The 138,476-nt window shown below is 41.9% G+C and overlaps 1 protein-coding gene across 1 annotated transcript; it reads left to right on the top strand.

Moving 5' to 3' along the window:
- The first annotated feature begins 10,542 nt into the window (after positions 1–10,542).
- Positions 10,543–111,624, top strand: HTR2A (5-hydroxytryptamine receptor 2A). Its single transcript, XM_075532908.1, has 3 exons — positions 10,543–11,721; positions 15,157–15,357; positions 110,147–111,624. The coding sequence occupies exons 1-3, from the start codon at positions 11,325–11,327 to the stop codon at positions 110,944–110,946; spliced, it is 1,398 nt and encodes a 465-aa protein (XP_075389023.1). The 5' UTR covers positions 10,543–11,324; the 3' UTR covers positions 110,947–111,624.
- The last annotated feature ends 26,852 nt before the right edge of the window (positions 111,625–138,476 follow it).

Raw genomic sequence — 138,476 nt, forward strand, 5'->3', positions numbered from 1 at the left:
TATGAAAATAATAATAATTTACCCTTTTTGAAGGGGTCATGAGGGTGAGAGGGTGGGGGAGGGGAGGAGGAAAAGAAGAAATGGTACCAAGGGCTCAAGTAGAAAGAAAATGTCTTGAAAATTACGACGACAACATATATACAAATGTGCTTGATTCAATTGATGAATGGATTGTTATTAGAGCTGTAATAAAATTGTGTGTGTGTGTGTGTGTGTGTGTGTGTGTGTGTGTGTGTGTGTGAATAATCTAGGAAAAGGACTGGCAGGAATTGAGATTATGGAGATCGTGAATTTAAGTTTTTGTACAACTGAGGATAGCATGATGGGAACAGATGATTGAGGAGGTTTGGAGGACAAGATTATCGGAAGATCGGAGGTCAGGGAATTATGAGTGCAGGCTATTAGGAGAATTGTTTACATGAGTGTAAAATGCAGAAAACCAAACTCATTGCCATCTAGTTGATTCTGATTCATGGTGCCCTAATAGGACAGAGTAAAAGTGTCTCTGGGTTTCTGAGATGGTAACTCATTACAGGAGTAGAAAGCATCATCTTTTTTCCAAGGGACGGCTGGTGGTTTCAAACTGCTGAGCTTTCGGTTATCCACTCAATGTATAGCCACTATACCAGTAGGGACACACACACAAGTATGTAAATACCATAAAGGAAAGAGGAGGACCATTAGAGGGAGAAGCAACGCTTTAGATATGAAAATCTTCCTGAAGGATCAACCTGGATTTTTAAGATGACTGTAACAAGGAGATCAAGTATGGTGACAGAAGCTCAGGCCGTAGGCTTCTGGCACAGAGGAAAACTCATCTGAAACAATCATAAGCATCAGAGATCAAAAGTACCCACCCACATTGCGGTCAGCCGACAGATGGATTGAAGGAACTAAAATAGCTATTAGTTTAGAGATTCAGTATCCTTTCAAGAGAGCGCTTATGAGACTGTTATGAGAATAACAAAGAACAAGATGACCTTACAGTTAGCCGCCCAGAAAGTAACCACTATGCCACCAGGGATCCGGCTGGAGAATTCACTGGTATTAACCTAGGGGAAGAGGAAAAAAGAAGTCCTTAGTGGGAGAAGAAAAATCTCCTGGGGAGAGTTGGGAGGCCTGATAAGTAGCTTCAATTGTTGAACACAAAAATTGATGGTCTGAAATGTAAATCCCCACCTAATTCACAATTTAAAATATTTCATAAAGTATGCCCTGCAATTAAGAGTCTGGAGGGGAGAAAAATAAATGTAAACAAATTTCTTTACTGCAGATTTCTCACAACCTTTATATGCTAATAAGCACTGAACAGTTCTCAAAGGAAATGATAGGATGGAGAATGCTCCCAATTAAATTGCTTAAGGAACATTATTTTGTCTCACATATATTAGTAACTGTAAGACACAAATGTTTCAAAAAGGCTACAAAAACATTCAAGCCTTTTATGAATACCACTGAAGCCATGTTGGTTAAATCTCCAACATCTATTATTAAGCAATTACTTCTTCTGAACCCTACAGAATAAACTAGTCATTGCTATAGAAGGTGCAAGGATCCTGGGTGGCAGACTAAGTGCCTGATTTCTAACTGAAAGTTTGGTGGTTCAAAGCTACCAGAGGCTCTCCGAGTGAAAGCTAGGGTGGTCATTTTCTTAAAGATTGTTGCTGTTGAGTGTTCTCAAGTTGGTTCTGATTCGTAGCAACCCTGACTTTGTACAACAGAGCAAACGCTGCCTGATCCTGTGCCATTCTCAGAACATTTGCGACATAAGAACCCAGCTTTGCAGCCAGTGAGTCAACCCATCTCATTGAGAGTCTTCCTCTTTTTCCCTGACCCTCTACTTTACCGTGCATGGAGTGCTTTTCTGGGCCCTATTCTCCCTTGATAACCTTCTCTCAGGAACTTCAGACAAAGCGTCACCACCCAGGCTTCTAAGCAGTATTCTGGCTGTACTACTTCCGAATCAATTTGTTTGTTCTTCTGGTAGTTCATGGTGTATTAGTGTTCTCCACCAGCACGATAAATCAAAGGCAACAATTCTGATTTTGATCTTCATATGCATTATCCAGCGTTCACGTGCATATGAGACAATTGAAAATACATGCCACGGGGCAAATGTACCTTAGTGCTCAAAGTGACACGCTTGCTTTTTAACACTGGGAGCATATTTGCTGAAGGTAATATGTCATTTGATTTATTGACTTCTGCTTCTATGAGTATTCATCATGGATTCAAATAATATGAAATCCTTGAGGATTTCAATATGTTCTCCACTTATGGTGACATTGCATAGTTGTCCAGTTGTGAGGACTTGGGTTTTTCTGTTTTCTATTGAGGCTTAATCCACACTGAAGACGGAAATCTTTGGGCTTCAGCAGTGAGTGCTTCAAGTTCTGTTTAGTTTCAGCAAGAAAGATTGTTTTCATATTGCAGGTTGTTAATGAACCTTCCTCCAATTCTGATGCCTTGGTCTTCCCATGTGCCAGCTTCTCAGATCAGTTTCAAAGCACACAATGAAAGGACACAACCCTAATGCAACCCTAATTACAGAGTGAAAATGTTGAGGCAGCTCTATTTTGCCTTTCGGGTCACAATGAGCCAGACTAGACTCAATGGCAGCAGTTATAGAAGGTCTCAGTAAAGGTTGAAAAGATTGATCCAAAATGTTAGATTCCATTTTGGAGTTGTCAACTTTACACTCCTTCTGACCATAATTAGAGAAACAATCATCTATTAAGGGTTTATGGTCACAATGAGCCAGACTAGACTCAATGGCAGCAGTCATAGAAGGTCTCAGTAAAGGTTGAAAAGATTGATCCAAAATGTTAAATTGAATTTTGGAGTTGTCAACTTTACATTCCTTCTGACCATAATTAGACAGAGAAACAATCATCTGTTAAAGGTTTATGGAAAGGACGTATTTGTCACTGCAAGTGAGGCTATTCTGATTCCTAAATCGACATACACACAATATCCATCTCACTGTTACCTGTGTAAGGTCATTAACTCCTCTAGAGTTGATCTTGTTGTTCGATAGCATGGAGTCCTAGAGGCCTTAGATGCCTAAGCAACAAAATGCTGCCTCGTCCGCACCATCCTCACAATCACTGCTGGAGCTACTGTGTCAATCCTTTCTAGAAGGGTCTTTTTATTTTTCCCTGGCCCCTTACTTGACTAAGAATAATTCCCATCTCCAGGACAGGAGGACCTTGTCCTGGCGATATATGGTCTAAAGCAGTAGTGAGATAGCCTCACTTCTAAGGAGCGTTTTGACTGTTCTCCTGGCTGTCCGCTGTACAGTCAATATCCTTCACCACAATCCAAATGCGTGAGCCTTCCTTCCGCCTTCTTTTTTCACTGCCCAGCTTTCACATGCCTATCAGGCAATTCAAAATACCATGGCTTGGCTCAGGTGCACCTCATTCATCCAGTGATTTCTTTGCCTTTTACCAGAGGAGATACCCAGGAATTAAACAATAATTTGGAAAAGAGACCATAAGTTGAGATCGCACCAAATAGGCTGAGACAGAGATTTGTGTATAAGCACTGTATTGTTTATGGATCAACATCTGTCGAAAATGGTGAGCACTAGAATTAGACAGAGTGAGGGGGTAACTATCACGCACCCACACCAAGTACTTCAGCAGAGCCCGTGAAGAATTTGGGGCTCCTCGGAGATGCCCAGATTTGAAGCACAAGCTTCACACCCTCCCATCAGTCGTTTTGCAGGCTGACTTCCCAGTGAACGGGTGTTAGCTATGATACAGGCTAATTTTCAGTGGGAGAATACGCTGAGAGCCATCGGCCACCCATACTCACAGCAGAAGGTGAAATGAGCTCCTCAGTCCTGAAGGGGAATCTGGACAGCACACGACTGCATTCACTAATAAATGCCCCGCAAACATCTAGCTATCCGACCTATGAGGAAGCATCCTTCCAGATCTAATGCTTATGCCAGTCTAGGAAAGCCCTGTTTTATGCTTGGATTTAGCCCGTATTGCTTTGTGCATAACAAAATGCTCACAAAACTGAAATAAAAGTTGAGAATAATGTTGGCTGCTTAGTGACAAATTTATTTCTGCAACAGGTACCATGTAACAAAAAGTCACTGACTGGCTTTACATGCATGTAAGTTTTGCTGTCCTTCAAAAACCTCATATCATTGTGAATGAGGGGGAGTGCTGGGGGCAGGGGGAGACCCAAAGCCCATTTGTAGACATCCCCTTACAAAAGGGTCACGGGGAGCAGACACTCCAGTCAGGGTTCAGTGTAGCACTGGTGAAACATACAACTTTCCTCTAGTTCCTAAATGCTTTCCCTCTCCTCCCCCCCCCCCCACCCATTATCATGATCCCAATTCAACTTTATAAATCTGGCTAGACCAGAGGATGTACACTGGTACAGATAGGAACTGAAAACATAGGGAATCCAGGGCGGATGATCCCTTCAGGACCAGTGGTGAGAGTGGCGATACTGGGAGGGTGGGGTGGAAAATGGGAACCGATTACAAGGATCTACATATAACCTCCTCCCTGAGGGACGGACAACAGAAAAGTGGGTGAAGGGAGGCGTCGGACAGGGCAAGATATGACAAAATTATAATTTATAAAATATCAAGGGTTCATGAGGGAGGGGGAACAGGGAAAGAGGCGGGGGGGAATGAGGAGCTGATGCCAGGGGCTTAAGTGGAGAGCAAACGCTTTGAGAATGATGAGGGCAATGACTGTACAAATGTGCTTTACACGATTGATGTATGTATGGATTGTGATAAGAGTTGTATGAGCCCCTAGTAAAATGATATTTTTAAGATGTTTTGCTATTCTTCATGGAGGATGCTCGCCTAAGGACGTCACACCTCTCAGAACTATAACAGAGAAATCCTTAAGACAATATCATGAGACACGGTGTGGGAACTGCGCCTGACCTGACCCCACCACGCGGAGGCAAAGCGCTGGGGATTGCAGCGGAACAGCATGGAACAGAGCAGCAAGGTCCCCAGGGAATGCTGAAAGTGGACTTTGGGGCCAGGGCGTGGTCCCCCAACAGACTGGACTGGAAAACGCTCCTAAAGGCCAGCAAACAACCCTTGAACTAACTACAAGCTTTTCTTTCCTGATGTGTTTTGTTTTGTTCTTTGTCAGTAGTTTATTGTTGTTGTTTTGTTGTCTGGTTGTATGCTGATGCTTTGTTTTCCTCTGTCTTGTTTTTGTGCATGTTATTATCTCCACAGGTCTGTCTGAATAAGAAAGACTGGATGAACTATCTGGAGGAAATAAAATGGGACCTACAGTTCCGGGGGGACTTAGGATAGGGGGAGGTGGGTGTGGTGGTAAGGAAGTGGTGTTAATAAACCCAGGGACAAGGGAACAACATGGGACCCAAATTGGTGGGGGGTGGTGGCGGTGGCAGGCCTAGTAGGGAATGATCAAAGGTAAGGTTACATAAAGAAGAGGTATAGCTGTAACCCAGGTGAGGACAGAGCATGATAGTGGGGCAGGAGGACAGTCAAGGGAAATAGAGGAAAGAGCTAGGAGGCAAAGGGCATTTATAGAGGACTAGACAAAGACATGTACATGCAAATATATATGAGGATGGGGAAATAGATCTATGTGTCTATATTAATAGGTTTAGTATTAAGGTGGCGGAAGGACCTTGGGTCAAGCACTCCCTTAATGCATGAATACTTTCTGCTATTAAATTGGCATTCTATGATGCTCACCCTCCGGACACAACTGCTGAAGCCAAAGCAGGTGAACAAGTAAATGTGGTGAAGAAAGCTGATGCTGCCCGGCTACCAAAAGATATAGTGTCTGGGGTCTTAAAGACTTGAAGATAAACAAGCGGCCATCCAGCTCAGAAGCAACAAAGCCTACATGAGAGAACACACCAGCCTTTGTGATCATGTGGTTCCGAAGGGATCAGTTATCAGGCATCAAAAAAACAAAAAAAATCCTATCATTGGGTGCACACCTCCATGATACAAATGCTGAGGACAAACGGGTGCATAAGCAAATGTGGTGAAGAAAGCTGATGGTGCCCGGCTATCAAAAGAGATAGTGTCTGGGGTCTTAAAGGCTTGAAGGTAAACAAGCAGCCATCTAGCTCAGAAGCAACAAAGCCCACATGGAAGAAGCACACCAGCCTGTGCGATCACGAGGTGTCAAAGGGATCAGGTGTAAGGCATCATTAGAAAAAAAAAAGTCTTACCATAGTGAATGAAGGGGGAAGTGCAGAGTGAAGACCCAAAGCCCATTTGTTGGCCTCTGGAGACCCCCTCACAGAGGGGCCTAGGGGAGCTGATGAGTCAGTCAGGGTGCAATGTAGCACCGATGAAGAATACAGATTTCCTCCAGTTCCTAAATGCTTCCTCCCCCCCTCCCAACAACCATGATCCGAATTCTATCTTGCAAGTCTGGATAGGCCAGAGGATGTACACACTGGTACGATAGGAGCTGAAAACATAGGGAATCCAGGGCAGATGATGCCTTCAGGACCAGTGGTGAGAGTGGCAATACGGGGAGGGTGGGGTAGAAAATGGGAACCGATTACAAGGATCGACATGTGACCTCCTCCCTGGGGGATGGACAACAGAAAAGGGGGTAAAGGGAGACGTCGGACAGGGAAAGATATGACAAAATAATAATTTACAAATTATAAAGGGCTCATGAGGGAGGCGTGAGCAGGGAGGGATGGGAAAAAAGAAGACTTGATGCAAAGGGCTTTAGTGGAGAGCAAATGCTTTGAAAATGATGAGAGCAAAGAATGTACAGATGTGCTTTATACAATTGATGTATGTATGGATTGTGATAAGAGTTGTATAAGTCCCTAATAAAATGTTTTAAATATATATATCACTATGAAAAAGCTTTAGAGCTTTTCCACAAATTTATTTTTCCTTTTGTCCCCTTTTCAGAAAAGAAAACAAAAATTACTCAACACCCTACTGCCAATTAAACACTTTTGTACTGTAGCCCATAATCTAGGATAAAGTCTAGGTATCTGTGTTTGCAGTCCTCTGGATCCTTCCAGCAGCCCCCAGGTGGCAGTATCGCCCACTTTGGGAAACTGCTTTACAGTTACTCAAACACGGTAGTTCTATTTTATTTTTAAATCACATTTATTTAATAAAATTCACTGCCTATCCCATTAGACTAAAAGAGTTAGAGGTGTTGGGCTTTTTCAAGCTCCTGCTTCTTCATGTATACCCGACCACGCATACATATATTCTTTTAAAACACATCTACTGGGGCTCTTCCATGGTGAGACACCATGCTTGGGACTAGAGGTGGAGAGAGCCTAAGAAGCTTATCTTCTAATAAAGGAAGCAGACATATAAACAGGTCATTTAAATCACTCATTCAGCAAACACGTAAGCACCAACTATGTTCTAGCCTGTGAACAAAGGAGACACATAACCCACTGCTAGTGAGTCAGTCCATGCAAGCTCAAAGCTATTCTTGGTGGGGTCTCCAAGACTGTAAATCTTTTTCCCCCCAAATTTTATTAGCACATAATTCACATACTATACAAGTCAGTAGTTCAATCACATCAAGAATTGTACAATCATCATCACAATCAGTTGTCGAATATTTTCTTCATTCTTGTGCTCACCATTATTAGCGCTTCCATTTCCCCCAACCTCCCTGCCATACCGCCAACAAACCATCTAGCTAGTTCAGTGGTTCTCACCCTGTGGGTCGCGACCTCTTTGGGGTCCGAACGACTCTTTCACAGGGGTCGCCCGATTCATAACAGTAGCAAAATTACAGTTATGAAGTACCAACAAAATCATTTATGATTAGGGGGGGTCACCACAACATGAGGAACTGTATGAAAGGGTCGCAGCATTAAGAAGGTTGAGAACCACTGATGTAGTTACTGTCTCTATAGATTTGTCTATCCTGGATTTCATATACAGAAAAACATTTAAAAAACAGACTAACAAGAATAACAAGATTAAACCTCAATAGAAGAGAAAGCAGAAAATATTAAAAAGCAGAGCAAAAGGGAGATCAAACAGTAATGTACTACATTTTGACCTCAGTCTGCCACAATCGACTTGGCAATGCTGTTTGGTAAAAGGATTATTCACCCCCTGACTATGGTCAGAGAGGATTCAGCAGAGGCTTCATCCATGTGGGGACCCTGCAAATGGATCTGGGGCTTCCACGGTCACCCATACTCACTGTGAACTAGGTGTTCACAACTTAAGCTCTGATGCTACTCCCTCCTTTGTATTTGGATTATCTTACTTACGATCTTTGGATCACATAAGCCTGTGTACTTCTTCCATATGGATTTAGTTGATGCCTGCTTGCTTGAAAACAAGCCTTTCAGACCCCAGGTTCTATGCTTTCTGATAGCCAGCCATCATCTAGTTTCTTCACCACACTTTGCTTCGATGATTCCTTCATGAGATTGATCATCAAGCAGGGCTATGTCATAAGAACTAATTGCTCTTAGATTGGAGCTAGAATTAAGTGCAAGCCCAAAATTCATCCCTACACCTATGTTTTATATATTGGAGATGGTAAATCTGTATGAGAGCAGACAGCCTCATTTTACTCCTGCAGGGCAGCTGGTAGATTTGAACCACCAACCTTGCAGCTAGCAGCCCAATGCTTAACCCATAGCAAGACAAACACAGTCCTTGCTTTGTGGGCTTATGTGCAATGGGATATATATTAAAACAGATGACTGCAGCGAGCTCTATAGTCTTAGCCTCCCTGGAGGAAAGAGGTCAGGGCACACAGAAAACTCAGTGATAGTAAGCTGGAAAACACTATCAAAAACAAAAATCATCTTCACTGTGTGCTTAAAAGGGTCTGGGCTAACAAATGGATTTATTTCATTTGTCGAATCAATCTTACAAGATAAGCATTAACAACATGATCATCTCCTTTTTACATATGAGAGCATTCAAGCAACAAGAGATTATTGTAAGTTCCTTCATCAAGGCCACCTAGGTGGCAAGTGGAGGGCCTAGGGTTCACAGACTAGATAGCACTGGACCTGAACCTCAGATACTGAGTAGGAATCCGGCTGGACACTTAAGAGGGAGGCAAGATACACACCAGGCAGAGCATGTGCTATCTGTGACCTGTGGGACCAGAGGGATTTGAGACACAGAGGTCGGTCTGGAAACTAGTCACAACGGGCCTGAGACAAAAAGGAAGTCCTGACGAAGGCCCAGCTGTTTGAAGAGCTGAGGATTCCATTAACCAAAAGAGTGGATAGAGGTAAGTCCTGAGAGGAGTCGCTGGTGCCAAATCGTGAAGACGTTTGACTGCAAGCGGAAAGGTCCGGGGATCCTGTGCAACCAGAAGCACCTCGTAAGAAAGGCCTGCCAATCTGCAGCTGAATGGCCTTGGAATCCCGATCCCCAGACACACACCAGGGACTGACTTGGGGGTGAACACTAACTGGTGAGCAGGCAGTGAGAGATCTCCTAAGTGGCAGAGGGGAGGGTCCCCGGCTCTCTAATTCTGGAACTGATGAAATAATCCACTGTGACGGTTCAGATTTGGCCTGCCTTAGCGTGCTGAAGATAAGGAAATGGTCAAACTTGCCTGCGAGGCTTCGGGGAATGGAAAGAGTTGGACAAGATGAGGATGATGGAACCGCCCAGAGAACACCAACTATTTAAAAAAACATCTAGGCTCGCGTCTGTAATAATCAAAGATTTCCAGGGCACTTTCCTGGGAAACCTACCTGGAAAGGGGCTTCCTTCTCAAATAAGGCAGATGGTCCTTACTTCAAAAGGGTCTCTGGAAAAATAACAAAGCATTTTCATTACTTCCGGGTGACATATTGCTCTGAAATAAAACAGGCTAATTGAATAGGATATGTGTGTTCAGTGATACGCTTCCCCCAAAAAAGCAGTAACAATCGATAGGCGTGATCGCCAAAGATTGCTTGGCTGTTCTGAACCTCCCCTTCAAGATGTCAGTGATTCTGCTTTGTTCATAAACACTGAGCTCAGTTGGAAACTCCTAGCCCCTTTTATGTTACCTCCCCGCCCTTCCCCCTCTAAGACGTCCCTGCAGGGGTGAATGGGGTGGAGGGGGGGAGGCTTGCCAGCCTTATCAAGACACTGCACCCAAAGGTTGTTTCCCCGGCTTCTCTCTTTGAGAAAGAAGAGAAACTTCCTCATGAGAACATGTGGCAAACAGGGGGCAGATGCTCTTTGGTCCAGCCTCCGGGGTTGCTGCCGCCTTCCAAAGTCTGACACACAGACAGGGGGAGGTCCGGGACGTGAAACTGCAGGCAGCGAGCCAGTCCACTCCGGGGGAAACCAGGAGTCCCGCGGTGCCCTCGCGAAGGTGTGACTCGGAGGAAGGGCGGCTGGGGACCTATCGCTCCAGGCAAGCGGCCCCGCAGGGGACAGCGGCAGCCCTGCGCGGCCCGGGGCTGCGGGCACCGACCTCCTAGGGCTGAGACTGGCTCCCCGCCCGGTGCCGATCGGGAAGGCAGCAGGACAGACGGCAAATGGCGATGGCTTTGCGCTGGGAGAGGAGGCTCTGCGGCAGCTGAATGAGCGCGAGCCATGCAGCAGCGCGCGCGTGACGCGCGGACCCTCCGCGCCCATGTCACTTCTCCCGTGGGGCTCCGTGCGATTCATCTCTGCCTGGAAGTCAGCCTCGAACAAGATGCGATCGTTTCCATTGGACTTTTCCTTGCGGAAAGTTGTCTGCTAAGAATCGCTGGGGGCGTTTGGAGGTGCTGTTGTGTTTTGTTTTCAAACCTTTCTTTTTCCAAGCAACGTAATACAAGCCGAAATTCCTGAGAGCCGCGGGGACCATTCGGCTCACACAGACTGAGCGCTGTCACCCAAAGTGCACCCATTGCTGTGGGATGAACGCCGGGTGCATGCTAAATTGGGGTGTCTTCCCATGAAAAGGCGACTGCCCTGCCGCTTTGAGCGCTCGCTCTTTCCGTGCCGCCGGGGTTACATTTCTTGGAGCCGGATCGCCAACGGACGGACGAGAAAGAGCTGAAAGAGACGCTTGGTAGTTACCAAACTTGCCTCTGTTTGGGGGCCGGGCTCAGGCTCTTCTTGAACGTTCAAAACTCTGCAGTTTCTATGTCAAAAGTTCCTTCCGCTCTGCTCACCTCGCTCGGGAGGACGCCCCGAGCCAACCGCGCGGGGGTCTCTGCGGACCCGTGTGAGAGCCGGTCCACGTGGAGAAAGAACTTCGCTGTCAGAATGAGAGCGAGAGTCGGCCCCGGGAACCAGAGCGCGGGGACTTAGACATGAGTGGCGATCGGGGCTCAGACTCCCTCCCCTTCTCCAGACTCCATCAGTGACAAGCGCCGACCGAGATATGGAGAGGCTGTGTGAAGAAAATGCTTCCATGAGCTCCACTCTGAACTCCTTCCACCAACTCAATGCTGACACAAGACTCTACGGTAGCAATTTTAACTCGGGAGAAGTGTTTAACTGGACGGTGGACTCTGAAAACCGAACCAACCTTTCCTGTGCAGGCTGCCTCTCGCCACCATGTTACTCCTTACTTCGTGGCCAGGAAAAAAACTGGTCGGCCTTGCTGACAGCTGTAGTGATTGTTCTCACCATCGCTGGGAACATACTCGTCATCATGGCAGTGTCCCTGGAGAAAAAGCTGCAGAACGCCACCAACTACTTCCTGATGTCACTTGCCATCGCCGATATGCTGCTGGGCTTCCTGGTGATGCCCGTGTCCATGTTAACCATCCTGTACGGTGAGTGGCATTAGTCCCCCAGCTCTTTCCACGCCAGCAGTGACTGACTGCCTGTGCATGACTTTAGCCCATCGGGCAGGCAGGGGACGGGCTGTAACTAGAAGGTTTTGTTAGAGACCTTTACTTCTTTAAGCTGCTTCCTGAAATTTGACTCTTACAGTGGGATTTCATGGCTAGAAAAATTACCTGCAGGCAATGTATTCTCAGCGACCATTGGAAGGTTTTGTGATTTAAAGAAGAGGCATTTTTGGTAGAGAGGGAGTTATAAAGTCTGAGGCTTTAAAACATGTACACCTGATGCAGATGTGATCCTAGGGAGTTCCCCAGTGTAGTCCCAAAGCAATAGCTTACCTGGCATTTGAAATCATCTTGACTTCCCCTCCATTATTACTCCCAGGCAAACATTCCAGCTTCCAGGCAAAACTGTTTTATCTTTGTCACACAGTTTTCAGCACTTCTAATGGAGTGATAAAACCTTCCCAATTACTGTGAAGCGTTTGCAAAGAGAAGACCATTTGACGCAATGAGTTTAATGTGAAAATATGCACTGTCCATTAGAATAAATTAAATATTCTACTTTTAATTGTTCTCTGAGAAGCTAATTTGGAAATATGCCTTTGAATTATACCCTCGACTCTTTAAAAATGCATATGCATAAACTCATCCCATCTGGTTTGGAGGAGGATGGAAAACACACGGAAAGAGATTAATCTTGCTTTCTTCTCAACAGAATCTGAAGCAGTCAACCCTCTCAGCAAGTCAGCAAACACTGGGACAGCTTCAGGGGGAACAGCACGTGATAGTCTTTCCATATTCTGCGCCTTACTGCCAGACTTTTCCTTTAAAAAGAGAGTGCTGATATTGCAGGCAGAGGCAGGTAAAGGGAGCCCTCTTCCAGAGTGGTTTTCTGAAGGAGTCTTAGGGACTGAAACGTGTCCACCCAAAGCTGCAAGTGTGAAGGAGGGAGGAGGTGAGCGCGACAGGGAGAGGCCGCCCCTTGGCACAGGATCAGTAACGCCCTTGGGAAGGCCAGGCCCAGCTTGACCCCTCCAGTGGCCCGCATTTGATGAGTGATTTCATTCACCAAAGGCCTGTGCTTTCCCAGACATTGGGAGGTGGCTCTGACCCACCCCCCCACCCCAAACCCTGAACCCCTTGGAGGCAGACCCAGCCGGCGGCGGGAAATGGAAATCCGAGCGGAGCCAGGCAGGTCCGGGAACCAAAACCCCGCATGCCAGGCGGGGCGACACGCCCCCTCCCACCCCCACCCCCATCCGCCCCGGACCAGCCGCGTGGTCGGCGAAGGGTGGCTGAGATGCGAGCGCGGCTCCCAGCGCAGCACCTGCGCCCGGCGTGCGAGCGCCCCCTCGCGGCCGCCGGCCGCCCCGACGCGGGTGCACGGCGGGCCCCGCCCCTCGAGGAGGGTCTGCCCGAGAGGAAGTGCCCCGCCCGCCGCGGAAACCCAGACTGGGGGCGGGGCTTCTTCGCTGCAGAGAGAGCCCCCCTGGGGCCAAGATCAGTTCTGAACAGGCGGGACGCGGCTTCCCTTTGGGCGCTGCAAAGGAAAAGGCTCTCGTTTTAGCTCAAGTTCTTGGCACAGACTCAAGAGTGGGAGGCTGAGGGGATGCCCTGCCCTGGAAATGTCCAAACGCTCCTGGAGGCAGTCGGCATGTAGAGCGCAATTGTTCATTATCGTTTCCGTTCTTTTTTCCACAATCTTCTTGAAGACCCCTCTTATCTAGCAGTATTACTAATTAGATACGGATTAAGGTTTCTTTAAGGCTAATTGCACTTGCCAAAACTAATTGAGGTTTATATAAACGTTTGCCCATTTGAGCCCCCCTGCCAACATAAATTTTGTGTCCTGCCTATGTTAAGACTATCTTCTTCATGAACAAGTGACCCCTACAGTGGTTCTCACACTGGAGTGGCATGGGGAGCTTTGAAAGACCTTGGTGTCCTCAGTTTACCTCCTCATAGCCTCCCGAGTTTCATAGCGACCTCAAAGAACAGCTCTGCTTTAAAGAGGACAGGCTTTAAACAAGAGGCCACATCTCCCCTCCCCCCCCCCCACCAGGACCTGATTGGGGGCTCAAATAGGTTCGCTTAGCAGCAGAGCTCTTTAACCATTGAACAACCTAGGATCCATCCCAACGCGCGTCTAGACACTGGGTTTCCATTGGCCTGGGGGTTAATGTAGTTGCTGAAAGCTTGACCACTGATTCTTAGGGAGCCTGGGTCTGGAAGCAGCAGGCGCACCTGGGGATTTAAAAATGCGCACGCTCTGGGCCACCCCAGACCTCCTAGACCCAGCCTGGAAGTCCTTTTTACCAGAAGCCCTCCAGCTAATTAGAAAGCTTGCTCAAGTAGGAGACCCATTGCCCAGAAATGATAGCATTCTGCTCTTCTTCAAGGCTCTGTTCACGTTTTTCCCACATCCCTGGCATCTGAGTTGAACTGGAAAGCATTATGAGATAATCTTCCTTTTTTCATTTTTCAGACATAGAGCTGTGTTTTCTATCTGGATTAGTTCATCCTTCATTCTGTTTATGGAGAGGCCACACATCTATTGAGAGTGCACAGTGTGCCTTCAGTAGGTGAAGCTGAGCAGTGATAATAGGAGGTGGAGAAATATATATGAATAAGCAAAATTTAAGAGGTGCTTCAATGGAGGAGCTCAAAACACATCCCAATTTCTGACCTAATCCTTTTGTTTGTTTGTTTGTTTGTTTTTTAATGAAGGTAGACTTTGCTAGGCAGGTAAGAGAGAGGAATGCTTAAGTGGTAACATTCTGTGTTAAAGCCACCACAAGGACGGAATTTCAGCCTCTCGACACATTCCCACCTTCCCCAGCTCAAGGACTTCCTATGTGTGCAGAGTTAGACTTCTTAGGGGTTCTCAAGATTGTGTCCTTTCAGAGACCGATCCCCAAGCCTTGCTTTCAACGTACCTCTGGGTGGGTTTAAACTGCTAACCTTGTGGAAAGTCTCAAAAACTCACTGCCATTGAGTAGACTCTGACTCGTAGTGACTGTACAGGGCAGAGTGTAATGGCCCCCGTGGGTTTCTGAGACTGTAACTCTTTACAGGAGTAGAAAGGCTCATCTTTCTCCTACAAAGGGACTGGTGGTTTCAAACTGCTAACCTTGCAATCAGTGGCCCAACAAGTGACCCACTACGCCACCAGGGCTGGTCCACAGTTAATTGATTGCACACTCAAGGCTGCCAGGAGTCAGTACTGACTGCATGGCAATAACTTTGGTTTGGGTTTTTAACCTTCATCACCCAGTGCAATCTTAGTGTCGTTCAGTGGAGTGGTTACTCGGCTGTTGTTCAAACTTTGAAAACATCTGTGACCTACTGCCACCTGCACAAGATAGAAACAGCTGTCGGAGGATATGAGCTCCACCCTGACGTAAACCTTCTGCCTAGCAGGGTACCAGTGGCCTCTGCCAAGCAAGCTCTGCGCAGTCTGGATCTACCTGGATGTGCTCTTCTCCACGGCCTCTATCATGCACCTGTGTGCCATCTCGCTGGACCGCTATGTGGCCATCCAGAACCCCATCCATCACAGCCGTTTCAACTCCAGAACAAAAGCCTTTCTGAAAATAATTGCCGTTTGGACCATATCAGTAGGTGAGTCAGAACCCTATTTCTGAGTTTTATTTGAAATGAGTTTCTTACTTTCCACGGACACGTGTTCTTCTATGTGTCGTGTTAACTCCTGACATCCAAACCACACCTTTTCCTCACTCATCAGCTATTTTTTACCTGACGTTTCACATTTGCAATTACAGTTTTAAGAATTTTCTAGCGTAGCTCCTTTGTGCATTCGTAGTATATGGCTGGCAGTAACCAATGCCGAGGTGTGACATGAGGGGCATTGTGCAGTGAAGGGTAAGGCGATTGTGTGACCTTGGCTGGGCTGTGATTCTCAGTGGTTTGAAGGGTATGTCCTGATGTCAGTTGGCAGGTCTCTATGTCCTGGCCTTCCATTGTGTGGAAGTCTGATGTCCTGGCCTTCCATTTTGTGATCTAATGTGGTCCTCCTCCATTATTGCTTAATACCAATTTTCACAAAATACTCTGGCCTTTGGAATCAAATCAGGTCAGTAAGTGAATAGGTGACTAGTGTTTGGGGTTTTTTGCGAGCTATATTACACTGTAGTAGTTACCAGATTCTCTTGAGGAAAGAAAATGTGCTTATGTCACTGGCTTACAGCATTTCTACAGCTTCACACAAAAGAGAATGCATAGACTTCTCTGCTCAGGGAGTCACGACTCTGACTCAGCGACCCTGCTGGACAAAGTCCAATGGCCCCTGGAGGTTTCAGAGGCTGTCAATCTTTGGGGGAGCAGAAAGCCTCCTCTTTGTCCTGTGAAGTTGGTGATGAGTTTGAACTGCTGACCGTGTGGCCCAATGTATAACCCAGGATACCACCAGCACTCCTTTATATACACACCAACAGAGACCAAATTCTGGAGAATGTTTCCATAGTTACTGCCTAGGGCAGTGGTTCTCAACCTTCCTAACGCCGCGACCCTTTAATACAGTCCCTCGTGTTGTAGTGAGCCCCAACTATAAAATTGTTTTCATTGATACTTCATCACTGTCATTTTGCTACTGTTGTCAATCGGGCCACCCCTGTGAAAGGGTCGTTCAACCCCCCAAAGGGGTCTCCGCCCACAGGTCGAGAATTGCCGATCTAGGGCATTTTGCTCATTTTCTGCTTCTGAACTATGTACTTTACATTCTGGGTTCTCTCATGGAGTCCAGCCTTTTGAAAGCATAAGGTCTGTGGTCAGTATGAGGGTGGACCAGTCCCCCTCCATGCAGTTCCGACTCCTAGCAACCCCATGTGTGTTAGAACATAGCGGTGCCCCACAGGATCTTCAAGGGCTGGCATGTCAGAATAGACCCTTGGGGCTTTCTGCCAAGACACATCAGAGCGGGCTCACAGCCCAGTAGTTCAGCTAAGACCCCGTGCATTAAGCATCGGCCCTGCTCGGAGGATGCTGTTGCTAGGTGTCCGGTGTCATCAAGTTGGCTCTGGCACATGGCACCCTTCTATAGGATCTTACAGATAATCCAACACAGGGCTGCCCTGTGGTTTTCTGGCAGCTAATAGTTCCTAAAGGTTTGTCCAAAGTAGCTTTTCTGTGGTTGCATCTACGGGGCAATCTGGTTGGTTGCTTGGTTGCTTGGTTGCTTGGTTGCTTGGTTGCTTGGTTGCTTGGTTTCTTTAACACGAACTTAGTCATTTTTCTCACAGCCCTGTTAGTGTTGTTGTTCAGCCTGCTGAACTGATCATGATGCACGGCCGTCCTGGGTGATATCGGAGAACCTCCCCCAGGGGTGTCTAGGCTGTGGTCTTCGTAGGCACAGATCACTGGGTGGGCAGGTTCAAACTGCCCACCGGAAGGTCAGCTGCCAAGCGCTTCACTGGTGCACCACCAGGGCTCCTTCTCATGGTCCTGTCAACTCCTGGGCCATGGCCCTGTCAACTCCTACAGACTCAGATGCCAGGCCTCCCGGGCCAGAAGAACCAAGACCAAGTGAGGCTAGAGCAGGGTGGGAGAGTTTGCTCAGGGTGAGGCACATCAGCCAGCTCAGGACCTCGGCAGCCCTTCCTTCTGTGAGGACACCACACGCCAGAGGATTTCGAGCCAGTTGTGTTGGAGGGATTTCCCACATTTACTTCTGGCTGTTATTGATATTCTGTCACCCGCTCAACATCATGGAAATCCTTGGTGGTGGAAGAAAGGGGGCAGCTTACCCACGCAGCTCAGTCAATTGCCCCTGTCACCTCAGCAGGTCTGCTTTGTAAACAAAGATTCCCTAAAAGGTGTTTAAAAGTTGCAGAGCAATGCAGCTAGAAATACTGCATCGGCTTCAACTCAGATGGGAGCCACTAACAGCTGGCATGAGCGACTATAGGATTTGATGACATGCTTAGAATCAGGCGTCTTTTAGTCTACCCGCAGCTTGGTAATAAGAATAATCCAAGGGAATAAATACAAATACAATATGGAAGTGTCTTGCCTTGTTTAAATTCCTATCATTTGCTTTGTTACTGAACCTATAAACTGAACAGTAGATAGACCTATTTGGCAGATTGAGGAAACGGAGGTTGAAAAAAGTATTTGAGGAGCTAACAAGGAACAGAGCAGTTTCGTTTTATTATGATGAGCCTACACACAAATTACTCATTTGTGATTTTCAAGTTTTGAAAAGCATCTGCTCAATGTCCTACTTTGACCTTCACATTGCAGCTTGAGAATGGAACAGAAAAGTTGTGTGCTGGTTTGCTTTTTTTTCCTTAGTTGGTAGACCAGGGAACTGGGCATCGTTTGGGGGATTTGCTGGGTTTCATCTTCCATCAGCAGCAGGACCGGGACTGTAACTCAGAGCAGCAAGCCCGGCTCTTCCTAGCCGAGGGAACCACCTCCTTTCAAAATCACTTGTGCCTCAAGAAAATGCTTATGCCTGGTCAACCTGGTCAACCGAGAGGCAGCAAATAGATGGCCCTCAATCGCAGCTGTGCAAATGAACTCCTAGAGAGCATTCTGATTTTCTTGGTCCTTGGTGAGGTCGTAAGGTGCGGCCCGGGTTCCCTATGATTGGCAAAAGAAGACCAAGGATAATACATATGAAAAAACCAATCCGTTGGCAGATATACTCTAGGCATGCCCCGTACACCAGCCTGTCGGTAAGACATTGTATACCGCCTTTGCCATCAAGTCAATTCCAACTCAGGACAACCCACACTGACAAAGGCTAAGTGCTCCATGAGGTTTCCTTGGACATGAGATTAACAGAGCACGTTGTTCTGTTGCAGTACCTTGGGTTTGAATCACCGACTTCAAGGTTAGACGTCACACTCCAACAGTGTGTGCCACCTGGGGACATTTCATCCAGTGCCCTGGTAACACAGCTAAGTGCCTGGGCTCTCAACGGAAAGATTGGAGACTTTAACTCCTCTCCAAAGGCCTAAGATGAAGCACTTGACTGTTATAATGCCCCACCTTGTGGGGGTTGTTAGGTTGAGTCAACTCTGGTCCATAGTGACCCCAAACAGCACCAAAGGAAACACTGCCCAGTCCTGTACCCTCCTCAGAATTGCTGTTGTGCAGACGCCCATTGGTGTAGTCACTGGGTCAATGCACAGCATCACTGGACCTCCTCTTTTCCCACAATCCTCTACTCTGCCAAGCATGATGTCCTTTTCCAGGAACGAGGCTCTCCTAAAAATGTTCCCCAAGTATGTGGTTGAGCAGGTAGCTGTCTTCCAAATTCCTGGTGCATAGACATACGTGTCCTTCTAGCGCTGTATCAGTTGGTTAAAATATTTCAACTGCTATTGCACCAATTCCTGTCTTGTTTGCTTAGAACAAAATGATTTTTGTTAAACAAATAAGATGAAGTCTTATCACCCTCACTTATAAGGAGCATTCTGGCTGTACATTCCCCAAGAAAGACGTTTTGTGCTCCTGGCAGCCCATCGGACTTTCAATATTCTTTGCCAACGCCATATTTCTGATGCATCAATTCGTCTGTAGTCTTCTTTATTGATTGTCCCACTTCTTGCAAACATCTGAACCAACTGAAGACAGCACAGCTTAGATCAGGCAACTTAGCCCTCCAAGTAACACCTTTGCTCTCAGACACTTTAAATAGATCCCGCGCAGCAGATTTCCCCAACGCAATGCCATTTAATTTCTCAACTGCTGCTTTCTTGTGCAGTGGTTGTAGGCCCAAGCAAAACGAAGCCTTTGACAACCTTGATCTGTCCTCGGGCTGCTGTCTGTTGATCTAGTTTGTGATGATTGGGTTTTCTTTACATTGGGTTGTAATCCATACTCAAGGCTCCAGTCCTTGATCTTCATCAGTCCATTCTTCAAGTTCTCCTCACATCAATAAGCAAGGTTGTGTTAACTGAATATCCAAAGTTCTTAGTAGGCTTTCCTCCAATCCTGTTGCCATGTACTTCTTCAGAAAGCTCAGCATCTCATATTATTTGCTCAGAATACACACTGAATAGGTACAGTAAAAGGACACACGCCTTTCCTGATTTTATATCTGTAGCACTCCCTTGTTCTGTTCAAGCATCTGCTTCTATATACAGGTTCAGCATGTGCTCTGGAATTCCCATTCTTCTCAGCATTGTCCATAGTTTGTTATGATTCACCCAATTGAATGCCTTTGCACGGTCAATTAAACACAAGAAGACATCTTTCTGATGTTTGCTGGCTTCAGCCAAGAGCCATCTGACATCAACAATGATATTCCTCATTGTGAATTTAGTTTGAATTTCTGGCAGCTCCCTGTTGATGTACTGCTACAACAATTCTTTAATGAACTCCAGTAAGATTTTACTTTCCTATGTTATTAATGATTTTGTTTAATAATTTCCACATGACGTATTCACTGGGTACAATATGGATATTTCCAGTTGGTTAACCAGGTAGCTGTCTTCCAAATAGCTTGGCATAGACCAGTGTGTTTTTAGTGCTGTATCGGTTGGTTAAAATATTTCAACTGATATTGAATCAATTCCTAGACTTGTTTTTTGTTAATATCTTCAGTAAAGCTTAGATTTCTTCCCTCGGTATTATTGGTCTTGCTCATACGCTACTTCTAAAACAGTTGAATGCTCACCAATTCTTTTTAGTATGATGACCCCATGTATTCCTTCTCTTGTCTTGTTGTAATTAGTTTTATTGAGCTATAAGCAGCACATCATACAATTCAATAGTTCAATCATATTAAGAAGGGTTGTATAATAATCACCACAATTAACTTTGGAACATGGTCTTCCTTCTCGGACCCGTTTGTGTTGACTTGCCATTTCCCCCACTCTCTCTTTTCATGCCCCCGGGTAATTATTATATTTGTTACTGTCTTCAAACATCTTGGCTTCTCTCTACAGAAAAACACACAAATGACAAACAAGGACAAAGAACAGAAAAGAGAAGGAGGAGAGGGATGAGGAAGAAAACCCAGCAACAGTGATCATATAAAACAGTGACAGACCTCAATCTAAAGAGAAGCAAATGAAATTAGGCGTTTAGGATAAATTGAAATGAGTCCAAAGCAAGATTCATTATCTTTTGATGCTTCCTGTATCATTCAATTTTTTTGCCCATAAAATCTCCATATTTAAGATTGAGGCTTGAAATTTTATATACCGTTCTTTCAGCTTGAGATATGTTTTTCCCTCTTGGTTTACTAACTCCAGGTCTTTTCACACTTCATTATAATTCTTAATCTTCTTAAGCTCCCTTGAAGTTTTCTGTTCAGCTCCTTTGTTTTATCATTTTTTCCATTTCCGTGAGCTACCCTTTGTTCAAGAGGAAGCCTCCAGGTCTCTTTTGATATCCTGTTTGATCTTTTCTTTCTGTTTTTATATTTTAATTACCTTTAACTTTCTTCATGGATGATATTCTTGATGTCCTCCCACAGCTCATCAGGTCTTCTGTCATTAGTGTTCAATGCCTCAAACCTATTATTGAGCTTTTCTCTAATTCAGGTGGGAGATACTCAAGGTCGTATTTTTGCTCCCATGAATTTCTTTTAAGTTTCATCCATCTAAACTTGCATATGAGCAATTAAGAGTTTGTTTTACAGTTGACCCCTGGCCTTATTTTGAATGATGACATTGAGCTTCCCCATAGATGTAGTCAATTTGATTCCTGTGTGTTGCACCTGGTCCCCATGTATTCTTAGTTAGCTAAGTGCCATTGAGTCTGATCTGACTCATAGTGACCTTATGCACAGCAGTTTATTTTGTTGGACAAAGGTATTGCAGTGTTGAAGTCATCGATCTCTTATATGATCTCCAGTTTTATTTCAATCACCAAGACAATATTTTCCAACTATATTCAGTTTGATATTTTAATCATTAGCAATCACCGATGCATATTGATTGGATGTTTGATCAGTTTCAGACTGAAGAAGATGGTAGGGTTCCTCGGTTTCTTCCTCGTTGGCTTTAGTGGTATGCATACATTTAGATCATAGCTGCACTACCTGGACTTCCCTATGGTTGAATAGGTATCAGCCTATCACCAACAGCCTTACACATCAAAACAGATCTTGAAAAGCTCTTTTTGATAGTACATGCTATGCTGGCCCTCTTGAGTTTGTCATGCCTGGCATAGCACGTCATATTATTTTCTAACTCAAAATGACCAATATAGCATACTAATAGCTAGGATATGTTTCATTTAATTTTTTGACATCTTCTAATTTTCCTTGATTCATACTTCACATTCCATGTTCCAAGCATTGATATATACTTGCAACTGCTTCTTCTTATTTTGAGTAGTGCCTTCGGCAAATGAAGGTCCCAAAGCTTAGTTCCATCCGCATGAAGATGACCTCCTCTTTGAAGAGGCAACTCTTTCCCAGGTTGTATTGTGAGTGCCATCCAACATAAAGGGTCGATCCTTCAGCACCATATCAGATAATATCCCACTGCTATTCTTAAGATTTTCAGGGGCTTATTAATCAGAAGCGGACTGCCTATTCCTTCCTAGTCTGTTCTGAGTCTAGAAGCTCATTGAAATGCATTCACCATGGGTGACCAATAGTATTGAAATACTGGTGGCATCACGTCTAGCAAACGGCAACATGCAAACCACCACAGTATGACAAACGGGCAGGCAAGGAGTGCTTGCTCTTATTGGGTACCCTGAAGTCACTGCTGCCTCATAGTGACCCTATATACGGCAGAACAGAGCACTGCCCGTCCTGCCTCATGCTCACAATGGCCTCTGTGTCTGTGCGCCTACTACAGATCCAGCAGCAGGCCAAGTGTTTGACCGAAGCTGCTACAGACATGTAAGCTTACAGGGGATGCATTGCTCATCACCAAGATTCACCCAGGTCAGTCAGTCCTGCTCCAAATCTCATGCCCTTTTTACTACGTTACCTGCCCAATAAGACATCCGCCTCCCTGATCTTCTGGTTGTCAACCAGGAGACTGGCAGATAAGAATGTCTGTGGATGGGTTAGGCAGGTGTTCTCATTCATGCAATGGGCTAAGAGACTTTCATTGAGCACTGTCTTTGTTGTCTAGTGCTGCTGCAGGAGAACTACCACAGGGATTGATTTTCTTCCCATTTGGCAAGTTCACAGTCTGTATTCAGGGTGCCGCCTCCAGTGAAAGACTCTCTTTCTGAGGGCTCTGGGTGAAGGTGTTCAAATCTCTTCAGTTTCCGTTTCCTGGTTCCTTCTTCACAGCATGGCAGTAGCTATCTTCTCTCCTCTTTGCTTGCTTGCCTGGGTGCCTGCTCAGTTGGTTTGTTCCTATCTCAGGAGAGATTTACTTAAGATGCATTCAATACTAATACTGCCCAATATAACCTTAATTAGAACTATAACCATTGGTAGGGAGGATAGAACTTATAACATATATTTTGAGCAAACACAATTCACTCCATAACAATGATCTACTATGTTTTGGGCACCGAATATACACGGATAAATAAGATCAAATATTTATTCAATGATCTCACAAGGAATGTAAGAAAATATAAGAAAAACGAAACATATACAGCCTCATCCCCCACCCTACCTAAAAAAGAAGACGGGATTGCGGTGGGTGCTTTCATAGTGCACGCAGTGGTGTCACGCGGGAAGGTCCTCTCTGGTCACAGAGAACTTTTTCTTAGAAGTAGTTTCACTCCAATCTTGTTTTTTTGTGATGACTGATTTGAGAAAACAACATGCAGCTGTGAAATTTTGTTTCCTGCTCTGGAAAAATGCAGCAGAAATTGTTGTGATGGTGAATGCGGCCTTATAAGGACAACACTGTGGGGACACTCGAGTGTGCAAGTGGTTTTCTCATTTCAAAAAGGTGAAATGTCAATAATGACAAACCTCTTTCTGGACATCGTCAATTCCCCAAACAGACGCAAATGTTGGCTCAAAATGCATTTGGAATTTACTCCCCCACATCAGACTGTTAATCATGCTTTCTGAAGGTTCTGGAAAGATTGCATAACAATGTGCAACCAAAACAAAGACCTGATTTGTGGCCGGCAGGGGACTGGTTTTGCCACCACAACAATGCACCTGCTCCTGTAGCCATCTCAGTGTGCCAGTTTTAGGCCAAAAAAAACCCAGCATGCCTCTCTTGCTCCAATATCTGACTTCGCTCCACGCATCTTCTTTTTGCTTCACCAAATGAAGAGGAACATGAAAGGACAGCAAAATTCAATGACGTGGAAGAGGTGAAGAAAACAGCAAGGGCGGTGCTGTCAGTCATCCAGATGAGTCTGAAAAGTGTTTTCAAGAATGGAATCACAGATTTGAGAAAAAAAAACATTAAGTGTAATGGAGGGTGCTGGAAGGTAATAAGGCTGTTTTCAAATCACAGCTTTGAAAAAAATCTGATGTATTTTCAGTACTTCCTCATAGAGCTAGCTCTCTACCAGAAGTCTCAGTGGTCTGTGGCAGGGAATAAATATAAAAAAGAAAAATTTAATTCTAAATAAATAACTGAAAAAACTTAGTATAAAGATAAGAGTAGGGGTCCACACATACATGTATGGGTTTTTGCCAATCAGCTGTGCTTAACTATGGTTCTGCTTCCAGTGGGTGGAGTCAAACAAGTTCTCCCAGTGTCATTAGGGGGCTTCCAAAGTAATATATGTTTTGTGTTACGGGGAAAAAAGAAATTTTAGGTAAGATCTAATATCCATTTTTTTAAAACATTTTATTAGGGACTCATACAACTCTTATCACAATCCATACATATACATACATCAATTGTGTAAAGCACATCTGTACATTCTTTGCCCTCATCATTTCCAAAGCATTTGCTCTCCACTTAAGTCCCTGGCATCAGCTCCTCTTTTTTCCGCTCCCTCCCCTCTCCCCCTCCCTCATCACACCTTGATAATTTATAAATTATTATTTTGTTATATCTTGTCCTATTTAACAAAATTCAAATGGACGTCTTCTCAAGTCATGGAAACTTTGCAAAAAAAAAAATGTTAGTATTGAGAAGGATATGTCAAAAATAATAGCTTCCCATTTTGTTGTTTTTGCTTTAAAAAAAGTTTCTCTAATTTTGTAACAATACTTTTTTTTAAACTTACCCTAATATTCTCCTGAAGTTCCTTTGAGTGTTACTATTTCCACTGCTATTTTGTCAGTGGGTTTGGGGTTTTTTTGTTTGTATTTTAATTTAGACTTAAGTACAACTGAAATTATTTTTAATATGGTCTTACTTGTTTTATGCTGCCAATCAGTAAAGTATTTTTGTCATCTATTGATATTATAAGTGCATTCCCTTTAGTTGCCTGATATATTCCATCAAAATATTGAACTGCCCTGCAATCCTGGGAAAAATCCATAAATGAAAATTTGGATGATTTTGTTGGTTGGTATTAGTTGGTTCATTGTTCCTAAGTTTCTTTTGCTAACTTCATTAACTGAATTTGGGAGGTTCTAGGTTTTCCCCATGACCTAAAATGTCTATGCCCCTGCATGGCATAAATCCTTCAACTACTAACATACAGGTTGGAGGGACGACCCACCTCGCGGTGCTGCTGTTAGAGAGCCCTGGCCATGAAACCCCTGAGGGAACTCCTGGATGACAAATCGAACAGCTGTACATGGGAGTAGACTCCGGGACAATGGATATGGTCTTTCCCTGTGGACCGGAGCGAGTTGATTTCAGGGGAGGGGAAATGATATGCTCTTGTAAGGCAATGTATACCTCAATTCTAAATTTCTCTCTTTCTGGTAACTTTGTACCTTAAATTACATATACAAACTCTTCACTGGTTATTAAGCAGTCTACACTCTCTTGTTCTCTGTTTAATAGCAGCAGACAATTTTCGATCATTGTCTCTTCTATGGATTGTTTTATTATTATTTAATGTTTAACTTTATCTCCCATGATGCTTCATGCCTTAAACTCTACTTCATCTGGTATTAGTATAATTTTCATTTGGTTACCAGTTTTCATTTGGTTACCAGTTTCAGAAGAAATCTTATTTCATCCAATTATTTGAAAATTTCTGTGACTTTATGCCTAACTTGTGTGCTTCTACTATGAGAGTTCTGGAACTGCTAGTTTGGTGCAGATGCTTCTGAAAGTGCCCCCCATGATTTCCTGAGGACCATGAAGATCAGACTAAGGTTTTTTTGATGTCACAATTTTGGGGTTGATGGTGGAAATACATGGTTCAGAATTCAAATACTGTCATTTTCTATTTCTAGGTGTTACAGCATGGGTAACTAAGTCTATGTTCTGCACTGGATCTGTAGAGGGTGTAATACTATAAACAAATAGGTTGTTTCAAAGGTTAATGTACAGCTTCCGCTATATATCCAGCAGCAGATCCAAGATTTCCCAGGGCCGCAGTGTTAATGGCACAACATAAGCTAATTAAAAAATAAAATTACAAAATCTTTCCAATGCTACTTCCCTAAACAAAAGATAGAGTTCATATTATGTTTATTCCTAGACAGTCAATTTTATTAATCAAATGACATTTGGAAGGGGGGGCGGAGAATGAAAATCCACCTTTCATTACTTTGATTGGTGACTGCTGATTATTAGGACATGAAGTTCTATTCCCATAAAGAGTTACTGTCTTCGAAACCCCAAGGGACAATTCAACCCTGTCCTCTACAGTCAGTGGGAGTCCAAGCAGCGTGATGTCAGACAGAGAGAGAGAGACTGACTGACTGATGTTACTCACATTAGTGACAGTACAGACTGGGCACCCACCTGTAGCCACCACCGTTCTTTCTAGCATAGTCACCGCCAGGTCTTCTTTTCCATCTCCTTAAAATCATCAGATAGAATGGTCAGTGTGTAAAAATTAACTTTGCATCAAGCTGGAAATGTCTACCTCCACTAGCCGCTTTGCAGCATGGTGTTATTTCCTCATAATATAGCTGCTTCGTACTCTTCCTGTGCATTTGTGGATCATGCGCATAACTAAGGCGTCCTTCAAAATAAAACAACTCACTGTCATCGGTTGACACTGACTCACATGATGCAATGGGGCAGACTAGAACGGCCCCTGTGCAGTTCCAAGATTGTAACTCTCTACAGGAGTAGAAAGCCTCCTCTTTCTCCCGCTCCAGTTTCTCCCAATCCAGTTTTGTTTTATAATTGGAATATTTGGTCCATTGAAATTTAATGTAATTATAGTTGTTTTTAGTTTAAGCTTACGCTATTAGAATTTTTCTCTTTGTATTTCATTTCCTCTACATTCTTGCCTTCCTTTGGAATAATTACAAACTAATTATTACACAAGGAGGGGATGAGCCAGCCAGGGTGCAGTATAGCACCGACAAGACATACAACTTTCCTCTAGTTCTTTAATGCTTCACACACACACACACACACACACACACACTCACACACACACACTATCATGACCCCAATTCTACCTTAGAAATCCGGCTAGACCAGAGCATGTACACTGGTACAAATAAGAGCCCTCAACACAGGGAATCCAGGACAGATAAATCCCGCAGGAACAATAATGGGAGTGGCGATACCAGGAGGGTAGAGGGAAGGTGGGGGGAGAAAGGTGGACCTGAACACAATGATAGATGGGGATGAGAACAGAAACGTGGGTGAAGGGAAGAGATAGTGGTTGGTGTAAGATATAAAAATAATAATAATTTATAAATTATCAAGGATTCATGATGGAGGATGGGAAAAAGTGACGGGCTGATACCAAGGACTCAAGTAGAAAGGAAATGTTTTGAAAAGGATGATGACAACATATGTACATATGTGCTTGATATAATGGATGTATGGATTGTTATAAGAGCTGTAAGAGCCCCCAATAAAATGATTTTTAAAACAATTATTATTCACCATTCCTATATGTCAGCTTATTCATTTTTAGTAGATCTTAGTGCTTACAACATATACTTTTGATCGAATATATTATGAATTATTATTTTGCCACTTAGTTTTACCTATGTCTAATATAAATTACTATTTTTTAGCCCCCAAACTTTAGAATACTTTAACTCCCTTTACCACTTCCTTTCTGTTGTCTTTTGGTAATTGATTTCACTTTGCTATTTTATCTATCTTTGTAGACCCATAAGACATCGTTATAAGTGGTCTAGCTACTTACTATATTTATTTTCCACCTATTAATGTTTTCTATTGTTTATTCCTTCTCAATTTAGATGATTTAGCCTGGACTCATATTTCTTACCTTGAAGAACTTCTTTAGCATATCATTTCATTTTCTCCTATTCTTTATTATTCTAAATATTTTTATTCTTTTAATTTTTTTAAATTTGTATATTGGGATTATGTATTAGTCTGAGTACTTTAGAGATGCAAATCCACGGAAACTCATGTGTAAGAGAGGGTTTTATATAAGGTTAAGTGCACATCAAGAAAACATCCCAACCCAATGCTTCCCAAGCCCACAAGTCCAACATTAAGCCATATGTCCGACACTAATCTACAAAGTCCTCCTGCATCTCACAAAACACACACTATAATGCCGACTGCAGGAGGAAAGTCGAATCAGTAAACATGTAAATATTTCAGCGCTGGCAGAGGACTCCACATGGCTGCTCTAGCACCCAGGGCTGCATCGGGGTAGGTCCATGTGGCTTCTCCTTGGGAGTGTCTTGCAGGAAGTGAGCCTTGCCAGCTGAAGCAGGCAACTGGCTAAGGCAGCTGCACCCTGGTCCGACCATCAGAAAGCAAGAGATGAAGAACTAGAAAGGTGAGGCTCACCGAGCCATTTATCCCTCCATCCTTCAATCAACCCCACGTGTGTTTATTGACCAGTTGGCCCAATAAATTAACAACCTATTAAAAATAAAATTCAGAATGATATCCATGTTTAAGTGTACTATTCCCTGATTTTCAGGATATTCATACTCCTATGCAGCTATCACCAAATTACATTTATCCAGAGAAAAAGAAACCACGCAACTATTAAGCAGTCACTCCCTATTTGTCTTCACTCTGCATATACATTTTGTGTTAGGACTAGAATTCAAGGTGGACAGTGTTTTTTTCTCCAGCACTTTCCAGAGGGCCTTCCCAAGTGTCTGGCTTCTATGATTGTTTGTTTCTTTGATTTAGTGTTTGTTTGTTTTTGGAGAACTTAGCTGAGTGTCGCATTGTGGTTTCCAGGAAAGTAATGGCCTTCTGCCACCATCTTTTGCTGACTTCAGGAATTTTCATATTTTAACCACTTGTTTTTACCTTCATGAAGTAGGTGTTGAAATCTGGATTTGTGGCTTGATGTCTTTTGTCAATTTGAAAAAAATATGTGGCCAGTATCTGTCTAAATATTGATGATCCTCTTCTCTCTTTCTCTTCCCTTTCCTTCTGGGTCTCTGTTGGCCCCATCGAACATTGCTCATCCTTTTTCTGACTGTTTCCTCCATTTCCACATTTCATGGCACCTTTGTCTTCCTGCTTCAGTCTGCACATTCTCTACTGATGTTTCTTCTAGCTCACCAATCTTTTCATCACCTATTTCTACTCTCTTAGTAAACCCATGTGTTAAAGTCTTAATTGGCGGTACCATATTTTTGTTCAAGTATTTCCATGTGTTTTTGATGCACACCAGTCTCTAGAATGATTTTCATATAGTCAAATATGTTCTTAAATATTATTCACAGGATTCTGGATATGTTGGTTACCTGGTGATTTCTATTATCTAGGGGTGGTTTTTTTCTTCTTTTTACTTGGCATGATAGTTGGTGTGTTTGGTAAATATTAATTTAATACTGACCACTGTATAAAAAACAGTGTGAACGTTAATACTGATCTTTCTCCAGATACGTTTTAATGTGACTTTAGCCCCTAGTTTTAAATGATATAGGTCCTAATATTCTAATCAAGAACTAATGAGGTATTAGACTTAGTTTTTATAAAGACCAGCCTGTTTATAATTTACATTTAGAGTAGATTCCCTCTTGGTCCCAGCTGGAAGCCTGAGGTGTTCACCTGAGCCTTTTTGTTGTGAGGAACTTGAATTATAAGTCTCACTCTGCATCTCTAGAAAACCACTAAAGATGATAAAGGATAACAAGTTCACAGAATTGGCCTTAACTTTTCTTTCCCTTTCCTAGACTCCAGAATCTTGGTCCCTCAAAACCAAGCTCCAAATGCTGAGCTCCCCAGCCATTAGACAGAATCTGGACCTTGAATTCTTGTATTTGATACTAATCACATCAGTCTCCACTCTTTCTGTTTTCATTTCCTTATATTACATTTCTCATATTTTCATTTTAATGTCATTTCTAATTCATAGATGGATTTTTTTTCATTTGGCAATCTTGCCATCTGATATGGAAACTCAGACTCTATTTGCTGTGAAAATTGATAAAATTTTATTTTATGTTTACAATATAGTTATATATTTGGGCTACTGACTGCAAGGTCAGCAGTTCAAGACTACCAGTCACTCTGCACGAAAGAGATGAGGCTTCTACTCCCATAAGAGTTACAATTTCAGAAACACACAAGGGGCAGTTCTACTCGGTCCTATAAGGTTGCTGAGTCAACATTGACTTGATGGCAGTGTCTTTTGGTTTTTATATGATATTGACCTACCAATCCAGTTTGAAAGAATCTATTCTATAGGGGGAAATTACATGTAAGGTCTTTAAAGCAATGAATTTTTGGAATGGCAGAAGAGTTGGATGATAACATAATGGTTTGATACATTATTTTATGTAAACTTCAAAATATTTTTAAGCTTTAAGAATTTTGGGGAGCAGGGCAGGAGAGGAAAAAATGAGGAGCAGATACCAAGGGCTCAAGTAGAAAGCAAATGTTTTGAGAATGATGATGGCAACAAATGTGCTCGACACAATGGATGGATGTATGGATTATGATAAGAATTGCATGAGTCCCCAATAAAATGATTTTTTAAAGAATTTTGAACTAGGGTTATTTGGTATTCAGTCAGAGAGATGTGCATGATGTTAAATGTAAAAATACAAGTTTCAGGGTGATATGCATGGTCTAAACCCATTCTGGCAAAATAATAACATTAATGATAATGATACTATTACTCATAGCTGGAGGTATATATGTGAAAGCATATATAAAGGTGTTGAAAGACTTCATACTTATTAAGAAGATGGGATTAGAGAGAATAGCAGGACTGTTATTTTCTTTCTTTCATATTTCTATATAGTATCTGTGGTGATGGTATTGTATCACTCTTAGGTTGCATCCAAAACACAATGAGTGTATGATTTCTAGGCAGGCTCTGGTGATGAGAGTGGGAAATAGAGGGAGTAAAGGAAGCAAAGGCAAGATACATTCTTGGAAATGGATTGTATTTAATAAGCTGTCACAGTGTTTTAATTAGGACTATCTAAAGAAACAAAGCTAATGACATATATAGATATAGATATTCATTGTAATTTATTTTCTTATGGGCATTTTGAAACCTCCTCGGGTGTGTGTGTGTGTGTGTGTGTGTGTGTGTGTGTGTGTGTGTGTCTCACAGACAGAGAATAAAGATTCATTTGAAGGGACTGACTTACACAACTGTAGGACAAATTCAACATTCATAGGTGTGTTAGTCCAGGTGGACTAGAGAAACAAATCCAGAGACACTCATATGTATATAAGAAAGAGTTTTATATAAAGAGTAATTGTATATTAAGAAAATACCCATCCCTGTCCAGATCAAGTCCATAAGTCCAATATTAGTCCAAATGTCTGATACCAGTCTATAAATTCCTCTTCAGACTCATGAAACACATGCAATGATGCAGAATGCAGGGAGATCACAGGCCAGTGGGTGAAAAGTCTTGTGGATCCTGCGGTGGTGGAAGCATCTTAGTGCTGACGTGAATCTCCACGTGGTTCCTCCAGCTCCAGGGCCCTGCCTCCATCAGCAAAGTTCCATGTGGCTGGCTTGTCAACAGGAATGTCTCCCAGAGAGAATGTATAGCTGAGAATGTGTGCTGCCTCCAGGGAGGAAGATGGGAATTCTCAGAATCTTCAGAAGGCCTAGCCCACACAGAGGCCTCATTGGCTATGACTTTATCGACAGGTTAGACTCCACCCCTTCCTGAAGGTGACAGATCATGTAACTGCCACAATGGGTCAGGCGACAACCTAGAAACTCTTGGTGACTCATGGGCTGGCTTAGCAAGTCCAAAATCCATCATTCAGGCTGCAGAAAGGGTGCAGAGAAGAGAGAAAAAGAGTACTTTTTTCATGTAGTCTCCAGACAAAGCACACTCTAGGCTGCTCACAGCCTGCCGGCGGGACAGCTGACTTCTCTCTGCATGTAGTCACAGCTGTAGGAAGCATGCTCTTATCAACTGGGAGGAAGGGGGCGCTTTCTACTCAACAGTTACTGTCTGCAAAGCACACAGGCAGCACTGTCCTGCCCTACAAGATCTCTCTGAGTCGGCATCAACTTGGTGGCCAGGAGTGGGTGAGGGTGAGTAGCTGTCCCAAGTGCCCATAGAATGTGGCACATTCTCCACAGTAAAGGAGACAGTTGTTGGTTTGGCCTGCCTAGTGGATTATGAATATCTGTTTATTTGTTCACCATTGTTCCTGGAAGCAGAGGCATCATAGGACTTGTGTTCCTTCTAGCCACTTAGAGCTGAAAGGAAAATATCTGTACCTCACCATCTGGGCTGAATGCCTACCCTTGGCCTGTGCCAGATCTTCCATACCATTGGGGTTCCCATTTTCTCCAAATCAGTCAGTTCCTTCCGGGCTAGAAGGGAGGACTCTTCACCAAGCCAGGACCAAAAGTTGATCATCTGTTCGATTGAGTGTCATCAGCACCCTGGGTGTCCTGGTACTCTGCTCCTTCATTGGCTGACGACAGCCCCGTCCTGGATCACTCTTCTAATCACCGCCTCGATGCTACCTTCGTGGACGTAAGGACAGCTAGAGGAAGTCACCCACTCAACTACCTCTGCTCTAGTTGGTAACTACGAAATCCACCAGGACTCTCCTCTTAGCCACCTGCAATTTGTCCTCACATTCCACCCCACCCCACCCCCAAACTCTTGTGACTCTCTCAATGCTCTTCTTGCCTTGGGTTCCAAGTCCATCAACAGATGACCTTGTCTACCTCTCTCAGTAAAGTCCAGCAGGCTTGATTTCCCCTTTGACTTTCCAGTAAGACCCATGCTCTTCTCCTTCCTTGTCTCCCCTTCTTTCTTGTCTCCTCACTTTCCAACGGTTGCCAGTTTATGTTATTCACACACACACCCCAAGAACTCCACCCTTGTTTCTCCCATTTTGTTGCCTCTCGTCCACTCTGCAAAGCACAATCAGCCTTCATCTTCTCTCCCCCATATGCCCTAGTCAAGGTCACCAATGCCCTCTAGTTTCCAATCAAATATTAAGATTTTCTTTCTGTTTTAATAAAGTACTCAAGTCATACATGAATGCATTTTTCAAGGTGAAAGAATCAGGCAGCTCAGAGCTATAGAAGACACAAGGTGAACTTGACCTTCATCCTTCCCTACGGCCACAGACTAGCACCCTCTGGAATCTTGTTAACCTTGGGTAGTGTTGTTCCTGTTACAGGCAGCACAGCAGCAGGAGGGGAGGGCCTGAGTGCTGCCAGGCAGCAGGACCTTAGATTTCAGCTCTGTGCAAATGCCTCGCAGTGCCCTTCCCTCGGTGTGCTCTTTGCCTTTCAGTTGTCCGCATACTACGCTGACCTCTAAAGCAATCCCTTTTTCTTTGTTTGCTTTGGGCTGCCGCTCCTTCATGATTGCTTTCTCTTTAAGCTGGATCCTGTCTGCTGTCTTTCTTCCAGCTAGATCTCATTCTTTGTGTAATAATACTAATGATAAAGCACGTCTCTCTTCGAGGATTATGATCTATTCTGAATCAATGTTTTCATCTTTTTTGTCACTAAGTACATTTCAGAAGTGAGAAGGTGTAGGCTTAGATTCTCAGAATACTAATTGTACACACACATGTTTATATATGCATATAAATATTTATTATTGTTACAACTTACAGTGACCCTTTGTGTAACAGAAAGAAACACTACCTTGTCCTACACTGTCCTCAATGCCTACCTTAGTAATCTAGCGCTCTACAGTAGAAATACAAGTACTGGATGGTATAAGAAATCATGTGGAAGCCACTTCTGACAGTCACCCACAACTGAGGCATATAACCCTCTGACCATATTCCTCCATCTTCTTTTACCCAGATTGATCAGGAAAAGGGGGACTACATGTGGGCATTTGGTGGGAGTTAGAAAGACGATGGCTAGAAGATCCATGTCAAATAAATCACTAGATCATAGAGGAATTTAACTAAGAAACTCATTCTCTCGCCGCTTAGGAGGCTAGACATCAAAATTTCCTGAGTCTAGCTCCAGAATAATGCTTTCATTCTTAGTTGGCTCTGAGGAAAGGCCTTGTCTCCTTTCGAGATCAGTGGGCTCAGCATCTCCCTTAGAGATGTCCATTTGTGTGGGCATCAATTTCCCCCTGCTTTTAGGAGGCTCGTAGCGCAGATATCTTAGTCCCCACGGATGTGCTCTGTGCCTGGTTCTTCTCTTCTAGTGCGACTCAGTCCCCCTCAGCCTCTGCTCACTTCTCTCTCCTTGGGTCTCCTGGATCTCCTTCATCATTCCCCTAGGAAGCTGCTCTACTATCAGAACAGGGCTGTGGCCGAAGTGAGGGTATTGCGTCCCACTCTCAATCTACTTCCCACGTTATTACGTCCGATAACATCATAAGGGCTCATCCCCCACCTGTACATTACATCATGACACACCTGCCAAGTCACTGCAAATCATGGCCCGGCCAAGTTGACACATATTGGAGGGAGATGTCAAAGTTTGCAAGGGGGCGTCTTGCCATCCTCGCTTCTCAGGAGCATTCTAGCTGCACATCCTCTGACACAGACCGGTTTGTTCTGTTGGCAACCCATTCGGTCTACTTCACTGGAACCGAAATTCAAGGGATTGCTGTTCTTCAGTGTTCCTTATTTAGTGACTAGCTTTCCCAAGCATATGGGACAATTGTAAAAGCATGGCCTGGGTCACGTGCAACCTCGTCCTCAAGGTGATGGCTCTGTTTTGTATCAGTAATGAAAGGAGGCCTTCCCATGCATTTGTTTTCTGGTTTTTTTTTTAATCTTTTTATTGGGGCTCATAAGGCTCTTATCACAATCTGTACATACATCAATTGAGCAAAGCACCCTTATACATTCATTGCACTCGTCACTCTCATAATTCACCTTCCACTTGGGTTCCTGGAATCAGCTCGGTTTCCCTTTTTTTCCCCCATCCCCCTCCCTCCCCGATCCCACCCCTGGTCCCTTGATAGTTTATAAATAATTATTATATCTTATCTTACACTCCCCGGCATCTCCCCTCACCCGCCTCCCCATTGCCCATCTCCCAGAGAGGAGGTTACACATAGATCTCCGAGATAGGTTCTCCCTTTCTACACACCCTTCCCTCCTGGTGTCGCCACTCCCACCACTGGTGTTGAGGGGTTCGTCTGTCCTAGATTCCCTGTGCCTCCAGATCCCCACTGCACCGCTGTACATCCTCTGGTATAACCAGGTCCACAAGGCAAGGTAGAATTGGGGTCATGATGATTGGGAGGGGAGGAAGCGTTCAGGAACTAGAGGAAGGTTTTGAGTTTCATTGTTGCTACACTGAACCCTGAGTGGCCCATCTCCTCCTCACTACCCCTCTGGAAGGGGTGTCCAGCTGTCTACAGGTGGGCATTGGGTCCCCATCATGCACTCCCCCTCTTTCACGGTGATGTGATTTTCACCACCACCCCACCTTTGTTGTTGGAGACCTGGTCTCCTCTGTCCTTCATGGTCACCTATGTTGGTGTGCTGCTTCCATGTGGGCTTGGTTGCTTCTGGGCTAGATGGCCGCTTGTTTGCTTTCAAGTCTTTAAGTCCCCAGACGCTATATCTCTCAGTAGCCGGGCACCATCAGCCTTCTTCACCACACTTGCTTATGCACACTTTCGTCTTCAGCAATTATGTGAGGAAGGTGATCACACAATGATTGTTTTTGTTCCTTTGTATCTGCTACATGGTCCATTCAACACCTTGTATTCGCTTAGGCCGTGTGCTTCTTCTCTGTGGGCTTTGTTGCTTCTGAGCTAGATGGCTGCTTATTTGCCTTCAAGCCTTTAAGACCCCAGATGCTATATCTTTTTGATAGCTGGGCACCATCAGCTTTCTTCACCACATTTGCTTACACACACGTCTGTCTTCAGTGATCATGTCGGGAAGATGGGTATCCTGCAATGGCTGTTTAGCAGGGCGAGGTGCTATTGTATTGGGGGATTATGCATGAGGAGGCCCAATGTCCATCTGCTACCCTATAACTGAACCTATAAATATATGCATATAAATCTATTGCCCCCATAATCATAAATATATTTACATATGTACATGTCTGTATTTAGGCTTCTCTGTATGCACTTTGCCTCCTACTCCTTTCCTCTATTTCCTTTCGCTTTCCTCTCGACTGGATTTTTTTTTTGACTGCTGTTTCCATGAACCATGATGGTGAATTCAAGTAAAATGAAATCCTCAACAGCTTCATAATGCTACTCATGGGTCCAGTGGTGAGGCTTGTTTTATGGTCTATAAACAAAATCCTGGGGCAATGATTATGCACTTCTGTGCTAACCAAGAGATCAGCTAATTAAACACACTCAGAGGCTCTGTGGGAGAAAAACCAAGCAATCTGTTTCCAAAGAGATTATAGCCAAATAAAGTCAATAGCACAATTCAGTTCAATCGTGTGGATAAAAATCAACTTGCTTCCACCCACCAACAGCTGCCTCTTTCCATCTTCACGAGAGGAGGGGACTGGGTAAGCTGCTTATCTTCGGGTTGGGAAGAAAGCCCCAGGTGTTTCATCCTTCTTGCAAATATCCGTCACCAACATCAAGACCCACCCAGACAAGCTTGATCTTACCAAAAATGACTATGCACACCCAGAATGTGGATGGGCATAGAGCACAAAGCCATAATCTCTGTAAGTCTCCCATACTGAGTCTGGTTTTGACCAAGCCACTCAAAACCAAAGCCTTGGCATCATTCCCACACCAATCCTGACCAAGACCTCATGCAATGGAAAGCCGCCAAAATTCATCACATCTATATTCTTTTGGTTCATTTCGGGATAATGCATTGACCCATACAGCGATCTACTTTTTTGTTTTGTTGTTAAGTGCCACTGAGTGGATTTGAACTTATTGTGACCTTATTGTAACAGAACGAAGCACTGCCCGGTCCTGCAACATCCTCACGATTGTTATATTTGAACTCATTTTTGCTGTCACGAGGTCAGTCCATCGCATTGAAGGTCTCCCTCTTTGTCATGGACACTCTACATTTACGAAGCAGTGTCTTTTTCCACGGACTGGTCTCTCCTGATAACATGTCCCAAATACCCCCATATGCTTCTAAGAAGCATTCTGGCTCTAGTGTTTCCAAGACAGACAGATTGACTTTGTTTTTCTGGACTTCTAGGGTAATTTCAACATTTTCCACCAACACCATAATTCAAACGCCTCAATTCTCTGCTCTTCCTAATTCATTGTCCAGCTTTCACAGCCATATGAAGCTACTAAAAATACCCTGACCTAGGTCAAACAGACCTCAGTCATCTTTGGTGTTTACCACTTGGAAAAGGTCTATCATAGTAGGTTTGCCCGATACAGTAGGTCATTTGGTTCCTTGACTGCTGCTCCCATGTACATTGACTGTGGACCCAAGTAAAATGAAATCTTTGACAAGTTTGATCTTGTCTCCATTTATCACAATATTGTTACCTCTATCTTAGAATAAGGCATGAATGGCCTGTCTGTCTCTCTCACTACTACTCCCAAGTAATCACCTAGTCCGTGGGTTTTCATGACCTCATTACTCCCCAAATCAGTGCCGTCCTTCCATGTAGCATTCATCATCTGTTTCCTGTTCTACTAAACACATTTTCCCCTCCATACATGTGTCCTCGTCATATTCTTTCTCCACCCTACCACACGAGAAACATAACTCCACATAGTCCTGCTTTGGATTTCTGAATGCTTCTCTGCTGCCTACTTGTAACAATAAATCAATAAGTCACTGGCGTCAAGTTGACTCCAACCTCTGGGTTTCCACGTTTGCAAATCTTTACAGGGTGGGAAATCCTGTAGTCATCAGCTTTGAGCAGAAGGGCGATTCTCTGTGTTCCTCCTGAAGTTTGAGGACTTCCGGTGCTACTAAAACTTTAGGGAATTAGCAAAGCTGTTGTAGTTTCATGGACAAACAGCTATCGACAACAGAAAACCGTTTACCAGCATAATAAAAATTAGAGCAGTCTAGGCAGAAATGAGGATCGAGAAAAGTTGTGTGAACAGGGAGCTGCTTAAGCGTAGCCTCAAAGTGTGGGCAAAATTCCTCAGTGGGGATGGAGAATGTGACAAGGACTTTCTGAGGAGAAGAAAAATAATATGGTATTATGAAGACTTGATAAGAAAATAATCGAGATATAGAAGCTTTGATTTTCCTTAAGGGATAGTTTTATAATTCTATAGCACTATGATAAATTGCCCTTTTTCCACTCTAGGGATATTTCTGTCTAAATAATCAAGACCAGTTGCTAAAATCAGAACATTCTTTTCCTGGAGGATATTGAAAGAACATGAAGGATTTGTCATATGTCTAACTCTTCATTTTTAGTATTTCTTTATCATCACCATCATCAAAAATAGCCTATTCTAGACTGGAGTGCACACGTTGGTACAGATAAGAGGTCTCCACACATGGCATTCAGGACAGATAAGGCCCTTAGGAACAGTAGTGATATCAGGAGGGTAGGGGGGATGGTGAGGGAAGAAAGGGGGCGAAAGGGTAGCCCACCACAAGGTTGAATATAGCCCACCTCCCAGGGGGGATGAATAACAAAAATGTAGGTGGAGGCAGGCAATGGATGGTGTAAGGCACAAAATAACAACAGTAATATATAATTGATCAAGGACTCACAAGGGTGGTATGGTGGGGATGGGAGGTGAAAAAAGAGGAGATAATATCAAAGGTTCAAGTAGAAAGACAATGTCTGGGAAATATTGTACAAGTGTGCTTAATACAACTGAATGATGGATTATCATAAGATTTATAAGAGATCCCAATAAAATGATTATTTTTTTAAAAAGGAAAAATGCCTGTTATATATTAATACCAAAGTTCCAAGTTTAACACTTACTTACATTAGCCATATTGTAGGTTAGATTTGCTTGTGACTTTAATAAAAGCACCTTGGGAATCTGGGTGACATGGCGATACATATTTTTATCAGAAACATTTTCAAGCCCTGTCTTTGCCAGGGTCACTTTTAAGGAAATGTTCTGCAGACAAACAGCTCTCATCAAATTAATGCTGGTCCTTCTGAGTTTTAATTTCAGAAGATGGCATTATTTTACTTTCACTTTGCATTCTGCTTAGACCTATGATGAGCCTTTTATTTTAACCTACTAGGAGTTGATAAACATAAACTACCCTGGTCTGGTAATTCATAATCTGGTGTCAATTGGGACTTGAGAGGATGAAGAGTGAAGGGGCGGACTCTACTCTGTCAATCAGGTTATAGCCAATGAGGCCTCTGTGTGGGCATGGCCCTCTCCTGAGGATTCTGGGACTTCTTGTATTTCCTCGTTGGAGGTAGGAGACACTGGGAGACAGCTCACTCCCTGAGAGACACTCTACTGACAAGACACATGGCATCACACTGATAGACCCTGTGTCCTGGGAACTGAAGGAGCCACCTGGAGACCCCTGCCAGCGCCGAGATGCTTTTACTGCCACTGGATCCACAAGACTTTGCACCCACTGACCTGTGAGCTCCCTGCATTCAGCATCATTGCATGTGTTTTGTAAGTTGAAGAGGACTTTTTAGATTGGTATCAGACCTATGGCTAATATCTGACTTACGGAATTGATCTGGACTGAACTAGGATGTTTTCTCAATATTCAGCTGCTCCTGTATATAAAGCCCATTCCTATACATATGACAGTGTCCATGAATTTGTTTCTCTAGTCTACCCAGACTGACACACTTGGTACTTAAGGTAAAGTTTGTATAAAGTTAATCTTCCAATGTGTCCTAATATTTCTAATTTTTAAAGATTGGATGCCGCATTCTAGGAGTTAGACCCATTAGAAATGTACTGGGGTATGGAGGTGGACAGAAGTTTCCTGCTCAGCTTCCCCCAAGAACTTTTAGGGTGCCACTACGTGTTAGTCTGGGTAGACTGGAGACACAAATTCATAGACACTCAAATATGTGGATTAGAGAGCAGGTGAGCTGTCTCTGGTAAGAGCTGTTGCAACTATTGCTCCGGTTGATGACAGGCATCAAGTGTGTGTAGAGGAAAGGGCTGGTTGTCCTTTATCAGCAGTATTCAAAGCGGGGTGCCTGCTATGTTTTAAACACTAGCCTCTGAACCCCTGGGAAATGTGTGGTATCTTTCCACCTAGAGGGAAGAGGAAGTTCCTCTTCGATTTCTCAGTTACTCGCACCATCGACCACATTTCAACACGAGTACACTGGAGCTTGAATAATGTGACTCCAACCATATTCCATTCAAGTTATCCACATTATTTTGTTTCTGGTGTGTGTGTGTGTGTGTGTGTGTGTGTGTGTGTGTGTGTGTGTGTGTGTGTGTGTTCTTTGTTGGTTTGGAGACTGTACACAGTGTAACCTAAGCCAATCCCACAATTTCTGCCTATCCATTTCAGTGAGTCTGACGACGCTCTTCAAGGTGTGCAACCATTCTCACCCCGCTTCTCTGAGGGCTCCTTCCTGGACGTTAACATGGACTCTCTACCCCTTAGATGTCAAAGTGGTTCCCCCTAAATTGCCAACTTCTCCCCCAAAGAACTGAAAGCCAAACGCGCAGCCATCCAGGCAATGTGGACTCATCACGGTCTTACAGGACAGGATAGAATGGAAACTTGTCGCGGGAGCAGAAAGCCTGGTCTTTTTCCCTTGGAGCGGCGGGTGGTTTCCACTGCTGGATCGCAGCCCAGTGCGGAACCACTACACCGCAGGACAAAGCTCACAGGCAGACATTCTTTACAGGGTTAGCTAAATTACTATTTGGTTTTAAGAAGACTTCAGGAATAAGGTTTAAGGAAGTATCTCAGGGCAATATTTGGGGGGGGATCCATGAATCTAGGAAGTCTTAGTTTCCAAAATTTCCAAACTTTGAAGTTTTGTTCTGTCTTTATCCCTTTTGATCAGCATTATTTTATAGAATTATTGATTAAAATAGTCAGTACTGGTAGCCAAGAACAATCTAGTTTTTCTGGTCTCCTGGTGGAGGTAGTTCTTTACAGAAGCAATTAGACAGCTATTCAATTTCTTCCTCTTGTTCCTGACTTACTGTGTTCCTCTGTGGCTTCCAACAAATGAAGAGCAACTGTTGTAACTTGAATGGCTGCTTCCAAGCTTTCAAAGCCATGGGCACGGTGTGATTCACTGGGAGTTAGAGCAGAAGCCCTACAAACGATATTAGTCCAATTAACTGGGATATCCCATGAAAACACCACCCCAAACCTCCAAATCAAGTGATCAACTCCCATGCAGTATTTTGTTTTCTCTATTTTTTACAAACTCAAGAAGTCCCCTTTATGTTGCTGTCGCGGGTGTCAATATGCCTATCACACAGTTTTTCCGGTATCATCCTTCTGAAGTGGATATTGGACCATCATGTGTTGGGTGTTAGTGAAGAATGTGAAGACATCTCTGTGGACCTTGCACTAGTCTCTCTGTCGTGACGAATGATTTTCCCCGATAACCTGAAAAAGAGAGTAGCCTTCTTGGTACCTCCTAATACAGCGTGCCTAAACTGTATAATTATTTTTTTTAATCCGCCATCGAGTCCATTGTGACTCATCATTACCCTCTAAGGCAGAGGAGAACTGCCCTTTGGGGTTTATGAGATTTTAGCATCTTTACAGGAACAGACAGCCTCACTTTTCTGTTAAGGATTGACTGATGTTTTCAAACTGCTGACCTTGCGCCCAGCAGGCCAATCCGTAGCCCACTGTGCCACCACGTGGCATAAATCAGTGGCACAATCATAAATGGAGTCCTTCCTAAATCATATAGGAGGGAAAAATATATAAGAATGTGTGTATACGTATATCTATGGGTGTATACGCATACACAACCACTTCTATATTAGTATATAAATGTATTACAAATACTCATATGCACCCATACAAACACGTAAAAGGAGTCTTCAAAATTAGTTTTTGGAAAAGAGAATGTAATTGTTCCGCAAACTTTTTTATTATTAATTATTTTATTAGGGGCTCATACAACTCTTTTTTTTCTCTTTTTTTATTATTTTTTTTTTACATTTTATTAGGGGCTCATACAACTCTTATCCCAATCCATACATATACATATATCAATTGTATAAAGCACATCCATACATTCTTTGCCCTGATCATTTTCAAACCATTTGCTTTCCACTTAAGCCCTTTGCATCAGGTCCTCTTTTTTTGCCCCTCCCTCCCCGCTCTCCCCTCCCTCATGAGTCCTTAATAATTTATAGATTGTTATTTTGTCATATCTTGCCCTATCCGGATCACAATCTATACATACATCAGTTGTGTCCAGCACATTCGTACATATGTTGCCATCATCATTTTCAATACCTGTTTTCTACTTGAGTCCTTGGCATCAGCTCCTCATTTTTCCCCTCCCTCCCCACTCCCACCTCTCCCCTCCCCCTTGAACCCTTGATAATTTATAAATTATTATTATTTTGTCATATCTCACACCATCCAATGTCTCCCTTCACCTACTTCTCTGCTGTCCGTCCCCCAGGCAGGAAGTTATATGTAGACCTTGTAATCCGTTACGCCTTTCTACCCCACCTCCCTGCACCCTCCAGATATCACCACCCTCTCCACTGGTCCTGAGGGGTTCATCTGTCCTGGATTCCCTGTGTTTCCAGTTCCTATCTAATTCCACAAACTTTTTGAGAGCCCCCCCAATATGTTTGAATGTGTGTATATGCATACAGACAGGCACACGTGTGCATACATATGCACATGCTCACACATTTATTATCATAAACAGATTTTAATTAATATATTAGTTGAATGGATGGCTAAGGAAAGTAGGAAAGGAGTAGAATGAACAGGAAAGTAAAGAAAGAGAGACACATCCTGTGGGGCCTTGTAGTTTTCCATTATTAGTGAGTCATCGTCAAGGTAGTATCGTGAGCATTATGCTTGTGCAGGGTTTTCTTCATATGGGACATCATTTAGGATAGTACAGCATTGAAAGATTGGGGACATCATTGAAAGATTGACTGAACTTCTCTGTAGTAGATTTTCCAGTATGTCCACTAATTTAATATCTGTCATAGACAGAACCTCAGGGCGAGAGACACACCATGCGAATTTCCGGTCCCAACTGTCAGGGAAAAGCTAAACATAGCACTTTAGTGTTTTCAATAACTTAAGTTCTTTGAACACAATTATTTATTCAAGCAAAAAATATTTTCATTAAATTTATTATGTTTCATCTTTAAATATTTGCATTTCCCATAAAAATGAAAGCAATGGCAGGTTGGTGTTAGTAGGGAAGCGCTCTGAGGGATTGGTAATGCCTAGATTCTTATTGCAGCCTTCACATCTCACACTCTGTCTTCAGGGGGTTGCTTCACAAGCACTTGCTCATCTGCCTATTTTGAGGCATTTTACTAATCACATTTGGACAAAATGTTTATAAAAGTATTGAAGAAAAGAAAACTGAAAAACCTGATAAAAATATAGACAAACTATGGGTAAGAAATAGTTCCCTAAACTTTCATAACAGTATCAGACCAATCTCTTACTGAATATGAGACATTCAAAACTAATGATCCACAGTTGAAAAACACTTCACTTTTGTGTAAGACGCTACTTAATCTCTGAAGACTAGTCATAAATAGTCATTACATTTCTAGCATGAAAGATGGAAACACCCAAGAATTACACCCAGGGAAATAAATATTCTCCTGGCTGCTCAGAAATCCTGATTGAGCCATAAGTGAAGGGAGATCCAGGAGTTTGTGCTCTGGAAACTCTGCCTCAGTTACTGTAATAGTTAGGTTTTGTGTCGACAAAACCAGGACTCTAATTGTTGTAATGATCACCTCCTTGCATGTATGCATCAAGCACGTTTATTTTGTTCTTTTATAAAATATAAGATGTAAACAGTTACAGTCATAGAAACCTACAGAGGGTCACTATGAGTCAGCATTGAATCGATGACAGTGAACTTGCCTTTGGGGTTTTGGAGACTATGAATGGCTTACGGAGATGTGTCCAGGTGCTAAGTAGACAAGAGGTAGACTGTGGTAGTTAGTTTTGGGTTTGGGGGCTTTTTTCATTTAAGTTTTATTGACATATAACTCACATAACATACAGTCCAGTAATTTAAGCATATTTTTAACAGTTGTGACATCATCACTACAAAACAACTTTAGAACATTTACTTCTTTCTTGTACTCATTATTATGTTCTCTCTATTTCCTCCCCAACATCCCCTGGCATAATCTCAAGAAATTGTAAATCAAGTTATTGTTTCTATGGCTATATATTTATCTACCCTGTGTTTCATATAGAGAAAAGCATATAAAACAAAAAGAAAAAATAATAACAATAACAAAATAAACCAGAAAAATCTCAGCTGTAAAGATAACAGAGAATAATAAAAACTAGAACAAATTTTAAATAGATCAAAAGGGAGAACAAATGATAAGGTATTAAATTTTTTAAAATCATTTTACATACATCAATTGAATCAGGAATCTTAAATGTAACCTAACCGCATCCGCACTAGTCCACTTTCCATTGCACTCTGTTTGATAGCAAGTCTATTCACATCCCTGGTCAATGGTCAGAGGGGATTTACCTGAGGCTTACTCCAGCTAGGGACCCTGAAATGTATTTTTGTTTTCACTGACATCCATAGCCTTCTGCAAACCTCTGCAAGCTCAGAATTTAAGCTCTAGTACCATTCCCTCCTCTCGTCATGGGTTTTATTATTTACAATCCTTGCATCATACAAGTTGGTGTCCTTCTTTCATGTGGATTTATCTATCACCTTACTTAAATGACTGCTTATTTTAAGGTAAACATTTAAGACCCCAAATGCTATTCATTCTGATAACCAAGCAGCATCAGATTTCCTCATGTAGTATTTCGGGTTTATGTCAACTTGGCTGGGTCAGGATCCTGAGTGCTTTGGCCGCTAAGGTTACATAATACAATGTAATCTATTTTGACAGTGAGATTTGCTGTGAGAACCTAATAAATTGCCCTGTGCACATAGCAGGGGTTCTTCCTGGGGAGAGGGGGAACAAGTAAATTCATCTTCCTCTCCCCAGTAATTTGTCACTGCAAGAAAGGATAGTATGACAGTAGTACAGTAAACCAGCAAATATTTAATAAGCATCAGGAAAAACTCCAAACTCACTGCCACTGAGTCAATTCCGACTCGTAGCAACCCTATAGGGGAGGGTAGAACTGCCCCTGTGAGATTTGGAGACTGTAACTCTTTACTGGAGTGGAAAGCCTCGTCTTTTCCCCATGGAACACTGTTTTTTCAAAATGCTGATCTGAGAGCCGCCCAATGCATAACCACTATACATTTTAATCATGAAGAGGGTCCCCTCCTTATTTGAGAGCATTACATCAAATTTTATAGTGATCAGATTGCAGGGCCCTTTTAGCTAAAAGGGACCCCAGTCCCTATCCTGTTTTCCCATTGACCTTTATCTTTGCATTCTGATTGGTCCGAAGGACAGCAGCTTGACTGGTGTTTGTTGTAGCATAATGTTTGCTCTCTTATCCACCGCCTTGTGCTCCTTGTGTGAGGCAGTATTAAGTTGAGGCCTCCCTGCCTCTGGTGGAATGGAAGTTCCTGGCACGGCTCTAGTTGATCCTTAGCAGTTGTAAGAAGATAAGAGTGTAGTGTAACCCCTTAGGCAGGTCACAGCCCTGATCCAATTGAAAGGAAGTTGCCCCAGGGGTGTGATCTACTTCCTGTAAAACTAGACTCCGTGGAGAGCTTGTTTGCTTCTTGCTGAATCTGAATCCTGCATGGGCTCACCAACATCTTGTTCTTTGGACTTGAGCCAATGGCCCACCCTATTGCCTGCTGACCCGTGGAACCCTCAGTGGCCTGCCATCTGAGCTGCCAAACTTGAAATCCCTGGCCTCTGCAGCCACAGCCTGACCTGTTCGTTTTCGGATTCATATGCCGCTGTAGCTACTAGCCTTTGGTCTTCCTGATGCAGCTTCCTGTTTCATTCGCCCCCGCAGTGACAGAAGTCAGCAGAAACCTCTCAGGACCCACGGTTTTGAACTTGACTAGACTTGCCCACTTGTACAATTGCGCGAACCATTTGCTGGTTAAATTTCACTCTCTTTTGTATACATATTTATATGCAGATACACATATACACATAACATATAGCATATATACTCGTGTATAAGCCGAGTTTTTCCGCACAAAAAATGTGCTGAAAAACTGGGGTTCGACTTATACCCAGGTCAGTGATACCCCAGCGAGGTGTAACATCTCCCTGGTGATTGCCATTCCTCCGCTGTTCATTCAAAGCCCCGCTGACACTGCAGGGCTTTGTATGTTTGTTTACTCACATCTAACCAATCAGAGCTGGCCTATGACATGAATGGCTCCAATTCGCAGAAGCACCCGTAGTGATTCACTTACGCTGGCAGCTGAACTGGCAAGGATGTGTCTGTGACTGAGCTCCGTCTCTCCCCTCTGGTCTCTTTGTTAATTCACATCCTGCATTTCCCACCCTAGGCTTATACTCGAGTGAATCGGTTTTTCTGGTTTCCCAGGTAATAATTAGGTACCTCGACTTATACTCAGGTCTGCTTATATTTGAGTATACACGATATTATATATAGAGAGAGATATAGATAGATAGATTATATATATATAGAGAGAGTATATATATATAGAGAGAGAGAGTGTGTGTGTGTATATATATATATATATATATATATAGAGAGAGAGAGAGAGAGAGAGAGAGAGAGAGAGAGACCATTTGTCAGTTTGTCCCACAGTGGGGTTTGTGTGTTGCTGTGCTGCTGTGATGTGGATGTGTCACTGGTATTTCAAATGCCAGCAGGGTTCACCCAAAGTGCACCCGTTTCAACAGAGCTTTCAGACAAAGAACGGGCTACAAAGAAGAATTCAGCTGTCCTTTGGAGGAATTAGCTATGCCAAACCTTATGCATTACATGGAAACGTTGTCAGATGCTGAAGGCCTAAGGAAAAGAAGCAAAGCATTATCAAAGATAAGGCTAGGAGATGAGCCCATCAGATTAAAAAAAAAAGAAAAGAAAAGGCATCAACATCTGAGTGAGGAAGAGCTGCTTGCTCAAAGTCAAATCAACCATCTGATGGATGTGAGTGGGGTAAAGCCTGTTGGAATAAAGGCCTCAGGACCTTCATTTGCTGAAGGGACATGACTAAAAATGAGAAACAACAGCTGTAAAAATCTACTAATCATCAGAACTTGAAATGTACAAAGTGTATAGCTAGAGAACTTGGAAGTTGTCAAATCTGAAATTAAATGCCTAAACATCAAGCATCAATACCCTAGATGTGAGTGCACAGAAATGGACTGACATTGGCCATGTTTAATCAGAGAATCATATAGTTCACTGGGCCAGAAATGACACGGTTAAGAGGTCTGGCTTTGCAGTCATCATCAAGAGGGACATTTCATTTCAAGATCGATCTTGAAGTATAAATTGGTCTGTGATGGGATTACATCTATCTGCATTCAAAGAAATTTGATAACCGCAACTATGATTCAGCTCCTGCTAAAGCTACCAACTACTAAAGCTTCCAATGTCTTTAGTTGGAACTTGTTTAAGTATGCAATCACAATGCATTGATTAATTACTGGTAATTGGAATGCAAAAATTGAAAACAAAGAGAAAAAAACAATAGTTAGAAAATATAATCTTAGTGATGGAAACTAAGCTGGAAATTGTAAGATGGAATTATGCAAGACCAATGACTTGTTCATCAGAAGTACCTTTTTCCCCACAATGCAGTGGCAACTACACATGTGGACTTCCCCAGGTGGAAGTCCAGAGATCAAATTGACTCCATCTGTGGGAGTCACTGGGGAAATGAAATAGTGGCACCTAAAACAAGGCCAGAAGCCCTTTGTAAAACAGACTACCAATTGCTCACATGTAAGTTCAAGTTTAAACTGAAGAAAATTAAAGTAAGTCTATAATAGCCTAAATAGATCCTTGAGTCTATCCCACCTGCATTTCCCAAACATCTCAGGAACAGATTTGAAGCGTTGAACACCAATGACAGAAGACCTGATGAGCTGTGGGAGGACATCAAGAACATCATCCACGAAGAAAGCAAAAGGTCACTGTGAAGACAGTACAGACAGAAAAGATCAAAGTGGTTGACAGAAGACACTCTGACACTTGTTCTTATGCATAGAGTAGCTAAACCAAATGAAAGAAATGATGAAGTCGAAAAGCTGAAGAGAACATTTCAAACAGTAACTCAAAAGACAACGTAAAATATTATCATGAAATGTTCAAAGACCTAGAGTTAGAACACGAAAAAGGATGAACATGCTTAGCTGATCTTAAACCGAAAGAACTCAAGAAAAGAATTCAAGCTTCGAGTAGCAACATTGAAAGATTTTATTGTGAAAATATTGAACGGTGCAAGAAACATCAAGAGAAGATGGAATGAATACACAGAATCACAGTACCAACAAGAACAAGTCTCCATTTCAACAGGCACCACATGAGGAAGAGCCCATGGTGCTGAAGGAGGAAATTCAAGCTGCACTGGAAGCCTCAGCCAAAGCCAGCCTCCAGAAATTGATGGCACACCAGTTGGACTGTTTCAACAAGCTGCTGAAGCATTGGAAGCGCTCACTTATCCACACCAGGGAATTTGTAAGACAGTTACTTGACCACTGACTGGAAGAGGTCCATATCGGTACCCATTCCAAAGAAAAGGAACGGCACAGAATTAATATCATGTGCAAGTAAAAATTTGCTTGCTGAAAATGAGGAGGACTCGAAGCACTTGCTGATGCAGATGAAGGATTACACCCTTCAGTATGGATTGCAACTCAGTGTAAAGAAAACCGAGATCTTCACCAGTGGACCAATGGAAAGCATCGTGATAATGGCAAAAAGATCGAACTTTTGCGGGAGTTTCTCTTACTTGGATCCGCAATCAATGCTCAAGGAAGCAGCAGTCATGAGATCGAATGTTGCTTTGGCGAAATCGGCTGCACAAGACCTCTTTTAAAGTGTTGAAAAATCAAGAATGTGACTTTGAGGACTAAGAGGTGCCCGGCTCAAGCTATGGCATTTTCAATTGCCTCGTCTTGGTGTGAAAGTCGAAGATTGAATAAGGAAGACAGAAAAAGAAATAATGTATTTGAATTATGATGCTGGTAAATAACATTGAAAATACCATGGACTAGCAGAAGAACCAATGGATCTTCAGGGAAGCAGACAGCCAGAATGTTACTTAAAGGCGAAGAAGGTGAGATTTTGTCTCACGTGCTTTGGACATGTTGTCAGGAGAGACCCATCTCTGGAGAAGGACATCATGCTTCAAAAGGGGGCAGTGCACTCATCTGCAACATCCACTGATCAGAGACATGTTTAATTGGGGAAAAAAATCATGCATGACTTAACAATATTTTTTACCTGTGTGTGAGCAAAACCTTTGCCCACTTTAGCTATTTTTAAGTGGACAATTCAGTGACATCAATTCTATTTGCCAGTGATACACTCTTTTTTCCCTGAACAATTTAAGATGAAAGTGACATTTAAAACTAAACTTCAAATCAAAGACAACTATGTGAGAAGAGATTACAAAAAAAAATCAAGGCCGATGCAAGTGCTTGAGGAAATCAGGAGTAGGCCCATCAGTGGTCTCTTTTGGAAGAACTTACGATGGGCCTACTGGCCAGTCCACCACTTGTCTGCCAGTCTGTCATGGTGTTTATAAACTCTCCCGTTATCTTGCCCTGCCCCTCCCGCCCCCTCTCAACTGCAGTTAGTCCGATAGAAATCCTGCTGGCATAATGGTTACATGGGGATATGTTAACCTCCCCCCTCCAAAAAAAATGAAAAACAGTTCAAAACTAGCCACTCTGTGGGATAAAGAGGAGATTTTTTTACTTCCATAAAGAGTTAGTCTTGGACACCCTCAGGGGCACTTCAACGATGCCCTGTACCATCAATGTGAGTCAGAATCGACTAGATAGCAATGAGGTTGGTTTGGGTGATTGTGTGCATGTATGTGTGTGTGTGTGTGCATATGACTTTTGTTGTTGTTGTTGGATATCATCCCCCTCACTAATTTGACACCTGTCTACTCTCTTCCCTATCACTTCCCTCTTTTTCCCTTCTGAAAAACTCTACCTTCTCACTGTACGTTTGCCGAGACAGATTTATTTTCTCCTGGCTAGTCATAGTACTTTCAATGTTTGCCAACACTTCAATTCAAATGTACCAATTCTTCTCTGTTCTACCTTCCTCTTGGTCCAGCTTTCACATGCATAGGAAAGAAGTGAAGGTACCATGGCTTGGGTTAGGCACCTCAGTCTTCAAAGGCACATCTTTGCTCATTAACACTTTGAACAGATCTGGTGGTGTAGTGGTTATGCATCTGGCTATGATCCACATGACCCACAGTTCAAAACCAGCAGCAGCTCTGTGGGAGGACAAATGGGCTTTCTACTCCCATAAACAGTTACTGTCTTGGAAACCCACTGAGGGTCACTGTGAGTCAGCACTGACTCAATGGCAGCGAAGTTGTCTATTTCTTAACAACAGTGAGAGTGAGTTATAGATTATCTATTTTCTTAATGACTGCTTCCATGAGCGTTGATTGTAGATTCAAGTAAAAGGAAATGCTTGACAATTTTCATCTTTTCTCCATGTATCCTGCCTATCAGTTGGTCCTGCTGTGAGGATATTTTGTTTTCTTTACATTTAACTGTAATTCCTATCGCAGACTATAGAGTTAGCGAGGTGGAAACAGCCTTCAAAGGTGCATAGACTAAATGGAGGATATATTGAAAACCTATAACTTTACATTTTAATGTTTGCTTAATCATTTTTTATGTTACAGCACTAATGTTTTACCTACTTGTGTGTGTGACTACAGAAAGTTCTAGAAAAAATGTATTAGCTTTTCATTCCATTTTTCTATAAACTCTTTGAAATCCCTTACTTGTTTGTGTATATGTATGTATATATGTGTGTGTGCACATATTTGTGTGTTTGCTTCAAATATATATATTTTTTACTGTAGCATATATATATGTGCTACATATATATGCTAAAGTAAACATTTCCAGGTAAACCTCATTGAATAAAGGTGCTTCTTAGCAACAAAAAGTACCTTCTCATATTTCAAAGAGCACAATGACATTTCAAAGATTTCACTGTCCATTAATAATATATTATCAGAATGTAAGAGTTTTATGGGATTTGTCTGGAATTCAATTACATTTTGATAATCCTCTTCAGCTCTATAATGCCCATCTGTGGGTTATTGTTGTGAGGTTTTAACACCTAAAACTGTCGGCAATCTCTGAATAAAGATGCTTTTGTTCTGTTCATAAGGGATTTTGTCTTCCCCTGGCCTTCATAGCCATGCTTTGAGCAAATTTTCTGCCACATGCAGAAAAAGGCTGGGACCTCTTGTTGCTTGCTCACCATATGGCATACTGTATGCAACTCCTATCTCTGGTTGCCTACTTGGAACGTTTACTAATAATAAGTAATTCTTTTGAAATGAGATTAGTTCTTGGTTGAATAGACTGAATCATAGGCCCTGTCTAAAAAGTGATGGTAAATAGTCTACTTTCAGGATGATTAAATGGTCTACTTTCAGGATGATTTGCTTGTTTTCTTTTCCCCAGAAAGGTTGTGTGCAGTGCAGAAAATTGATTATTTAGCATCCTGTCCAGTGGATCAGCAGCCTCAGATAATAGAAACACAGTAGAATTGAACCAGGAGAGGATTGATGGATGAGAGGGAGCTCTCTTTTTATTCCACCTGCTTTAAGAAGGATTGAGTAGACTGGCAACCTAAGAAAGTGCAGAGTTGTGTGACAGGCTTCATCTTGGGTTTGCATTGCTTCGGGTCGGCATTGGCGTATGGAATTCATTGGCATTGGACAGAGATTTTTTCACAAGGACGGACTAAGAAATCAGAATTGGTTGCATTTATAAATTTTTAGGAAGCTTCTTCCACGTTGTACAACTTGTAGCATGTGCTAAAAAACAATTTCTAATGAGCTGAAATACTCCTCCTAATGTAAACATTTCTAAATTTAGGAGGAAACCTTGCAGGAGGGAGAGGGACTTAGTTACAAGTTCATAGCAATAAGCTAACAACATTTTGCAGTTACATGTCATACAGTGCCAAGCTTCTTTGAGGTGTATGTCCATAATACACAACTCACACAGTTTGACAGGGGTTAAGAAGCTGGACTGGAAGAATTTCATGAATGAAGCACGAAAATTATTTAGTCATGTGCATGTAAGCGGATTAGTTGCAAAGTGTGTGTAAATACATTTTTAGCACACACAGAAAGACTTACTGATTCGAGAAGACACAGCACGATAATCACTCAAAGCATCCTGAGTCGGATCTTCAAGCCCATAAAAGGGATTAGTGAAAACCGGCGATATTCAGGTCATCTGGTGTAATTAGCCAACTGTCTGCTCTTGGTGAGCTAAGATGTTGTTGCTATTAGGTGTCGGGTTGATTCCCTCCCGTGGCAGTCCTCGTGTGTGCAGAGTAGAATTGTTGGATGGGATTTTCATGGCTGTGATTTGACAAAGCAGAACACCACCATCCCCAGGCCAGTATTCCTAGGCATCTCTAAACGCATTCAAACCTCCGACCCCCCAGCTGGTGCTGAGCTCCCATCCCTCGGTGCCACTCAGGATGAAGGGCTTTAGAAAACCGGGATTCTTGCAACTTTTCTATAAATCTAACATAACTTCAAAATAAAGAGGTGTTTGCTATTGTTGCTCTAATGCATGCATTAAAGAACAAAGAGATGGAGGAAGAAAGATGGGGACATGTGCATAAACAGCTTGGATTACCTGATTCCTAAAATAATTTTCAACTCTAGAGTTGTATGGCTTTATAAATTGAACCCTGAAATCTGTGTTAAATGAAACTGTGTAGTGGCATCCCAAGCAAAAGTTGGCACATGGGGATGTTTAATATTAGACTGTCTTCTTGAAACCATTAAATTAGCTCTCAGGTCGCCAGTTATAGCCTAATGAGTCTTCAGATTAAACTAGATGGACCTGATATAACTTCACGGGAACATTCATCTAGCTCAAACCGTCCAGTTATTTTGTACAGTAAATGATACAAAACTAACTACCAGTGGATATGTAATGTATTGAGGCAAACTTTTAATTTTTGCTTCTATGAAAAATGGGAATAAAGTGTAACAGTAAAGCAATCACATTAAAAATCTTTTATTCCTAGTACAAGTTTCCATTTTATAGTTTGTCTCTCACATGCAACACATCTTAGCAACGTTGCAATATATCCTGATGCTTTTTCATAGTACTGTATTATGAACATACTTCCCCTTTTCAGACTTCATAATTAAGATTTTTATTTCATGTGGCCATATCCTAATCAATTAACCATTGTCCTAATTATGTTTCTAATTTTAATTACTAAAAATAAAGATTACATCCAAAATGACAATTTGACATTTGCACCTGATTCATTCTGTTCTAACTGTATGATAGTCTACACTTGTCCCTATATTTTAATTTGTTTCTAATCACTTCATGTCATTTATATTTACTGAAGTCTCAATAATTACTTCAATTAGGTTTTACTCTTTCAATTAGTTTCCATTTCTACTCCCTTCAGATCCACTAAGGCCATGTCATCCCTGTGCGTTTTATCACTGTGGATTGGGTATTATTTGACAATAGTATATATATAAGAATTTAAACTGGCAAGACTTGTGAAAAGTCTTCTTTTCCTTCAATTCTTTGAATAAAAATGAGTATTATCTTAATAACTGTGCCATTTTTCCCTGGGTGGTCATGCTAATTGCGGTTCACTATTCTTCTGATCCACCTTTTAGAAACAGGTTTTGTAAGGTTAGTAAATGTGGACGTCGTTGGTGAGGCACTTCTGAAGTTCCACAGAGGACGTTCCCTAAACGTCCTTAGGGAAATGACCGAGGATAATGGAAATGACTTAGGAAAGCCAGAGTAGGAACACGGGGAAATACAAGGAATTTTAGGTATACTTTTTATGAGTGGGTTTCTCATAGGATAAATAATTACACCTCTTTGAGGGAGCCAATTCCCTTCAAGACAAGAAAAATAATTCCAGCAATGATCTTTTGGGGAAATGTTAGATAGACGGAATCCCTGACATTGGAATCGGCAATTGGTCCCATAGATGACTTGCAAATCCACGAATGCGCTGGAATGGTTCTATTTGTTCCTGGAAATGCCGTCCGCCGCAGGGCCTTGCTACTCAGTGCTAGACAGTCAGAGCTTTGTCTTCCGTTTCCCCTTCACGTTGCGTTTCCAGCTGAACAGCACGGCTGTAATTCCATTCTGCTCGACCGTCCGAGCAGCTCCGGCAGCTTTGTGCATCCAAGGGTGCCGAGCTTTCAGACGATGCCAAGGTGTGTTGCCTCGAGTTTGACCTTTCAGAGGGAAAGACACGCCTGTCGCTTTTGAAAGATCGAGAGGAAGATGTTTGAAAACGAAAACAGAATTTCCATGACGGGCGGCTAAACTCTAACGAGTTACTAAAGAACGATCCCCTTGCAGCCTGCTACAGTAATAGAGGGAACATTCGTTGTGTTTTCTGCTTTATACCTGGAATCTTGCGCGTCAATCATCGCAACATTTAAAGTATTGTTTCAGGATATTCCTCGATAACCTGTACTTATAACCTTATACCTATAACCTGTACTTATTATGTGGATTATTGTTATGTTTTAAATTATTATTTATTATTAACATTTTATTAGGGGCTCATACAACTCTTATCACAATCCATACATGTACATATATCAATTGTATAAAGCACATCTGTACATTCTTTGCCCTCATCATTTTCGAAGCATTTGCTCTCCACCTAAGCCATTTGCATTGAGTCCTCTTTTTGCCCCTCCCTCCCCGCTCCCCCCTCCATCATGAGCCCTTGACAATTTATAAATTATTATTTTGTCATATCTTGTCCTCTCCAGCATCTTATTGTTATGTTTTAAGCTTCTCTAAATAATTTCCTGCTCTAGCGAATCTCTAACTTAAATAGTAATCTCAATTATTCATATTAAGTATGAATATTAAATATTAAGGGTGGGTATGAAATTTTACCCATGGTGCAAGCTTACAAGGGAGTCTGCTCCCCTTTTATGGATTCTGAGGTAAGATGCTGTGGCCAGAGACAAAGGACTTTATTACTCTCGACAGTAATGAAGTGCATCATGTTTTCTCATTCATTGTCTTTGCCCTAGTTTTCATGGGTGATATGGGAAGAAAAGGGCCAGTAACACCTGTGCACGCATGACAGGGAAGGAAGGAGGGTTTAGCATGCTGAGTCTAGTAGAGTGAACTTTCCACAAGATGGAAACCTCAAGCACATCTTCCAAAGTCATTCACTACTTAAACATCTGTGGGAACAGCGACCAAGCGAGCCAGGAAGGTTCCTCCCAGCACTTGTATTGCACGTGAAGCTAGCTATACCACATACGGGTATCAATTCATAAAGGGTGGAGTGTCTTAAAGTAACAACCTATAGTATTCTATTTAACACAGCAACCGTTACTGAAAATAGAGACAGCGAAAGCAAGGAAAAGCCTGACCTCCACCCAATGAAAGCCAGCCCTTCAAATCGGTGGGGACGTGGGGTTGGTACCAGGGAAAAACAAAACACTAGAAGTGGTAGTTAGAGACATAGGTCCCCACCAAGCAGACACTCCTGGAACTGGGCTTTTAAGGCAGAATGGTTTGCAGTGTGTGCATATCTTTCTTAGCTTGACTACTTTCTCGTGTTGCTGTTGGGTACCATTCGACGCTTAGGGACCATGTGTACGACAGAAAAAAACTGCCTGGTCCTGTGTCCTCCTCACTAAGTTGCCACGTTCAAGTACATCGCTGCCGCCGCCATGCCAATGCATCTTTATAAGGCTCTTCCTCTCTTTCCCTGCCCCTCCACTTGACCAAGACGATGAACTTTTCCAGGGGCTGGTCATTCCTCGGGAGTCCTGATGACATAGTGGCTACACACTGAGCCCTTCACCACGAGGTCAGCAGTCCGGAAACACCAGCAACTCCAATAGGGAAAGAAAAGGCGTTCTATTCCAGTAAAAGAAGAAGACGTCCCAGAAACCCACAGGGGATAACTGTGAGTCAGCAACAACTCAGTGGCAGTGACTCTGCGAGTCTGGGGTGGTCTCTGCTGCTAACATATCCAGAGTCCATGAGACAAAGTCTCACCAGCTCACTTGTAAGGAGCGTTCTGGCTGTACTGCCTCCAAGGTAGAATTAGTCGTTCGTTTGGGTACATGCCAATAGGAGGAGGTATTGACACAAGTTAATGCCATCATAATTACCAAACACCCCTTCCTTCAAAGCAGCCTGCTGAAGAACTCGGCCTGTGGGTCTTCATGGGAGGCTTCAGTAAAGGCCGCACCAGAGCTCTTCTGGGAAACAGTGTTTCCACATCCTCCGCTTTATCACAGAGAAAAATATCTCCTTAGCTACCTAACTATCTCCACACCAAAGATGATCGCTGCTAGAGTAAAGACAAGCTGACACAGGGGACTAGGAGCCAGACCGCAAGTCAGCCATGGGCCATGGCAGATTTGACCGCAGATCTCTGTTTTGACCTGAGATTCAAGTTGAAAACAGCTGCGTCCCTGGTACTCTCATCATTCTGAAAGGCACCGGGATTGGCTTTCATGGTGCAGGACAACATTAGGTTTTAGATATGAAGTGTAGCACACAGCATATGTCTATAGAAGGGGGTGGCACACGTGGTTTACCATTAGCTGGGGGCTCAGACTCAGCCAGTGGCACTGTAGCAAGAGGTGCTGATCATCTGCTTCCCTAAAGGCTACACCCAGCAAACCTCATGGAGCAGTTCTGCTCTGCAGCCTCATGCATCAGCATCAACCTGAGAACAATAGTGTGTGTTCTTCTATTATCGTTGTATTCGCTTCCAGTCAGGGCTCATCGATTTTCCCGTTTGTCTTTCCTAAGTTGGGACTTGTTTATTGTTTGGAAATCTCTTCCTTGGTTATGTACGTGGCTCACTGCACTCTCATTCCCTTGAAGACTTTGCCCAAGGACCTGGTTCTTCCTGAGGCCTGTCTAAATTGTCCTCAGAGCCTTATCGGTTTTCCATTTTCCCTGCTTAATTTTCTTGCAAGCTCACTGTCCATCACTTTCGAATATGGTGGGAGAAAGGCAAGACTGTACTCTCAGAAAGAATTCCAGTCTCTGAACCTCACAGTGGCAGTTCGACCCTGTCCTAACGGGTGACACAATGAGTTAGCATCGACTAAATGATACTAAGTTCATTTTTGTTTTATGTTATGTAGTGTATGTATGTATACAAGGGAGCATCATAAAGTTCATGGAAACATTGAATTGACAGATCAAATAATGTTTCTAAGAACTTTGGAACGCCCCCTCCTATGTGTTTGTGCTCATTTATTGGCTTTATTTTCCTGTTTCCCCTCTTGAAATGTAAGTTCCATGAATACACATTTTAATCTAATTCACTAATGAGTCCTGGGTCCACACCACAAAAGCCTAGTTCACAGTAGGCACCAAGGCAATATTCTTATAAGGAGTTAGAGAACTGAAACGGAAGGAGATTGTGTAGCCAGAGTGCGAGCATTTGCAGGGCAGAATGGAGACTCACTTGCGTCATTCTTCCCCCTGTGCCGCACTACTTTTTCTGCCTCTACCTACCTGAAGCCTTTGACGGACAGGAAAGGCCTCGAGGCAGATCTGGGCTAACTCTACCTAGAAGCTGGCTGACAGACCCCTTAAAAGAGGAGGCAGAGATGCCAAGAACTCTGGGGACAACCGAAGGCTGAAGGACAGGTCAGTAGCAGAAAACCGATGGCCTGATCCACCCATATCTGTGTGAGCCTGCCTCCTGGGTTAATAATATGGATGCATTTCTCTGAACCCTATAAATGTGAACTGTCAGAAGTCTAATCTCTCCAAGTCAGAACTGCCTGCAGTAATACACACTTTTATAGAATTTTAATCTACAAAGAAATGTCTAAAACTCTCACAAATGAATCCTCTTAGGATGCCCAGGATGTGGGCCAGATAAAGATAGCAGGCGTTGGAAATGATGCAATGTGTGAGAGAAAGACAGAAAATAAACCCGTATGAGATGGTGAGAGAGAACTCGGAAAGGCATACCTCATTGTAACCACCCAAATATGCCCGTCTGGAAACAATTTTAGGAACTTTCATCAGTGATAAATGTTGATGAGCACCACACATAGCATTATCCCCCCCACCCGCCCCAAGAGCTTCAGGCAATATTCTCAACACAAAAATATTTTCCAAAAGACCCCCCGCCAAATCATTTTCACTTAAATAAGAAATGTCTGTGTTCTCCAATACAGATGACACTGGCCGTGTGAGGGGCTTTTAAAATGCAAATTAATGAAAATCCAATATGATTAAAACATTTATATCCAGCATTGCACTGTCCTCATTTCTAACATTCAATAGCTCTTGGCTAATGCATTGGACAGAGCAAATAAACACACAACACTTTCATCACCCCCAGAAATTTCCATGAGGCAGGATTTCTGTAGATGTGGCTCCCAAAACACACCAGTTGGCATCAAATCAACTTTGACTCGGGGGTGGTAGCCCATGTGCTGCAAGGAATAACTGTGCTCCACAGGGCTTCCGTTTTCAAAATCCTATGATCTTTTTTTTTAAGTCATTTTATTGGGGGCTCATACAGCTTTTATCACAATCCATGCATCCATCGTGTCAAGCACATTTTACATTTGTTGCCATCATCATTTCAAAGCATTTTCTTTCTACTTGAGGCCTTGGTACTATCGGCTCCTCATTTTTCCCCTCCCTGCCCCATAAATCCTTGATATTTTTTTTCATGTCTTACAATGACTAATGTCTCTCTTCACCCACTTTTCTGTTGTTCGTCCCCCTGGGATGGAGTTATATGATGCCTGATACCTGATCCCATTGACACCTCATGATCATGCAGTCTGGTGTGCTTCTTCCATGTGAGCTTTATTGCTTCTCAGCTAGATGGCCGCTTGTTTATCTTCAAGCCTTTAAGACCCTAGCTGCTATGTCTTCTGATAGCCGGGCACCATCAGCTTTCTTCACCACATTTGCTTATGCACCTATTTTGTCTTCAGCAATCGTGTCAAGAAGCTGAGCATCATGGAACACCAGGTTATTAGAACAAAGTGTTCTTAAGTTGAAAGAGTACTTGAATAGATACCTGAGTAGAGGCTCAATGTCCATCTGCTACTTTAATACTTAACATATAAATATGTGTACATGGATCAATTTCCTATCATTGTATATAAATATATTTACATATACACATGCCTGTATTTAGACCTCTAAATGCCCATTTTCCTCCTAGTTCTGTCCTCTATTTCCTTTTACTTTCCTCTTGTCCCACTATCATGTTCGGTCTTCATCTGGGTTTCAGTAATTTCTCTCGGTTACATTGCCTTGATCAAGCCCTACCAGGCATCCTATGCCCTCCTTGCTATCTATTTTAGATCACTTGTGGTTCCCTTGTCCCTGAGTTTGCTAACACCCACTTCCCCAGAGCTGTCGGTCCTTTTTTTTTTCTCCTGTGGATTGTTTATCCCACCTATCTTATCTAGATAGACATGCAGAGACAATAATAAGCGCAAAAACAAGGCAGAGCAAAACAAAACAACAACAGCAGCAAAATCTAATGACAAAAAAAGAGAGAGAAACCTATCAATAGTTCCAAGTCTGTTCGTTTGACTTTAGGAGTATTTTCCAGTCCAGTTTATTGGGGTTCCACTCCCTGGCCCCAAAGTTTATTTTTGGAATTCTCCGGGGACTTCGTTGCTTTGCTCACCTTGTTCCTTTCCACGGGGCTTTCAGTAGCTGCTAATTTTCACAGGTTCTCCAACACTTTCCTTTGAGGCACTGACTGGATTTACACTATAAACTTTCCGTTAACAGGAACTAGGAAAGACTTTAAATTACAGATTTTTTAAAATAAATGTTTACGCACAAATGCTCTGAAACGGTAACTAGAGTTGTGCCAGAGTTTGTCATTGAATTGAGGTTCTTGGTATTTCCTCTAATTAAACTTAAAATCTTGCTAAGCAGAAATGTCGATCATTTCTGAGTAAAGATTTAAAAGTGCTTGAAAATTTTTTGTTCTAAATATATTTTTATAATTCCACCAATAACTTCTTTTAGACTGTGTATTAAATGCTTTTTATAAGCAGGGCAATTCTAATATTTTTCTATTTATACTGATTAATTGATATTCAAATAAGGCTTCGCTTAACGAACTAAACAAAAAAGTTTTTTTTCTTGGATTTATTCTTACTATGGATTTTAGATCATTATTGAAAATGTTGCATGCAACAGTGATACTTTTTCTCCAATGTCATCTATCTTAATAAAAGTAAAACTCATAACCACCACTGCATAAAAAGTTGCTTTCAACGCCTGATAAAGTCTGATTCAAGAATATTATGAATAAATATATTAGAATTCAGCCAAAGTTGTCTTCAGCATATGATGCCCAAACTCATCTGCTAGTCAGATTCTGTGAATTGTTCAACCAAACTTTATCAGTAACTTCTTTTCCATGATTTTAAAACTATTTGGGTTTCAAAAATGGGCAGGTAAGAAAATACACATTGAAGTAGAAGTATTTTTGCTCAGCTGTTGATATTTTTTAGCTAAAAGAAAATTAGGAATCATACTATCATTCACTTCAAGTAACAGTGTGCCGTGTTTGATTTTCCTATAAAATATCAGGGGGCTTCAAAAAGTTTATAGAAAATTTCCATTATGTCTTGATTCTATTTTCCTATGACACTTTTGGAGTTTCCCCATATATTTAACATGTTAATCTAAGGACCAAAGAGCACCCAAAAAATTTTATCCTTGTGGAAAATATTTAGCATGTTTTTATTTTAGCCCAGTTAATTGCTAGCTGAAGAATGTTTTTAAAAATCACCGTGTTTGAGTAATCATCTTAGATATTCAGCAGAATTCAGAGATGTGAATTATAAAAGTAAAGATTTGGGGGGGCTAACTTGTTAAAGACTTCCTGTTGTTCTTGGAGTATCTTTGAGAAGTTTTAAGTAAGACTGCATGCTAATTAAGTAAGACTGCATGTCTACCCTCAGGCACCCATGTCTACAGCTTCCCATCACGCCCCATCCTCTGTCCAGCTCAGGGGAGTTGCTTTGGTGGGTGGCACATTGACAACCCAGTGGAACACACGTCTCTCGCACACATGGAGTCAAATCAGAATCAACAGAAATGGGTTCGTGTTCTTTCAGGATCCCTTGTTACCAAACTTTCTTGTTGCAAGGAAAAAATATCATTTCCTCCTCTCATTCGCTGGGCTTCTCATTTTCTTTAGCCCACAGCTCGGTTATGTAAGATGGTGGGTTTCACGAATGGAGCTATTACCAGCCAGAGGACATGTTTAGAATGAATGGGCCCAATATGTGTTCTATGTTGTCTTAGAAACGGCTCATTTGGTGGAGGTCGTACAACTGCATTTCCCTGCACCCCTTTCCTCTTTTATAATGTTTTTTGGGGGAGCTTCACCTTCCCAAGGCCACGTCGCATCTATCCTACAGCATATTACATAACATGTTTTCCAACTAATTTTTATTTTTTTAATGTTTTATTAGTGGCTCATACAACTCATCACAATCCATACATACATCAATTGAGTAAAGAATCCTTACACATTTGTTGCCCTCATCATTCTCAAAATTCGCCTTCCGCTTGGGTTCCTAGAATCAGCTCATTTTCATTTTTCCTTCCCTCTCTACCCCCTGCTCCCCCCTCCCTCATGAACCCTTAAACATTTATAAATTATTGTTTTATCTTATCTTACACTGCCCAGCCTCTCCCTGCACCCACTTTCCTGTTGCCCATGCCCCGGAGAGAGGTTATACGTAGATTTTACGTTGTATTTTCTTAAATGTGGTAGAACGTGAGGTAGCACTCATGCCCGTTGCCATCTAGTCCACTCTGGTTTTCGGTGACCCGTGCATACCAGGGTAGAACTCTGTTCCACCCAACTTTCGGTGGCTGCCTCTTCAGAAGTAGATCTCCCGGCCTTTCTTCAGAAGTGCCTCTGGATAAACCTGATTCCTAAACTTTCAGTGAACAGCTGGATGTAGTTGCCATTATTACCATGTAGGGACCCCACAACAGCGCATACTCCCCACTAATAACACATTCATTAGCATACAGCAGATCCATATCTTACATAGGGCTCGCGTTGTACCAAAATCGTGGTACCTACTCTAGCATAATCCCTATGACAAGTAAATTACAAAAGGGAAAAACCCTGAAAGGAGTTACTTGCAAGTGGTGTGTGTCTGTGTGGGTGTGTGCACATGAGGGTTCATGTGTGTTTGTGTGTGGGTTTCTGCGAATGTATGGTATAGATACACTACACATGCATCTCCCGGTTGCCGTCATTGACCTTCAGGATTAGGTACAGTAGACCCAGTTACTCAGCCGCATCAGTAGTTGACATAATCGTATTTATATGCAAGATGTCGAGAAAATTTCGCATCAGAGCTGGAACAAAACATTGGAACCTGAATGGATGCAGGTCATTTTTGTAAACAAAAGCAGTCCGTGTTTCAGTTCCTCGGTGTTAGTTGGCGTTGCGATTGTGCATTGTTTAAATCTTTTGTGGCTGTGTTCCAGGCGTTTTCTTAGTTTTGGTGGCTTTTTGTACTGTTTTTAAATACAAAAACATGGGTCCTAAGAAAGAGTTCTTTGAGAAGAATCATCATGATAAGGAACTGGTTAACCGTGTTATCGATATTGCTGATGATAATTTAGTAAACCCTTTTAGAAAATAGTTAAGGAAACGCCAACAGCATACTACGTTAAACAGATATTTTTTTAAAGAGAAAGCCAACCAGGTCCTAGTGAAAAAAGGCAAAGAAGGGAAATAATTCCCGAAAAGCAGCTACCAGTTGATTTTATGGAAAGGGAAGTCCCCTTCCAATCAATGACTCTCTGTCCATCCCTCCTCTCTCCAAATCCATGTCCACAGATCCAGATCCTCATCAGGCTCAAAGTATGTATGGGTCATACTGCAGTTGTTAAAAACTTTTTAAATGTTGTGCTTCTTATTTAAATTATATTATTTAAACCTGAACTTATTTACTTTGAAATTTCTGTGTAATGTTTTGTACAAAAAGGCAAGGTTAGGGTAAAACTGGGTGGTCGAGAACATATTACTCTGTTTTTAGTTATTTCTTATGGGAAAAATTTATTCCGAACTTGACTGCATCACATCTCAACACTTCTTCTAGAACAGATCAGCGTCGAGGTCCAGGGTTCTACTGTACAGGTATAGGAGATGCACTACTTTGTGTCATTGTAAGAGACAGAGCAGGTGGGGAATTCACTGATCAGCCTGTTCTGTTTTGCAGCTCATCTAGAAGTCGGTTTGAGATCCGCAGCAAACTTTATTTAAGAAATTAGTAGGCTCTTGGGCCACTGACCTGGAAAGTAAGCTAAAAGACAGGCACAAGCAAGACAGAATTAATTTTTATTTTACAACTAACCAAGCAAGTTGTTTCTATATACATCCACTGGTACTTATTATTCTAGGCTTTGTTTCAATATGCAGACATACAAGAAAATTAAAACCGACTTCAGTTATTAGAGAATTGGGGGTGCAGGGTGTTTGACAGTAGAAACCATGGCTGCGTTCTCTCCAGAATTGCAACTCCATGTTTGCATTTTAAACAGAGAAGCCACAAGGATCGAATCGTAGCTGGATGAGAAATATCCCAGAGGTGGCTGCCGAGTAGCGCACAGGGGAGGGGCTCCACAGGGATCAGAGCAGAGAGGCCACCGAGTGGGATAGACATCATAGACTTCCAGACCCTAGCATTCTCAGCATAAAGCTAAGTAGATGCAATTTTGTTAAATGAGCAGCAACCTCTACCGATAGACTCCCCTTTACCCTGGGCCCTCCCAGGGAGGCTTTCCAGCTCTCCTGACCATTTTTTTCTGCTCCAGGGCTTGCTGGGGTGGCTGACTGGCTGAGTTGCAGGGCCGTCGCTCTGTATGAACAGCCTGGGGCCAATTGAAGCACAAATAGGCTGGACCCTCAGCCCAGGCTAAGGAGCTCCCATCTGATACCCTTGAAGTGGGTGACCCAGTGGCAGAATTAGTGCAGCCTACCAAGCCAAGTGGGAGTGACACTACAGGGTGGCCTGGGGTGGGTGCAAATAGTGAGTAGACTAACTCTCCACACAGGCCGGGGGATGAAAAGATAAATCAGAATCCTGAAGGCACCCCACTCAGGAGAAACCCCAAAATTAATACTCCCCAGAATATTATAATCAAGATATATAACATCAATAACAAGAGAAAACTTCTAAGAGCAGCCAGAAGAGTACAATTACTTACAAAGGGTCATCAATTAGGATAACCTCATATTTCCCAACAGGAACCATGCAGGAAGACAATAGTGGAGTGATACCTACAGAGTCCTGAAAGGGGGAAAGCATTGTCAGCCTAGAATTTTATATCCAGAAAAAAACTAGCACTGAAATATGATGGAGAATTAAAAGTATTCTACGACAAAATCAAAACAATTCACAAAAACAAGACCACCACTACAAAAAACACACAATGAAGTACTGTGGTCAAAAAATAAAAACAAAAACCTGAAACCAACATACAAGACAATTCCTCAGAAACAGCAGCACACACAAAGAGCAACATCCAAAACAACAAAGTAATACAGGAAGAACAAAGAAACTGAACACGACACACACACAACACACAAATATAAACCAAAATAACAGTAACAAATATATGCATATCAATATCACTGAACGTTAATGGGCTAAACACACAAGTAAACAAAGAGTAGTAGAATGAATAATAAAACAAAGCTTATCAATATGCTGCCTAAAGAAACACATCGCACAAACACAGACATAAACAGACTGAAAACCAGAGGCTGGAAAAAAGCATACCAAGCAAACAACAACCAAAATGACACAGGGTTAGCAATATTTATCTCTGAAAAAATAGAGTTTAAGGCAAACAATGGAACAAAAGGCAAGGAAGGAGACTACATAATGTTCAAGGGAACAGTAGCTCAAGAAGACATAATGAAAATAGACATACTTCCATACAATGAAAGACCATTGAAATAGAGCAATCAATTTTACAGAATTGTAAAAGGACATAGACACCTAGACAATAATAATAGACTTCAATAAGCCACTCTCAAGGAAAAACAGAATATCAAGAAAAGCACTCAATGAAGGCCCCCCAAAAGCTCAACACAATCAACAAAATTGACCTCATAGACATATACAGTATGCTGTATCTAACAAAAACACAGTATGCAATCTTTTCCAACACACATGAGACATTCTCAATAATAAACCACATACTAGGCCACAAAATATGCCTCAACAAATTCAAAAAATTGAGGTCCTAGATTCAATCTTCTCAATCACAATGCTATAAAATTAGAAATCAACAATAAAATGAACAGAAACATAATATCAAACACATGGAGTATGAATAACACAATACTCAAAAAGCATTGGATAATAAGGTAAATAATTTAGGAAATAAAAATCCTTTGACACAAATGAGAAAGAGCACAACATACAAAAATCTTTGGGACACAGCAAAACACATAAAAAAATCAGAGGTCAATATATATGAATCCCTACACACATAAAAAAAAGAGGAGAAATCTAAAATTAACATCTTAACAACACCTTCAAGAACTGGAACAAGGACAACAGCATAACTCCTTCAATAAAAGAAGTAAAGCAGCCATAAGGATCAAACCAGGGGAGAAAAGGAAAAAATCAACAAGACAGAAGCTAGCTCCTTGAGAGGATTCCAAAATAGACCACCGGAAATGAAACAAAGGGTAAAGAAAGGAAGCAAGCACTCAAAGGGTGATATTACAATATATCCAAATAAAAATGTTAAAACACACGATGATAAAAATATTATTCAAACAAATTTGACAATGTAGGTGAAATGGAAAGATAACTAGAAATACATTACCCATTCAAATGAAGTCAGACACATAACAAAAGAAAAAATAGAACAGGTTATTAAGGAACAGCTAGGCAATAAAAGCCCAGGACCAGATGATTTCACAATGGAATTCTACCAAGTATTCAAAAATCTGAGGACAATGCTACACAAACTAGTCCAGAACATTAAAAAGACAGCAAACTCCCAAACTACTTTTATGAAGTCAGCATAACATTGACACCCAAACCAGACAAAGACCTCATGAAGATAGAAAATTATAGACCAATATCCCTCATGAACATAGATGTTAAAATCCCAAAAAAAATTCTGGCCAAGAGAATCCAACATCATATCAAAAAACAATTCACCATGACCAAGTGGGATTCATACCAGTTATGGAACCATGGTTCAATATTAGCAATCTAGTTGAGAGGAATTACTAAGAGGCAGAAGTAGAGCAAGTGTGAGGGTAGGGGAAGAAGAAGGTAAAAGGAAACAGGAATAATCTAGAAAGCAAACCTATGGATAGAGGTAATGGCCTAGGTACATATATTTATATGGCAATACGCTGAGGTAGTAGACAGACTTCAAGCCTCTGCTCATATCCTCCTTCAATGCAAGAACACTTTGTTCTAATAACCTGGCATTCTGTGATGCTCACCCTCCCAGCACAATCGCTGAAGACAAAATGGGTGCATAAGCAAATGTGGTGAAGAAAGTGGATGGTGCCCAGTTATCAAAAGATAGCTTCTGGGGTCTTAATGGCTTGAAGTTAAATAAGCGGCCATCTAGCAGAGAAGCAACAAGCCCACATGGAAGAACCACACCAGCCTGTGAGATCATGAAGCGTCATCGGGACCAAATAGCAGGCATCAGATGGCCCCCCAAAAAAACAACCAAAAACCATATTGTTGAGAACAAGGAGGGTGAGAGAAAAGATCCACAATCCATCTGTAGACAATGGGACATCCCCTCACAGAAGGGTCACAAGGAAGGATGAGTCAACCAGGGCGCAGTAAAAGCACCAATGAAGACAGGAAGGATGAATAATCCCAAGGAGAAAGCAACAGGACCAGTGGTTCCAGGGGGACATGGGAGAAGAGGGGGCCAGAAGGGAAGGCAGGGAGCCAACAAACTCAGGGATAAAGGAACAACAAGAGATCTAAAATTGATGGAGAGGAGGATGTATAATGCCCAGTGGGGTTTAATCAAGTGCAATGTGTCCAAGAGGAATTACTGAGAGCCAAATGGATGGAGAGTAAGCATAATAGTGAAATTGGAGAAGGGTGAAAGGAAATAGAGGAAAGAAATAGGCAAAAGTTATTTATAGAGGTATAGCTATAGGTGTGTATGTATGGAAATATACTAATTTTTAATGAAAGGGATAGAAACCAATGTACACATTAATATATTAAGTGTTAAGATAACATATAGACTTTGGACCTCTACTTAAGGCCTCCCTTAACACAAGAACACTTTGCTCTAATAACGTGGCACTCTTTGATACTCACCCTCCCAAGACGATCAGTGAAGACAAAATAGATGCATAAGCAAATGTGATGAAGACAGAGGATGCTGCCCGGCTTTCAAAAGACATAGTGTCTGGTGTCTTAACGACTTGAAATTAAATGAGTAGTCATCTAGCAGGGAAGCAAATAAGCCCACATGGAAGAAGCACATCAGCTTGTGCAATCATGAAGTGTCCTTGGGACCAAGTAGCAGGCATCAGAATGCCCAAAACAAACAAAGAACATAGTGTTGAGAACAAGGGGAGTCAGAGCAGAGACGTAAAACCCATCTGTAGACAATGGGACATCCCCTCACAGAAGGGTCACAAGGAAGGATGAGTCAACCAGGGTGCAGTAAAGCACCAATGAAACATACAATATTCCTCTGGTTCCTTGAGGCTTCCTCATCCCCCACTATCATGACCCCAGTCTTGCTTTTCACTGAGGCTAGACTGGAGCATGTGCACAGGTACAAATAAGAGATCAGAGCTCATGACACAAGGAATTCAGGAACAGGAATGGGAGTAGTGATACCAGAAGGGTAAGGGAAAGGTGGAGAGGGGAGGGGAGGAAGGAGGAACTTATCACCTCCCTCCAGGGGAACGAACAACAGAAACTATGGGGGAAGGGAGACAGTTCTCAGTGTAAGAAATGAAAATAATACTAATTTATAATTTATCAAGGGGTCACGGGGGGGGGGGAGAGGAAGTACAAAGAGTAGCTTATACCAAGGGCTCAATAGAAAGTAAATGTCTAGAAAATAATGATTGTAGCACATGTACAAATATTTTTGATACAGTTGATGTATGAATTGTTATAAGAGATATAAGAGCCCCCAATAAAATGATATTCTAATTAAAAATAAATAAATGGAATGCATCTCATAAACAAGGCAAAGAATCAAAACCACGTGATCATATCAAGAGATGTAGAAAAGACATTTGACACTATTCAGCACTGGAGTTTGATAAAACACTCAGCAAAATAGGAAGAGAAGGGAAATTTCTCAACATAATAAAAGCCTTATGAGAAAAAATAGCCAACATTACATTCAATGGGGGAAAATCTAAAAACATTCCACTGAAAACAGGGACAAAACAAGGCTATCCCCTATCACCATGCTTATTCAACATGATACTAGAAGTTTTAACTAAAGCAATCAGATAAAAAGAAAATAAGGGAATACAAATGGGCAGTGAAGAAGTGAAAATCTTTCTACTTTCAGATTATATGATCCTATTTAGAGAAAAAGCAAAAGTCTCCACAGAAAACCTTCTGGAAACAATGGGGGGATTCAGCAAGGTAGCAGAATACAAAATTAATAACCAGAAATCAATTCACTTCCTGTATATAAGTGAAGAGAACTACCAAAAAAACTTAATAAAACAGTACCATTTACTGTAACTACACAAAAAAGGAGATACTTAGGAATATACCTAACAAAAGGCCTATACCTAGAAAACTACAGAACTTTACTACATGAAATCTAAGAGAGCTACATAAATAGAAAACTAACCCATGTTCATGGATAGACAGACGTCATATTGTAAAAATGGCAATACTACCTACAACAATCTACAGATGCAATGCAATCCATTCAAAACCCAAATACACTCTTTAAAGAAAGGAAAAACTAATTACCAATTTCATATGAGTAGGCAAAAGACCCAGGAGAAGCAAAGAGCTCCTTAAAAATAAGAACAGTAAGAGACCTAAAAACCTACTACAAAGCCTCATCGGTAATCAAAACAGCCTGGTAATGGTACAATGAGAGAACTATAGACCAAAGGATCAGAATGGAAAATCCAGGCATAAATGCATCAGCCTATAGGCAACTAATCTTAGACAAAGGATCTAGAAATATCCAATGGGACAAAGACAGTCTCATCAACAAATAATGTTGGACAAACTGGATTTCCATATGAAGAATGAAACAAAGCCCCTATCTCTCCCCATGTACAAAACAAACTCGAGATGGATTAAAGATCTAAATGTAAACCCCAAAGCTCTCAGGATCGTCAATGAGAAAGTTGGAGCACACCTATTGCAGGTAGGGCATACATAGACTACCAATTATAATGAAGGAGACACACATAGCAGAAGACAAGGTGGGTGAGTAGATCATCCTGAACATACATAACTAATGCACATCAAACAACTTTATCCGGAGAATAAAACAAGAGCCCACAGTGGAGAAAATATTTTACATCAGACAAGGGTCTTATTATCAAAATTTACAGAAGTCTACAACAGCTCAATGAGAAAATAACAAGTGACCCTACTAATACATGGGAAAAAGGCATGAACTGACAGTTCACCAAAAATGAAGTGCATATGGATAACAAACATGTGACTAATCTTCATGATCACTAGACATCAGGGAGATGCAAATTAAAACCACAAAGAGGTATCACTTTATATCTTCAAAGCAACGGAAAGTAATAAAGTAATAAATGCTTGCAAGGTTGTGGAGAGACTGGAACTCCTATGCACTGTGGGTGGACTTGTGATTGCATGCAATCACTGTGGAAAATGATGTGGCTATACCTAAACAATTGGGAATTCAAAGCCCATAAAACCCAGCAGTACCACTATTAGGCATGTACCCCAAGGAAGTGAGTCACATCGCAAGCAGCTGTATGCTCTCCCATGTCCATAGCAGCACAGTTCACAATAGCAAGAAGCTGGTCGCACCCCAAATGCCCAACAGTGGAGGATGGATAAAGAAACTACGGTACAGTAGAATACCATTCATCCCTAAAAACAGTGGTGAAAGCCTGAAACCTGGCATGGCATGGAAGAACCTGGAAACCATTATTCTGAGTGAAGTGAATCACAAAAGGACAAATCCTGCATGAGTGCACTGTTATAAGGAGAAACACCAATGAAACAAATTTAGAGACTATTTCCCAAACAAACGCTTAGAAACTCTGCCGATTGGCCAAGAACCATCCATCCCTCCTTTACGTGCACTTCATAAGAATCGCCTCACATTGGCTGGGGCCACCCCTTTAAGAAGAGGAGGGAAGGGAGAGGACCATCCACTTGCTGCTATACAACACTGAGATGCTGCAGGTTCGAATAAAGGACAGACACTATGTCATGAAATTTTAGAAGAGTCTATTCAGCATGGCTGGGCTGCGAGGCAGTTAAAGAGCTTCCCTAAGCTGCAGCCCCGAGTGAAATTGCCGGGCAGTTTATAAAGGCAGAAACCGAAGAAAATCATTTGATTCGTTTGTTAGGGGCTTAAGCAAGTGTTTGACAGAAGCACAAAGCAAATTCGTGGATTAATTGAAACATCAAAAAAGGAACAATATTAAATCATGATCAGATTAATCACAACATTTGGATTACAACGTCAAAAGAACAATATTAAAGAATGACAAGATTAATGACAACATTCTGTTTGCGGGTCCATAAAAGTACATTCTAAAATCAATCACTATCAGGGTTTTCCAAGATGGAAGGGGAAGCAGGCAAATCAAGCAGTCAACAAAATGGAGTTCCTTTGGCCTGTTTGCTTCAGAGACAAGGTTGTGACAAATCAACAAGTCCTTCTCCGGATGACAGGAGAACCTTACTAGTGAATCAAGTTGAGACCAGAGGAGCAGAGCATCTACATTTTTTTGGGGGGGTGGGGGGTGGAGAGGGCATTGATATTTCTGCTGATGGGTGTGGTGGTTCAATGGGGAGGAGCAACCTGCCATCAGGAAGGGATGCTAACTAATACTTGTAGGGAATCGGGCTCACACTCGGAGCTATGTGTACCCTAGGACTAAAACACTCTGAAGGGAAAGCAAGTAACAGATGGCCACCCCAAAGCTGTGGAAATAGTGGCCATTGCATGTTTACTGGGATCTCTGCCTTGGTGACTGTCCGATGGAAGGGAACACAAAACCACCAGGTGTGTGGTACCCCAATGCTCCCCTTGCATTAGTAAGCCAGGTTTTAATCTCACAGGCAAGGATCTGAATTTGTAAGAAACGATCGAGGAAACTTTCCCCTACCACCATCCCCCGCGCTCAATCTCAATATAGAGAGAGATCAATCAGTTAAGAAATCAATCTGTACAAAGCAACAAATCATGGTTTCCAGCTTGAAGTTGGACTGTACACTTTTAAACTCATATCAAGAGTATCTTAAATTCTATATCATTAGACAAATTATTGTTGTTATCAATACAATTGCCTTTTACCCCAGGGAGGTGATTGACTGTTTTTTCTTTTTTGTTTCTTTTTCTGCCTTTTGTTTGGTTTTGTATTTTGTTGTTGATGTTGTTAGTTTTAGTTATTGTTTTTGTCATAATATGGCCGCCAAAGTAAACTAGAGTCTTAATAAACCATGGGCAAGAAGATGGATTCTAAGTTCCCACTCAATATCAGCCCCAATCCAAGGAGTTAGTTCTTATAACATGGCCCTGCTTGATGCTTGCTTCATGCAAAGATCATGGGAGATACAGGTGCTGCAGTAAAGTGTGGTGAAGAAAGTAGATGGTGCCTGGCTTTCAATCGGAATAGTGTGTGGGGTCTTGCAGATCTGTATTCAAACAAGCAGCCATCTAACGGAGGCCACCAACTAAATCCATATTGAAGAAGCACACCAGCCTGGGTGAAGATGATAACAAAATCCAAATAAGATGAAGTGCACAGGATTAGAGCTTAAATCGTGAACACTCAATTTGTTGAAGGCTGGAGGACAGTGGGGCCCCAAAATCCATCTGTAGAGTACCTAGTCAGATTAAGCTTCAGGTAGATACCCTCTAGCCACCGGCAACGGACTAGAACACCTTTACCAAGAGTTTACTGTAAATTTGATTATGATAGACTTGACGTTTTCAGGGTCTCCGGAGCTATAGTACAGAAACAGGGTAGTCTTCGTCCTTCACCCAGCTTTGTCCAGAGAAAAAGACTAGTGCAGGGCCATGTGTCTGGAGGTGCTGGATTTTCAGGGCAAAAGGCAAAGAGGGGGTTTCACACTCTAAAAGTGTGTATCTGAGCTGTGTTAGTGATAGCACTAGTGAATGTGCTATTGCTGCCCAGTAAAGGTCATGGGAGAAAAACTTAGAAGTCAATTCTTTTGTACACCAACCTGAGCATCTGAATTAAATGCTAACACTGGATAGGCTTTCTTCTTATTTAGTCTCCTTTTCTTACTTTTGGACTTTTCTCCTCCAATTCCCTGTGGACGTGGGTGCCTTCTCCATTTCATCATTTCGCTTAAGTTTCTCTCAGCTAGTATGAAAAAACTAGGGCCCACTGAAAGGGTAGATTTGTATTTTTCCACTTCGTCAGCTTTCCATTTCTCCCTGATAGAACAGCTGGTGAGTCTAATTTAAGCAATCAACCTTTTCAGTGGGATGATTATAAAATAGCCATCTAAATTTGCATTTCATCGGTGGGCGTTCATTTTTCAGGGAGCCCCCTGGGCTTTCCCTGACTCCCATCCTCATGTTCTCCCAGTGGTCAGCCACCTGAGGAAGCAGCTCTTGTCCACTCCTGGCTCAGACGCTGCAGAGGTAAACCCATTAGTGACCCATCAGACTTCATTATTCCCGCAATGGAATCTGTCAAGGCCATCCACTGATGGTAGTTAATGACCACTTTGTTGACAAGGAGGAGGGAACTGGAGTAATATCTGCTCTGAGCAAATAAAATAGGCTCTGATGAGGAACTCAGTCTGCCCCGTGGGGGTCCAATTAAGCCAGTTTCTAGAGGCAGGATCGTTCAGGTTCTTCTTAAGAATTTAGTCTCAGAATCAGTACAGTGTAAGTTTAACTTCTTCCAATAAAACTCCAATCTCTCTTTGGAAGCAGAAGACAGCTTATCATTCATCTCAAGGCTATGTTCTGTAGTCCTTCCTTGCACTAGCCTGGCACGTGCACACACACATGCATGTGTACACACACGTGTCAATGCACACCATATCAGACATTATGGTTTCACTTCAATCAGCAGTCTAACTTATTCACGTCTTAAATTGGGTGTCTCTTCCTGTAGTATTCATCTATTTTAATTACTATGCAAGCCCGGCGTAAAAGTCAAAATATTTAGCTACCTATAAACACAGATCTAGCCCATCAGAACAAATGCAGGCCTCACATAGCATTGGAGCAAGGCTCAGCTGGGCCAGGTGTGTGAAGCGTAGAATCATGGGTAGAGGGGAATGCACAAAGAAGGTAGGTGTAAGGAGAGGGAAGGGAGACCTCCTGAGCGCTGAGCTGGGATTCCTGAGAAACGGCTGCAGAAGTGACTCGTAGTCTTCCCACTCCACAAGTACAGCTCTGCGAGTGACAGAGAGCCTTGAGAAGACAGGCCTTGACTATAATATAAATATAACATTACGCCTGCTGTCAGGCTGACTCCAGCTCACGTGTGTGCCAAAGTAGAACCGTGCGCAATAGGCTTTCTGATGGCTGGTTTTTCAAAGGTGGGCAGATCACCAGACCTTTCTTCTGAGGCACCTCTAGGTGAACTGGAATTCTCATGCCTTTCTGTTAGCAACAATGCACATTAACTGTTTGTCCCCGCCATGGGAACCTTCCCTGATAGAGTTACATGCTAATTCAGTATGTCTAGGCTGCAGGTTACATGGTAACAAACACGCTACAGATAAAGGAAGTAGATCTGATGTCCACCCTCGTGGACCTTATGGTACAGTAAGAGGGACAGAGAATAAACATATAAACCAACAAAATGCCATTTGAAGATGCTGAGATGCTATGAATGCACAAAGCAGAGGTCTTGACCATGATAATGAGGCCTCGTCAGAGAAGATGATCAGGAAAGATTCCCCTGACAATTGATTTTAACTGCAATTTGAAAATGGGAAAAGCACCTTGCAGCGTTGGTTGCTATGAGTCTTCGGTCGGCATCAACTTGATGGCAGTAAGAGCATCATTGAACAGATGACTCAAATGCTTCCTTTACACAGTAAAACCTGCATCTCATTATTGGGAGGAGAGGAACCGCACAAATATTAAGTTGCACTAGTATTTTGTCTCTTTCGGGTTTTATATTGTTAAGGAATCATTTTATTGGGAGCTCTTACAAATAGTTTAACAATCCATAATTCAGTTAGATCAAGCATAATTGTACCATTGCTGCCACCATCAGTTGCAAAACATTTTCTTTCGTAAGCTCTTTAATGACTACTCACTCCTCTTTATCCCCTCCCTCCCCCACTCTACCCCCAAGAACCCTTACAATTATAGTATGTATTATTATTGTAAGTTTGCTATATCTTATACCATCCAATGTATTCATTCACTTACAATGCTGTTATTCGTTCCCCTCGAGTGAGGTTCTACATTCATCATTGTTATCAGCTCCACTCATCCCTCACCCCACCCCCCCTCCTCCGGTACCCTCAGGGAATCATTACTCCTTTTACTGTTTCTGACAGGTTATCTATCTTGGCTTTCATGCATCAAAAGGTCTTTATTATGCAAATGAACATACACAGGTCCAACAAGATTAATGAGGTAAGACAGACCATAATAGTAAGGGGAGGAAATATTAAAGAACTAGATGACAGCTATGTGCCTCGTCACTGCCATGCTACATCCTGGATATGTCATCCCTTCCATGTGGCCGTTCTGTGAAGGACTGTCCAATTATTGTACAGGTGGGTTTGGGTCTCCACTTGTCCACGGTCCTTTATGTCAATGTGATTGCTTGCTTTTGAACTTCTGATACCTAGTCTAGCTGATACCTCATGATCACACAGGCTGGTGTGATTCATCCATGTGGGCTTTGTTGCTTCCATGTCACTGTTTGAGATGTGAAATATTCACTGTCTGATTAGAAAATAGTTTTGTGAAGACTGAGATGATTCTTGAACTTTAATAATGATTATTTTAATGGAGTCAGGTGACACAAGCATAAATTCTTTCATGAGGATGAAAATTGAAAATGCTGTTTCTTGTAGTGAATATATAGTTTAATCTTTTGGTAACTCAAAGCTTTTTTGTTAAATGAAAAACTTTACTTTCCCCATACATACACCTTGTCCTCTCCATCTGATATTGCTCTTCTTATTAAATGACTTAATCTCCACAAGTCACAACCTTGAGCAACATCCTTGCTGCCTTCCTCTTCCTCACATCTCATCTCACATCTCATTTGATCCATCCTTATATCCTTTCTGCCTCCTAAAAACCCCTGGAATCCATGCCTTCACACCCATCTCTGCCTCAGCTTTAATTTGAGACTTTATCTTTCATTGATAAGACTAGTGCTCTACTGGTACAGATAGGAACTGGAAATAGAGGGAATCCATGATGGAGGATCCCTTCAGGACCAGTGGTGAGAGAGGCGATGCTGGGAGGGTAGGATAGAAAGGGGGAACCGATTACAGGGATCTACATATAACCTCCTCCCTGGGGGACAGACAACAGAAAAGTGGGTGAAAGGAGATGTCAGACAGTGTAAAATATGGTAAAATAATAATTTATAAATTGTCAAGGGTTCATAAGACAGGAGGGAGTGGGGAAGAGTGGGGGAATAGGAGCTGATGCCAGGGGCTTAAGTGGAGAGCAAATGTTTTGAGAATGATGAGGGTAATGAATGTACAGATGTGCTTTATACAATTTGATGTATGCATGGATTGTGATGAGTTGTATGAGCCCCCAGTAAAATAATTTTTAAAGGAAAAAAGACTAATGCTGTAGTCTTGCTATGTTGCTGTTACCCCAAAACCAAACTCACTGTCATTGAGTCAATTCTAATTCTTAGAGACCCCTATAGGACAGGGTAGAACTTCCCAAGTCGGTTTCTGAAACACCAAATCCTGATGGAAGTAGAAAGTTCATATTTCTGGAGTAGCTGGTAGGTTCAAACTTCTGACCTTATAGTTAGCAGCCAAAGCCAGGCTCTTTGATGTTGTTATTAGCTGCCATTGTTTTGGTCCCTTGACTTCAGGCAATACAACGTTTGTTCTATATCCAATGGAATAAAATGCTTCCTGGCCCTGTGCTGTCCCCATGATTGATTAACTGTTGTGGTCCATAGGATTTTCATTGGCTGGTTGTTGGGAGTAGATCACCTGGTGCTTCTTCTTTGATCAACTAGTCTAGACGTTTGAGATAAAGGAGAGACTCATGGAGCCATTTATCTCTCCGCCCTTCAATTAACCCCACATGTGTTTATGGGCCAGGTTGGCAACATAAACTTTAACGATCTCACCCCCTCAGAGAGTGGATTGAAAAGTAGATTACTGCAGAGATCAGACTCACTGCCACCGCATTGGTTCTGACTCGTCATGGCTCTGTCAGTCAGAGATAAGCTGCTACTTGGGGTTTCTGAAGCAGTGAATCTTGGCAGGAGTAGGCGGCTATCTTCTCTCACTGACCTTGCAGTTGGCAGCCCAGCACATGGTCCACAATGCTGCCAGGGCTTCTACAGCAGATAGAGTTGGGTTAACATTCTGACCCAATTTCAATGTGTTCTGTTGTCCTGGTTAGCCACCATCAAGTCGGTTCTGACCCATAATGAACCTTCCCAAAGAACTAAACGCTGCACGGTCCGGCACTATGCTCACAGTTGTTCCTTTGCCTGGGCCCATTGTTGAAGTCGCAGTGTCAATCCATCTCATGGAGGGCTCTCTTCTTTCCTCCACTTTACCAAGCATGGTGTTCTTCTTCAGGGACCGATCTCTCCTGACAGTATGGCCAAAGTTCAGCGAAATAGATTCGCATCTTTGATCATAGATCCTTGGGCGGTGCAAATAATTTGTTTTCAAAGTTTAAATGCTATGCCTGTGGAGTGAACAAAGGTTTGAATTCCATAGTGACATATGACGAAATCTTGCCATCCTTGCAAGGAGCAGTCTGGCCATACGACAGATCAGTTTGTCTTTTCGGCAGTCTATGGTACTTTCAACATTCTCCTCCAGCACCACACTTCAAATGCCTCAATTCTTCCCCAGGCTTTCTTATTCAATGACTAGCTTTCACATGCATATGAGACAATGGGAAATGCCATGGCTTGGGTAAGGTACACCATCGTAAGCCTCAAAGTAACATACTTGCTTTTCAATACTCTAAAAAGGTGGTGTGCAGCTTATTTACCTAAGGAAATGCATCTTTTGACCTCTTAAATTCTCCGTGAGCATTGATTTTGGACCCAAGTAAGGCAAAATCCTTGATAACTGAAACCTTTTTTCCGGATGTTACATAGTAGGCCCGTTGTGAGGATTTGGGTCTTTACATTGAGTCAAAATCCATACTAAAAGGTGCAGACCTTGGTCTTCACAACAAGTGCTTCCATTCCTCCAAGCAATGTTCTGTCATCTGCATATTGCCGCGTGGTAGTCTGCGTAGACTAGAAAAACAAACCCATGTATAAGAAAGAACTTTATGTCAAATAGTAATTATATATTGAGAAAATATTCCAGCCTAGTCCAGATCAAATCCATAAGCCCTGTATTACCCCATATGCCACCACTAGTCCATAAGTTCCTCTTTAGACTCATGCAGCCATGCAATGATGCTGAATGCAGGAAGATCACAGACCAGTGGGTGGAAAGTCCTGTGGATCCAGTGGTGGTAGAAGCATCTCAGCACTGATGTGGGTCTCCATGTGACCCCTCCAGCTCTAGGCCTCTGGTTCCATGTGATTTGTCAGCATGGAAGACAAGCAGAGTGAGTGTCTCCCTCCTCCAGGAAGGGAGGAATTCCCAAAATCCCCAGGAGAAGGTCATGCCCACACAGAGGCTTCATTGGCTATGGCCTGATTGACAAGCTAAACTCCACCCCTTCGCAAGTTGACAGGAGATTATGTAACTGCCGCATGCAGGTTATTAATATGCCTTCCTTCAATTCTGGTGCTGTATTCTTCAAAGTATGGTGAGAGGATACAACCTTGATGAATATCTTTCATGATTTTAAGCCATACAATAACCCTTTGTATTCACACAACTACCTGTTGATTCACATACAAGTTTCTCATTTGTTCTAGTTTTCATCATTTCCTGCTTTCTTTTGGATTAAGATTTTTCTGTGTCTTACTTTGTTGGTGTTTTTTGGTGGGGAGGGAGTTGGTTTTGTTTTGTATAAAATCCATGAGACATAAACTATAAAGTAACTTAGTTTCTTAGGATTGTGGCCTGGTAGGTTGGGAGGAAATGGGGAGCTAATAATAATGGGTATCAGAATGAAGAAAATGTTATACAATTTATTATGGTGATGATCTCACAACTCTTTGTAATATATTTAAACCACAGAAGTGAGTGGAAATTGAATTATATGTCAATAAGACTATTTTGATTTGTTTTTTTAAGTAAGCGAGAGAGGGAGCATTCCCCAAAGAATTTTTTAATAGTTTCACCCATTAGAACATATATAGATCAAGTAAAACTGTCCTCTCAGTAAATCAAAGTATTTTAATAAGTTATGAATAAATGACCCTGGTTCTGACCAACCCGTCACATGACTTCTCCTGAGAAGCAGTACTAGGAACTGCATTGTTGTCCATTGCTGTTGGGTGGGCCCCGGGTGACCCTGTGAGTTACAGGTAGAACGGGAATCTGTGTGAAAACCAATCATGAGGTCTTTCTCCTGAGGTGCTACTGGGTGTATTCAAACCTTGGTTGATTCATTACATAGCCACAGTGTTTAAAACTTGAAAGCAAAATATTTGTGCCACCCAAGGATCTATGATCACCTGGGCCAAGGTGCTAATCTGTTTTGTTGGAAATGCTATCGACATGTTAATTAGTTTATCACATCCTTGTGCCTAGGAGACTCTTGACCTCCATTATTAGTCATGTGACTCTTAGAACCCAGGATTAATTTCAGCCGGAAAGAAATGCCTTGAAGTCAGACAGGGCCAGACTTGCAATGATAGTGTTTTGTTCCTTTGTGGACTCAAAATCACTATGTGGAGCCCTGGCATTCAAACCAGTCCCAGCAGCTCCAGCTTCCAGCCAACCCAAGCCTGAAATGAATTCAGTTGCTTGCACTCCCTGATGGGCCCCTCTTGTAGCACAACAGAAATGAAGTCTAGTAAACCACATTCTAACAAGATCTAATCAACCATTCAAACAGTGACTCAGACACTCATCTGTGACTCGGGGCCACTGAGGAATGCCTAAGCCTTTGCTGCCCGCAGTGCTGCCAGGTAGAAGGGTTGCTAATTTTCAGATACGATTCTCAGACAGACTGATCATGTTGTCGGTGCCAGTTACTGTTAAAGCTCCGACCCTATTAACACTGGAAAAGTGTACATTCAGCTAACGCATATGGGCTCCTTTGAAACTGCATCTCTACTGGGCACTTTGCCATTCTATCTCATTTATCTCCCAATTCTGTGAGGAGCGAAACTTTGTCCTCGACTGGAGTGTTCTGCCAATACCTCCGAGCCCTGACATTAGGTGCTGTTCTGAAGGAAAAGGCCCTTGGCATTAATGACGGCCAGAGAACACCCTCCATGGAAAAGACCCGGGTTGGATCCTGCGCAGTGTTCCTCTTGCATAGCCACAACCCATTTGTCTGTGGAGGCTCCTCTACTATGGCTTGTTGCCAGGGTACTAAATGGATGTTGATGGAACTTCCAAATTGTGACAGACTAGGAAGAATGACCTGATGATCTACCTTGGAAAATCTCTGTATTGCAATTATCGGATCGGCAACTGCTCATAGGAATAGCACAGGGCCGGATAGCATGGCAAGGATCAGGCTGACTGGGTAGCAGCTAACTACAACTGATGGGCAGGGTCATCCCAGCTTAGTCCCTTTATTCTGTAGGGTTTAAAAGTAAGGAGGAGCTTTCAGGTCCTGTTATGAAGACAACTCAAAGACCCACTACCATCAAGTTGACTCTGACACACAGCAGAGTAGAATTGCTCGCTGGAGTTTTGAGGGCTGCAAATATTTACAGGAGCAGACAGCCTCTTCATTCTCGCACTGAGCAGCTGGTGGCTTCAAACTGCTGACCACAAAGTTAGCAGTCCATGACATAACCACTGATAACACCGGGACAACTCAATAAAGGCAAACCAACCCAAATTGCTGACTCATTCCTCCTAAGCTAACAATCTCAAAAGTAGCAGCTAACCTATCATAAACCTGTGGGAAAACCCAATGCCACTGGGTATAGACAAGGGAGAGAAATACAGTCTATAATGGGCAAGAGCTGAGAGCAGAAATTAGACAGGTGATGTGTTAGACCGGATTTACTAGAGAAAAAAATTCCAGTGATACTCATATATGTATAAGAAAGAAACTTATATAAAATGTACTTATACATCAAGAACACATCCCAGCCCAATGCAACTCAAGTCCATAAGTCCTATACTTGTCCGCAAGTTCCTCTTCAGACTCACACAGTTCCTCTTCAGACTCACACAGCCATATGCAATCGTGCAGAAACAAGGAGATCACAGGTTGGTGCATGCAAAGTCCTGTGGATCCAAGGTTAATGGAAAACATGGCAGGACTCCAGCCACTCTCTGGGTCAACAGGCAGGAAGATGTAGGTAGAGAGAGAGAGAGAGAGAGAGACGTTGGCCTCCAGAGAATTATATATTTTGACTGAACCTCCAAATGAGATCATTAGGCTGTGGCCTGATTGACAGGCTAAACTCCACCCTTACACTTTATAGATCCTCGAGTTGACATGAGATCATGTAACTACTGCAGGTGATGCCATTCCAGTCCCCGGCCTGCTTTGGGCAGAACCTTTCCCACTGAAGTGTCCACAGCACAGCAGAGAGACACCAGCCAGCATCAGCCCTGACTGCCTCCAGCCAATGGGGATCAGCAACAGTGTTGAGCCCATGAATCAAAGCCTTAGCTGCCCATTAGAATCACCTAAGAGCTATAAATTATCTTAATGCCCCGATCTCTCTCATGACTTGATCACTATGGGTGGTGGTTGTGTGCTTTGAAGTCGGTTCTGACCCCCCACAGGATGTCCAATGCCTATGGAAACTGACCACCAAGTGTCTTTCGCAGTGCAATTCATGCCTTTGAACCACCAACCTTTTGCCTAGCACCTAAGTGCTTTAGCCAGAGTGCCACCAGAGTTCATTTCTCTATTGGTACAATCCAAATATCTTCATTTCCAAAGGTCCCTAGGTGGTTCTGATATGCTGCCAAGGTTGAGACCCGCCGATATCAGGAACGCTGGCTGGAGAGCGCCGATATCCGAACCTCGCGGCTGTTGTACTGCAGTAGCCAGCGTGTTTCTGTCATGCTGTCCCCTATGCTGCTGGTATTTAAAACACCATCCAATCACAGTCATAGCCAGGTTTCAACGGATCCTCCACACTAGCACAGATTAGGAAGGCCTCATGGCCTACTTCTGAAAGTGAGTCCAGGATTAGCAAGATTATAGTCTCATACAGCGCTATAAAGATGGTGGAAGACTGGGCAGCCTTTGGTTCTATCGACATACGGTTTCCATAAGTCAGAGAGCATGCAGTGACTGCTAATGGGGTCAAATCAAGAGAGCCTCCAGCTGGCCTCTGAGCTCCCTCTGACCCACTTACTCCCACCTAAAAGGTTAAGGCAAAGTAAACCAGAGCAGTGGCTCAGGTAGGTGTTCAAGGGGACTTCCTGGTAGAAAATGAGGATGTGGGGACCTATAAGCCTCTATGGGCCCTCTACCCTAATGCCCATCTTCTTTACCAGCCAAAATCTTCAGTTTGGGCAAAACTGTAGCCCCTCCTTCTTGTACAGGCTATCAGTCATGCAAGTTTTCTCCCCAGGGCAAATCAACAGCCCCAGTGATCATTTAGTTGACCCCATGTCATGGTGACACCATATGTGTCGGAGTAGAATTTGCTCCATAGGGTTTTGGATGGCTGAGGTTTCAGAAGTACATCACCAGGTCTTTCTCCTAAGGTGTGTCTGGGTGGGTTTGAACTTCCAACCTTTCTGTTAGTAGCCACGTGCTTGATTGATTGCACCACCCAGGAACTCCAGGGGGAAAGAAACTCACCGGGAAACTAGTACTGAAAACATAAGAAACCCAATGCCTATGAAAGTAAAACGGCAGCACACCACTCAATTGCAGAACGTTAAGAAGCAAAGTGCCACACAAAGACGTTAAACCACAAATGGACGCAAACAGCCCCTCTGGGAATCAAAGGGTGAAGTCACATCAGAACTCCCCAAACCCACGTCCTCGATGACATCCCATCAATTCCAAGTCATAAGAATGCTCTAGGACAGAGAACTGCCCCTGTGGATTTCCAAAGCTGGGAAACTTTTTTGAAAGAAAGTGTACATCTTTACAGGAGTAGAAAGCCTCATCTTTCTACCATGGATCAGCTGGTGCTTTCCAACTGCTGACCTTGCAGTTAGCAGCCCAACACATAACTCACTACGATATCAGTTTAGACTTGTGGGGGGATGCCTTGGTGCAAATTTCCTGGCCGTTTTCTCACCAATGCAGCTTTTCAGTTTTCTTAAAACTTCTTCATTTTAAGACCCTGTGGTCATCTAATGTCCTTCAAGAAGAATCCATCAAGGTTACTTCTTTGGTCTCCAAAAACGAAAACCAGTCAGCATCGCCTCTCTGCCTTGGATTGAACTGTCCCAGGAGAATCCGTCAGCAGTCACTGTCTCCATTAGACTTTGCTCTCTGGATCGTATTGTGAAATGTAAGGCTCCTCCCCAATTGCAATCCATTTCCTACAATCGCCATTAGCTGTGACGTTAGAAAAATAAGACCTTTAAGCTACCTGACCTTTAGGCCATGCACTTGGCACCCATCAAGCCTAAAGCGTGTTGAGACCAAAATGTCCATTTGCAACTGAAAATGCTGACGCACATGAGACACCAGCTTCAGTAGCTACGCATCAGTGGCCCTTCTCTGGCATTCCTCCTCCAGCTGCCTGCTTTCAGTCGCAGGGTCTTCTTTTGTTGAGGTTGACAGGGCTCCCTTCTCTTGGCTCATCTTTCACATCTTCCTGAAAATGCTCGATTCATCTAAAAATTGTTGCTTTTGTGGAATGCGCTCTGCAAAAATTGTGAGGGTGGGTTCTGTCTGATGTCCTCGAATTTCATCGAAAGGGGGAGAAGTAGAATCACCATCATCATCAACCCAAGGCCAATTCTTATGATGTAGAGGTGGATCTGGTCTACCATGCACACTTTGGAACAATTCAGACACCAACCATCCCTCCCACGGCACCCTCTACTTTTCTGCCGAGTTGGATTATGCATTGCAATGGTCACAGAACTCACAGACAATAACCAGAGTTGTGGGATTTATTAGGAAAGTTAACAACATTCCATTCTTGAATTCGGACAAACTCTTTTCAATTGTACTCATAGACAAGTTTCTTTCTGGATCTCTTAGACTCCAGCTATCTGGGCCCTTGACCTCTGCCCTTCTCAGACAAGTGTTACAGAGGATTGATACAGTGACTGCAACAATGGATGTAGTCAAGTGGAAGACCCTCAGTGTGATGGACTGATACAGTAACTGCAACAATGGGCCCAAACTAAGAGTCATTCTGAGGATGGTGCAGGGCCAGGTGGTGTTTCGTTCTTTGTACACAGTTGGTGTGAATCGGAACCAACTCAACAGTACCTAACAACTTTTAACTCAGCAACACCCATTGCCATTGAATCCGTTCTGACTCAGAGCAAACCTATAGGATGGAATAGAACTGCCCCTATAGGTCTATGAGGCTGTAAATCTTTATGGAAACAGAAAGCCTCGTCTTTCTCCCATGGAACAGTTAGCGGGTTTTAAACCACCGACCTTACAATTCACAGCCCACCACATAGACACAGTGGGGGAACCCTTATTCTGCTCATTACAGAATGCATCACCTTAGTAAATCGAGTGAGCTGGAGTTGATCAAGAGTCCCTGGGTGGTACAAACAGTTCAAGTGCTGGCCTGCTAACCAAAAAGTTGGAGGCTCAAGTCTACCGAGAGGTTTTTCAGAATAAAGACCTGGTGACTACAGCTGAGACGACTGGTTTGTTCAGAGTCTGGGGAGTTGATAAAACAGGCTCCTTGTTACTGTCACTGCATTCAGGACGGTGGCTAGTGAATCATCAATAGACTCACCATTTAGTAAAAGGAGCTTCCCCTCCAGTGACTCTCAAGCTGCCCTATCTTTGTGAAGCGAAGTGGAGAACTGAGGCAATTGCCCAGATGTGCCTGTTTCAATCTGCCCCCTTATATATTTTGACAGTGACTTTTATTTAATATATTTCTTAATATATTCTGAAATAATAAATTGCTCCCAAATTCTGAGAAGTGCTACCAAGGAGAAATGGAACTACAAAACTATGAAGTTGAAATTGTTCTAGGAAATAGATAAGCATACATATGTACTGTCCTGAATTATGTGTGTGCGTGTGAGTGTGTGTGTCTGTGGTCTTATAGAGTATTATTTAGGGAATTACCATTTTCTTGAAAATGCACATGTTTACATGAGCATAAAGCTTTGCATTCATTTTTCAGAAGCTTTCTCCACCCTCCACCTCAGACTCAATTATAGGTTCTATTGAATAAAGAAAAACAAAACAAAACATTAGCATGAAGATGGAACACCAACCCACTGAAAGTCCTGGAGGGAACAAAAAAGAAAGCATCGTGAGAAATAGACACGGAAACAGTAATTTACAGGAAAGTGTTCAACTTTGTTCACCGGAGACTTGACTTCAAGTTCCTGAGAGACCTGGCTCGTGTCTCCTTCACTTTGTTCCTGTGGTTGTGAGCAGCCCCCTGCCCTCTACCTGCTCACGGGCTCTTACTGTGAAGTGTAAGCCCCTGCAAGTCACGTGCACATCAACTGATGCTTGAGCTTAGAACACGATTCACAGATCGGGCCTATCGGGAGTTTCTGGATCCAGAATCTGAAATATCAAACCAAACCAAGCTCACTGCCATGGAGTCCATATAGCCCCTGTGGGTTTCTGGCGGGGGCTGTAACTGTTTACAGGAGTGCAACGCCCTGTTCTTTCTCCCACAGAGCTGCTGTTGGTTTCAAATCGCCAACCCTGCAGGTTGAAGGCCACCACATAACCACTACCCCACTGGGAACCACAAACAGTGTATGACTTGCCAAGTCACTGATTTTCTGAAGAAGTGACTTGAGGCAGAGCCTGCATGCTTGGTGACTAAACTGTGCAGAGGCTGCAGAACATAGAAATATGCAGGCTGCTGCATCGCAAAACCCTAGTTCACCCACTTGCTGTGCAACCTTACGCAAATGTCTTAACCTGTCTGTGCCTTCGTTTTTTTTCATTAGCAAATGGTGATAATAATTGTATCTAGCTGAGAGGGTTGCTATGAGGAATAAATTATCTAATTTATACAAAGCACTGAAAAGAGCACCTGGAGCCTAGTTAAGTGTGTTTATTTCTATTGCTATGACTCTGTGACGTGAAGAACCTCCATTCACTCAACCTTGTGAGTCCACATTCACAACCAAAGCCAAGTCAGAACAGGCCATCCATAAAGTCTGCAGCAGTATGGACCGGTTCACAGGCTCAAATAACTTCATCTGGTCAGGTTCTGGTCAACTCAATGTGAGCTGCCTCACTTTGCCTCCCCAGGGTGCCCATTAGTTGCCTTGCCATGGGCTTTCACAGATACTCAACAAGCCTAGCCCCCTCAGGCTAGGTCATGTACTTTAGACCAGTCAACAGCTCTCTCTTCTCCTTTTTCTTGTAAACCAGATCCACGGGTGTCAGTAACCAAACTGGACCCACCTCTTTATTGCTGCATTTCTCCACTTCCACTCAACAAGTGGATCCAGGTGGTCACCTAGCAAGCATTTCAGCCTGCACACAGGCTCCCATTAACATTCAGTCCTAGAGAGGAGTTTTCTTCATGGCTCCAGATTTTTTCCAGCTTCTGACAAAGACCACTAGAGTTCAAGCTTCAAATCCAAAGAGTTTCTTGTTGTTGTTTTTTTCAATCTGTCAACAGCCCCCAGGAATGTCTCTTCACCTTCTAATGTCCTGAGTACTCCAAAGCACTAGGTGGGGAAAATCTCTTTGGAGCCTTCTTTCCAGGTATGTCCTAAACCCATCTCAAGGCCAAATTAAGGGCATGAAGCAAATGGGCTTACAAGCTTCCTATTTTCATACTTCTCAATAAACATTTCTATAAATCATTATATTGATAATAAGCAGAAGAATCAGTATAAACAAAAATAGAATCAGATACTAAATTAAATTCTTAAAACAGTCAACATTCAATTCTTATCTAGCTTGTCTAAATCCTTATCTAAATGATTCTATTTATACAAAAATATGGGATTAGGTCTCTGAGAACATGATCCCCAATCCAGGCTTTCTTTCAGGCATTTTGACCTTCTGTCAGGCATTTTCCTTAAGCATCATGGTTTCTGAGTAATTCAAATAGCGATTTCTACCCCTGAGCTCAAAATATATGTTAACAACATTCATTTTTGCCATTTCGAACAGGAATAACCAAAGATGCCATCCAAACAAAATAGTCAAAACTTTAACTTCCTGTATTCTTCCCAGAAAAACAACCAAGTAAACGAACGGTGGGGTTTTATCTGACCTCTGGCTAGCCAAAGAAGAAAAACTACCATGAGGGAGAGGTCAAACAAACATCTACTCTCCATCTTATGATTTGTGTCTCCAGTACCTCACTCCTAAGGTACCATAATGTGTTAGTGTGGGTAAACTAGAAAAACAAATCCACAGAAACTCATAAGTATATAAGAGAGAGTTTTATATATAGGGTAAGTATACATTAAGAAAGCATCCCAACCCAGTGCTGTCCAAGCCCATAAGTCCAACATTAGCCCATGTGCCTGACACCGATCTACAAAGTCATCCTCAAACTTACAAAACACATGCAATGATGCTGACAGTAGGAAGAAGCTGAATCAGTGAATGTGTAAGCATCTCAGCGCTGGCAGGGGTCTCCACACGGCTGCTCCAGCACCCAGGGCTGCATCAGGGTAGGGCCATGCGGCTTCTCCTCAGAAGTGTCTCCCAGGAAGTGAGCCTTGCCAGCTGAAGCAGGGAACTGGCTAAGGCAACTACACTCTGGTGCGACCCTCAGACTCGAGAATTGGAAAGGTGAGGCTCATTGAGCCATTTATCTCTCCGCCCTTCAATTAATCCCGCATATGTTATCAGCCAGGTTGGCACAATAAACCTTAACTATCTCATATGTATACAGAGTCCTCACTCTAAATAGCCTTACCTTCATCTCATCTTCTACAAAGCCCTATTTTGTCAGCATAATGTGTCCCCCACATATGACCTATAGCCTACATGTGAGCGAATTCTTGCCCTTGCTCTCATAGTGGGGACCATGTCTTGGCATAAAGTCTCCCATTAGCCACTCCACAGAGAAAGATGAGGTGTTTTATTTCTGTGAAAAGGCCCAGTCTTGAAACCCACAGGGCAGTTCCAGCCTGTCCTGAAGGATTGCTATATTTGGAAAACACTCGATGGTTCTTGGGTTTGTTTGGGGATTTATTTAGTCCTACTTGTTTTCTTATTTTCTTTGTATGTGGCATGTGTTCCTAAAAACCACGGCATTTGTTTGTTCGATTACTAGACAAGTCTTTCTTTAGTATTTAATGTTTAAACACCATGTGTGAGGCCCTGTCTTAGGGAAACTCCCTGCTGTTTGGGAGCTCATGTCCCTGGAAAGAGACAGCCAACAAACAAGCAAATAAGTAAGCAAAAAAAATTATTTCAGAGAGACACAAGTGCTCTGGAGAAGAGGTGAGATAGATTGATTTTGGCAGCGTCAGAAGGGGCCTTGCTGAAGTAACTCCAAAACAAACTCACTGCTGACTCCTAGTGACCCCATGTGGGTTTCCACACTGTAATTGATTAAAGGAATAGAAAGCCCAGTTTTTCTCTTGAGGAATTGCTGGTGGTTTAGAACTGCCAACCGTGCAGGTCGCAGCCCAATGCACATTAAAATGTTACATTGTGTTGCTGAGTAATAAGTAGGAGCTAGACAGAGGAAGATGCATAAGTGGAGGGTGTTCCTGGCAGTGGGAGCAGCAGGTCTTACCTTTGAAGGAGCAGAAAGACATCAATATGACTCGGGCATAATAAGAAAGAGTGAAGGACAGAGAGGCTGAGGATGGAGAAGAGAGCAGAGCCCACCACACAGAGCCTTGCAATCAAGACAAGGTGTTTGGATGGCGCTCTGAGTGCAATGACAGGTCTTGGGTCTTCAGCAAGTGCTACATGGTAAGGCTCAAGGCAGCAACCCAGACTTGATTCTCCACCATCTTAAGGACAGTGAGGCACGGAGATACAAAGAGAAATCATTGGACAGATTAGAACCAAACATGCTCTTGGAAGATAGTATTAACAGAATGAGGGTGGAAGATGTGCTCCCAAGATTGAACTGAGCAGCTGAGTGCCATTCACCCGTGTAGAAGAATGGGCACATTGGGGTGGGAAAAGGTGAAGCAATGGGAAGTTTTGGTTCAATCATGTAAAGTTAGGGATCCCCATTAGAGACGTCTGCATTGAAATACCATGTAGACAGCTAGCTACATGGATATTACTTAGTAAAGAGATGCTCGTGGGATGGGAGACTTTGGGCAGCTTAGTGAGAGAAGTCTAGTTACATGGATGACAGTGACCAGCCCTTGGGAAGGAATGGGTTCATTTTCCTATCTCCTATTTCTATTCCTACCTCCGGCACAAATAATGGGAATTCTAACCTAATTTTCAGAGGTGTCTCAAAGCTCGAAATAAGCAGCATCAATTTCTAAAATTCAAAAGTATGACAGGTATAAGATGTACGACTGGTTGAAAACAGTGAAAAGGTAATAGAACCTCCCTGTGTTGTTGGGAAAGAAATGTTAGTGACTCATGGGGCCTCTGATACTGGGCAGGTGTCAGTGGGGCTGCGAGACTAAGATGCAGTGAGAAGAAGGGCCTGTATTCAGAACATCGCCTAGAAGCACCCCATGGATTGCAGCCCTTGATAGCGTAGCACGGAACGGGGGGTGGGGGGGGGTTCACGCCTTCTGTGCGCGAGGCAGAAACTGACCCAATCGCATCAACAGCAACAATAGCATGGACTTCAGACCCAAAGAAAAACTAAATTGAGCTTTATGGAACAAAGAATGTAAGGTTACTTCTACAGGGACAGTGACCTTACGTCCAAGGCCAAGATGAGCAGTCTGTAATGACTACAGAGCGTCTACCCTGAATAAGAAGAGATTCGAAGGGCTTATGAAAGCTCTAGACATGTGCCAAGCCAATCGAGTAATGAACAGGGTGTCTAGCCACAGACGTGGTTTGTTTGGCTTGCACAATATGTTTTGTGATTGAACCTGACTGCCCTTAGACACGGTCCAACTTAGCAAACACTGCTCTCCCTATCACCTTATGCTCCCCTGCACAAGTCAGTTATATGAGGGGGCTTCAAAGAACCTCATGGAGAAACTCCATTCCTTTCACCCTATTTTTCCGTGGACATCCTTGAAGTATTGAGTTTATAGCCATTGATGTGCAATTTATATTTGCATATGAAATACTGAAACATATGTTGAACCTAGGGATCCCAGAGAAAGAGAGGACACACCCAGAAACTGAGGAGGAAAACAGGGGGTAGGGTGGGAAGTTTTAAAGAGATTTTCACACCACTCCTTTGGATGAGGCATTCCTTGTGTCACCCGACCCCCAGCCAAATCATAAGTGAAAGTGAGGTGAGCATAAGTCAAGTGAAAGTGATATTCTGCATTTGTGGCTGTTGGTCTCTCACGACCATACCAAACCAATTGCCCTTGAATCCATTCCAGCTGACGGCGACCCCATGGGTGTCTGAGCAGAACTGTTGCTCACAGGGTTTGTAATGGCTGGTTTTTGCAAGTGTATCTCCAGACCTTTCTTTATAGGTGCTTCTGATGGACTCAGACCTCTGAACCTTTTGATTAGCAGCCAAGTGTGTTAACTACCTGCACTGTCCAAGACGCCTTCTTTCAGCTAGCTTTTCTATATGTAGAAAAATCCTCATCTTATTGGTCTCAGGTTGCTTTTACAAGAGACAAAACTCCAACCCCAAGCCTGTCTTATTGCTAGGACATCACCTTGAAACAGCACCTTGGCTGTAAAAGAGCAAAGAGAGCTGGCAGGACCACCGCTATTTGAGCAGTGTGGATGGAGGTGATACGACACGTTTCCACTGACTGCATAACTGAGTCCCTGGTGCAGAAAAGGCACTGATGGGTCAGAAGAAGCTTCCATTGCTGTTCCTTCTAGTGCTTAGTGGGCAAGAAAAACAATGGCAGCAGATCCTTTTTCTTCAGACCAGGTCGGCAAAGCAGTTTTGCATGTGGAAATTTAGCCTGAAGATTCTAGGCCTTTCTCACTTCCTGACACAATCGCCAAAGCCAAAACGGATGTGCAAATGTGGTGAAGAAAGTTGATGGTGCCTGGCTATCAAATGATATAGCATCTGGGGTCATAAAGGCTTAAAGATAAACAAGCAGCCATCTAGCTGAGAAGCAACAAAGCCCACATGGAACAAACACACCAGCCTGTGTGATCATGAAGTGTCGATGGGATCAGTTATCAGGCATCAAAAATCCAGAACAAAAAATCATATCAGAGTGGAGACCCAAAGGCATTGGGTCTCATGAACATTGCCTACAATGAAGGGTCATGGGGAGGAGACAAGCCAGTAAGGGTGCAGTGTAGCAATATACAACTTTCCTCTAGTTTCTTAATGCTTCTTTGCCCCACTATCATAACCCCAATTCTACCTTACAAATCTGGCTAGACCAGAGTATGTATATGGGTACAGATAAGACCTGGAAACACAGGGAATCCAGGACAGATAAACCCCTCAGGACCAATATTGAGAGGAGCAATATTAGGAAGGTAGGGGGAAGGTGGGGGGAGAAAGGGAGAACCAATTACAATGATCTACCTATAGTCCCTTCCCAGGGGCATGGACAACAGAAAAGTGGCTGGATGGAGAAATTGGACAGTGTAAGATATGAAAAAATAATAATTTATAAGTTATCAAGGGCTCATGAAGGAGGGAGGGAAATAAGAAGCTGATACCAAGGGCTCAAGTGGAAAGAAAATTATTTGAAAATGATGATGCTAACACACGTATAAATGTGCTTGACACAATGGATGGATGGATGGAATGTGCTGAGTTGTACGAGCCCCCGATAAATTGATTTTTTAAAATATTTTTTAAAGTATTCTAGGCCTTTCAAGAATTCTTTAAACTCCTTAATGTCACATCAAACACATTGCTTGTTCATTTTTTAATTTTTTTACCAGTTTTATTGGCACTTCAACCACTTATCATACAATTCAACAGTTCAATCATATCCAGGAGAGTTGTACAATCTTTAGCACAATCCATTTTAGAACATTTTATTTTTCCTTGTACTCAAAAGTGTAATTACTTTTTTCAATATTGTCAAAAATATACACGAGAAACATTTTCCAGTTCAACAGCATCTACATGCATAATTCAGTGCCATTGATTATACTCTTCATGTTGGACAGCCATACCCCTCTCCAAATTGTCCCACCACCATTAAAATAAGCTCAATGTCCCCAAGCAAAACTCGTCCTCATTCAGATCTCATAACCATACATAGATCATGTTTGCTTTATTTTTTTCCTTTTTTAAAAACTTAGTTTTCTTGATCAAATATTCACATATCATCGACTTCCTTAGTTAAATTGCTTTTAAAAAGAGTTGTGTATACACCATCATAGTCAGTTCTAATGCTCCTCCCTACTCCTGCATTCATTGATTGCCCCCCAATTCCCTTCCCTCTCCTCACCCTCCCCCATTCCCTATAAACCATTGTGTCAGTTATTGTCTCTATGCATCCACTCCCTCTGCACTTCATAAACTGGGAAGCCTGACAGAAATAATAAACAAAATGAAACAGGAAAAAACTTTCATAATATTATAAAGACAAAACTAAAGATCGACTAAGAAAAGACCACCAACAATATGGAACTGCTGGGGCACAGAGAGGTCGGTGGGACTGCCATCAGCTCAAGACATGTTGTCCCCTAACTGGAGCATATGAGAGAGGGGACAATAATGGGGACACACAGTGGGGAGACAGTGTGGGGAAGGAACATAGCAGATCAGCAATTGGAGTAAAGCTGAGCCACAGAGCCCCTGAGGAGCCCCAAGAATGGACTTCGGGGGAGAATTGACAGCCCCCGAACCTCCCTCAGGACCAGGTGGGAAGGTCTCATGGGAACCAGCAAACAGACCTGGATCTATGTAGGTTTTTTTTTTCTTTCCTTTCTCTCATCTTTTTCTCTTTCCTTTCTTTTTTCAACCATATGTTTTCTTATTGTTTGGACGAGGACATGGATGGTTTGCCTAATTATATTGGTTTGGGCCATGGGAGGGAAGCCCAGGGAGAAGGCAATGGGGCCAGTTGCCCCTTGAAGAAGGAGGTAGGGAGAGGGGTCTGGTGATCAGATGGGCATCATGGACAGGGGAACAACTAGGGAAGTAGAACCAGCATCTAGGAGAGGGTAGAGATCCTGTGAGTATTAGCGCAACACCAAGCTAGTGGAGAGGAAACACTTCGAGGTGAAGGAAGGGGGAAAGCGGTGGCGGGCAGGAAGAGGCAAAAGGAAACAGAGGCAAACTCTAGGAAGCAAAGGCATAGATAGGGAGATTAACAGGGGTGTGCACTTATGCAAGTGCACTAATCCATAACAATAATAGTATTGGCCAACATACATATAAGACAAACCACTGAAGCTGCAGACAGGCCTTGGGCCTCAGCTCATACCTTCGTTCAAATCAAGAACACTTTGTTCTAATAAGTTGGTATTCTGTGATGCTCACCACCCCTGCACAATTGCTGAAGACAAAATGGGTTCATAAGCAGATGTGGTGAAGACAGAGGATGGTGCCTGGATTTCAAAAGATATAGTGTCTGGGGTCTTAAAGGCTTGAAGTTAAGTGGCCATCCAACAGTGAAGAAACAAGCCCACATGGAAGAAGCAAACCAGCCAGGGTGGTCATGAGGTGTCAACACTGGGCAACGGGCATCAGAAGATTCACAACAAACAGTAAACAAACCAAAATGCATTGGTGAGAATGGAGGGCGGTTGGAACGGAGACCCAAAGCCCATTCATGGACATTGGAGCATCCCCCCACAGAGGAGTTGCAGGGAGGGGGTGAGTCAATCAGGGTGCAGTAGAGCACTAATGGGTCACACACTATACCTCTGTTTCCTGGAGGCCTAGACACACATACACACACCTCTCAGTGCCACCTCCCAGTCTAGACTAAACAGGAACGTGTACATATGTATAAGCAAGAGATAAAACTCACAACACATGGAACCCAGGAACAGGAATGGGAATAGAGATACCAAAAGGGTAGGGGGAGGGGGGAGAGGTGGGGAGGGAGGGGAGAACTGATGGCAATGAATGGCACATAACCACACACCCACAGTCAGGGGGAAGAACAACAGAAACCAGAGGGGAAGGGAGACAGCAGTCCGTGTGAGATTTGAAAACAATTAACAATCTACACTCTATCAGGGGGCCATGAGGGTTGGAGGGATGGGGTAGGGAAAAGAGGAGCTGATCCCAGTGGAAAGTAAATGTCCAGAAAAGAATGATGGAATATATGTACAAATGTGTTGGATATAACTGATGTATGGTTTGCAACAAGGGTTGTAAGAGCCCCCAATAAAATGATTTTTTAAGCCAGAGAATATTTTCTGTTGTGAAACAATTGAGAAATATCTGAGCCTAGAACACATTCAGGTTGAGTCAAGAGGGAGGTCAACTGACCAAGTTTCATATTATACCATGGTTCGATCCACCATAATCGAGTTTGCAATCCTCTCTGATGGTATATGTGTTCCAATCCTTTCCTAAGACCAGAGGGGCTCTGCCAGAGGATTCCTCTGACTAGATACTCTGCAGATGGATTTTGGGCTCATTACTTGTTTAATCATCCCAAATCAACATCTACTGCTTAAAACCTGTCGAAGCCTGACTGATAAAGCAAGCAAAGGCAGACGCTATGTTAAAAAATCTTATAATTAGAAACTGCCGCAAGGGAGCCATCTACCTGGGAGAAGAGCCCCAAATTTCATAAAATCACCTTGATTTACATGTATAAGTATAATCAGAAAAAATATTTTTAAAACACTCTTCTATATCCTTGCTCTCTGAATCCCAGTGCACATGTTCCAAAGCAATAGCGCATTGCACACCAACTCCATTTTCAACAACTGTCAGTCAGTTATGGAAAATGACAGCACTGAGGAGTCTATTATCAGCCATCCTAGGAGATCTTCCTGCTACACAGCACCTACCTGAGCGATGCCTTCATTCCATGGCAATAGAGACCTTGTTCAAAGGAAGCAGGTGTGGCACAGATGGGAACAACCCCTCCATGTCCAAAGTAATTTCTGCTTAAAACTTTTTGTTGTTTATACCATGTGGTTTTAGAAATGTAAGGCAACCTAAAACTCAAAGGGGAAATATTGTTTTTGAGATCATATGGATTTTGATACAATTATATGCTAAGAGGTTCTTCTAAAAGTTCTTGCGTAAGTTCCATTAGCTTTCAGCTCCATTTTACCACAAGCTTCTGATGCATTTGGCTGACTACCACTTGACGGACAAATATGGTTGTTAAACAACAAAACAAAACCCATAGAACTTGAGGAAAATGATAGGTCTTAATTTTGCTCCTAAATTTTGTGTAATTCTAAATAAATCACATAAGCTTATTGGGCCTGATTTTTTTTTTAATCTGTATGCTGAAATTTACATCTCCCTGGAGCGTGTGGGCAATTTTTTAATGATTTTATAAAACAGTGATCAAGAAGGGAACATACTTACAATTTATCATCATTGTTATTCAAAATGAACCTAAGAAGGAGCACCCAGTGGGGGGGCTTCTACCTTGCTTATCTAGCTCTTATTTTTCTGTACATCTGCCTTGTCAATAGAACACAGATTAGAAGAAACATAGCAACACTTGAGCTTTATCTGCTTCATTAGAAGGTCAAGGAATATTACTTCCTGTTTCCCTATAGAGCCATTCCCTGCTGTCATTATTCTGTAGTATGCACTTGTAGGCTCTACCTTCCAAACTGATAATTAATCCATTCTTTTTTATTATTTTATTTTATTTTATTGTGGGCTCTTACAGTTCTTATCACAATCCATACCGATATCCGTTTTGTCAAACACATCTGTATATATGTTGTCATCATCTTTTTCAAAACATTTTCTTTCTACTTGAGCCCCTGTATCGGCTCCTCATTTTCCATCCTCCCTCCCCCCTACCCCCTTTATAATTTATAAATTATTCTCTCTTTTTTTTCATGTCTTACACCAACTGCTGTCTCATTTCACCCATTTTTCTGTTGTCCATCTCCCTGGAATGGGGGCCATATGTTGATCATTGAGACATCCCCTTACTCACCCCCCTTACCCTCCTAATGCCGCTGCTCCCCTAGTATTGCTGAGTCCATTCTTCAGCGGTAGACCAGCCTCCATCCCGTGGGGGGCTGTCACTCATGGTGAGCCCAGGTGCATCAGAGGAGAGCTTGTATAGAGTTTCCCATGGTCGGTTTATTTAGAAGTGGATTCGCAGGTCTTTCTTTTGAGGCATTTCTGAACAGGCGTGCACCTCCAATATTTCAGTTAGTGTTTGAGTGTGCTAATTACTTCATCCATGAACTCCAAGTTCATCCTTATTACTAGGGGGAAAATAATTTTCTGTCGTCAGATATATTAACATGGTAAGGATAAGAGCTTTAGTTCCTAGAGAACTGAAACCAGTGAACCAAAATTCAGTCTGTTTCACAAGAGCACGGAAATATTTGCCTTAGTTTCTTCTACCGAGAACTTGATACAAAGGCTCCAAGGACTTCTGCCAGAGACTCAATACCCCGTAAGGCAAACCTTGTTTCCCAAAGTGCATTTCAGCAGTATCTTCAGTCCTGAGATATTACCAGATGCCATCACATCAACTCTGACTCGTGTGGCCACATAGAACTGTGTCCCACAGGGTTCTCACTGTCTCGTTTTGCAGAATAAATCACCAGACCTTTCTTCCTAGGCACCACGAACTGATCTCAAACCATTAATCTCTCAGTTAGCAGCTGAGCATATTAACCAATTGCACTATCCAAGTAAAGGGTAAAAATCTACCATTAATAATATAGCCTATCAGGACCTAATCTATTCTGAGACTCAAAGAACTAAGTAGTGCCTGGAAACCACTGCCAACCGCTCTGACCCGAAATGAAATAAATGGTCCCAGATAGAATGGGAGAGAAAATGTGGAGCAAAGCTCGATTTCTTTTAAAAAGCCAGACCTACTGGGCCAATGGTGACTAGAAGAAAACCCAAGACAATTACCCTGAGATACCCTTTACCCTTTCAACTTTGTCCCCAACCCACTCCGAGAGGGCACTTTCAGCTAAATAACAGGTTGGCTTATAAAATAAATAATATCCTTCACAAATACTCTACTCCTTTAAAACACCATCTCTGTGAGGCTAAATGTCAACATTTACCCTAAAGCAGAAATGAGACATCAGTAGCAGGTGGGAGGTTTTTAGAAGAGAGCAAGGAAGCTAGATTAATGAAAATTGAACAAGTTGAATAGAAATATATAGAAATTATTAAATGGGACCTAATCTGCCATGTAAATTTTTACCAAAAACAAAATAAAATATAATTTTAAATGAAACACACAATGTCATTTACCTTAGGTATAGCAAGACTTTGCTGTGTTAGAAATAAACAGAGCTATAAAAAAAGACACCGATTAAAGTCTGTGTTCTTAAGTGTCAGTGTTTCATGCTAATTTCATTGTCTGAGTTTAAATTGAAAACGTAAAAATGTCCTTGGAGGATCGAAGGCTGCTACTGAATTTTGATAGTTTTTCACTACTCTAGAAAAAATATGTTAAGTAAAATGCAGAGTCATTTAATTCAAGCCACTGTCTATTCATAAAGGAAAATGCTTTGCCTGCAGAAATTTCAAATGAGAAGCTATGCCAGGTCTCCAAAAGCAGCTATTATCGAACAAAGCAGCCAGGAAATGTTTGCACTGAGATGGCTGTGACCAGTCTTGGGTGTCAGCCAGCATCTTCATCTAGCTTGGTCAGAATGTTTTTGAATTGTTTATTGTGCCCACAAAGCTTATCCATGCATTCTAATTTTTTTAAATGCAATGTATTTGTTTTTACCCTAGGGTAGAGACTACCTGGGTAGTAAAAATACTCAACTCATACCCAAAAGGGTAGCATTAAAAACCCACCCAGAGATGCTGCAAAAGGAAGGCCTGGAAATCTGTTTCCACTCATTGGAAAGCTTATGGGGTAGCTCTACTCTGCCCCTGTGGGGTCACCAAGAATCTTCTCAATGGCAGGAATTTGTTTTCCTTTATCGTAGAGTATTGCTTGAACTTTCCAGATACTCTTTCTAAAGCCCTTGATGACCACTTACTATAAGTGAAACTTTGAGAAAAAAATGGTATATGATAGTTTTCAGGATACTCTTTATGTAAAGAGGAGCAGGCCACTTAAAGACCTAATTGACTTGACTCTCCCCTCCAAATGAAGGACTCATTTCTAGTCCTAGAACGACCTATCACATCCTCTTCAATCCAGGCAACTAAGAGGGGAATCTCTCCTTTGGTACAAATGGCTTTTCCACCACCCCCTCCTCCCTGGATGCAGAATCACAGCCATTCTGGATGTGACTGTGTAACTGTGTGTGTGTGTGTGTGTGTGTGTGTGTGTGTGTGTGTGTGTGTGAGAGAGAGAGAGAGAGAGAGAGAGAGAGAGAGAGAGAGAGATCCACCAACCTCAAGACACACTCCTGAATTGTAAATAATTGAATCGCTTGGTATCTTATGTAATTCAGTATCCAGGTTAATTGAGAATTATATTTTATATAAACAATGAAAAATAGAAGAAAAAGCTCTCCAGTTATAAATTTTCCTTGTATTAATCAAAAATTAAACACCCATCTTTGAAAGGATAAAAATATAGATAAATCACTGGCGAGAGAAGATGCATATATTAAAAATTAGCTATGAAAAGGGTGATGACAAAACAGATCCAAATGAAATCAAAAGAATAATAACATACTCTTAAGAAAAATAGTACAATTACTTTGAAAATCCAGAAGAAATGTCAAATACCTACAAATAATCCATCGACCCAAATTAATACAGAGGGATGTTGAAAACCTGGACAAATCCATAGCAGAAGAAGAAATAAAGGTCACCAAGAAATTTCTATCCAAGAAAAACCCAGGACCAGATGACTTTACAGGGGATTCTACCAAGTATTTAGTGAAGAGCTGTCACTTATGCTACAAAGACTATTCCAGAACATAGAAAGAGACAACAAACTTCCTAATTCATTCTATGAAGTGAGAATAAGCCTGATTCCAATACTCGGCAAAGACCCAACAAAGACATAAAACTACAGACCAATATCCCTCATGAGCGTAGACACAAAAACTCTCAACAAAATTCTGGCCAATCAAATCTAACAACATATGAAAAACATAATTCTTCAGGACCAAGTGGAATTCATACCACTAGGATGCAAGGATGGATTAACATTCAAGAAGCAATCTATGTAACCCATCACATAAACAAGATAAAGAATGAGAAACACATGATCATAGGAACAGGTACAGAAAAAACATTTGACAATATCCAACACCCATTTCTGTAAAAAGCATGCAATAGAATAGAAGGGAAATTTCTCAACATAATAAAAACCATGTATGAAAAGTCAATGGCCAACAATCATGCTCAATGGGAAGAACTGGAAACATATCCCCTCAGAAGAAGAACTTGACAAGGATGCCCCATCACCATTCTTTGTCAACATTGTGTGTAAGCCTTGCCAGAGACATTAGACAACAGAAAGAAATCAAGGAAATATCATTGGTCAAAGAAGATATGAAACTCTCACTATTAGCAGAATATATGGTTTTATTTACTGAAAACTCCAAGGACACCACAAACTGGTGGAAACAATTGAGGGATTTGGTAAAGTAGCAGGATCCAAGATTAGCAAGCAGAAATCAATGGAATTCCTATAGACTAGTGAGAATTGCTCCAAAAGAGACATCGAGGAAGCAATACCTGTGGAGACATCAACAGTAGGCAAAATACCGGCATGAAGCAGCAAGTCAACAGAAAAGAGAGGTCTGCGGGACCGGCCCCAATCCCAGCCACATGGACCCCCTCCCCAGAAGAATGCACTACAGAGGACATACAGCCTGGGAGAAGGGCGGGTCTGCTCAAAACACATGGGAGCAAACTAAGAGAGACTGGACTGAGTCCTGTCCCACCAAGTCTCCCCACCCTCCCCCAGGACAATATTCCTGCTCAGAGCAGCCAGCCCCACCAGGAGACACAGTGTTCTTTCATTGACTCACAGTGCTTTGGGGGCGGGACAACACTGGAGACGCAGTGTGTGAACTGTGCTGGGTTTGACCACACACACACACACACACACAGGGGTGAAGCACAAAGGGAGTACAGCAGAGCAGCAAGGGGAGAAAATCAATGAAGTTCCTGAGGAATCCCCAAAATAGACTCTAGGAGCAGGGCTTGACACCTCATCAGACTTGATCAGAAAACAATCATAAAGATCAACAGATAGACTTGGAACTATTTGTAGGCTTCCCCCTCCCCCATGTCTATCTATATAAGATAGGTAGGGTAAACAATCCCAAAGAGAAAACAATGGGACCGACGATGGTTCAGGGGGGAGCATGGGAGAGGGGGAGGAGGGGGAAAGAAGGGTGAAGCCAACAAACTCAGGGACAGGGAAGGGCAAGTGATCTAAAATCGAAGGCAAGGAGAGCATAGAATGCCTGGTGAGTTTTGATCAAGTGCGATGTAGCTAAGAGGAATTACTGAAAGCCGAATGAAGGTTGAACATGACAGTGAGACAAGAGGAAAGGAAATAGAGGTCAGAACTAGGAGGCAAAGGACATTCATAGAGGTATAAATACAGACCCAAATATAAGGAAATATATGTACAATATGTACAAATATATGTACATAGATCCAAGTACATATTTTTATGTAAAGTGGTAAGGTAGCAGATGGACATTGGGCCTCTATTCAAGTACTCCCTCAATGCAAGAACACTGCTTTACTAACCTGGAATTATGTGGCGCTCTACTTCCCGACATGATCACTGAAGACAAAATGGGTGCATAAGCAAATATGGTGAAGAAAGCTGATGGTACACAGCTCTTAAAAGATATAGCATCTGGGATCTTAAAGGCTTGAAGATAAACAAGCAGCCGTCTAGCTGTGAAGCAACAAAGTCCACATGGAAGAAGCACACTAGCCCATGAGATCATGACATGTCAACAGGATCAGGTATCAGACATCAAAAGATCCAGAACAAACAACTATATCGATGTGAACAAGGGGTGAGCTGCGTGGAGACTCAAAGCCCATCTATAGACTATTGGAAATCCCCTCACAGAAGGGTCACAAGGAAGGGATAAGCCAGTCAGGGTACAGTATAGAACTGATGAAACATACAACTTTCCTCTAGTTCTTTAATGCTTCTTTTCCCCTGTCCCCTATCATGACTCCAGTTCTACCTTACAAATCTGACGAGACTGTAAATGTACAGTAGTACAGATAAGAGCTTTCAATGCATGGAATCCCTCAGAAACAGTAATGGGAGTAGTGATACCATGAGGATAGAAGGAAGGTGGGGTAGAGGGGAGAAAGGGAAAACCGATCACAATGATCAATAGACAAACAACAGAAACATGGGTGAAGGGAGACAGAGGACAGTGTAAGATCTGAAAATAATAATTTATGATTAATCAAGGTTGACAAGGGTGGAAAGGTGGGAGATGGAGGGGGCGGAAAGGAGCTGATATACCAAGGGTTCAAGTAGGAAATGTTTTGAAAATGATGATGGCCACTTATGTATAAATGTGCTTGATGCAATTGATGTATGGATTGTTATAAGAGCTATAAGAACCCCATTTTTAAAAGCCCGATTTTATTTTTTTAATTTTACCTACAGAATATTATTACATGAAACCAAAAGACCAAAATAGACGAATAGCCCATATTTATTGATGAGACCTCTTTAAAGTATGGAAAACCAAGGATGTTATGTTGAGGATAAGGTATGCCTGACCCAACTCATGGCTTATCAGTTGCCTCATATGCAGTGTTGGACATGGAGTAAGGAAGACCAAAGAAGAATTGGTGCATTTGAACTGTGGTGCCGGAAAAGAGTACGGAAAAGGACAAACAAATCGTTGTAAAAGAAGTACAGCCAGAGTGCTCCTCAGAGGAAAAGAAGGAACGACTTCATCTTACATGCTTTGGATATGTTGTCAGGAGAGAGAAGTTCCTGGTTTGCACTACCCAACCTCAAAACCTATTACACTGCCACAGTAACCTACCAGCCTGATACTGGTATGATGATAGATACATAATCAAATGAAACAGAACTAAAAGTTCCACCCATAGGAAACTGATTTTCACCAAAGGACCAAAAAAAGCATGAAATGTGAAAGGGACACCCTCTTCAATGAACGGTGCTGGTAAAATTGGATATCCATCTGTAGAAGATTGAAACCAAACTCATATCTTGCCAGGCACAAAATGAGCTTAAGATGGCTTAGAGACTAAGACTAAATGTAAATCCTACAGCTATCAAGATCATCAATGAGAAAAACTGGGACAGACTGTTGCAGGGCATACAGACTGCCAAGTACAATAATGGAAGTGCACACAGAGGAAGACAAAATAGATGATGTGCATCTATTAAAAATAAAATACTTATGCACATCAATAGACTTCATTAAAAGATGAACTGGACTGGTGGTGGGGATCTTTAGCAATGACATAGTAGACAAGGTACTAATTGCTGACATCAGCAGACTTCTACAACACCTCAATAAGAAGGAAACAAGACAGCCAATTAAAAGATGGGCCGAGTCAATGAATAGATGATTCACAAAGGCTGACACTCGACTGGCTAATAAATACACAGGAAATGCTCACAATCACTAGTTATGTTAGACAGGGTCCTCTAGAGAAACAAAACCAGAATGCTAATAATTTTATATATATTTATATAGATAGATAACATGGGAAATAAACAGTTAAGTAATCTATAAAGTAGTACAAATTGCTCAGTGCAACCCACTCCCATGAGACAGCTGTGAGACACTGGCAGTCTTTCAAGTCTTGAGGGTCACTCTGTAGAGCAATTCAGGCTATCCGGGCACAGATAGCAAACAGCAAGGTAGGTATGTCACCAGCAGTCAGACAGATGACAGGTCCAACAGTCACCAGCTCAAGAGATGTAAGTTCCCATAGTGTGGCTAAGCAGTACTGTAGCTTGAAAATTGAGGCACAGAGTGAGCAAGGCAGCCACACACTGGTCCGATGATCAAAGAGCAAAGGACAAGAAAGGTGAGGCTCACTGAGCCATTTATCTCTCCGCCCTTCAATTAATCCCACATGTGTTCACTGGCCATATTGGCACAATACACGATAACTAGCTCACTACTTGTGGGAGTTTCAAACCAAAACAACCATAAGATACCACCTTACTTTGAGAACGATGATGGCGACAAATGTACAAATATGCTTGACACGATGGATGTAGGTATGGATTGTGATAAGAGTTGTACGAGCCTCCCCCCAAAATGATTAAATTAAAAATTTTTTAAAGGTATCACCTTATATCCACAACGATAGCCCAATTAAAAAAAACTGAACAAAGGCTGGAGAGAGTGTGGAGTGATTTAAATTCTTATACACTGGAGTAGGCTTGTGAATATGTACAACTATTGTGGTAAATAATATGTACAAACTGAGCATAAAATACCATATGACCCAGCAATGGCAATGTCTTTGCTGGGTATTTACTCTAAAGAAGTAAGAGACAGAACATGAACAGACATATACATTCCTATGTTCATTAGCATAGTTTGCAATAAAAAGAACTTGGAAACAGCCCAAATGCCCATCGGTAGAAGAATAGATACAGACGCTCTGGTACATACACACAATGCGATACTATGCATAGCTCTAAAGGTGAAAGAACCATGAAACACCTCCTGACATGGAGGGTCCTGCAAACTATTATGCTGAGTGAAGTTAGTCAATAACAGAAGGACCAACTGTATGCGTTCTCTACTGTGAGGATAAACACCATGACAAAGGCAGGCTTCTGCTCTCCGGTCATGTACTCTTCTCACCCAGTCTACTAAGCAACACGGTAGAGAGTGTGCTCAGCACCCATGAACACTCTATCACACCCTTTATTTATACATCTGAAAAACCACACGGACACACTGACGGAGGACAGGTCACCTCAGCATGGGTAGGGTTCTTGAGATGGAGAGAAAGGGAGAAGGCCAATCAATTGCTGCAAGGATTGTTCTGCAGTCGCCCTAAGTCAACAGACACTTCTACCAGAATGATAAGTGAATCTTACCAGAAATTCAAGTGAAGACTGGGGAAGTGGGGAGAGGGGTGGGGGAGTGGCATACCCAGTGGCATTCCTGTCTCAGAAAGGGGATTATTCTTTGGTTGGTGGGCAAAAGGGGGCGGGGGCAACCTTCCAATGGGAAAAATGTTTAACCATACTTCTATAACACCCAAGAAGAGCATATGTCCAGTATTAGGTTCCCAATGGGACACTTAACTGAGTTTCTGTGCAGCCCTTGGTAACCTGGGCCAAGTTCTATAGACAACTGTGACTTTAGACCTTGTCTGCTTGAGGCACACAACATCCGCAGGCCCCACCAGAAGGGCTGGGTGTGGAAACCCCACCAAGAGAACTAAAGTTTATCTTAAATTCACCTTGAGTATATTTAAGGAACCGACTTACTCCCTTAGACTCTAGGCTGAAACACCCTAGTATAAGAAGAAGCAGACCACGACTGTCCCAAGGTTATGGATTTGATGGTGGTTGCACTGGTTCAGATTCATTGCTTTGAGGGTGACCACTGAATGGTAGCCTAGGGCTGCCATATATGTAACTGTGTTAGTGCTCTCTTTGCTTTTTATGACATGTATGAGTCTGACAGGCAAGATTCTGCCTTCGTGAAAGTTTTACCCTATCCCCAACCTTCATTGTTTGTGTGAGTAGTGTCTAATCATTGAAGTTTTTAATCTGTACAAGTCAACAATTCATGTGTTGTGGTCTGAAAGTCCAGGCTACACATGCATAGCTGGTTTTAGACAGGAAGTATTATAAAGCCAATCATGGTAGATGTAGTTAGTTTCTAATGTTACACCTTATTATTGGATCTCCTTTTTGACCCATTTTAAAGTTACCTCCATTTTCAGTGTTTTCTGCTTTCTTTTCAATTGAGGTTTTCTCTGTTTTGTTTTGTCATTGTTGTTGGTGGTGGTTTTTGTTTGTTCCTTGCTTTTGTTTTGTATGATTTTCTGTACAGGAAATCTAGGATAGGTCAAACTATAGAGACATAATTATATTAATAATTACCAAGGGGTATAGCAGAGAAGATTATGGAGAAATGGAGAGCTAACAATGAGTATGAAAAAGAAAATGTCCTCTGAAATTAATTGTCCTGATGACTGCATAACTCTTTTTAATATGGCTAAGTGATTACAATGTATAACAGCCAATAAAACTATTACAAGTAAAATAATAAATAAATATCCAAGAAACAAAGTCATATACCTTTTTTGGACAGTTGACATTTTCTTTATGTATATCATAACTGATAGTAATGATAATAATTCATCAGATTGAGAAGAAATCAAAACTACTAGCAAAATAAAACTAAAGGTGATTGAGAGCCTATATTACCATAGCAGAGTTAATAATTACACCACTATTAAGGGTATAGCCCAGATATTTTTAGTAACCACAAGAGGAAGACCAGGTGATCTGCTTCTATACAAGGTATAGCAAGAATACCTCTGAGGCACTTCTACTCTATCACATGGTTGCCACGAGTCAAAATCCACTAAATATCATGTTATAACAACAAGCCTTTAAGGAGATCTAGTATAAATTCTAGTAAATACAAAGCAAAATCAATTAGAACAAAACCATGCTGACATGTGTAATCGTAATAGTTGTATGTATGTAGAAAGCTACCTTCATGTTTGCAGAGCATTAATTCTGTATTAGGCTATGCTTGGGGTGATATTCATATTGGTTTCATTGTATCATCACTACATCCATGAAGACATTTTGGATCCAACCTCATATTATAGACGATGAGTAATCGAGGACTCCAGAGATGGCAACCAGTCCAACATAGAGCCAGAGATCAGCTCAAACTCAGATCTGTCTCACTCCGAAGCGTCTGTTCTAATCAATGATGTTGCACTAACACAAGCCATGATGTAGATGAACACAGGAAACAACCTTCACAGATAAGACCAAACACCTGGAAAACAACACACTCTTCTTAGGTAATGTCTTATATTTCACTCCCCCAGAGTTTTCTGGAAGTTAAGCAAAGCAGGTGGACATCCAGGGTCTCCGAGGATGTGCCCCTTAGAGTCACAGATCTTCTTGGCTCACACAGTGTTCCCAACAAGATGCCAGGGACAAAGAGGAATGAAGGAAATGGAGAGTCATTAACCCGGCAAGGTGTCATTAAGAACAGCTCTGATGTCATTTATCTCCACCTTCCAAGAATACTGGAACAGCCTTGCATAGACAAGTGATAAATATTGTCAATTAAGTCTGAGCAGATAATGGCAAATGGCGGTAAGAAAGATTGGTGTTAAATATTACATTAACTCCAACTAATATCTCCCTCTTGACAGGATGGCCAGCATGAGGTGATGTGAGGTTAGAAGCAGAACTCTGTTCTGGGTATGCAAAAATTAGATTAGAAAATCTCAAAAGAGCATTCTCCAGAAGGATAGCAAGAGTTAACTGCAGTTATCCAGTGATTCAGTAACGAGCTTGTGTTCTTTGCTGGGTTGAGACCACAAAGTCAATTCTAAAGGATGATTAGAAGCATTGACCAAGACACCCACTGGTAGTCAGCTCTGTGAGTGCTGGAAATATGGGCAAGATGAGGAGGGAAGTGTTTTCTTACACCTTTTCCCAGGTACCCATGTAAAGCTTACCTTTCATAAAAGAAGTCGCTTTAATATAAGTTATCCAAAGTGTTTGAGTCATGTTTTATCTCCTTTCCCATCACCATGGAAGAAAAGGCACCTTTGAAGAAAATCTTGGTGATCCATTTCTTTTTTAAAAACAAGCCCAAAAAAGTCATTGAAACCCTCTAGAATACAGTTAGAGTTTGACTCAGATGTCACCTTGGTTTCTGGATAATCGTGGAGGAGAGAACCGCATGATTAGAGGGCAAGGACTCTTGTTATTCATTTCTGCTTGCTCTTCTCCCGAAGCCATGTGCCTGATGAAACACTCCAGGGCCCCTAAAGGGGAGTGAGGAAATTGAATAGAGACTCATGTTTCCATGTTTTGTCTCATTCTGTAGTAATTTTTATATGTTCCCATATAATAAAAGTTTGTGGCTACATGGTATTCAAAACGGTTGGGTGCTGATACAACAATAGATACACCAGCAAAGATGGACCAGAACAGAGAACCCAGAACTATAAATCCATCCACCTACAGATGTCTGATTTTGACAAATGGCTAAAATACATTAAATGGGGAGAAGTGGTCTCTTCAACAACTGATGTTGACAAAACTGCAGAAGAATGAACTGGGAGACTTACCACGCTCCATATTACCGACATGATCACAATGTGTATTGCAGACACTAGAGGCATAAAGATCATCAATTAAAAAAACAGCGATAAACTTCAGGCATAAATACACTATTTTATATAACGAAAAACACAGCAGAAAACAAAACAGATGAGTGGGACATCCCAAACATAAGAGGCTTGTGTAAATCAAAAAGCTTTTTCAAAGAGTACAAAGAGAACCCATAGATATGGGGGATGGGGATTGACATTGGACATAAACTAATGTCTAAAATCTATAGAAAACCACAACACCTTAACAAGAAAAAAGATTGAAAAATGGACAGAGGTCATAAAAATGCAGTTCACCAAAGAAGACACCCAGGCAGTCAACAAATACATAAATATAGGTTCACAATCACTAGCTATTCAAGAGATACAAATCAAAACAATGGTGAGATGAGATACCATCTCACATAGGTATTCATAGCAAAGCTTAACTCAAAAAGCATGCTGGAGAGGGTGCGGATAGACTGAAACCCTCGTGCACTGCTTGCGGAACTGCGCAACCACTGCAGAAAACAGTCAGGCACTTCCTCATACAACGGATAGCATACAACACATAACATGTTATACAGCATACAACATACAACAAAACCCAGAGATTACTTGGTATGTAGAAACAAGGTACAAAATACAAGCTGATATATGCACACTCACGTTCATCACAGCACGATGCACAATGGGAAGAAGTGGAAGAATGGATAAAGAACGTTTGGTACATACATACAGTGGACTGCTGTGCATTCGTTTCGTAAAGAATAATGATGAAATCGTGAACCGCCTCATGACCTGGGTGGAACTGGAATGAGGTCAGTCAAACACAAAAGGACAATATTGTATTTGACCACTGTAATACAAAACTTAAGATCAAGGTTTTCATACCACAAGAACCATTGACCGTGATCAGGGGTCGGAAGAGAACTGAGTGAGGAGGAAGTGATAGACCAGAGGATATGCAGGTTAATTCGGTGAAGGGGAAGATAAAAACCAACAAAAAGGAAACAGGAAAAGGTCGGGGAACGGGGGGGGGGGGGGGGGAAGCGTGAGCTATTGGCAGAGGAGATACATTGTTAAAGTTATATAACAAAAAGAATGATGTGATCTGTAAATCCCCACCTAATCCACAATTTTTTAAAAAATGCTTAAAGTCTGTGTGCCTGCTTTCTTCTTAGTCTTTCAGCCTTATAAATATCAGTAGTAGAACATTTATAAGGCTGAATGACTAAGAAGGAAGCAGCCATAGGCTTTTAAAAGCTTTCTTGTGAATTAGATAGGTGTTCACATATCAGATCAGGAGCCCTGGTGGCATAGTGGGCTATCCATTGAGCGGCTAACAGCAAGGCCAGCGGTTCAAAGGTCTCCAGCTGCTCCACAGGAGGAAGATGAAGGTGTGTGCTCCCACAAAGACAGTTTCAGAACGCAGAGGGCAACCCTGCTCCCCCTGTAGCATTGCTGTGAGTCAGAATCCACTCGAGGGCAATGAGTAAATATGTATACAGTGTGTGTGTGTGTGTGTGTGTGTGTGTGTGTGTGTGTGTGTGTTTATACACCTTTCCAGGACCATTGGAATTATAAATCATTTATCTTTCATGATATTAAGAAAGTTCAAATGTAGGGTTAGGAGTGAGAATATTATTGTGATGGTATCTTGTGTTTTAAGAGTGCATAGCTTTCAGAGCTATATCAAGATATTTTTGCAGATGAGATGGGATAGCTGGGATTTGTCTCCCAATCTGTTGGAAGGGTGGCAGCATGGAAGTGTGCCTGAAACAAGATTGACCTGAAGTGGACAGTTGACAGCGGGGTGGTGAGCTCATGAGCACTGACTGCACTGTCCTTTGGTCCATGTGTAAATTTGTCCCTTACTAAAAAGGGTTTTTTTAAGTATCAAAATCAGTAGAACTGTAATTTGCATATTTTTTATCATTTTATTGGGGGCTCTTACAACTCTTATCACAATCCATACACAATCCATCCATTGTGTCAAGCACATTTGTACATTTGTTGCCATCATCATTCTCAAAACATTTGTTTTCCACTTGAACCCTTGGTATCAGTTCCTCATTTTTACCCTTCCCTCCCCGCCCCCCTCCCTCATGAATCCTTGATAGCTCATAAATTATTATTAATTTGTTGTGTCTGAAAAATTATTTTTAAACAAAATTTAATAATGTGGAATTTTTATGATAGACAGTTCAATGAAATCAGTGTATCTAAAACTTTACATACAATGCTGTATATTTATATGTATTTTCATATACAGGATAATAGAAGAAACCAGATAAAATATATTTTTATATATAAATTATATATGTATTATATATTGAGTGGTGAACACATACATTGATTTTATACCTTTGTTATTATTTTTCTGTATTTTATAGAAAGAAAATAGGTTTATGATTTTATGAAACTACTTGTAATATAAAGTTATGTGAAAATAAGAACTTAGAGAAGTATACTGGTATATGAAATACAACCTCGACTCTGCCTAGAAATGTGTGTGAATGTTATGTGTGTCTCTTAGCCTTTTGTGTATTTTCTTGAATAGGTATAATGTTATCAGTAAACTAAAGTATGTGAAATTAAAGCCAGACTTAGTATATTAATTTATACGCAATGGACTAGATACATCCGACAATGCAACAGACAAGGAAGAGGCTGCATAATATATGTGTAGAGAACACAAAAGAATGGAATTTTTCCACATGTTTAACTTTTTCAAATACTTGCCATTATGGCCAGATACTCTTTCCTTCGGATACTTTATTCCTTAATAACCGTTTTCCTCTTGTCGGCCCTTCTAGGAATCTCCATGCCGATCCCAGTCTTTGGACTGCAGGACGATTCCAAGGTCTTTAAGGAAGGCAGTTGTCTCCTGGCGGATGATAACTTCGTCCTGATCGGCTCCTTTGTGTCGTTTTTCATCCCGCTAACGATCATGGTGATCACATACTTTTTAACCATCAAGTCGCTCCAAAGAGAGGCCACTTTATGTGTACGTGACCTTGGCAGCCGCACCAAGCTAGCTTCTTTCAGCTTCCTCCCTCAGAGCTCCCTGTCTTCGGAAAAGCTCTTCCAGCGCTCCATCCACAGGGAGCCAGGCTCCTACGGCAGGAGGACTATGCAGTCCATCAGCAACGAGCAAAAGGCCTGCAAGGTGCTGGGCATCGTGTTCTTCCTGTTCGTGGTGATGTGGTGTCCCTTCTTCATCACGAACATCATGGCTGTCATCTGCAAAAAGTCTTGCAACGAGGACGTCATTGGAGCCCTGCTCAACGTATTCGTGTGGATCGGCTACCTCTCCTCGGCCGTCAACCCACTCGTCTACACGTTGTTCAATAAGACCTACAGGTCGGCTTTCTCAAGGTATATTCAATGTCAGTACAAGGAAAACAAAAAACCGCTGCAGCTAATTTTAGTGAACACTATCCCGGCCTTGGCCTACAAGTCGAATGACCTCCATACGGAGCAAGAGAAGAAGCCGAGGAAAGATGGCGAGATGACAGGCGCTGACTGCTCCATGGCGGCTCTGGGAAAGCAACCGTCGGAAGACGTGCCCACAGACAAGGTCAACACCGTGAATGAAAAGGTCAGCTGTGTGTGAGGCACTGGTTGTCATGGTAACTGTGGCCAGACTCACTGAGCGAGTTTTTACCTGTCTGAAAAAAAAGGAAGAAAACACAGGCGCGCACACATGCAAGACTGGAACACAATTAGGCCAGCCTAGTAGAATCGACCATAATATCACTGTATGCCTCATTTTATTCTGTCAATGAAATGCAGGGTTACATGCCACACGGCATTTCAGCTGTGCAATTTATTGTACTTATTTTTAACTCTGTGTATCTATAAAGTGATTTAGCTTTATTGTATAATCACAATGAGGCCACACCAAATTTATCTGTGCTTTTGAGTGGAAGCCTCGCCACCGTGTTGCTAATTGATGGTATTGGTTTTGGTGATCACCTCTTGCTGTAAATATAAATGGCTATACAAATAGCGAAGCATTTGTCGCTAACAATGGCCTCTTAAAGGAAAACCCTCATGAACATTATCTGTACTCTGAAAGACAAAGAAAACGCTAAGGATAGTGTAATGAGATCTGAATCGCGGAGATAATTAAGCACTGGACTGTTTCCTTCCTGGTTTTCCGTAAATGCCATTTTGAAGCATTCAGAAGTCTTCTTTCACTTGCGGTATTCTTTCCATGTTCTTTTCAGAAGTGAAAAAGATTTGAAATGTCATTTAATAGCTAGTGCTGCTTTCTCTTCTGTGTCTCGTGCTCTCCCCTGAATCTCCAGCATGATCTTGCGTGGTGTTGTTCTGTCAGGAATACCTGAAGAGTAGCAACTTCATTTCTAGAAATTGCATCCACCAGGCAGCAGCATGGAGGTGTTTGGGACTCCCTGTGCCATGGCTGCCTCATGCATGTGATCTTTTGAGCCGTAAGCAGTACGACAATGTAACTGTTGAGACTGAGAGATCAAATCAGGTTTTGGGTGTTAACAACAATGTCTCAGAACATTTCTGTTGAAAGCAGGTGTCTTCCCCATTGACACCATCAGGCAAATTGATGCCTTCATACCAATCAATCTATATCAATACAGATATCAGCATGAAAACCGTTGGACTTGGCTCCACAATCATCCAATAAGTGGTACTACATATGAAGTAATTTGCTAGGCGGACCAGTTGCCATTACGTTCACTCCATTCATGGTGTCCCTGTGGGTGAGCATGGAAAAACTCCGTTGGTTTTTTGAGAAGCAGCTCACCAGACCTTTGTGGATGGAGCTGTACTACCTAAGAGCCACCAAGCCTTCAGGTAGCAGTCAAGCACATGGACCATTTGCGCTACGTAGGCACTCAAATGTACTAGGTACTCTGCATGGAAAAATGAACAAAACGCAATCCTTGGCTTTGAAGAAAATAACTAAATTGAAATCAACTTTCTCAAAATATAAGGCTTATATTGAGAACCAGTTCAATTTCATTTCTTTTGACCTGGTTTAAAAAAAAAAAAAAACAATTTGTTTCAACTCTTAGTGTAGTATTCCCAAATTAGTCTTCCTGATTGGTTGTCTTTGAATACCAAAGCCTACTGCCATCAAGTCAATTCCAACTGATAGCAATCCCGTAGAGTAGGAGTGGGGACATTCTGCCCCCAGGTCAGAGAAGGCCCAAGAAATCAGCCAACCAGCTAGCATCACACACCTCACCACAGAGAAGTAGTCCCAGCCATCACAGCCTGGTGAGTTAACAAAAATGTTTGACCAGTATGACCCAAGAATGATGTTATAAATAACCTTTGGCATAAAAAAGGTTCCCTCCCTGCTAGAGTTTCCAAGTCTATAAATATTTATAGATGCAGATAGCTCTACCTTTTTCCCACAAAGTAGCTGGTGGATTTGATCTTGTTAGCAGTGTGAAGAGGAATGAACCAAAAATTAAAAGTTTACTAAAGAGAGAAAGAAACTAACAGATGTTCATCCACCACGATATTATGCTACTATATGTTAAACTGCATTATTAGAGAACTAGAGGTGGTTACGTGGTTACGATGCTAAAGCATTTCATGTTGAAGGGGAAAAGAGCTTTTCCCCCAATCCTGTAAGATGTATAGATTTAACAATAAAAGAATATGGGAAATGCCATTGCGTAATTTGGAAACACATTGTCCTACACCCTTAGAGAGGGACACTCGGAATTTTCACTGCCATCCTGTTGATTCCTGCTGCTTGCGAAGCTATAGGACAGGGTAGACCTGCTCCTGTGGGGTACAAGACTGTCGTTTCTACAGGGGCAGAACACCTTACCTTTCTCCCGAGGAGCAGCTGGTTCTGAGCAGTCCACCACATAAGCATTATCCCATCGAGGCTCCTCAGAGACACTTCCACTGAAAAGAGGAATTACTACTTCAAAGTTGCCACTTCTAGTCAACCGTGTATTGCTCGAATCTAGCCTTCCTTTGAACTGACTGCGTTTTAATGACTACATGTGTTGGTAAAAATATAAATCACTCTGCTCTTATGTATTTTGCCTTAGCTTGTTATTGTGCGTATCATTATAATTAGAGGAACAATTACAGATTCTACCCCCATATAATCAACCTTAACCAGAATGAACATTAATACTGCCTGACCGATGTCTACAAGTATCACAAATGTGTGTTTCTTTTCTGTCCACAAATATCTATTCAAGTGTATATAGACAAATGTGTTTCTGTATATATGTACAGATATGTCCCATGCACTTTATTCAATATTTATATATTTATATGGAAGAAAAGCAAGAGATATTAAGGAAAACACTCAGTATATGCCCATGTGTGCATGTTCTTATCATGTCAGTTTAACTGTGAATTAATGCTCTAATGTTTCTATGACCTTTGCTTGCTGTCAAAACTAATTAAAGTGTAACAGGGATATCAGCGCATCAAATAAACTGGAAATTTGTCTAATTTTATGGGGAAACTTTAACACATCTATGAGGTTGATGGAAAAATAGTCACATGTATAGTTGACCTTAAACAAAATGGTACATTTGGACCTTTTATTTAGTCTGGGGACTACAGACTACTATTCATGTCAGTTACTGTCTGTATTGTCCCATTCCTTGCTGCCCCCTTCTATGGGCTGTCCAAGTGGTGGCCTTTCAGAAATCCGCCCACCGCATATTCTGCATATTCATCAACACCATTCAGCCCCAGACAACAGGTTGTTCTATGAAACAGCTGTCAGGATCTAAATGCTGCTAAGCTCTAAATGTGATTTCAAAGGTGGCCCCGCCCACAGCTGCCATCCACAGCTCTCTCATCTCTGCACCTTGACCTCCTTACATTAGGTCAGAGGATCAGCCTGCCCCATGTTGAACTATGGCCATGACAGCAGGGTTGGGATTTGTAACCAGGAGGGGCGGCCTTTCTACCCTGTCCCCTGGGAAACTTCCTGTGCTCCATGGAAATGCCTGCCTGCTTGCCTCCCCCTTGGGGCTGCTGCTTGCTGGCCCCACACCTCAAGAGCACAAAGGGCAGGTCTTGGGTCTGCTGTGCAGTAACAGCTACTCTTTCTTTCTGCACCCCCTCTTCCCCCACCCCTGCTGCCTCTCACAGGCTCCAGACTTCAGCTCTGCTCAGGGGTGAGGGGAGGGCAGCCACCAGCTTGCAGGTCCCGTCAATCTCAGCTGAGCAAATTAGTGAATATTTCAAAGCCCCAACATATCTGGTTGGGTGTTCTCTCTCTCTTTCTCTCTCTTCTCTCTCTTTCTCTTCTCTCTCTCTCTTCTCTCTTTCTCTCTCTCTCCTCTCTGTTCTCTCTCTCTCTCTCTCTCTCTCTCTCTCTCTCTCTCTCTCTCTCTCTCCTAACTTTATTTTCTTCTAAGGCTAGAGACAGAGAGACCAAGGACTCGAGGCACTTTCTCGAAACACAAGGATCCTTGCCTAGCGTGGCAGGATGAGAGTAGATTTTTTGCTGTTTTCCTAACCCCAGGAAAAGGCAGATAAGGAGATCAGTGAGGAGCAGGTGTAGATCCCTAAACCTGTCTTCTAAGGCACCGAGTTCCAATAGCCAACCTCTTGACTGGTAATTGAGCACTTAAACTTGTGATCCTCCCAAGGACGTTTTATAACTCCTATGGCTTTTAAAACATGGTGCCCTCCCTCTCCTGTCCCAGTGAGTCAAAACCTTAACTTCTGTGACTAAGGGATACCGTCTTGGTCAATATTATTAAAGTACAATAACAAATCTTCCCTAATTTAAGTTGAATAAAAGTATTTTTTAATCTAAATGATATAATTAAGGGAAAGGCCTTTCACTGCATACTTACTTTACTTGACCACAGCACCATCTCGTGGTCATTTGTTAAAGTGCTGCTTTTGCTCAATCAAATAATGGACTGCTTTATGCAAAGGGTGTGTCTCCCACTTGTGCATCGATGGAACATATATATAAATGATTAGACTATTCTGTGCCATATGTAAAAGTGGAGATTGCTATGTACCAATTTTAATTTAGGCAATTGCAAAAATTCTCGAGGAAGAAATGAATAATTGTAAATAAAGTATATTCAAAACTGAACACTGGTTTGTTAATTAATAGCTGTAAACCAGCAGATTGTAAACCTTGTAAACCAGCAGATTGGGTGCTCTGGTATCCTCCTGGTGTTTTTAAAGCACAAGGCCTAGGGTTCTGGGCCTCAGACGTGGCAAACAGCTGAACAGCTGGGAGCCACCTGGTTGAGTTGGTTCTATGGTGACAATCCAGTTTCCCACTATCTGCAGCAGACAGACGTGTGGTGCTTGATTGCTATGTTGGGCTGCTCCCAGTCTAGGAACATACAGAATTGTAGCTCTACTCCAAGACCTCCACAAGTGTATAGTATGTGCACAAACCTGTATCCTCATATACACTCTCACAAACTCTAGAGTATAGCTCCAAGAATTAAAGGAAGCCAAGAAGACAAACTAATATTGAAGAAAAAGGAGAGTCTCCCTAGTCTTTCACTGTAGGGAAAGATTCTCAAGTATGGAAAGGAACTATCTTTTCCAGGAGTGCCTAAAGCTTCACTTACAGAACAACTTCACTTACTGAAAAACTACTACACTTACTGAACTATGTCACTTACTGAACTATGTCACTTACTGAACAACTACTCCACTTACTGAACAACTACTTCACTTACTGAACTATGTCACTTACTGAACTATGTCACTTACTGAATTACTTCACTTGCTGAACAACTACTTCACTTACTGAACAACTATTCCACTTACTGAACAACTACTCCACTTACTGAACAACTACTCCACTTACTGAACAACTACTTCACTTACTGAACAACTACTTCACTTATTGAACAACTACTTTGCTTACTGAACAACTACTTCACTTACTGAACAACTACTTCACTTATTGAACTATGTCACTTACTGAATTACTTCACTTACTGAATTACTCCACTTACTGAACAACTACTCCACTTACTGAACAACTACTCCACTTACTGAACAACTACTCCACTTACTGAACAACTACTCCACTTACTGAACAACTACTCCACTTACTGAACAACTACTTCACTTACTGAACAACTACTTCACTTACTGAACTATGTCACTTACTGAACTATGTCACTTACTGAATTACTCCACTTACTGAACAACTACTCCACTTACTGAACAACTACTTCGCTTACTGAACTATGTCACTTACTGAATTACTCCACTTACTGAACAACTACTTCACTTACTGAACAACTACTTCACTTACTGAACTATGTCACTTACTGAACTATGTCACTTACTGAATTAGTTCACTTACTGAACAACTACTTTCCTTACTGAACTATGTCACTTACTAAACTGTGTCACTTACTGAACAACTACTCCACTTACTGAACAACTACTTCGCTTACTGAACAACTACTTCGCTTACTGAACTATGTCACTTATTGAATTACTTCGCTTACTGAACAACTTCTTCACTTACTGAACAACTACTTCACTTACTGAACAACTACTTCGCTTACTGAACAACTACTCCACTTACTGAACTATGTCACTTACTGAAATATGTCACTTACTAAACTATGTCACTTACTGAACAACTACTCCACTTACTGAACAACTACTTCGCTTACTGAACAACTACTTCGCTTACTGAACTATGTCACTTATTGAATTACTTCACTTACTGAACAACTTCTTCACTTACTGAACAACTACTTCACTTACTGAACAACTACTTCGCTTACTGAACTATGTCACTTACTGAATTACTTCACTTACTGAACAACTATTTCACTTACTGAACAACTACTTCACTTACTGAACAACTACTTCGCTTACTGAACAACTACTCCACTTACTGAACTATGTCACTTACTGAACTATGTCACTTACTGAATTACTTCACTTACTGAACAACTACTTCACTTACTGAACAACTACTTCACTTACTGAACTATGTCACTTACTGAATTACTTCACTTACTGAACAACTATTTCACTTACTGAACAACTACTTCACTTACTGAACTATGTCACTTACTGAATTACTTCACTTACTGAACAACTATTTCACTTACTGAACAACTACTTCACTTACTGAACTATGTCACTTACTGAACAACTACTTCATTTACTGAACAACTACTTCGCTTACTGAACTATGTCACTTACTGAATCACTTCACTTACTGAACAACTACTTCGCTTACTGAACAACTACTCCACTTACTGAACTATGTCACTTACTGAATTAGTTCACTTACTGAACAACTACTTTCCTTACTGAACTATGTCACTTACTAAACTATGTCACTTACTGAATTAGTTCACTTACTGAACTATGTCACTTACTGAACAACTACTCCACTTACTGAACAACTACTCCACTTACCAAAAACTTCACTTACTGAACTACTTCACTTACCGAACAACTTCACTTACTGAACAACTACCATGCACCGGCATTAACCCGCTTGCTTTCTTTTCTCTACCTGATGGAGTCTCACAATCCTCTAAGCGTGTCTGTTTTCATCAAATCTTATTCAAGATGTCCACTAAATTGTGGCGTCGTAGAGAGATACCCTGCAGGATCCCAATCCCTATCAATAAAGATGCAGAGGAAACACATACAGAGGAAAATTCTAGAGACCTGAGTTTCTGAGGAATGAACAATAAGTGAGCTGAACACCAGCTGAGAAAATTTTGGGGTGGAACCCATACAAAGACATCAGGGGGAGGAATAAATTCTTGGTTGGCCAGCCATGATCCCAGCAGCCCCTCTACCAGTGAGAAAGTTCCTGTAGCACCTGACCATGGGAGAAACAGGCCCACCCCTTTTTCTCATGCTCTTGTGTGTTGGAGAAATACCCAGAATTCAATCGACCCCACCAAGAGGACAGTCACACCCTCTCTGGCAGCGTGTGCTCTCTGAAGGTGGGTATAACAAGCATGATCAAGGGAGACAAATGCAAGACAGACTGAATCATACCAGAGTTCCCACAATGCCATGGGGAATGGAGGTGATAAGGGTCACATATTCAGGTGAGCAGAGGTGGAGATAACAGTCTACCACTCAGTCTCAGCTCCTGCACAATTCCAGCAAAGTTTCCCAAGAACAGCAATTGCCTGAGGCTAACGCAGCTTTGAGGCAGCAGAATAAGCTTTCCCCCACACTTCGTGCTTTTTGCTTTTTGCCCTTCTTCATTTTTTCCTCTCCTTTCCCCCTCCCCCCCTAGCTTGTGGCTTGATCACACAAACACTAAGGTGCAGAAGCATTCCTCGTGCCTACCACCCCTGGCAACCACAGAGATCAACCGAAGGAAGGGGGGGTCTTCGGAAAAGGCAGCAGCCAGTTCTAGTTTGGGATGTTGGTGTTTTTCTTGGATTTTTCTTATTCTTTTATTGTTTACCATTGGTTTTCAACCTTCCTAATGCCGTGACCCTTTAATATAGTTCCTCATGTTGTGGTGACCCCCCCAAACATAAAATTATGTTAATTGCTACTTCATAACTGTAATTTGCTACTGTTATGAATCGTTATGTAAATCTATGATATGCAGGATGTATTTTCATTGTTACAAATTGAACATAATTAAAGCATAGTGATTAATCACAAAAACAATATACAATTATATATTGTGAAATATTTATTTATAATTATAAATAAATGAAATTTTGTCGTGAAGCATGGTGTAGCATGAGGAACAGTCTTAATATAACAACAATAAACTACATTGCTACATTTTTTGACAGTATGCATAAAAAGCCAACGTCAGTGTGAAAGTTGAGATAGCTTCTTTCTCACCAGATCAGAAAATCTCTGGGCAGTCTTTCCAAAAACACAGCCAAGATCATCTTCCACAAGTCTCCTTCTGTATTTAGACTTGATAACCAACAAGCTGGAAAACCCTGTTTCACAAAGAGATATTGTTGGAAATGGAAGAAGAAAGCTCAACACAGTCTCAGACAGAAAACGATAGGACTGCAAACAGTTGATCCAGCATTTTGTAACTGGCATTGTAGAGGAATTAGTTCCCACTGCATCACTCTTAGTAAGTTCAATGAACTCCTCTTGTGCTGTCCCGGGAACATCTTCAACTTTGACTATGAATGGCCTTCTGGCCAGTGCAAATGGAGTGTCGGGTAACTTTGGAAAGTTTGATGAAATTTCATCTGCAAGCATGTGCAAGTGTTCTTTCCCAGAAACTATCATCATCCTTTTGTCTGGTTCAATGCCATGTTCCTCAAAGAAAGCAGATAAAGTAGGCAACATGTAAATTTTGTTTCATCCAATTTTTTTGTGTGCCAAAACTGAAGTTTCATTTGGAATGATTGAATCTATTCAGACAAATAGAGGCACGTAGCATTGGTCTTTGCAGTGATAAATTTTAACTCATTCGAGATGGCAAAGATGGCAACAAGTAAGCTATTTTCTGCAGTTCACTTTTATTGCTGAAAAGTGCTTTGAACTGAGGTCTTGCTTTCTGATTAAAAATGTTTTGAATTCATCACGAAGGTCAAAAACATGTTTCAAAACTTTTCCTTTTGATAACCATCTCACTTCAGTGTGAAATAGCGGGGTATTATTTGGTGCATCCAACTCACTGCATAGTTGCAAAAACAGCTGTTTAAAGTGCTCTCACCTTTACAAAATTGACAGAACTTAGGACGCTTTTCATTACTTCTGATAACTCTGTGGCAGCATCTTCATTGCTAATATTTGTCGATGAATCATACAGTGAATTCTGATGACATTTTTTGACTCATTCAGTAGCAAATGTTGAAATCCAAATCAACATCCTGGAGCACCGTCTGTGAAAACACTACAAACCTTTTCCCAAGAGATCTTATGCTCTTTCAGAAATGAGCCAACTGTGTCAAATACACATTTGCAGTAGTTGTCATTTCAAGAGATTTACAAAAAAGAAACTCATCTTTAAAATCGCCATCATTAATATACCTCATGTAAACCAGTAACGGTGAACAGTTTGTAGGTTCATCAAGCTGGATGCTAGATATTAGAAGTGGAGCAGATTGAATTTCCTGGATTACCTGATCAAGAATACCAACAGACATGTCATCTATTCTTCTGTGGATAGGGTTGTTAGATAAGGAAATTGCACTCAATTTCATAATAAATTTATCTCTGATCATAACTCGAACAATGTCTTTGGCCGCTGGCAAAAGTAAATCCTCAGCAATGGTGTGAGGTTTCATAGCTCTGTAGATTCTGAGTGCCACCAAGTATGAAGCTTCAACGGCTGCTACGTTTGTGTGTGTGTGTGTGTGTGTGTGTGTGTGTGGTACTTGCCACCAGTTTCCAGTCTGGCTTTCAAGTGTCCATCAGCTTTGCTTCTAAAATAGTTGGTATCCTTGCCGGCAAAGCTCGGATGCTTGCTATGGAATTTTAGTTTGTTCGGCTTCATAGATTTGGCTGATAGAACTTCACAACAAAGAACACATTGCAGTTTCTCTATTCTGTTGTAATTATTAAGGTAAAACCATACTGTAAGAAATCCTCACTGTATTTTCTTTTCTTAACATTCTTCTCTGCACAATTCATTGTCATGGGATGGTTTGCTAATGAAAATAATATATAACAATAGCTTTAACAATACAAAAGATGATACATGGCATAGTTCAGTCAATAAAGTTCATTAAAGTTTCCTGTGATTTACCATTCTCTGTGTTGTTTTCTTACATAATTGTCACTATCACAAGGGGGCAATATTCACATCAACCACAGCTGAATATAAAAAGACCAATCAGCGTCCAGATTAAATTCCCATAGTACAGATTTTTTTTGCAGTAGTTGATGATTTTACAGTACATGATTTTACATTTACCCAGTAATTATAATTCATGTAGTGTTTTACCTGCAATACTGGTGCTCTCTACACAGTAGCTGCTCTCTACACATTTGTGACTGGTTCACATAAGTACATTATGGTGCCACCCTGTCACAAACACCTGCATTTGTACGGGGTGTAAGTGATGGTGTTGGTGCGATGACTTCATCACGCTGGGTTCTCCTATGTGATTGTATCTGCATGTTGGCAGACCCAACTGGAGATAGATAGAGGAGCAGTGTCTCGGTTCCTAAGACCATCAGAAATATGTGTTTTCCAATGGCCTTAGGCGACCCCTGTGAAAGGGTCGGTGGTTACAACCCACAGGTTGATAACCTCTGGTTTAGATGAACCATAAGAAGAGAGATACAGGAGATTGGCAGGTTGATTTCTGTTGGCCTAGTGCTCACCAAACCTCATCAAGGTGCACCCAAGTGTGCAATAGTACTGGGGTCCCACTAAGGAAGACCCTTGACAAGCATACACTGGTGACTAAAAAAGAGAAAGTGGCTGTTGATTCCAACTTGGGTGTTTGTGTGCATGTGGGGAGGGGTGGGCTGAAGATTTGTTAGCTCATTCTTGATATTCGTGTGTGTCTTTGTATTTCTGTTTTATTTTGTTTTGCTGTTATTACTATCTTGCTTCACCTGATGTAGTCAACTGTCCCAATATTAATCAGTCGCAAACACACCTTCAAACTCTATAACTAATTTGTAATGATGACTTCCCACTCCGTTATCTCCTGGTCAATAAAGAAAAATAATAAATAATAAACAACATAATGTCAAAGACAACAGTTGCTTTGTCTTTATATGAAAAAAATAATATAGAATGACACGAATATGTGAGCAAAAACACAAAGCCAAATAAGCATTAGAACTACCAGAAAAGGAATTCAGAGTTATTCCAGAGCACCTTCAAAAGATACAGGAAAGATTGTATGGAAAACAACGAGATAATCTATAGAAGAACTCAGGAAAACACTACAAGAGCAATCTGAAATAATAAAAAATTAGATGCCATATAAAACTCCACATTAATGCTGCTATTAGAATTATACAACACTTTAAAATATTAAAGAGCATAACTGGAGTATTAGGTTGTCAAATAAAATAACTTGAAAGCAAACCTATCAATAGTGATCTACAAGAACAAGCAATAAAAACAAAACAATCCAAAGAAGGTCGAAAAACTATGTGGAACACTATCAAGACAAATAACTTACACTTCACTGGCATTCCAGAACAGGAAGGAAATACACACACACACACACACACACACACACACACACACCCCTGAAGACAAACTTCCCCAACACCAAAAAAGAGGAAAATATAAGTATTCAAGAAGTTGGAAGACCCACTAACAGACAGACCCTCAAAGTCAATCACAACACGTCATACTCAAACTTTTCAATATCAAAGACAAGGAATTGAGAGCAGAATAAAAAAAAGAAAGAAAATTTATTTATAAAGATAAACCAACAAGGATAAGATTGGTTTTTCAGCAGAAAATGATGCAAGCAAGAAGGCAATGGAGAAAACTGCCAACTAATAATGTTATATTTAGCAATATTATCCCTAAAATATGAGCATGTCCAAATAAGGAGGAATATATTTTTTTAATTTTAGGAGGATTTTTGTATAAACAGAACCAAACTTTAAAAATGAATTAGGAGCACCCTTCACAAAGCATCAGCAACAGCAGCATTCATCAACCTAAGAGCAGTATACAAGATCCCACCACCAGAAATCACACCACTTAAAGCAGCACTCAAAGTAAAACAAAATTCTAAATGTGAAAATAGGAAGCCAGAGCTATCATTCCTCAAAGAACAAAATTAGAAAGTAATAGAGGCCATTGTGTAGACAAAAAACAACAACAACATTCTAATGGACAGGAAGTCTGGTAGTTCACAAAACAAACTAGTATGTCTTAGACTTAGAAGAAAATAATAATTGAAAAGGTAACCTCAATGAAAATGAACAGCCCTCACCAGAAATTTTAAAAGGACACCACAAAGATCTAGTAAACAATATAACAATAAAAAGGGGGGAGCAAATCATGAGAACCTACAAAGACCTAGTAAACAAGAAAATAACAATAAAGTGGGGCACAAAAATCATGAAAACCCACAAAGAAAATTAACTCAGCACAGAAAATTATGAAGAACAAAGAAACACACACCCCAAAACAGCAAAATGACATTAATAAATGCCTACCAAAATGACACAATGTAAATGGATTAAATGCAATAGTCAAGAGAGACAGTGAGAATTTTTTTAAGAATCACGACCCATCAATCTGCTGCTGACAAGAACACACTTTGGACATAAAGACAAAACTAGACTAAAAATTGTAGGAGAGAAGAAAATATATCAAGTTAATGGCAATAAAAAACAGTAGTACTTATATTAACCTCTGAGAATAGCTATGAAAGAAAAATCCATCATAAGAGAAAGAAAGGCATCACATAATGATTAAGGGCACAAATGAATAAGAATACATAACCATAGCGAATATCTATGGACTCAGCCAAAGACCCTCAAAGTGCACTAATCAAACTCTCACAGAGTAGAAGGGAGGAATAGATGACAGCACAATTAGCTTAGGAAACTTCAATTGATCGTGCGTAAGGACGGACAGACAATAAATTCATAGAACAAATAAATAATATAGCTAATAAATTGAGTCCTTAGACTCCATCTTCCTACAGCGCCAGGACAAATGCAACGTTCTCCAGATTAGACTGTATATTAGGCCATAAAGCAAGCCTTAATATATTTTAGAATATTGAGATATTACAAAGCATTTTCTCAGATTGTCGTAATGCTATAAAGTAAGACATCAGCAACAGAAACATCAAGGGAAAAATTAAACTATATGGAAATTGATCAACAATCTGCTTTAAAACAGCTAGGTAATTGAAGAAATCAAGAATGAAATTTTAAAATGCTTTCGAGCAAATGAGAATGAAAATAAAACATAGCAAAATCAGTATTCAAGGGTCAACTTGGAGCAATAAATGCCCATATCATAAAAGAAGAAGGAATCAAAACCAACACATTAACTCAATATCTTCAATAATTAGAACAAACCAACAAAATAGTTCTTCATCCACCAGGAAAAAAAAAAGAATCAGAAAATAGAAAAGCCAACAAAGCAAGATGTTTGTTGAAAGAATTAACAAAATCAACAAACCAGTGGCTACTTTAACAAAGGGAAAGAAAAAGAGGCAACATCATGAATAAGAAACTAAGCGAGCAGCATCACAACCACCTGAAATATCAAAACCAAGTGAACTAAACAGAGATAACACAAGACGCTGGGGGACTGTGCGCCAACAATTCTGAGAACCTGATACAAGTGGAGAGCACATATCTAGAAACACACTACCAACCTAAAATAGTACCGAATGATCTGAAGCACTCAACAGACAAATAACAAAAAGAGCAAAAGACAGGCCAACAACAACTCGAGACGCAACATCCCCTCACTGGAGCACACCGCAACAGAGGACAATACTGGGGACACACAGTATGGGGTTAGGCCGGTCTAAACCCCCCCACAGCAGGGCAAACCAAGAACAGAACAGAACAGATCAGCAACTGGAGCAAAGGAAAGCCACAGAACCATTGAGCAGTCCCCAAAATAGACTTCAGGCTACGAGGGGCAGTTCCCGGAATCCCCCAGGACCGGTGGGGAGAGAGTCAGTCATAAGGTCAGCGCACAGACCTGGATTATATATGCTTTTTGTTATTTTTGTGCTCGTTCTCATTCTTTTTCTCTTTTTATTCAATCTTTTGTTTTCTTTTTGTTTTGTCTCTGTTATGCTGGTTTGCCTACCTATATAAGATAGATATGCATTGAAGCCTTGTCACAGGGTTCTATAGCACCAAGTGGCTGGTCTTCTCCCTTTTTCCCCTTCCTGAGGGAGTGACCCCGTCCGATGTGAGGTGATTCTTATGAAATACACATAAGGGAGAGATGGATGGTTCTTGACCCCATAGGCAGACATCCAACCCCTGTGTTTTGGAATTAGTCTCTAAAATGTGTTTAATAGTTATTTCTCCTAATAGTAATTGAGGTAGTTTATTGTGCCAATCTGGTCAATAAATGCATGTGGGGTTAATTGAAGAACGAGAGATAAATGGCTCAGTGAGCCTCGCCTTTCTAGTTCTCAGGTCTCTTGCTTTCTGATGGTCAGACCAGGGTGCAGCTGCCTTAGCCAGTTCCCTGCTTCAGCTGGCAAGGTTCACTCCCTGCAAGACATCCCTGAGGAGAAGCCACATGGACCTACCCCTATGCAGCCCTGGGTGCTGGAGAAGCCGTGTGGAGACCCCTGCCAGCGCTGGGATGCTTACACGTTCACTGATTCAGTTTTCCTCCTGCAGATAGCATCATTGCGTCTGTTTTGTGAGATGGAGGAGGACTTTGTGGATTGGTGTTAGACATATGGGTTAATGTTGGACTTGTGGGCTTGGCAGCACTGGGTTGGGATTTCTTGATGTGCACTTACCCTTTATATAAAACTCTCTTATACATGACTTTCTGTGGATTTGTTTCTCTAAAGTACCCAGAATAACACAGTAATGGACTCATAAAATATTTTTCCTTTTGTGATTGGCTAACTTCACTCAGCATAATGGTTTCCAGCTTCTTCTATGTCACCTGGTATTTCTTGCTTTCATCACTTTTTCCTAAGGATGCATAGTATCCCATTGTGTGTATGTACAATAGCTTCTTTATCCATTCTTCTACTGTTGGGCATTTGGGCTGCTTCCAGTTCACTGCTTTTGTGAAATATGCTGCTGTAAACATGTGACAACATACATCCACTCATATTGTGTCTCTTATACGCCTAATAGTGGTATTGCTTGACTGTATGGGATTTTAATTCCCAATTGCTTCAAGTCTCTGTATCATCTCTCCACATCCTCTCCAGCATTGTTGTTTTCTGGTCTTGTTTTGTTTTTTGTTTTTCTAATGAGCTAGCATTGTGAGTGTAAGGCAGTATCTCATTGTAGTTTTAATTTGCACCTCAGTGATGGCTAATGTCCCAGTCTAGACAGCTTTCTCACATGCTCACAAGAGAACTTGTGATGAATGTCTCCCTATACTTCTCTACAGGAGATGCGGAAGCTATCACTCATGCTTGGTCCCATAACCTTTTACCAAATGGGCCTTACTAAGTTTAGAAACCCATTAGAAAGACTGAAAAAAATTAGTCGTGTCAAATTTAGAATTATAATCATGACAGCAATATTAGCTAGATTTAAATTTAGCATAGTAAGTAAAACATGGAAGGCATATAGGAATTTATATAAAACTTTGCCTGGAGAACTTTGCTTTAATGATATTGAAAGACAAAGTAACTCCAGCTGGTCCTGACATATGACTGAATTCCATTTTGACACTCTATTGTAAGTTGGTTCTGATGTAAGTCGAATATGTCCTTATTTCCTTAAAAAAAATTTTCATCATTATCCCCTTTTATTATCCATATCTTTATAATCCGATCCTTGGCCTTGAGGGTTAGAAACATTATTTAGGAGAGGACTTTAAACAGTTTTGAGAAAATTAAAGTAAAAGGACCCCCTTTGTGTGAATTTACACCTTACAGGGAAAAAAACAGACAGTTCTAAATGTGCTCATCAAAACTTTGATACATCATAAATCAAGATGACCTATAAACTCCATCCCCACTTGGAGAAGAACGTTTATTAAAATTTAATAATGGCTTATCACCTAATGACTTCTAAGAGTCCTATGTTGTTGCAAGAATTTAGACATGACACAGCCAGTAGTAGATATATAAAGTATAAGTGAATTGCGTTTTTAAAGTCTTCAAAACAATTAAACACAGAACCACATGCTCTACCTTCCCCACTACAAAAGAGAAATAAGAAGGAATATAGGAGAAAAATATTGAAGTTAATATATTATTGAGTAATATCCCATACCAAGAGCTTTTCCATAGCTCTGTAAACAATGAGAAAATGGAATCTTGGACGGAAATAAGTTGCCCAAATCCACCAAGCTTGGAAGTAGGATCAGAATTTAAGTGCAGATACATAGGACAGCTAAGCTTTTAGCGTTTCCTAGTTCTACTATGCCAGGAGTCAGAAAATGTTTTCTATAAAAGGTCACATAGCAAATATTTTAGGCATTGTAGCTTATATGAGCTCTATTCCAACGAAATCCATGTACTACGCTGGATTACTTGCTATGGCTCTTCTTTTTTTTTTTTTGGCAGGGAGGAGGGCTTTATTCTCGTTTTCGTTGACGTGGGCTCGGAAGGGGCAGAAAAGCGCGCATTTCAGTGGCTCAGTGTGAACAAAAGTATAAACAAAGTCCCGCACATCAGTTATTTCACATTAACAGCAGGTTTAAAAGAAAAAAAAAAGTGCTGTGCTGGAATGCCCTGATAGCCCAGTGGTGACAACGTTCAGCTTCGACCTCCAAGGCCAGCCGTTTGGACCCCGGCAGCCAGTCGCTCCCAGCGAACGACAGCCTTGAAGACCCTCCGACAGGGTCGCTCGGAGTCAGAAGTGACTCAGCACTGGGCTTGCGGCTGGCATGGACTGTAAGATACGCATTTATTTCCATTCAATAACCAACCAACCTAGCACCTTCAAAATAAATACCCATAAGCTCTTTGTAAGCACAAAAGTGTTTCAACAGGGGTGGGGTGGGGGCCCTGTTCACGGACAATGTAAAATAGCAGCACGTTCAAAGCTGAGATGAGACACGTTCCGCACACGCCCGCCCGCCCGTCACCCTGCCTGGAACTCTCGACCTCACACTGCTGCAGGAGAGCCCTGCCTCTCTGGCTCACAGGAACTCCGCGGAGTCTCTTCAAGACCCCAAACCTTCACCTTCCCTAGGCCCCGAGCTAGACAAATGTGTTTAGAACAAAGGAGACCAGTGTTTGAACCAGGGTGGAGAGCTTTCTCAGTGGGGTTAGTTAGCTGGCCACATTTCCAGTTGAATGCCCACAGAACGGTGGCCCGGGCCTCCCAGACGCCATCGAGCCGGCTCTGCAGCCAGTGCCTTCAGGTCTGCTGAGTGGGGGCAGAACATCTGTGGTTCATGCCCCGTTGGGCAGAAATGAGCTCTTAACCCACTGGGACACAATGGTGCCTAAGCAGGGCGCCCTCACGGGTTCCGTCCCCTTTGGCACACGTTGGTCGCCAGTCCTTCCCGGTGCATCTGACAGATGCACCAGTTTGGTTTCTTGCGGGCACTTGACCTGGACACTGGCACTGCCAGTCTTATTCTTAACAAGTCGAACCAGATACATAAAAAAAGTCAAGCATGGACGAGCAGAGCGGGCAGTTACTGGCGTTACAATGTGGGGAGGGGGAATCATTGCTAGTACATTTTCTGTTTGGTTTTCTCTGAGCCATGAGTTTACCAACCGTCCAGACCATCGGTCCTTTCCAAGTGGGGACGTTCTGAGTCCTGCTCGTCCGCCAGCCAGCCTGAGACCGTCGTCCTATTTCCAAGTCCTCGGAAGAGTGCCCGCCCGTTCCCGGTCACCGCCGCCGAATGGGCTTGTAGACACAAAATGCCACAAGGACCATGATGACCAGCAGGATGCTGAACACGGTGCCCATCAACACCAGGTTCTGCCCGCGCAGCACGGCGTACGGCCGGCTCCGCTCCCGCGGCTGCACCGCGCCCTGTGCCTCCGCCGCCCCGCCAGGAGGACGCTCCAGCCGAGCCCCAGCCGAAGCCACGGCCACGGCCACCGCCACGCGGAGCGCCGCATCCTCCTGCCCCGGCCCGGCCCACCGCCCTGGCTCTTCTAACTAAAATCTTTGTGACTCCCACCAAATGACTGGGTGCACATTAGGTGTTTGGGACTCTCCTGAGGAGATAGGTCCATTTTACCATCCTAATGGGCATAAAACGAGCCGTTTCACTGCCATCAAGAAAGAAGGGCAGGAATGAACCACATCATTTGGACTCTACTAACCCCAAACCTTCCCTGATTCAGGAGCCAGAGCAGTGATGTCAAAGGATCGCAGAGGAGTGGCCGAGAATCAATGAGAGCAAAACCAAGAGCCAAAGCAAACAGTTTCCCAGCCTACAGAGCAAGCAAAGCTTAGTCCTTTTCTACAGAAATAAATAAAAAGGGTGGCTCCTTTTTTGGAGTAGAGTGCCTTTCGAGCATTTATGAACGACACCAAAGAAGCTCTGTAAGTTTCAGAGGCCAATGTACCACGTGGATACATGGCCAAGGACCAGGGAGGTGCATGCCTGCAAGCACAAGTGAAAAAAGAAGCTGAGGATAAAAGGATCCTTTCCCTAAAATTTCTGATTCTGAGTTGTTACCCGTTAAGTTCCCTAACAAACACCAAAATATCATTGCAATGAATTATTGAACCCAGCAGAGAATCAGCACTGTGAGGAAATATATAGGGTAAAGTTTGGAGGGTGGAGGCATGCCTGACTTCTGCCTCATCAGAATTGGCCTTGGGTAATACCAATAGTGATTCTTCTCCTACACATGAATAAAACTGTATGACGCCAAATTCCTTCACCAACCCCATTTTTATAGTTGGTGTCGGGGTGGGATTCATGGCATTGGCTCCAGACTCATGAAAGCATAGGGCTTCATAACACAAAAAATGACCGGGCATGAAATATGAAGGCTTTGATTTTTAGATAGTAATCCAGCTTATTGTTAACTAAAACTGAAGTATAGGAGATAGAGAGTCCAAAGACAGAGTGGGGGAAAGAGACTAGGTGGGAAACGTTGGAAGCGCAGGATGTCTGCAAGAATGATTTCAACAGCCTCCAAAACTCTAAACTCATGGCCAGGCAGTCAACCCCATGTCATATTGACCCCATAGGATTGGATAGAATTGCCCTGGGAGTTTCTGGCTGAGACTAATTCTTTAGGGAGGTTAAGTTCACAGTCAAGCCTATGAAGGAGTCCAATTGAGTCACATAGCAGGTCGAACGAAGGCCAGCCATCCCAGCCAGGCCCAGAAAAGTGACTGAAGACCTTTTCCGCAATTCCAGCCTCAGCTAAATACGACCATCTACTGGACAGAAGTAAGAAGCGTCCCACGAAGCCTATCAACTCTGGGACCGCAAGAGAAAATCATACTGAGTTGCCTTCTGCTGCCATGAGAAAATATACCACTACTGGGTGGCTTGAATGAACAGAAAAATATTTCTTTACAGTTTGAAGACAAAAGTCTGAATTCACTCCGGATAGGGCAAGATATGACAAAATAACAATCTATAAATTATCAAGGGCTCATGAGGGAGGGGGGAGCGGCGAGGGAGGGGAAAATAAAAAGAGGACCTGATGCAAAGGGCTTAAGTGGAGAGCAAATGCTTTGAAAATGATTAGGGCAAAGAATGTACGGATGTGCTTTATACAATTGATGTATGTATATGTGTGGATTGTGATAAGAGTTGTATGAGCCCCTAATAAAATGTAAAAAAAGCAAAGAAAATGATTAGGGCAAAGAATGTACGGATGTGCTTTATACAATTAATGTATGTATATGTATGGATTGTGATAAGAGTTGTATGAGCCCCTAATAAAATGTTTTTAAAAAAAAGTCTGAATTCAGAGCATCGTCTTTTAGGGGAAAGTCCAGAGCTGTCTCTTTCACCTTCTCTTGCTGCCACTATTTCGCAACGTTCTTTTGCTTGGGGAAATTCATCTGTCTCCAAGGTAACAGGGGCCTATCTTGTCCCCATGTGTGCTCTGCTTCTAGTCTGCTTCTTAAAATCATTTAAGTGATTAGGATACACTCAATTCAGGGATGGGTTCATTAAAATAACAAAAGAAACCCCTTTTTCTTTTCCAAATAGGATATATATATATATATATATATATATAGAGTTAGGGCTTCAACATAATTTGGGTGAGGCACAATTCAATCCATAACAAATACACTCACATCTTAAGCCACTGGATTTTAGGGTGTCTTATTATATTGCAAAGCAAGAATTAAATAGACCAGCATCGCTCTTTTTTTAAATCGATTTTTACAGTTTTATGTCTGAGTCAATATTTACCTCTGAATTAAAAAGTCATTTATTTCAAAATCTTGAAACAACTGCATTTTATATGTTTAAATAAGTTAGTTGTAAACTTAAGACAAAATGATGTTTCTATGATTAGACAGTGTGTGTCTGACAGAAAATCAATTAAACTAAGAAATTTCAAAGCAATTCACAATTTTAAAAAGCCAAGAAAATAATGTTCACAATTCAACCAAGGATGTCTGCCTACAGCTTTGCTGAATGATTCAAGAAGCATATTTTTAAATGTCAATTTCTTAATTTGAGAAGACTTTTGACTATTTCACAGCTAAGCTCTTCTTCTCTTCTATAAAGAAAGACATTTTATTCTCACTTTCTATAAAGAAAGGTGTGCTGTAATTCTTTTTTACTTTCTATGGTGCCGTGGGTAAAGGTATACAGAGGAGATCAAATGTTCTACATTCCACAATTGGACACATTTTGTTCTAAATCATCCGTTACAATCCCCTTCTCACTGCCATGGAGAGGATGTCGACCCCTAACGACCTCGTAGGAGGGGGCAAATCTGCCTCCCTTTGACTTTCCAAGACTGTAACTGCTTGCAAGAGTAGAAAGACCCATCTTTCTTCTTCAGAGCAGCTGGCAGTTTCGAACTGTGGACCTTGCAGATCACAGCCAAATGAGTAACCATTATACCCCTAGAACTCCGCAATTCCCTTAATGTGCAATTATATATCCCACTTGCTTCCTGTGTTTCTTATTTCCATTGCTCCTCCTTTCTAGGTCTCAGAGCTCTGTCCTTTGGTATATACTGCTTTTAGGTCTCAAATGGTGGGGTGGTTTTGTTTAAATAAGTCATTTTATTGGGGGCTATTTTGTATATTATATCAGGCCATACATCCATTTTATTAAGTGGATATGTACAAATATTCCCATCAACAATTTCAAAACATTATCTTCCTTCTTGAGCCCCTTGATAATCAGTTCATTTTTCCCCTCCCGTCCCCACCTTGCCACCCTCAATATAGGATGTGCTGTTATGTATACACATCTCACATGGCCCTTTCTGTCCCTTCACCTGTAATCTTAGTCTTCGTCCCCTTCAATGGGGGGTATTTCGCCATCATTGCTATCAGTTCCCCTTACCCCCTGTATTAGTCTGGGTACTTTAGAGAAACAAATCCACAGAAACTCATATATAAGAGAGAGTTTTATACAAAGGTTAAATGCACATCAAGAAAACACCCCAATGCAATGCTGCCCAAGCCCACATGTCCAACATTTAACCCATATGTCCGACGTCAATCCACAAAGTCCACCTCCGTCTCACAAAACACATATTGATGCCAACTGCAGGAGGAAAGCCAAATCAATGAATATGGAAGCACCTCAATACTGGCAGGGGTCTCCACATGGCTGCTCCAGTACCCAGGGCTGCATTGGAGTAGGTCCATGTGGCTTCTTCTCAGGGACATCTTGCAGGAAGTGAGCCTTGTCAGTTAAAGCAGGGAACTGGCTAAGGCAGCTGCACCCTGGTCCGACCATCAGAAAGCAAGAGACCCGAGAACTTGAAAGGCGAGGCTCACCGAGCCATTTATCCCTCCTCCCTTCAATTAACCCCAGATGTGTTTATCGGCCAGATTGGCACAATATACTAACAATATCACACACACACACACCCCTTCAATAACTTCAGGAGGGTACAGAAGGGAAGATTTTTTTATATTAAATGCAGTGGATCTGGCCACATGCTAGTCCTGTGCACAATGTATGAAACGCGGCCTGGTCCTGAGTCATCCCCGGGACCATTTGTGGATCAGACCACTGTGACTCATAGGGTTTCCTGTAGCTAATTTTCAAAAATTGATCATCGGGTCATTCTGCCTAGTCCATTTTGATCCAGAAGCTCCACTGAAGCTAGTTGAGCATTATAGCAACAGGCAAGTCTCCACCAACACATGTGATTGGTACTTGAGGTACATTGACCAGTTATCAAATCCATGTCTCCGGCATGGTAGGGGTAAGTGAGTTGGGTGAACAAAACTCACTGTGTCAAGTCAAATTAGACTCATAGCCACCTTACAGAACAAGTAGAACTGCTCTGTGGAATTCCCAAGTCTGTAAATCTTCATGGAAGCAAGTTGCCTCCTCTTTTATCCATTGAACATCTTGGTGGATACAAGCGACCACCTTTGATTAGCAGCGTAATGCTGAGCACACTGTACCACAAGGGCTCCTGGTTAGGTGTCATCAGTCCATTCTGACTCCAGTGACCCTCTGCACGGTAGAACAAAACACTGCCCAGCCCAGTGCCAGCCTCACAATTGTGTGGCTTGAGCCCATTGTTGCAGCCACATGTCATTAAGGGTCTTCCTCTTTTGCACTCATCTTCAACTGTGCCAAACATGATCTTCTTTTCCAGGGAATGGTCTTTCCTGGTCGCATGTCCAATGTATGTCAGATGAAGTCTGACCACACTTTCTTCTTAGGGACCCTCTGGTTTTCTTCTAAGATAGATTTGGTTGTTCTGGCAATCCATGATATTTTCAATATTCTTCTCCAACACTATAATTCAAACACATCAATTCCTTTGTGGTCTTCTGTATTCCTTGTCTTTATTTTATATGCATAAAATTCAATTGAAAATATCATGTCTTGGGGCACGTGCACCTCAGTTCTCAAAGTATCATCTTTGCTCCTCAACATTTTAAAGCAGTCCTATGCAGGAACTTTACCCAATGTAATACTTGATCAATTTCTTGACTGCTGCTTCCATGAACATGGAGTATGGATCCAAACAAAATGAAATAGTTAACAATGCCAATTTTTTCTTCATTTATCATGAAGAAACTGTGAAGAATGCACATTAGAGACACTCAGTGGAATGAGTACAATTAAAAATATTGATAACACCCAACTGTTGATAATTTAAAGAACAACCAGAACTTTCACAGATTTTTGGTAGGATAACAATGCTACAACACTTTGAAAAAGTTTCAAAATTGAGTTTTCCCAATTTTTAAATGTTGTTTGGGGGTTTTGTTTTTATTAATTGTGTGGTTTGCATAACTCTGTCCTATGACCCAACAGTTACCCAGATAAATGAGCAGACCTACCTACCCAGTGGCATTAAGGGATGCTGCTAAACATCCTACAATGCACAGGACACATTACCCATTGCCATCAAGTAGAAGTCTCCCTCCCCGCAACTGGTCCTAAATGTCAATAATGCTGAGGCTGGGAGCCCCTAGTCTTGAGTGTGGAAAAGTCATAAGATTACTTCTCAAGTATATTATACGAGGGGGTACCCCCCACCAAAAAAACACAGAATTGTCCTGGACTGAGTGGAGCTTTCCTAGTACAAATTTTCCCTGCTAGACAAGACCCAGCAACTAGCTCTGAGTTAGTGCACCCAGTGGCATCACCTGGGAAGGTTCTCTCAGGTCACGATGAATTTTTCATTAAAACATTTTCACTGGAACCTTGTTTTCTGTGATGACAGATTTAAGTGAACAGTGTGCGGCTGTGAAATTTTATTTCCTGTTTGGGAAAAATGCTACAGAAACTGTTGTAAGGTTGAACACATCTTACATGCATAGTACTATGGGGAAAACTCAAATGTACCAGTGGTTTTCTCATTTCAATGAAGATGAAATGTTGATTGATGACAAACCTTATTCTGGACATCTGTCAACTTCCCAAATGGATGGAAATGTTGACTCATAATGGATTTGGAGTTCGTTACACAGAGTCAGACTGTTAATCAAGCTTTCTATTTGGAGGTTCTGAAAAATTGTGTAACAATGTGCTACAAAAAGGCCATATTAGTGACAGATGGGAAACTGGTTTTGCAACCACGACAATGCACCTACTCAAACAACCATGTCATTGCACCATTTTTTGGCAAAAAAAAACAGTGTGCCTCCCTTGCCCAATGAACCTTACTCACCTGATGTCACTCTGTGCAACTCTTTATTTCTGCAAATGAAGAGGGACATGAAAGGAGAGGATTTGACAACACAGAAGAGGTGAAGAAAAAAAAAGAGGGAGGTGCTGTCAACCATCCAAATAGATGAGTTTGAAAAATATTTCCATGAATGGAATCACAAATTTAACAAACATATTAAGTGTAATGGAGAGTACTTTGAAGGTGATACCTTGTTTTATTAAAATAAATTTTAATGCATAGTTTTGAAAAAAATACTGATCTTTTGAGAGGGTACCTCCTCATCTGACTCCGAAAGTCATCTCCTTTCACACAGGCTGTATTACAACTTGAGTTTCTCTTACTTCCATTGAATTCATTTATTGCCTCCATAAGATTATATCCTGTTTATATTAGTTCAAATGGAGAATCCTACTATCTTTAGAGCCACACATTCATTGAAAGGTTGTTTTGTGGTTTTTTTGGACTATTTCCTTACATGGTTAATAGTTATTCATTTTTATTACAAGTTTCATTATGTCATAAGCATCAACCTTAATTTTCTATTTCAGCTTACTTTGCATGTCATATTTAGCTATGAAATACATAGATCTTCTTAATATAGTAGAGAAGAAAGAAATGCTTTTTATCTAATAGTTTTATTGATGCTGGATAAAATAAGTTCTGATTATTATGACACTGCATTCTTACAAGAATCCTCTGGAAAGGGCTGCTGCTCCTGGTTCTTAGTACAGTCTATACCCCACAGCTATGAACTTATTACATAAACATCCTATTATGTTCTGTCAGTATACCAGTGGTTCTCAATAACTTGCGAACATGTGCATTCTTTTCTTTTTAAAAGGTTAAATTTGAATTTAATGAGATTTGCCTTGCAATGATTACTATTAAAAATAACAGAAAGTAAATGTTAATGCTATTTTAAAGCTGCTTTATGAGAATAAAAACCGTTTTTGCTTAGTGAATCTTTAACTTTCAGCCTGAGCTCCAATTGATCCAAAGGTCCAAAGAGCACTGCAGGTCCAAAGAGCCCTGCAGCCCACGCATCATTAAAGAAAAACCAAACACCTCCTCACAGCCACAGAACTGGCCCTCACCGGTTATTTGTACAGCAGCTCATCCCTGTACGCAATGGCAGGTCTCAAAGACCTTATTTCATCTACTAGACCACCCACTGGGAGGGACTACATAAGGTAAGAGAGGCCTACTGCAAAATGCTATCCACAAGGATTTCAGTAGCTAATTTCTCAGAAGTGAAGAGCCTGCTCTTTCTTCGTAGTGTATTTCCAGTCTAGAATCTCTGCTGAAACCTGTTCTCTTTGGGTGACCCTGCTGGTATATTAAAATAGCAGTACACAGTTTCCAGCATCACAACACAAAAGCCGCTACAGTATGAAAAACTGACAGACAATTGAGTGGATCTTGCAGGACTGGGTGAGGCTTCATTCTGTTGTACATAGGGTCACTATAAGTCAGAGCCAACTCACTGCCATCTAATAAGTGAAAAATGATGTCACCTGTCTGTCAGTTTCCCATGTTGTGGTAGCTTATGTGTTGCTATAATGTTGGAAGCTGTGTGCCACCTGTATTTCCCTACTGGACAAGTTTAAATAAAGTTTCCATCTTAAGGCAGACTAGGAAGAAATGCCTGGTGATCTACTTCTGAAAATAAACCAGTGAAAACTTTATCGATTACAACAGAATATTGCTCAATATAGTGGTGGAAGACGAGTCTCCCAGGTTGTGGCATGACTCAGGAGGAAAAGTAAAATCTGCGAACATTCATTAATAATTACAACATGAGGTAGCGGACTTCCAGAAAGATGGCGACGGAGTAACACATACCGGAGGGACTCTGCAGAGTTACTCTGGAGAGTTACTAAGAGGGAAATTCAACACTGCTGGATCTCAGGAGAAGCATCATAAAGATAAATAGGCACAGATCTACAAGGTTTTGAGGGGCTGGAGGCTTTTGGCTTACCACAGTGGGGGCCAGCTAGGGTTTGACCTTAGCCCCGCCACTGTCTTGGCCAGAACCGGGACCACTTGGAGCTGGAACAGGGGCTTTATCTCAACAGAGCCACAGCTTGCCGCTGCCACAGGGCAGGGATAAAGCACTTGCAAGCCCATGGGCAGGGATCAGGACTAAACTACATTGTTACTTTGGTTTCCCTCTCTTCTCTCTATGCCCACCTCCCCCCCACCCCCAACAGTCTCAGCAGGCTTCGTTTTTTGTTTTTGTTTTTCCCCTTTGTGTCTTCCCTGTCCTCTCACACACCACTGCTGACCTCCAGACCATACCCTTTAGCCTAGGGCATTTATACCTGCTTCCCACCCAGTTAGGGGAGCTCCACCCTGCGCAGTGTAGCATGAGCCTGGGGATACTCCGCCCAACTTCTTACCCTGAAATCCTGCTTGTGTGGCTGGGGGAGCTCCTATTAATATCAAAATAAAAGAAATTATAAAACTCAGGGCTGAGATTCCAGAGAGGGAAAATAAGAAAACGATGGGGGAAAATTTAATGCTGCTAAAAGTTGGTTTTTTGAAAGGGTGAACAGAATTGACAGACCACTGGCAAACCTAACAAGAGAAAGGAGAGAACAAATTTCTATAACAAGAATAAGGGATGAAAGAGTAGACATTACAACAGACTCTAATGAAATCAAAATGATAATTACACAGTACTACAAAGTATTGTACTCCAATGAGTTAAACAATTCTGAATACATGGACAACTTCTTGGAAAAATGATTCCTCCCTAGACTATACCCGATGGATGTCAAGAATTGCAACAGACCCATAGCAATCAAAGGGATAGACAAGGTCATCAGGGGATTACCAACAAAAAATTCCCTGGACCAGATGGCTTCACAGGAGAATTCTACTAAGCATTTAGGGAAGATCTAACACCAATCCTACACAAACGCTTCCAGAACATAGAAAAGGATGGCAAACCCCTGAACTACTTCTATGAAGCTAGTATAACTCTGATATCAAAACCAGGCAAGGATCCCATAAGAATCGAGAACTACAGACCAATATCCCTAATGAACATGGGTGCAAAATCCTTAACAAAATACTGATCAATACAATACAAGAGTACATAAACAAATAATTCACCACGGCCAACTGGGATTCATAGCAGGGCTGCAGGGATGGTTCAACATGCGAAAGACCATCAGTATCATTAGCCACATTGACATGAAAAACTATAAGAACCACATGATAATATCGATGGATGCGGTAAAGATATTCGACAACAGCCACCACCAATTCCTGTTTAAGACACTGGAGAAGATAGGAATGGAAGGAAAATTCCTGA

This window comes from Tenrec ecaudatus, chromosome 15 (assembly GCF_050624435.1).
Source record: "Tenrec ecaudatus isolate mTenEca1 chromosome 15, mTenEca1.hap1, whole genome shotgun sequence".
NCBI classification, from domain to species: Eukaryota; Metazoa; Chordata; class Mammalia; order Afrosoricida; family Tenrecidae; genus Tenrec; species Tenrec ecaudatus.

Excerpts from the sequence above, each read along its gene's own strand:
- HTR2A (XM_075532908.1), top strand. The coding sequence starts at position 11,325 with ATGGAGAGGCTGTGTGAAGAAAATGCTTCCATGAGCTCCACTCTGAAC. Across the intron at positions 11,722-15,156 it reads CATGTTAACCATCCTGTACG|GGTACCAGTGGCCTCTGCCA; the intron begins GTGAGTGGCATT and ends TCTGCCTAGCAG. Across the intron at positions 15,358-110,146 it reads CGTTTGGACCATATCAGTAG|GAATCTCCATGCCGATCCCA; the intron begins GTGAGTCAGAAC and ends CGGCCCTTCTAG.